A 121,896-nucleotide genomic window follows, 5' to 3' on the forward strand; every position below is an offset into this window, starting at 1 on the left:
TATTACAGCTTTGAATTGGTAAAATACCAACTCAAGCCAACCTTTTTTGTGTATATATATATTCACTGAAAAAACCATAGGTTATAGACCATATATAGTTAGGAATTAGCATTTACAAAACCTTGAAAATTCACTGAAAAAACCATTGGTTATAGACCATATATAGTTAGGGATTAGAATTTACAAAACCTTAATTTACTCGCACAAAACCATTGAAATTCGCATATATAGTTAGTTGCACTAACTATATATCGCGCACCCGCAATCCACTGCTGATGATGTCACATATTACATCATTCATGACATGGTCAGTGACATCACTGATGACATCACTGTTGACATCTCAAATGACATCACTGATGACATCACTGATGGCATCACTGATGACATCACTGATGACATCACTGATGACATCTCAAATGACATCACTGATGACATCTCATTTGACATTACTGATCACATCACTGATTATATCATTCATGTGATAATACGATGAACCTCTTCAGACTCTAATATAACCTTAGATACACTCAGTGTAAACAGACACTCACAGACTGTCACTCATTCATGGAGTTACTCACACACCTAGTCAGTCATGCAAAGAATCAATCACAACTCCATTTCCACAACTATACAGTTATACACACCTTACTTATTCAAACATATACTAACACATATTTACTCTCTTATACAATCACTGATACAAGTTCACAATGATCCATACAGCCACTCACACATTCACTGGCTCTTATGCACAGTTATTTATATATTCAACTCTCACATGTACTGTGTTTTACATATGTACTTACTTTGACATGTAGCACTGAGATATCCATTCACTCACCAATACACTCATGCACACAGTCAACCGCCCATACAGCTGTTTCCACATGCACTTCTGAACCCATACATCTAGTGAATCAACTGCTCACACATCTATGCACAGAGTCACACACCTCCCAGCCACCCACACACATACTCAGTCTCCCATACAAAAACTTGGGCAACCAATCAATAACCCATATAGTTACTCATATAGCTACTGATTAACACATGCAGCAGTTTACAGAACAACAGACATAATAATGCACAAATTAAGACAGTTTAGTCACTAACCCATGCACTCAGTGAGACACATTTAATCACTTACTCATACAGTCAGTCATGCACCTACTAAATCCTTCATCCAGGCACTTATACATCTACTCATTCTTCAATATGTAAGACATATTTTAACTTTACAGAAACATACAGTCACTGGGTGTTGTTTTCAGTGATGTCATCAGTGATGTCACTGACCATGTCATGAATGATGTAATATGTGACATCATCAGCAGTGGATTGCGGGTGCGCGATATATAGTTAGTGCAACTAACTATATATGCGAATTTCAATGGTTTTGTGCAAGTAAATTAAGGTTTTGTAAATGCTAATCCCTAACTATATATGGTCTATAACCAATGGTTTTTTCAGTGAATTTTCAAGGTTTTGTAAATGCTAATTCCTAACTATATATGGTCTATAACCTATGGTTTTTTCAGTGAATTTCAATGGTTTTTTAATAGCAAATATCAAAAGCTGTAAAATGTATTCTTATTCTAATTCAAAAATATATTTAATATTTTTGTAATATTATCTTTATATTTATTTGTTAGCTTAATAAGGTTCCGCGACCCGCTCCGCGAACAGGTAAACGTTCCATTAGCGCAACCACCGCGTTAGAAAACGATATCGTGACGCGTCGCGTAAGCGCGATTTATTGCGTTACCGCGAAATACGTCTTATGACGCGCCGCGTTAGCGCACCCGGAAGCGTTCTGGAACGCAAACCAAGGCGCGAAGCGCAGCTACTCGGAAGCGATCCGGGTCGCGTTACGGGACGCGTAACGTAAGCATAACAGGTCATGTGACTTGAAAATAACACTTTTTATTGGTTGATTTCATTTTTTATTTCTGAATGATGTAAAGCTAGGTCATGTGACCTAAAAATTACACTTTTCATTGGTTTAGAACATTTTTTTTTCCAAATGATGAAAGCCCCCTCCTATTTTTCTCACTCTGACTTTCAACTTTGTGAGAGGAAGAACTATTTTCATTATTGGAAGATGGCTTCAATTGTAGCTGCAGCTGGTGGACCCCCACCACCACCACAACCTCCTAGGAAGGATGGACCACCTCCCCAGTTTATTCCCAACCCTGAAGAAGAGGAGGAAGAAGAAGAACAAGATGTACATCAAATAAAAATTTTCCCTGAAGAGCCCCGGAAATCACACCGCAAGGCCAATTTTATTTGGCAGTTTTTTTCATTTCCTGCAGGCCAAAAAAAGGTGAATGCACGTTATGTTACATGCCTGATATGTAAAGAACCTCTGTCTCGAGGCACGGATAAAAAGTATAGCTTTGGAAACTATACAATGCATCGCCACATGCAAAGGTGGCATCCTATAAATTATAGTATGGCGGAGGTGCGTAACCTAAGTGAAAATCCACCAACTCTTGTGGCCACCACCTCATCCCATGAAAGTCTTTCGGGACCAGAGGCGAGGGAGATGGTCCCCGCTATTCAAACTAATTTTCAACATATCAAGCTGGTGTGCATTTATTGTGGGGGTTTGCTTTGTTACGGCGAAATGAGCTTTCCATTAATGAACAGAGCATTTGAAAATCACAAGTGCTCAAAACGCCCCAGAAAGTGATTTTTTTTTCTTGCTCCTGTTGAGCCGTTTCTAATGCCTGTTTTTCGTTCTTTCCCCTGAAAAAAAAACCCCAAAAAAATATTAAACCGTTCAAAAAATACAAAAAAAGTATAAAATGTGTTCAGAAAAATAATTAAAAAAATAAAAAACAACAAAAATAATAAAAAAAAGTTCTTTTAAGAACTACCTTCCCTTTATGAAAAATTGCTAGAATTCTAGAAGTCAATCATTCTTCTTTCCTTATAGTACGCTCCCCGGACCGCTTTCCGGTGCGCGTACCGGGCGCACCCCACGAAAAAAACGTTTTTTTTTTTCTTTTTTCCCCGCGGGGCCCTTTTAAAGCCTCCACATCAAACATAGGGGGTCAGGGAGGATCTACTATGCCCTCTTATGGTCATTTTCCCCTTCGTTTTGGCCTCCTCTTGTCTCTCGATCCTACCGAGAGACAAGATGGCGGCCGCTCCGGACTGTTTAGAATGTTGACAGACACCAGAGAGCCAATCAGCTTCGCTTCGAAAAAGCTCCGTTACGCGAAAAGTACGCGAACTGGTGCGCTACCCGGGACGCCGTCACAGATATATCTGTTTTTTTAAACGTTAATTTCTCAAAATCCACTGGAGCACATATATTGAGACCCAGCAAAGGCACATCGGGCTAACAGTCCCTACAATTTTGCCAAGTTTCGTGCAAATCCATTCAGCCGTTCGAGCTAAAAGTGAGGCCAAACGCCCTATGGAAAACTCAATGTTAAAAACGCGTTTTGGGACCCCCCTTTTTTCTCGGCCCCCCCTTGACGAAACCCCCCCAAATTTTCAGGGGCTGCTCAGAAACAAAATGTGCCATTTTCCTGAAAATTTCAGCCGATTCCGTCCACAAACGCCAAAGTTAATTGACATAGAATTTTCAAAAGTCCCATAGAGAAAAAATCCTAACTATATATACCTACTGGCGACCGCCAGTAGGTAATATATATATATTAAAAATAGGGTTTCAGTTCCAATTAATCTCTGGCTGAAATCATCCAGGCACTCACGGGCATTATTCCGTAGGCTTCTTTATTTAAGCAATGTCATCAACGTGTTTCGGGAATCAAGCTCCCTTGATCACGATGTCATATATATATATAAACCAACAATCTTCACCACTTCCGAACTCGGCGAAATGAAGACACGGACCCCAGGCTGTCGGCAAGGCAGATTTATTGACCTCTCAACGGGCGACGCGTTTCGAGCAACGAGTGCTCTTGTTCATATATATATATATTACCTACTGGCGGTCGCCAGTAGGTAGTTATTGTTAGGATTGTTTTCTATAGGAAATCCGCAACATTCTATTGGGAATAACTTTGGCGCCGGTTGAGGAATCTGCCTGTAATTTTCCTTAAATTTGCCTCGCTGCGCTCCGCTCCTTCTCTGAAAGTTTGCAGGGGATTCGTCAAGCGGGGGCCGAGATAAAAGGGGGGTCCCAAAACGTGTTTTTCCCATGTTAATTTCCATAGGGCGGTTGGACTCACTTTTAGCCCGAACGCCTGAATGGATTTCCACAAAACCTGGCAAAATTGTAGGGACTGGTAGCCTGATGTGCCTTTGCTATGTCTCAAGATATGTGCTCCAGTGGATTTTGAGTAATTTAGGTTCAAAAAAATATATATATCTGGGCGGAGCCTAACCACACATCTGATCTGATTGGCTGTCAGCACTTCATCCAAGAAGTGTTGGCAGCCATCTTGGGACCAATATACATGATAGCACCTCATTAAAAAGCATTGTAGTTAATAAGGGTTTTTGCAGGACTTTAGTTACATTATAAATCATTTGTTGATGGTACCATACTCATTTTAGGAATTGTGGTGTGTTCTAAGGTGATTTTACCATGTGAAAAAGCCTTCTGCTGTGATATCATGAATCATGTTTGAAAGAAAACTAATATCTTATGATTTTCCCACAGTGATTTGGAAGGGGATCTATAAGCTAAACTGAAAGCATATTTTCTGTAAATTCACATTATCTTTCTGTCATGTGAGAATGAAGTCTGACATTTTCAGTAAAACATGTACATCCAACAAGGACAGAGACTGTCAGTTGATTCCTTTGTGTTCTACTGCAGCCTCCTAGAGTGTTCTAAAGAACAACTAGAGCGCTAACAGTCCTACTTATTACAAAGGTATAGCACACCTGAAGCGATCGTGATGGGAATAAAGTGGTAACTCTTAAAACATTTAATTTAAAAAGGAACAAAATGAGGGGGTATATTATGCCATAGAAAGTATTATTAGTGCTGCAGAAAGAAAAATGAGGGCACATTTTGTGTGACTTCTCAAATCCTCTTCAATTTCATTAAAAAATTCTGACATGCAGTCTCCCAAGATGGCCACCAGAGACAAAAGAGCCCAAATGTAGCCCAAATATCACCCAGATGTAGCCCAAGTATAGCCCAATGACAGAATGTCCCAGAGTGTTCTAAAGAACAACTAGAGCGCTAACAGTCTTACTTATGACAAAAGTATGGCCCACCAGAAGCCATCTTGATTGGAATGAAGTGGTAAGTCTGAAAACATTTAATTTAAAAAGGAACAAAATGAGGGCGTTCATTTTGCCATAGAAAGTATGATTAGTGCTTCAGAAAGAAAAATTAGGGATCATTTTGAGTGACTTCTCAAATCCTCTTCTATTTCATAAAAAAAAATTCTGACATGCAGACTGAAACATGCACTTTGAATACCAGCAGCAGACTTACCTGGTGAGCAGTAGCTTTACTACAGTGATCTAATGAGCAACTAGAGTGCTAACATTCAGAATTAATGGCAAATGTGTGACACATCTGAATGCCTTCTTGATGGAACCAAAGTAAACAAGCATTGAAAATCTAATAGATCTCGCCCTCGTTTAAGTTAAAGCCATTCTCTTTGTAATGAGGTGGCTTTTTAGCTTTGCTTTTATTAGTGTTTTTAAAACTTTCATGTAAATAACATGCATCTGTATGCATATATGTATATGTATGCATGCATTTATATTTGTATTTATATAGATATACAGATTATATATGTTTATATATGTATGTCTATATATATATATACATACACATACATATATATAAATGCATATGCATATATATGCATATATCCAAAACTACTTGCCACAACAATTTGAAGGAGCCCACACAGGAGAAATGTTGCACGAAATTTAATGAAAGCTTGCTGCTGGTAGAGACAGGCAGTACAGCAAAAAGTCTTTAAGAATCCAGCCTGACGCGTTTCATGACATGGTCACTTCTTCAGAGGCTTTGGAAATGCTGGCGTTCACAACCATTTTGCGGGGCACTCATTTATCAGTTCAAATACCTGCACAAGTGGGTGTGGCCGTTCGCACAGCATTCTGGTATTAGTAGTGTCTCCGCTCATGCTCCAGTGAGCTGTTGTGTCGCGCTGCACCAAATAAACAACAATGTTCCCAAGTGGGGGGCTGTGCAAACTTGCTTCAGGCAGCAGACTCGTTCCCGCTTTCATTGGCGCTCCTGTCCCATGAATCGGCAGCGCTGGTATGCGATGCCCTGGGTCTGTGCTCGCAGTGGGACTCCTTACACGACCTTCGGCTGGCCGTTAAACATCCAAAACTACTTGCCACAACAATTTGAAGGAGCCCACACAGGAGAAATGTTGCACGAAATTTAATGAAAGCTTGCTGCTGGTAGAGACAGGCAGTACAGCAAAAAGTCTTTAAGAATCCAGCCTGACGCGTTTCATGACATGGTCACTTCTTCAGAGGCTTTGGAAATGCTGGCGTTCACAACCATTTTGAGGGGCACTCATTTATCAGTTCAAATACCTGCACAAGTGGGTGTGGCCGTTCGCACGGCATTCTGGTATTAGTAGTGTCTCCGCTCATGCTCCAGTGAGCTGTTGTGTCGCGCTGCACCAAATAAACAACAATGTTCCCAAGTGGGGGGCTGTGCAAACTTGCTTCAGGCAGCAGACTCGTTCCCGCTTTCATTGGCGCTCCTGTCCCATGAATCGGCAGCGCTGGTATGCAATGCCCTGGGTCTGTGCTCGCAGTGGGACTCCTTACACGACCTCCGGCTGGCCGTTAAACATCCAAAACTACTTGCCACAACAATTTGAAGGAGCCCACACAGGAGAAATGTTGCACGAAATTTAATGAAAGCTTGCTGCTGGTAGAGACAGGCAGTACAGCAAAAACTCTTTAAGAATCCAGCCTGACGCGTTTCATGACATGGTCACTTCTTCAGAGGCTTTGGAAATGCTGGCGTTCACAACCATTTTGCGGGGCACTCATTTATCAGTTCAAATACCTGCACAAGTGGGTGTGGCCGTTCGCACGGCATTCTGGTATTAGTAGTGTCTCCGCTCATGCTCCAGTGAGCTGTTGTGTCGCGCTGCACCAAATAAACAACAATGTTCCCAAGTGGGGGGCTGTGCAAACTTGCTTCAGGCAGCAGACTCGTTCCCGCTTTCATTGGCGCTCCTGTCCCATGAATCGGCAGCGCTGGTATGCGATGCCCTGGGTCTGTGCTCGCAGTGGGACTCCTTACACGACCTTCGGCTGGCCGTTAAACATCCAAAACTACTTGCCACAACAATTTGAAGGAGCCCACACAGGAGAAATGTTGCACGAAATTTAATGAAAGCTTGCTGCTGGTAGAGACAGGCAGTACAGCAAAAAGTCTTTAAGAATCCAGCCTGACGCGTTTCATGACATGGCCACTTCTTCAGAGGCTTTGGAAATGCTGGCGTGCACAACCATTTTGCGGGGCACTCATTTATCAGTTCAAATACCTGCACAAGTGGGTGTGGCCGTTCGCACGGCATTCTGGTATTAGTAGTGTCTCCGCTCATGCTCCAGTGAGCTGTTGTGTCGCGCTGCACCAAATAAACAACAATGTTCCCAAGTGGGGGGCTGTGCAAACTTGCTTCAGGCAGCAGACTCGTTCCCGCTTTCATTGGCGCTCCTGTCCCATGAATCGGCAGCGCTGGTATGCGATGCCCTGGGTCTGTGCTCGCAGTGGGACTCCTTACACGACCTTCGGCTGGCCGTTAAACATCCCAAACTACTTGCCACAACAATTTGAAGGAGCCCACACAGGGGAAATGTTGCACGAAATTTAATGAAAGCTTGCTGCTGGTAGAGACAGGCAGTACAGCAAAAAGTCTTTAAGAATCCAGCCTGACGCGTTTCATGACATGGTCACTTCTTCAGAGGCTTTGGAAATGCTGGCGTTCACAACCATTTTGCGGGGCACTCATTTATCAGTTCAAATACCTGCACAAGTGGGTGTGGCCGTTCGCACGGCATTCTGGTATTAGTAGTGTCTCCGCTCATGCTCCAGTGAGCTGTTGTGTCGCGCTGCACCAAATAAACAACAATGTTCCCAAGTGGGGGGCTGTGCAAACTTGCTTCAGGCAGCAGACTCGTTCCCGCTTTCATTGGCGCTCCTGTCCCATGAATCGGCAGCGCTGGTATGCGATGCCCTGGGTCTGTGCTCGCAGTGGGACTCCTTACACGACCTTCGGCTGGCCGTTAAACATCCAAAACTACTTGCCACAACAATTTGAAGGAGCCCACACAGGAGAAATGTTGCACGAAATTTAATGAAAGCTTGCTGCTGGTAGAGACAGGCAGTACAGCAAAAAGTCTTTAAGAATCCAGCCTGACGCGTTTCATGACATGGTCACTTCTTCAGAGGCTTTGGAAATGCTGGCGTTCACAACCATTTTGCGGGGCACTCATTTATCAGTTCAAATACCTGCACAAGTGGGTGTGGCCGTTCGCACGGCATTCTGGTATTAGTAGTGTCTCCGCTCATGCTCAAGTGAGCTGTTGTGTCGCGCTGCACCAAATGTTTAACGGCCAGCCGAAGGTCGTGTAAGGAGTCCCACTGCGAGCACAGACCCAGGGCATCGCATACCAGCGCTGCCGATTCATTGGACAGGAGCGCCAATGAAAGCGGGAACGAGTCTGCTGCCTGAAGCAAGTTTGCACAGCCCCCCACTTGGGAACATTGTTGTTTATTTGGTGCAGCGCGACACAACAGCTCACTGGAGCATGAGCGGAGACACTACTAATACCAGAATGCCATGCGAACGGCCACACCCACTTGTGCAGGTATTTGAACTGATAAATGAGTGCCCCGCAAAATGGTTGTGAACGCCAGCATTTCCAAAGCCTCTGAAGAAGTGACCATGTCATGAAACGCGTCAGGCTGGATTCTTAAAGACTTTTTGCTGTACTGCCTGTCTCTACCAGCAGCAAGCTTTCATTAAATTTCGTGCAACATTTCTCCTGTGTGGGCTCCTTCAAATTGTTGTGGCAAGTAGTTTTGGATGTTTAACGGCCAGCCGAAGGTCGTGTAAGGAGTCCCACTGCGAGCACAGACCCAGGGCATCGCATACCAGCGCTGCCGATTCATGGGACAGGAGCGCCAATAAAAGCGGGAACGAGTCTGCTGCCTGAAGCAAGTTTGCACAGCCCCCCACTTGGGAACATTGTTGTTTATTTGGTGCAGCGCGACACAACAGCTCACTGGAGCATGAGCGGAGACACTACTAATACCAGAATGCCGTGCGAACGGCCACACCCACTTGTGCAGGTATTTGAACTGATAAATGAGTGCCCCGCAAAATGGTTGTGAACGCCAGCATTTCCAAAGCCTCTGAAGAAGTGACCATGTCATGAAACGCGTCAGGCTGGATTCTTAAAGACTTTTTGCTGTACTGCCTGTCTCTACCAGCAGCAAGCTTTCATTAAATTTCGTGCAACATTTCTCCTGTGTGGGCTCCTTCAAATTGTTGTGGCAAGTAGTTTTGGATGTTTAACGGCCAGCCGAAGGTCGTGTAAGGAGTCCCACTGCGAGCACAGACCCAGGGCATCGCATACCAGCGCTGCCGATTCATGGGACAGGAGCGCCAATGAAAGCGGGAACGAGTCTGCTGCCTGAAGCAAGTTTGCACAGCCCCCCACTTGGGAACATTGTTGTTTATTTGGTGCAGCGCGACACAACAGCTCACTGGAGCATGTGCGGAGACACTACTAATACCAGAATGCCGTGCGAACGGCCACACCCACTTGTGCAGGTATTTGAACTGATAAATGAGTGCCCCGCAAAATGGTTGTGAACGCCAGCATTTCCAAAGCCTCTGAAGAAGTGACCATGTCATGAAACGCGTCAGGCTGGATTCTTAAAGACTTTTTGCTGTACTGCCTGTCTCTACCAGCAGCAAGCTTTCATTAAATTTCGTGCAACATTTCTCCTGTGTGGGCTCCTTCAAATTGTTGTGGCAAGTAGTTTGGGATGTTTAACGGCCAGCCGAAGGTCGTGTAAGGAGTCCCACTGCGAGCACAGACCCAGGGCATCGCATACCAGCGCTGCCGATTCATGGGACAGGAGCGCCAATGAAAGCGGGAACGAGTCTGCTGCCTGAAGCAAGTTTGCACAGCCCCCCACTTGGGAACATTGTTGTTTATTTGGTGCAGCGCGACACAACAGCTCACTGGAGCATGAGCGGAGACACTACTAATACCAGAATGCCGTGCGAACGGCCACACCCACTTGTGCAGGTATTTGAACTGATAAATGAGTGCCCCGCAAAATGGTTGTGAACGCCAGCATTTCCAAAGCCTCTAAAGAAGTGGCCATGTCATGAAACGCGTCAGGCTGGATTCTTAAAGACTTTTTGCTGTACTGCCTGTCTCTACCAGCAGCAAGCTTTCATTAAATTTCGTGCAACATTTCTCCTGTGTGGGCTCCTTCAAATTGTTGTGCCAAGTAGTTTTGGATGTTTAACGGCCAGCCGAAGGTCGTGTAAGGAGTCCCACTGCGAGCACAGACCCAGGGCATCGCATACCAGCGCTGCCGATTCATGGGACAGGAGCGCCAATGAAAGCGGGAACGAGTCTGCTGCCTGAAGCAAGTTTGCACAGCCCCCCACTTGGGAACATTGTTGTTTATTTGGTGCAGCGCGACACAACAGCTCACTGGAGCATGAGCGGAGACACTACTAATACCAGAATGCCGTGCGAACGGCCACACCCACTTGTGCAGGTATTTGAACTGATAAATGAGTGCCCCGCAAAATGGTTGTGAACGCCAGCATTTCCAAAGCCTCTGAAGAAGTGACCATGTCATGAAACGCGTCAGGCTGGATTCTTAAAGACTTTTTGCTGTACTGCCTGTCTCTACCAGCAGCAAGCTTTCATTAAATTTCGTGCAACATTTCTCCTGTGTGGGCTCCTTCAAATTGTTGTGGCAAGTAGTTTTGGATGTTTAACGGCCAGCCGAAGGTCCTGTAAGGAGTCCCACTGCGAGCACAGACCCAGGGCATCGCATACCAGCGCTGCCGATTCATGGGACAGGAGCGCCAATGAAAGCGGGAACGAGTCTGCTGCCTGAAGCAAGTTTGCACAGCCCCCCACTTGGGAACATTGTTGTTTATTTGGTGCAGCGCGACACAAAAGCTCACTGGAGCATGAGCGGAGACACTACTAATACCAGAATGCCGTGCGAACGGCCACACCCACTTGTGCAGGTATTTGAACTGATAAATGAGTGCCCCGCAAAATGGTTGTGAACGCCAGCATTTCCAAAGCCTCTGAAGAAGTGACCATGTCATGAAACGCGTCAGGCTGGATTCTTAAAGACTTTTTGCTGTACTGCCTGTCTCTACCAGCAGCAAGCTTTCATTAAATTTCGTGCAACACTTCTCCTGTGTGGGCTCCTTCAAATTGTTGTGGCAAGTAGTTTTGGATGTTTAACGGCCAGCCGAAGGTCGTGTAAGGAGTCCCACTGCGAGCACAGACCCAGGGCATCGCATACCAGCGCTGCCGATTCATGGGACAGGAGCGCCAATGAAAGCGGGAACGAGTCTGCTGCCTGAAGCAAGTTTGCACAGCCCCCCACTTGGGAACATTGTTGTTTATTTGGTGCAGCGCGACACAACAGCTCACTTGAGCATGAGCGGAGACACTACTAATACCAGAATGCCGTGCGAACGGCCACACCCACTTGTGCAGGTATTTGAACTGATAAATGAGTGCCCCGCAAAATGGTTGTGAACGCCAGCATTTCCAAAGCCTCTGAAGAAGTGACCATGTCATGAAACGCGTCAGGCTGGATTCTTAAAGACTTTTTGCTGTACTGCCTGTCTCTACCAGCAGCAAGCTTTCATTAAATTTCGTGCAACATTTCTCCTGTGTGGGCTCCTTCAAATTGTTTTGGCAAGTAGTTTTGGATGTTTAACGGCCAGCCGAGGGTCGTGTAAGGAGTCCCACTGCGAGCACACACCCAGGGCATCGCATACCAGCGCTGCCGATTCATGGGACAGGAGCGCCAATGAAAGCGGGAACGAGTCTGCTGCCTGAAGCAAGTTTGCACAGCCCCCCACTTGGGAACATTGTTGTTTATTTGGTGCAGCGCGACACAACAGCTCACTGGAGCATGAGCGGAGACACTACTAATACCAGAATGCCGTGCGAACGGCCACACCCACTTGTGCAGGTATTTGAACTGATAAATGAGTGCCCCGCAAAATGGTTGTGAACGCCAGCATTTCCAAAGCCTCTGAAGAAGTGACCATGTCATGAAACGCGTCAGGCTTGATTCTTAAAGTCTTTTTGCTGTACTGCCTGTCTCTACCAGCAGCAAGATTTCATTAAATTTCGTGCAACATTTCTCCTGTGTGGGCTCCTTCAAATTGTTGTGGCAAGTAGTTTTGGATGTTTAACGGCCAGCCGAAGGTCGTGTAAGGAGTCCCACTGCGGCACAGAGCCAGGGCATCGCATACCAGCGCTGCCGATTCATGGGGCAGGAGCGCCAATGAAAGCGGGAACGAGTCTGCTGCCTGAAGCAAGTTTGCACAGCCCCCCACTTGGGAACATTGTTGTTTATTTGGTGCAGCGCGACACAACAGCTCACTGGAGCATGAGCGGAGACACTACTAATACCAGAATGCCGTGCGAACGGCCACACCCACTTGTGCAGGTATTTGAACTGATAAATGAGTGCCCCGCAAAATGGTTGTGAACGCCAGCATTTCCAAAGCCTCTGAAGAAGTGACCATGTCATGAAACGCGTCAGGCTGGATTCTTAAAGACTTTTTGCTGTACTGACTGTCTCTACCAGCAGCAAGCTTTCATTAAATTTCGTGCAACATTTCTCCTGTGTGGGCTCCTTCAAATTGTTGTGGCAAGTAGTTTTGGATGTTTAACGGCCAGCCGAAGGTCGTGTAAGGAGTCCCACTGCGAGCACAGACCCAGGGCATCGCATACCAGCGCTGCCGATTCATGGGACAGGAGCGCCAATGAAAGCGGGAACGAGTCTGCTGCCTGAAGCAAGTTTGCACAGCCCCCCACTTGGGAACATTGTTGTTTATTTGGTGCAGCGCGACACAACAGCTCACTGGAGCATGAGCGGAGAAACTACTAATACCAGAATGCCGTGCGAACGGCCACACCCACTTGTGCAGGTATTTGAACTGATAAATGAGTGCCCCGCAAAATGGTTGTGAACGCCAGCATTTCCAAAGCCTCTGAAGAAGTGACCATGTCATGAAACGCGTCAGGCTGGATTCTTAAAGACTTTTTGCTGTACTGCCTGTCTCTACCAGCAGCAAGCTTTCATTAAATTTCGTGCAACATTTCTCCTGTGTGGGCTCCTTCAAATTGTTGTGCCAAGTAGTTTTGGATGTTTAACGGCCAGCCGAAGGTCGTGTAAGGAGTCCCACTGCGAGCACAGACCCAGGGCATCGCATACCAGCGCTGCCGATTCATGGGACAGGAGCGCCAATGAAAGCGGGAACGAGTCTGCTGCCTGAAGCAAGTTTGCACAGCCCCCCACTTGGGAACATTGTTGTTTATTTGGTGCAGCGCGACACAACAGCTCACTGGAGCATGAGCGGAGACACTACTAATACCAGAATGCCGTGCGAACGGCCACACCCACTTGTGCAGGTATTTGAACTGATAAATGAGTGCCCCGCAAAGTGGTTGTGAACGCCAGCATTTCCAAAGCCTCTGAAGAAGTGACCATGTCATGAAACGCGTCAGGCTGGATTCTTAAAGACTTTTTGCTGTACTGCCTGTCTCTACCAGCAGCAAGCTTTCATTAAATTTCGTGCAACATTTCTCCTGTGTGGGCTCCTTCAAATTGTTGTGGCAAGTAGTTTTGGATATATGCATATATATGTATATATGTGTGCGTGTAGAGAGAGGTAGAGAGGTAGAGGTGTAGAGGTAGAGAGGTAGAGGTAGAGAGGTAGCGGTAGAGAGGTAGAGACTAGTAGAGAGAGAAGTAGAGAGAGGTAGAGAGGTAGAGAGTAGAGAGTGAGTAATAGAGAGTAGAGAGTGAGTAGTAGAGAGTAGTAGAGAGCAGTAGAGAGAGTAGCAGAGAGTGAGTAGTAGAGAGTAGTAGAGTGAATAGTAGAGTGAGTAGTAGAGAGTAGTAGAGAGTGAGTAGTAGAGAGTAGTAGAGAGTAAGTAGTAGAGTGAGTAGTAGAGAGCAGTAGAGAGTGAGTAGTAGCGAGTAGTAAAGAGTGAGTAGTAGAGAGTAGTAGAGAGTGAGTAGTAGAGAGTAAGTAGTAGAGAGAGAGAATAGTAGAGAGTAGTAGAGAGTGAGTAGTAGAGTGAGTAGTAGAGACTAGTAGAGAGAGAGTAGTATAGAGTGAGTAGTAGAGAGTAGTAGAGAGTGAGTAGTAGAGTGAGTAGTAGAGAGTGAGTATTAGAGAGAGAGTAGTAGAGAGTGAGTAGTGGAGAGTAGTAGAGAGTGAGAAGTAGAGAGTGAGTAGCAGAGAGTAGTAGAGAGTGAGTAGTAAAGAGTGAGTAGAGAGAGAGAGTAGTAGAGAGTGAGTAGTAGAGAGTAGTAGATAGTGAGTAGTAGGGAGTGAGTAGTAGAGAGAGAGTAGTAGAGAGTAGTAGAGTAGTAGAGAATGAGTAGTAGAGAGTGAGTATTTGAGAGTAGTGGAGTAGGAGAGAGTAAGTAGTAGAGAGTAGTAGAGAATATTCCAAAGTTTGGCACAGCACCACTTGCACAATAAGTCCAATCAAATCATATCACTTAGAGTCCTTATTGAAGCGCTGAATCTTGGTGTATATTCAAATGCTTTTATTTTCCTTAAGTTTATGTACCACAGCTAGCCGAAACGTTTCGTTCTGTACAACAGAACTTCTTCAGGGCGTTCTTATTTCCTTCAAGTTATGTCGGTATCCTTTTGTCATATAACTAGATATTTCTTCCAAATGTTAGACGAGACGTAAGTACATTCTTATTCAAAGTGACTAGGTATCAATTTTACCCACACAATTCGGGCAGACTTGAGTAATTTATAGCATCCTCAAAGTCAGTCTTTCAAAAATTCCAAAGTATAGGACATGATAATCAAAATCCAAATGTTTCTCAAGAAAAGTCATTTTCAATCGTTCGGAATATCGGTGTTTGGGCAGATATGACCCAGGGACCCCCAGTATGCAAGGGGAATCAGTCCCCCCTCTGCAAACGCGCCAGTGGCCTGCGTTGCAGAGAGGTGTAAAAAGGGGCATAGCCTCATTACACCTCTGTGCAATGCATCCCCCTGGCGCATACTGGAGGCTCCTGGTGGGCTAGTTGGCCCCCAGGGACCCCAAGTATGCAAGGGGAATTAGTTCCCCCTCTGCAAAGCGCCAGTGGCCTGCGTTGCAGAGAGGTGTAAAAAGGGGCATAGCCTCATTACACCTCTGTGCAATGCATCCCCCTGGCGCATACTGGAGGCTCCTGGTGGGCTAGTTGGCCCCCAGGGACCCCAAGTATGCAAGGGGAATTAGTTCCCCCTCTGCAAAGCGGCAGGGGGCTGCGTTGCAGAGAGGTGTAAAAAGGGGCATAGCCTCATTACACCTCTGCAATGCAGCCCCCTGGCACATACTGGAGGTTCCAGGTGGCCTAGTTGGCCACCAGGGGCCCCCAGTATGCAAGGGGAATTAGTTCCCCCTCTTCAAACATGCACGGGGCTGCGTTGCAGAGAGGTGTAAAAAGGGGCGTGGCTTCATTACACCTCTCTGCAATGCAGTCCCCTGGCGCATACTGGAGATTTCTGGTGGGCTTTCAGGTCTTATATAGTTAGGAATTAGCATTAAAAAAAGCTTTGAAATTCACTGAAAAAAACATAGGTTTCAGGCCTTATATAGTTAGGAACTAGCATTTAAAAAACCTTGCAAATTCACTGAAAAAACCATAGGTTTCAGGCCTTGTATAGTTAGGAATTAGCATTTAAAAAACCTTTGAAATTCACTGAAAAAAACCATAGGTTTCAGGCCTTATATAGTTAGGAATTAGCATTTTAAAAACCTTTAAAATTCACTCAAAAAACTATACGTTTTAGGGGTGTTATAGTTAGCTGGACATTTCACTCATACAAAACCATTGGAATTGCTCCTATATAGTTAGTTTGACTAACTATATTTCGCGCTTATATCATATGCGCTCGGGTGCTTCCGGGTGCGCTTACGCCGTGCGTATCACGCGGACGCGGCTACGCTATATGTCACGATGATGTTTTCGTTCACGGCAATAGCGCAAATGGGACGCTCACCGGTACGCGCACTGGGGCGCACCGCAAGACTGCGCTTTCCGATGCGCACACCGGTACGCGCACCGGGAGCGCTCCACGGCAAAAAAAGAAAAAGAAAATGAAGAATATACATGAAAGAAAATAGTATTACATAAATTATATTATATTTGATAGCAATAGAAATTTGCTATTAAAAAACCTTTGAAATTCACTGAAAAAAACATAGGTTTGAGGCACTATATATAGTTAGGAATTAGCATTTACAAAACTTATGAAATTCACAGAAAAAACCATAGGTTTCACACCAGTTATAGTTAGGAACTAGCATTTAAAAAACCTATTAAATTCACTGAAAAAACCATAGGTTTGACACCAGTTATAGTTAGCTGGAAATTTTACTGACATAAAACCATTGAAATTCCCACGTTATAGTTAGTTGGACTCACTATAACTTGCGCGCCTGCAATGCACTGCTGATGACGTCACATAAGCCTCCTTCTCGGGGTCTTTGATCTATCGCCCACCAGGACCCTGTGCGGGCTTCCTGAGTAACATAGGAGAGGTGCTCAGCCCATTGATACTTAGGTATTCTAATTTCACTCTGATGGGTGACATAAACATCCACCTAGAGTCCACAACCGATACTTCTGCCGCCTCCTATCGGGAAACCATGGAGGTTATGGGCTTGACTATCCAAGACACCCTAGCCACCCATGAGGCAGGGCATACAATAGATTGCATTGCCACTAACCTAGATGCTCTGACAACTAACCCCCTTAGACCCCAAATATGGACTGACCATATGCTGATTCCTTTTACGTTCCCCCTTATGTCCTACCGAGAAAACGATTATAAAAAGGAACACAGCATGGCCACAAGGGATGAATGGAAAACGATACTGTCCCACCCAGAACTTATAACCATAGCCAGGAACTGTAGACCCCAGCTGGTAGTACCTGCAAATCCCATCAGTTTCAGAACATGGATGAATGATCTGAAAGGCACAGTTGGGCAGGAAAAAAACAGAATGAGGCAGGGTAGAAAGAAAACTTCTGCACCCTGGTTCGATCGAGATCTCAAAGACAAACAAGGGGAGCTCAGAAGAGCTGAAAGAAGCTGGCGGAAAAATTACTCTAGCCTAGAACGTAGCAAATACAAAAGGATAAAAAATGCCTATCATGCGCTGATTAAACAAGCAAAAAAAAGGTACTTCTCGTTGGCAATAGAAACAGCAAGCAGCAAACAAAAGGAAATATTCAAAATTGTCAACGGCTTTAACAAACCTAAATGTTTAGCGCAGGATATCCCGCCCTCGCAGGCACTCTGTGACAAGATCGCAGATTTCTTTGAGGGAAAAGTACAGGGGCTGACGAAGGACTTTGATGTTCCTATATTAGAGCTCAGAATAGAGGAGGATATAGTGAGGCAAGGAGCCATGCAGCTGAAAACTTTCCTTCCAGTTAGCCTGGAGGATACCAAAAGAGGAATTCTGGCAACAAAATCCGGATCCCCCTTCGACCCCTGTCCAGTTAGACTCTTACACCTCATTGTGGACATCGCCAACCCAATAATAAATGCCATTGTCAACACCTCACTGTCCACAGCCAAAGTCCCCCCAGAGTGGAAACTGGCAGCGGTGAAACCACTGCAAAAAAAACAACTCCCTGACCCCACCACATTGTCGAATCTACGACCCATCTCACTACTTCCGGCCCTGTGTAAAGTCACAGAGTCAATTGTAAATAAACAACTTACTCGTTTCTTGGAAGATAGTGATGCATGGCACCCCAACCAGGCAGGTTTCAGGGTCCAACATTCCACCGAATCGGCCCTCCTGTTCGCTACAGAAACTATCCGCTCAGCCCTAGACCAAGGTAAGAAGGCCGTCTTGATTTTATTAGACCTATCGGCGGCCTTCGACACGGTCTCACATGCCATCCTATTAGACCGGCTAATAACATCTGGTGTCACAGGGACAGTGCTTGAGTGGATAAGAAACTTTTTAAGTGACAGGAGGCAAGTGGTGACCCTGGGGGAATTCTGCTCCAGTGAAAAAGCGCTGTTGACGGGAGTCCCGCAGGGTTCGAGCCTGAGCCCGACCCTGTTTAATGTTTATACAGCACCTCTGATAAAATTGATTTCGTCATTTGGCATAGACGCTATAGCCTATGCCGATGACACACAACTTATCCTGGTAATGGATAAGGATAACCAAGCCTGGGAGGAAAATCTCAAAGGTTGCCTAACGGCCACCTTTGAATGGATGCGTCTAAACCATTTGAAATGCAACACAGGCAAAACAGAGATCATGCCTATAGGCCCAAATAATGAGTTCATCCCACGATTATGGTGGCCAGAAAAAGCTGAAATACCACCTCATACAACCAACTTGGCCCGTAATCTGGGGGTGCATTTTGACTCTGACCTGTCTTTTAGACAACAAGCAGCCAGAGTGGCAGGCATGTGCTTCGGGGTAATAAAGGGACTGAGAAAGTTCTTTGATCTTCTGCCCCTTGAAGCAAGGAAAACAGTTACGGTTGCACTAGTAACATCACGCATCGATTACTGTAATAGCCTCTACGCTGGTACAAATAAAGCTGTCACACACAAACTTCAGATGGTGCAACATGCAGCTGCGAGGTTGGTTTTAAAGTGGCCAAAAAGATCATCTGCAACCAAAGCCCTTAAGGCATTACATTGGCTGCCTATTACAAAAAGGGTCTTGTTCAAAGTACTCTTAATTACTTTTAGAGCTGTCCACAACTTAGGCCCATCCTACCTGAGGAAAAAATTCAGCAGATACTGCCCAACCAGAGCACTGCGTTCTTCAACGGCCAACCTGCTTACCGTCCCAAGCTTCAGACTTAAAACCCGAGGGGGTAAATCCCTGGCGGTACTGAGAGCAAAAGCATGGAATGCCCTTCCCCCCCAGTTGAGATTACTGGATAAAGAAATAGATTTCCGCAAACACCTAAAAACCTGGATCTTTAATCTACAAGATACGACTGCCAAAAGCCTAGTGTAATTCGGGTCTCAGTCAAGTAAGCATAGGAACTACCTAACATCTGGAGGTCCTTTCTGGGCGCCTAGATGCTCCTTGGAGCGATTGTCGCGCGTTATAAATTGGTATTTACATTACATTACATTACATTACATATTACATCACTCATGACATGGTCAGTGACATCACTCATGACATCACTGATGACACCATCCTTGTGACAGAGTGACAGACCTCCTTTCAGTGTAATGTAACCCTTGAAACACATATTCAAAAATAGAAACTAAAATTTTCAAAAAAATAGAGATACCCATACCAGTTACAACAACCAATTCAGTAATACCACCATCTATCTACACATCCACTCATTCACCAACAGTTCTATATAGTCACTCATACATATATTCACTCATCATATGTAGTGAAACACCTATACATCCTGTTACACACACCGACAGTCATCCAAAAGTTACTCACACACAGAATCACACATGCAAATAAACTATTGAACATCCATTTATTTGCATATACAGCTATACACACACTACCACCTTACCTCTAAGGAAACTTACACATACTTACTCTCTTAAACAATCACTTATAGAAACACATACTTATTTAAACAAGAACTCTTTCAATCTCTCACTCTCACATATACTCACTTATATACATCAATACTCACATATACTAGATTAAAACATATGTAGTTACTGATAAAGACACTAGTGAGACAGTCATTCACTCACTAACACACACATATACACACTCATCCACCCATACAGTCCTGCACATATGCTGTCTTCAAAACACATACAAACAGTGAGTCAGTCATTGATGCATCTATTTGCTAAGTAACACCCCCACTAAACCATACAGACACTCATACTGATACTAAAAAAAAATCTAATAACCCATATACAAATTACCGCCCCATTTCGCTCCTTCCATTCCCGGCCAAAGTAATCGAGAAAGCTGTCAACAACCAGCTCGCCGCCTTCCTCAAAGCCAACAAATCCCTCGACTCCTCACAATCTGGCTTCCGAGCAAAACACAGCACTGAGACCGCCCTCATCGCAGCAACAGACGACATTCGAACTCTACTGGACAATGGAGACACAGTCGCCCTCATCCTCCTCGACCTCTCTGCAGCATTCGACACAGTCTGCCACAGCACCCTTTTACAACGCCTCAGAAACATCGGAATACAAGGAAAAGCACTTGAATGGATCACCTCGTTCCTCACCGGAAGAACCCAGAGAGTCCGCCTCCCACCATTCAAGTCCGAGGCCACTGAAGTCATCTGTGGCGTACCACAAGGATCCTCACTCAGTCCCACCCTCTTCAACGTATACATGAGCCCCCTCGCGGCCATCGCCCGCCAACACAACCTCAACATCATCTCTTACGCAGATGACACTCAACTAATCCTTTCTCTTACCAATGACCCCAGCACCGCCAAGACTAACCTACACGAAGGAATGAAAGAAGTTGCCGAATGGATGAAACACAGCCGTCTGAAACTGAACTCGGATAAAACAGAAGTCCTCATCTTAGGTACAACCCCCTCTGCATGGGACGACTCCTGGTGGCCGGAAGCCCTTGGAAAAGCACCCATCCCGACAGACCACGCACGGAACCTAGGCGTTATCCTGGATTCTTCACTCTCAATGAACAGACAGGTCAGCGCCGTATCCTCATCCTGCTTCAACATTCTTCGCATGCTCAAAAAAACATTTCGCTGGATCCCCACCGAAACCAGAAAAACTGTCACCCATGCTCTGGTCACGAGCCGACTGGACTACGGAAACACCCTCTGCGCAGGTACTACCGCTAAACTCCAGAAGAAACTACAACGAATCCAAAACGCATCAGCCAGGATCATATTAGACATCCCGCGCAACGAACACATCTCTGCTCACCTGAAAGACCTCCACTGGCTACCCGTCAATAAGAGGATCACTTTCCGACTGCTAACCCACGCACACAAATCACTCTACGACATCGGACCAGAATGCCTCAACTCACGACTGTCCTTTTACACCCCCTCCCGCCAACTACGTTCTTCCAACCAGGCCCTCGCCACTGTTCCTCGCATCAACAAGACCACCATGGGAGGCAGATCCTTCTCTCACCTGGCTGCTAAGACATGGAACTCACTCCCCACTTACCTTCGCCTTACCCAGAACCACCTAGCATTCAGAAAGCAACTTAAAACGTGGATATTTGACAAGTAATCCTCCTCCCCTCCCTAAGCGCCTTGAGACCCTCCGGGTATGTAGTGCGCTATATAAATTCTTTGACTTGACTTGACTTGACTCACCAACCCATGCAGCCACTTATACACAAAGTGAAACACTGATACAAACATTTAAATATTTAAACAATACTCGCTAATATATGTATTCACTAAGATACACTTAATAAGCCAGTTAACCAATCATTTTTTTTTTTAAAAACATCCATTAAGACACTTATTTAAACATTTATTCTTCCATCGACCTTTATATATACATATATAAAACATATTTATTTTTCAGAAAGACACACATTCACTGGATGGTGTCATCAGTGATGTCATGAGTGATGTCACTGACCATGTCATGAGTGATGTAATATGTGACGTCATCAGCAGTGCATTGCAGGCGCGCAAGTTATAGTGAGTCCAACTAACTATAACGTGGGAATTTCAATGGTTTTATGTCAGTAAAATTTCCAGCTAACTATAACTGGTGTCAAACCTGTGGTTTTTTCAGTGAATGCTAATTCCTAACTATAACTGGTGTGAAACCTATGGTTTGTTCTGTGAATATATATATATATATATATATATATATATATATATATATATATATATATATATGTATTTCTTTTTTAAAGCCGTCTTGTTCATTAATGATGAGGCAACATGTGCAGATCAATAGAAGCACCAGATGCTGGAGGTGCTCTGTTTACATTTTTTTAAACTTCGAAGCAAATGCTCAGGGCACCTGGAATACACAGAAGAACTATGCGGAGCCTGCATTCATTTTTTTTTTCCCAAGCTCCTCAAAAACTATTGACAGCCGGCAAATATGCATGCTTCATTTAGGCTCCACTCTGACTTTACACACATTGGTAGTTTATAACAAGCATTTGCAATGCAATAGGTCTTGCACTACTGAAAGTTTGAGCTATTGGCGTTGCAAACAATAATGCAACACCAATAGCTCAAACGTTCCGTAATGCGAGACCTGTTGCATTGTAAATGCTTGTTTTATTATGTTCCTTAACAATGGTCTTAATTAACCAGTCTTTTACTAATCTTCGAAAAACAAGCGGTTTTTATTTGTTGCACTATTGTAATGGTTTTAATTGACTATATACAATAAAGATTACTTGCATATGTAACAAGCAGGGCACATGAGAGGGGCATAAGGTGCAGTGAAAAGGGAGAGGAATGTGGATTGGTAGGGATCCTGGGTGAGAGAAAAATCACATTCTTTTGTGACATAACCAACGTTTTTGAAGTCTTTCTAAACAGAGAAGAAGAGAGAGTATGTGTGTGCGCTTTTGCCTGTGTGTGTAAACATTCCTGGTGAAATCCGACTGACACCTCTCCATCCCTGACTCAAAGCACCTGTACCCAACAATTTTTCATAAAATGCATTTATTAGGGGTGTGACACCCTAAACAACGCCCACCTTTCCCCCCAAAGCAACGCCCCTGCTGACTGCACCAGGCAGTTACAAGCCCAGGTAGAAGATGTAACTCATTGCTTTTGATATCAGCCTCAGTCCAACTTTTACTTTACTTTCACTGAATCGAGTCAGAGGTCATCCCATGCCCTATCGCTGGGTCGTAAAATTGTTTGGACTATATTGTTATCTAATGTGTAGCCTTTCGGCATGGAGCATAAGACAACAGTCATACACATACCAATTGTAATGACCATTTTGTGTCAAGGAGGTACACCACTGTCTGTGGAAATACTGAGAACACCAAAGTAAGGTAAATAAAGGCTGTATTTAGAGGTGTGCAGAGAGAGAGAGAGAGTGAGAGAGAGTGAGTGTGTGTGTTTGCAAGAGAGGGTATGGTGAAAGAGTGATGAAAGAAAGTACATGCAGAGAGAGTAAAAAGACATTGGTAAGGGGGAAAGATGTGACATGAGAGATATGACGGTAGTGAATTTCAGACAGATTTTGGGAGAAAAGTGAGAGACTGCAGATGAAAGTGGTGTGAAGGGGAGAACCGGGGTGATTGAGGTACTCTGAATGAAATATAACAGCAGCAGCAATAGGAGGAATACAACGCGACTTGGAAGAGGGGGAACGGTAACGGGTGCGGAATACGGGGACTGAGCTTGAGCTTGAGCTTGAGCTAGAGCGTGAGCAAGTCTAGTGAGGTGGCAGACACCAGTGCTTGCTCGCTCGCTCGCTCCTTCAACCATCCGTTTGCTCACCCCGCCCCTGCGTCGCTGGTGCTGGTAAAGTTTAGCGCAGAGTATTTACAGCCTGAGAACCGGCAGGGAAAGTCCGTCACTCTGCGTGCCTCTTTTCCTGAACTGCGCAAGCCGGATCATCCCTCTTGTCCTTTTCCCTCTGCTAGGGAAATTTCGGAGTTGTTGCCGAAGCGTACTGCACATGAGTAGGAAGGACGACCGGTGGCCAATTACTATCATTGAATAAAGAGAGAACTATGCATTCAGGTAAAGAGAGGGTGACAGGTCCTTCCGCAAGAGGAACAAATAAAATACAAATACCAAAATCGATAAAAAAGGCAAAAGCTAATTCCATAGGATTGAATCAGTCATTAATGTCGCCGATAGCACGGATGTTTGAAAAATCTACGAAAGTCCCAGATAAATTTGATTTTATGAAAGATCAGTCTGGAGCCCTAATTACTATGCAAATAGAATCAGAAAAAATTAAATTACAAACTCCAATTAAACCAATTAGTAATGAGACACAAAGTATACAAATCAGTCAGCAAGAGGAGGAGCTTTATTTGCAAGACAAGATATATCACGTTGTTGACAATGAATTTCAAATTACTGACCATGAAATGCTAAATATAACATTACCTACCAATGTAAGTCAAAAAGATATGGATGTGTCAGGAATATTGCAGGATGAGATATATCAGGGAGAAGCATATCAAAGAAAACTGATCCCAAGGTCCATGTTACCTCTAGAAGTAAACGTAGAAATACGGAAAAGAATACAAACAACTGGTGATATTACAATGCATAGCCAATTAGTCAACCAAAACCATGACTTGAGAATATCTGCTTAAGATAATGAGGATGATCAAGGAGAAAAGCAGGATAAACACAATTTGGAGGTTGCCTCAACAAATAAATTAAATGGGGGAATCAATCCAAAAATAAAAAATGAGGACATGGAGGATATCCAAACCTAGTGATAACTGAAGATCAAAGGGTAGGATCTGTGCAAGACAGTCAAGCGGGAATAACTGAAAACATAAGAATAAAAGTGGACGTAGCATTAAAAAATACCAGAAATAATAGTAAAATACAGCATAACGGACAAGAACAAGATCTCAGCAAACACATGGATATGGATAAGCTCAATAAAATAATTGTATCACTAGAAAACCTGAGTATTCTACTTAAAGGTGCTACTATTAGTGCTCAAGGTCAACTAAAAGAACAAAAGACAAACTACAGATAACCATGATAAGGGGACTATCTGGGATATCTTCTACCAAACCTCATCATTAACGTTGGAAGCACTAACATATCAATCAAATGAAATGGATATATAAATAGATCTACTTAAAATTATGGCAAATGCAGTTGCTGGAATTGATCAATAACGTGCCCAGCTTAATGGTTTGATAATTAGAGCTCAAAGCGAAAGTGCCAAAATAAGCACTGATTGTACTTTTGCACCTATAATAGACAAACTGACCAATGTAAAACACACTGGGAATAAATTGAAGGTAATGGAGGAAGGTATGAATGAGAAGAAACTGAAGACCACGGTAAATGGGTGCATCATAGATCAGGCACCAAAGTATATAAAAAGTGAACTTCCAGATGAGTTAGTGAAGCTAAAGACCGTATCTATATCACTCAAATCTAAAGATAGGGTACAAGAAAAAGAAGATGAAGAAACCGATATCTTCCCGATTATACATAGGCCTCAGGTCTGGGTTTGCAACATACCCCATAGTACAAATTTAAAAATAATCCAACAACAGAATCAACAAATTGGCCAAAATGTAGAAAAGCAAAATAAATTTTCTCCAAATATTGAGGGGAGAAAAATTATAATAGAACAAGCAGAATGGCAAGGGGCGACCAATCGGTCCCCCCGAACGTATGGCAGAGTACCACGATCCCCCCGGGAAGCCATCTTGGGCGGGAGGCGAGTCTCGGCTGGTATGCCCGAAGCGGCGTAGCCGGGGCGCGCCTTTTCCCGCCCTAGAGTGGGTTGGCCTAGACACTGACGCGGCTGGCCACGCCCTTGGGGCAGGCAGGGGCGGGTTTACGCCCGACCTGAAGACGGATAAAAGGAGGAACAAGACCAGAAAGCATCCTCTTGTTCCTGTGCTCTGAAGCTGCACCTCCTCGCTGCACGTGAGCTCGAGACGGAACGAAGAGCCATTTTTGAGCGTTGTAATCTTTCTCGTTTGTTTTACAGATACTCTGTCGGAGAATGCCGAAGAAGGCGGGAAAACGAATGACTACCGAACAGATGCTGCGTGTTCTCATGAAGGAGATGGCCGACCTAAAGAGGCGGATGGATAAAAATGAGGAAGGGGGCCCGAAACGTCCTTTGGAGGGAACGGCCCCGGGAGGAAAAGGCAAGAGGCCCAGGAGAGGAGCAGCTGGGGGAGATACCCCGGGTCCCAGTGTCCCACTCGAAGCACTGACTCCTGTGCCGGAGGAAGGGAATCCGATTCCCGTGGTGGTCACCCCCGTGTCCGGGGAAGATATGCCGCCCGAGCTGGCAGCACAAGTAGCAGCGTGGTTGGGTAAAAGTAGTGAGGGCGCCACGGCTGTCGACGCGCAGGTGTTAATGAAGCAACTGCGGGAAACTCGTGAAGCAGCGAAGGTATCCACGCCGGCTGTGGCCGTAGAGAAGCCACAGGGGACGGTTTTAGTCGCAGAGACGGCGTCCAGTTCAGGCAAGCGGCCATTGCCGGTTGCGAGGGAAGAGTCGGCACCCTCTCAAAGGGAAAGGTTGGGTCAGCATGTTCCTTTAGCTATTAAAGAAAGGATATGGGCAGGGGAATATGTAAACATCTTCTCGTTGCTTACTGATCATTATGAGATGGAGCATGTTAAAGGTCAGAAGGAGCTCATGCATCCGAGTGTTTGGCGCGCAAAGATGGCCGCCTTTAAGGTTAATGAAAACATTGGCAATTGGGGTAAGGCATGGGGAATTTTCACATCGATCTTGGGGGAGCGGAGGCCCGAATTGCTACCCGAATTGCCGAGTTATCAGTCACGGATCATGGGGTACTCGGTATCACACGAGGGTAATCATTGGTTTTGCTATGATAATCTTTTTAGAAAAGCAAAAGAACATGATAAGAACTTAACTTGGGATTGTTATGATTCTGTGTCCTGGTCCAAAATGAAGGAGACTGGTATGTTGAAAGTGCCATTAGTAGGGAGTAATGTGGGCGAATCCTCCCGTCAGTATGCGGGGACGCCTTTTCGATCAGGTATGGGTACCGACAATCACTCGAGGCCTACCGGTAATACAGGTAAAAAGGGGGTTTGTTGGAATTTTAACAGGAGTAAATGTACTAGGCCCCAGGGATCGTGCAAATTTAAACACAAATGTAGTGGGTGTGGGCAATCATCCCATCCTGAGTCCACGTGCAGAGCCAAAACGGGTGATAACGGGGGTAGAGGAGGTGCCAAACAGGTCTAACATAGTCCGAGGGGCGCCTTTACCTACCCCGATTGATACCTTGGCAATGATTCCCTGGCTCAGTGAATACCCGGATCGTGCTTCTGCTGGGGTGTTGCGGAACGGGTTTTCATATGGTTTCCGCATCCCAGTGGGGGACTTTCAGGGTGTGGAAAAATGCAAAAATCAGGTATCGGTCTTGCAGCATACGACCGTGGTACAGGAAAAGATCCGGAAGGAGGTTACTCGAGGTCGAGTCGCCGGTCCGTTTAGTGTACCCCCGGTGGCTAACTTTGTCTGTTCGCCTTTAGGAGTGGTCCCCAAGAAGGACCCGGGTGAGTTTCGGCTGATACATAATTTGTCAGCCCCACGTGGTCTTTCCGTAAACGAAGCGATAGACCCGGAAATATGTTCGGTACGGTACGCATCTTTCGATGAGGCCGTGGCCATTTTGAATCGCCTGGGGCCCGGGGCGCTGATGGCAAAACCTGATATCGAGTCAGCGTTCCGGTTGCTCCCGGTACATCCAGACGATCAGCGTCTACTGGGTTTCACGTTCCAGGGTCAGTATTATATGGATAGATGTATGCCGATGGGATGCTCCATTTCTTGTGCCTATTTCGAGAAATTCAGTAGTTTCCTACAATGGGTCTTCACAAAGAAGACGGGTTTTCAACATGTGATGCATTATCTTGATGATTTTTTGTTCCTGGGGGCAGCCGGGGATCCGGAATGTGGGCAAGCTTTGGCTGTATTTTGTGTTTTAATGAATCACTTTGGCGTGCCATTGGCACCGGGTAAGACGGTGGGTCCTTCGACTTGCCTCGAGTTTCTGGGGATCGAGTTAGACTCCGGAGAAGGTTGTTTCCGTTTACCAAGTGATAAAGTGTTAAAGTTCAGGGCATCCTTGCAAATGTGTTTGAGTGAAGCTAAGGTTAAGCTGCATCAGTTGCAGCAGTTAGTGGGCCAGTTGAATTTTGCCCTGAGAGTTATACCTATGGCCCGCCCCTTTTCCCGTTCGATCGCTCAAGCCATGGTCGGATTGAAGGAGGGCCATCATCGCACGAGGCTCTCGGCCGAGGTACGCCAGGACATGCGCATTTGGTTGGCATTTCTAGCTGATTTCAATGGTCGAGTCGTCTGGAATAAACCAGCCGTGTCCTCTGAGGAGCTGGGGCTGTGGACAGATTCGGCAGGGAGTATAGGTTTTGGTGCCATTTTCGGTGCTCGATGGTCTGCACAAAAATGGCCGGCATGGTGGCATAACAGTGGGCTGACAAGTAACATTGCCTTCCTGGAACTTTTCCCCATTTTCGTGGCCCTGAGAACGTGGCCCGAAGGGTTCAGAGATCACTCTGTGGTATTTTGGTCTGACAATATGACCGTGGTTGAGTGTATCAATAGTCAGGCAGCACGATGCAAATGGGTTTTGAGACTGCTCAAGGAAATCGTATTACTGTGTATGCAACTGAATGTGTTATTCAAAGCAAGACATGTCCCTGGGGTAATGAACCAGGCGGCTGATGCCCTTTCTCGTTTTCGTATGCAGGCCTTCTGGGGTTTTCTGCCCACAGCGGACCCGGAGCCGGCACCCTTTCCCGAAGCTCTTTGGTCTCTCGGTGCCCCGAACTTCGTAACCTCGTGGGAGAGAGTTTAGCACCCAGGACGAGGAAGGCATATGAAGGGGCGTTCCGGTCCTATTTAGCCTTTTTGGGGACTGCTAGAGAGGAGCTTTGGGGCCAGGAGGAAGGGGTTGTGAACTTTCTGATGTCATTACATCTGGCAGGGAAAACGGTGGCCACGGCCCAGAGGCATCGGGCTGCCATTTCCTTTGTTGCTAGGGCTCATGGGATCCAGGACCCGACAGCGTCTTTCGTTGTGCAAAAAGCGCTACGTGGGTGGCAACGCCTTGAGGGTCGCAGAGTGGATGAGAGGCGCCCGATAGGTTTGGATAGGTTGGCCCAGTTATTATCCAGACTCCCTACAACATGTTCGTCTCAGTTTGAGACAGTGTTATTCCGAGCCGCTTTTACGCTGGCATTTCATGGGGCTATGCGGGTGAGCGAATTAGTGGCAAGGAACAAGCAGGATGTGACGGGAGGACTGTGCGCAGAGCACGTTCAGATCAGAGGGGAGACGATGACTGTCTCATTTGTGAGGTCCAAAACCGACCAGAGTGGGATGGGTGAATGCATAATTATACGCAGGATTCCCGGGTCGTCCATGTGCCCAGTGAAGTGTTTAGAGGATTATTTAACACAAAGGGTGGCATCATGGGGGGGACCTTATTGAGACACGTGGACGCCACCCCACTGACAAGGTTTCAGTTTCAGCGGGTGCTTGCGATGTCGATTACAGCTGCGGGCTTGAACCCGGGCGAATTTGGGACCCATTCATTTCGGATAGGGGCTGCTACAGAGGCTACAGCCAGGGGTCTGAATGTGGAACAAGTTAAACGTGTGGGGCGTTGGTCCTCCAATTGTTATAAAAGGTATGTGCGTTTGCACATGTTGTGAAGCTGTAATGATGTACTCACGCTTCCTGTTTTTGTTTGGTTTTCAGTTACGCAAGCCTACGAGGCGGGCGGACTATGCAGTCGACCCAACACCGGGCCAGCGGTCAGACATCACCGGCTGTTAAAAAGGAGGTGTGGGTCGTGGGCCACTCATACGTGAGGCGTGCCGCGGACGTATTCAAGGCAGGTGACATGGTGCACGTGGCTGGGGAATACGGGTACAGTGTGTCCTTCTACGGAAAGGGCGGTCTCTGTATTGACCAGTTTCAATCATTTTTCGAGGGTTTGCTAGGGCGGACGAGGTCACCGCCGTCTGTAGTCATAGTACATCTGGGGGGCAATGATTTGGTCACCACTGGTAGACGACTTCTCCTGGAGGCGATGCTTTCCACTGTAAGTTGGTTAGCAAGGAGAGTTCCAGGGTGCACGATTGCGTGGTCCCATATGATCCCACGAAAAGTGTGGCGGGGGGCTTTTTCGGTTTCTGCTTTAAATCATTCTGTGCGGAAAATTAATAACAAAGTAAGTAGGTTGTTCCGTTCCAATGCACTGCATTCTATCGCGCATGGATGTATTAATGATGACAGTATGTACTTGGGGGATGGTGTTCATTTGTCTCGGATGGGGAATGAGTTACTCATAGGGGACTTCATAGCTTGGCTGAAGACGTTAAACATGACCTTTAGGGAGGAGTTTGGTGGGGGGTCCGGATAGCCGGTCAACTATCCGGACCTGTGGCGGTAAGGTCATGATCGGTGAGCACTAATTGGAAGATCCCTAGGAGTGGGCGTCACCCATTACGGATGGGGGCGCTCGGGGGAGGTGGCCATTGGCCCCTCAACGGGGAGGCGGTCCCTTCTAAGGATGGGTCGCCGAAAGGAAATGGAAGGCGGTCAAGGCCCCTTCATGGATAGGAGGGGTTACAGCCCCCTCCTGGGGAATTTCCCGGGGCCAGTGCGTCTGCGACGGCAGATGTGGTAAGTTGTGTGGGGTTTGGGGGGGGTCTACGCTACCTTCTAGATACCTCACACGAGTCCTCGTACGACCTTTAAGTGGCGTCGAGTTTTATTGGGGCCCCCGTCAAGTCAAGGGAAATTGGTAGATGCACTTGAGGTATGCCTCCGTGCCGCCCCTCTCAAGTGAGGGGGATATGTCTGGGTTAGGGATCTTGACACCGGTTACGACCTTGCCGTTGGCCCTTAAACGTTAGGATGTACAATTTCAAAAGTTAAGTAAATATTTGGTAGGATGTTAGTTCGGCTAGGAGAACCTTTGTACTAGAGGATATGTTAAGGTTAGCCAAACATCGCAATGTGGTAATGAAATTGTACATGATATGAAACTGTTTATTTTATGTTTTAATTTTGTTTCATATTTTAATAAATACGGCCCGGGAGGGTCACTCCCTCCCGTCTCCAAAAACTTCAGAACTGTTTCCGGTTTCCCATCCTTGGGGATTGTGTTGAGAGGGGGTGGCGGGTATCTCAGCCATATGGCAAGGGGCGACCAATCGGTCCCCCCGAACGTATGGCAGAGTACCACGATCCCCACGGGAAGCCATCTTGGGCGGGAGGCGAGTCTCGGCTGGTATGCCCGAAGCGGCGTAGCCGGGGCGCGCCTTTTCCCGCCCTAGAGTGGGTTGGCCTAGACACTGACGCGGCTGGCCACGCCCTTGGGGCAGGCAGGGGCGGGTTTACGCCCGACCTGAAGACGGATAAAAGGAGGAACAAGACCAGAAAGCATCCTCTTGTTCCTGTGCTCTGAAGCTGCACCTCCTCGCTGCACGTGAGCTCGAGACGGAACGAAGAGCCATTTTTGACCCACCCACCAGCCCCTGAAGACAGCGAGTGGTTTTAAATAAAGTTTGATTGATAATTCTGATTTTCGTTTACAAGTTGCGGTATTATCATGAATATTTTGAGTATGCAATAAAGAATGATCGTTTTGTGTTATGTTTTGCAAATAAAGTGATTCTGCTTTAGTGTTCATCAGTAGGCATGCTTTGAATAAAGTTGTTGTTGCTACTGTCTGTTATATTTAGTCTTTAGTTATTTAGTTATCATTGTCGTATTTATTTTGGTCGGGCGGTAAGGTCATGATCGGTGAGCACTAATTGGAAGATCCCTAGGAGTGGGCGTCACCCATTACGGATGGGGGCGCTCGGGGGAGGTGGCCATTCGCCCCTCAACGGGGAGGCGGTCCCTTCTAAGGATGGGTCGCCGAAAGGAAATGGAAGGCGGTCAAGGCCCCTTCATGGATAGGAGGGGTTACAGCCCCCTCCTGGGGAATTTCCCGGGGCCAGTGCGTCTGCGACGGCAGATGTGGTAAGTTGTGTGGGGTTTGGGGGGGGGTCTACGCTACCTTCTAGATACCTCACACGAGTCCTCGTACGACCTTTAAGTGGCGTCGAGTTTTATTGGGGCCCCCGTCAAGTCAAGGGAAATTGGTAGATGCACTTGAGGTATGCCTCCGTGCCGCCCCTCTCAAGTGAGGGGGATATGTCTGGGTTAGGGATCTTGACACCGGTTACGACCTTGCCGTTGGCCCTTAAACGTTAGGATGTACAATTTCAAAAGTTAAGTAAATATTTGGTAGGATGTTAGTTCGGCTAGGAGAACCTTTGTACTAGAGGATATGTTAAGGTTAGCCAAACATCGCAATGTGGTAATGAAATTGTACATGATATGAAACTGTTTATTTTATGTTTTAATTTTGTTTCATATTTTAATAAATACGGCCCGGGAGGGTCACTCCCTCCCGTCTCCAAAAACTTCAGAACTGTTTCCGGTTTCCCATCCTTGGGGATTGTGTTGAGAGGGGGTGGCGGGTATCTCAGCCATAATGACAAGGCGATTACCAAATTGGGACCATCTGGTCATTGAAAGATGCGGTGGGGAGAAACAAGTTACATATAAGGCCATACAAAACTTGGAAAAAGATAGGTATAAAGACCATTCCACTAATAAGAAGGTGCAGTTGATTTTTAAACCAGAATTTGACTTGAGAGGTATTCAAGATACAGTAAATAGAGGAAACATCCTTCGTCTATTTAAATCAATCCCGTCTCTAGCAAAAGTGACGAATAAGGATATTGATTCCATAGGATTCATAACAAATATTGAGGGTACCCAGGCATCAACCTTGATTACTGTAAATTTTGCATTTATAGCAGAACAAGTCATAAGCGAACAGCAAATATTTAAAAGCTGGGGTATAATAATTAGTAAGCCAGTTCCAAAGTTTTATCCAACCCCACTCATTAATGATGAAGGTTTGGCACAGAAGGTAAAGAACAACAAGCAAATTTGTACCGTAATAAAAAATGCCCTTGGTGGATCTGTCCAAAATATGGAGGTAATACTGGCACAAACCAAAGTAGAAAAGTCAGCGGGAATAAATGAAAACTAGATAGCTTCGGCATTAAATGGTAATAAAGACCTAAGAGGGAAGATAGCTATTGTTCCGACAAAGGAGGAAAAAGACTCTGAAAAATGTATGATGTGTTCATGGAACATAAACGGGGTAGGAAGTAAGGTTAATAATGCCCACTTAAATTCTATCTCTAACACATATCAAATTATTCTACTGCAAGAAACACGGGAAATCAATCCAATTATACCACAGGGTTATAAAGGATACTTTGAACCTGCAAACAAAACACATAAATATAGCCGTCCGAGCGGGGGGTTAGCAACATTTATATCCATTGACCTACTAGCTGATCATGAGCAACTGGATACAATTAGTCCTAATATCCTAACAGTTAAGTTGGAATACAAAGCAAATGATCATGATAAACCAAAGACCTTAATTCTGATTAATGTATATATACACCTAACACAAAGTATAAGAGAAAAAAGGTGTGCCACCTTTAATAGTTTTTTTGTTAGAACAAATGTTGGTTGACCCATTAGTAGACTTTATTTTGACCGGGGATTTCAATTTAAACCTATTAGTACCATTTATTAGAGATGATATCACGCAGTCACAAGATCATCAATGGGCTGTCGCTCACCAGGCCTTAGAAATGGAGACAAATCATCCTCGAAGTAAAATTGGAACTCAATTTGTAAAGGACATAGAAGCGATGGGATTACGAATTCTAAATGGGAGATTTATGTCAGATGCACCGCCAGCATTTACTTTCTAGTCCTATATTGCTAAGACAAGGATTGATTATACGATTGCATCACTTAACATTTTTAGCAATATTACCTCATATCCATTGAGGAAGGTTCCAGTCAGTGATCACAGTCAACAGATAATCACTACAAATTCATGAGTAATAAACATCAAACGTACATGTCTATGCATGGTCAAACGGGAACGATCAACTACAGGAAACGTATCTGGACGGTGCATAACAAAGAGGTGATGAATGAATTGGTGCAGAAACTCATTAAAGATTGCTTTAAAGATAAAAGTTTGATTTCACCAATTGAACAATGGGTAAACTTTACTTGTAAACTAGTTAAACCTCAGGTCACTACATCTGTAGTTAAGAAGAACCAAACTAAACAAGGAGAGAAAAGGAAATCATACAGTAATCTTCCCTATACAATTAAAAAAAACTGAAAAGTACTAGTAATAAGATAACAAGACAGAGTATAAATTTCCCACATAACGATGAATTATCAATTAAACTAAAAACCTTAAATCAGAATTTGAGGAAACTGATATGGAATGAAAGAAATCAAGCTAAGCAAGATTTTTGGTCAAAACTGTTTTATGCAAGCAACCAAACAAATTCAAGGGAATTTTGGAAAACAATATATGGCTTAGTGAGACCAAACAAGTTTGTGGTGTCATCGACATTATCGGAACAAGAATGGGTTAGATTTCTTGAAAAACACCTAAATTCTGATCCAAAAGTAAAAATAATAATAAGGGAAGAGACCCAGAGCAGAACAAACATACCAAAGTATGACATTGATGGTCAAATTGATATATCAAAAGCCCAACTAACTAAATTAATTACTAAACAGAGAAATGGGGCACCAGGACATGATGGAATTCCGTTTGCCCTCTACAAAGAAAAAACTGATTTATGGTCAGAATACCTTACGGAACTTTTTGAAGAAATAGTACGGACAGGTATTATACCAGAATCCTGGAGAGGGTTGTTAATATTACCTATTTATAAAAAAAGGAAACCAGGCGGCACACCCTGAAAATTACTGGCTTATAACATTACAAGACACAGATGCTAAGTTGTTTGCAGGGATTTTACTTACCAATCTGACTGAATGGGCAATGGATAAGAAGTTATTACCTCCGAACCAGACTGGGTTTGTTAAGGGACTCGGAACAACAACAAACATATTAGCTTTATCAGTTTTAATTGACAAACCAATTTTAAAGAAACAGCCGCTGTACTTATGCTTTGTAGATTTTAGATCTGCTTTTGATTGTGTCCAAAGATGCCTCCTAAGGAAAAAACTACAGCCAAAAAATATTCAAGAACAATTGCTAAAACGTATTCAACATTTGTACAGTAAAACATGGGTCAGAGTGCGGATGGCCACACACTAACAAAGGAAATATCAACAACAGTAGGTCTCAAGCAAGAATGCGTACTGGCCCCCTTACTTTTTAATTTGTTTCTAGCAGATCTAACGGAGACCTTGGATGAAATAAATGCCCATCCACCTTAACTATCCTGCAAACAAATTTCCAAACAAAAGTGTGACTACAACGCCTAAAAAATCGAATATCCACATACTCAAAAGAAAATGGAATGGTGATAAATGAAACCAAGACTAAAGTTATGGTTATCACCAAAAATGTAAGATTAAAACATAAACCCAAGTGGTTTATGGAGGATATCCAACTAGAACAAGTTGAAAGATACAGGTATTTGGGAGTATTATTCGATGAAAAAGGAAACTTTCGCCCACAAAAGTTGGACATACAAAGGAAGGCAAATGCTCTGACAGCAGCATTCAGATATTGTAGAAATCACTAGGAAATCTTACTTATCGTCTACTTTTAAAGGTTATATCGGCAAAACTCCTCCCCACTCTTACATATGGTAGTGAGGCACTAACCGGGAAAGATACTGTGACAATAAATAATGCAGTCTCAAAAACCTTTAAATCCCTTTTTCATCTAGCAATTAATGCATCATCTTCACAAATAAGGTTGGAGTTTGACCTAAATACCCAGTTGTATACACGAAAGGGACAATTTATCAAAGCATGGAACAGGATAAAGAATGATCATGACAACCAGTTGTCTCAGTTATTATGGCAAGAAATAAATAATAAAAGGAAATCACAAGCCTGGAATTATCTGAAAATGGTTTTGGAAGAATTTGCTGTCATGCCAATCTGGAACAATACAATAAACAAGGAATCATTCAAAAAGGTAATAAACAGAACAACAAATCAACTATTGATGGTACAAGATAAAAATATATTGGCAAAAAGAAAACATGCATGGGCAATAATTAATGGGTTTACAAAAAAGCAGGTTCAAGCCTATTTAGAAATAATATGGACATTAAAAAATAAACACATTTTTATCAAAGCAAGATTTGGTGTACTCCCTGGACTTAGTCATATTCCAGATTGTGTAAAACCGGAGAGGAGAATATTGTCCATTTGTTAATGTATCTGCCCTGAACTTCAAATTGAAAGAAAAATTATACTTAAAACATGCTTTAATGCACGAGGAATAAGGACATGTAGGTAAGCTTTGATAATGTGTCTGCATACAAGTATCAATTTACATTTACATTAATGATATAAGTATGAATTCTGCTTTTGTAAAGTTTCTATTAAGAGTAAAAGTAAAACTGGGAGATTATAATTAAGAAAACTTTTGTACAGTATGAAACTGTTTAACATTTTTGGTATATTTATTGTAACTGGTTTAGAATGTGGTGCTGCATCCTTTTTACTTAGTTTTTAGTGGTTTTATATTACAGTAGATGTTATATGTCAAATTGTAAGATTTTAAGTAATCAAATAATAAAGAATTATTATTATTATTAGGTACTCTGAATGGCTCTACTCTTTCTACAGACCTAGTAATATTCAATTCAGTGTAATATTCTCAGAATTTAAATAGTTTCAATTCCATGTGTTAACTCTATTTATTCATTAGTAAATGATTTAAGGTTAATTTGGTAAGTAGGCCCTTCACTCATCTCCAAGGCTTTTTCGGCCAGTAAGCTCTTTGGTCTACAACATACCTAATAATCAACAAAAGAGAAGCAACTTGGAGCCCAAAAATATATTTTCAGAAAATTCAGAAGAAGAGAAATATACAAAACATCAAAGGACATCTACATTCATTTTTTTATCTTGTACAACATTGTATGAAAGGCCCTATGTATGAGCATATACAATTGAATTAAAACAGAAGAATCATTTGAAATTGAATTATTTTCGTCATTTATGAAAACATATTCGAACTTTGATCTATCATTGGTTCATAAATCCCAAGAAATGCAACACATCCAAGACCTCGTATAATACCTGTGCAACATCCTACTCCTGTGGTGTAATTCCAAGTGTTTCTAGTTGGCACTGAGAGAGCGCAATTTGAATGGAATGTATATCGTAGTCATATTTAGACGCATCTATTATAAACGTAGGAATATTGTGTAACGTGGGAATGAAATGCATATCGTAATGTGAAGTGATGACTATAACGTAAAGTCAACTAAAGTGACGACATGGTATAGGAAATGTATAACTATATTCACTTTAGAATGTATTAGATTTAGAAGGCCGTATACGGAGTGGGCTAATGCAGAAATGCCTACGAACAGTAGAACGTGCAGAGTAGAATTCATGTACGTGTGTAGTTTTAAATGCAGAAACGGCAAGAGAATTGTAACATGGAGGAACGTGCAGAGAGCACACATAACGATGTAATCAATGAGAATATAAAGTTATGTTTCATGTATAGGGTTTATATTCTATGTATGGGATTAAATTTGGTGTGAACTTTATATTCTATGTATTAAGGTTTATACTCTACAAAATTGTATTTTAGCTAAGATGTATTCACACATGAACGAAGTATTTGCTAAAAGCGTTCACATTTAAATGTATGTTAAAGGTTATACTGTGTAGAAGAAGTTGTAGGAATGCTAGAAGAAGTTTAGGTCATTTGTGATTGTAACCTGAATGACCAAGGGTTCGCAGGAGTATAGTCCATGTATGTAATTTAGTGGGCTCACAGGAGTCGTGAATAGTCTTCACATGATGGTGCGAGCCGAAGAGTCTAGCATTTGTTAGATTTAAAGTGACAAATGTCGAACGAAGTTTATTGCCTAAACATGAGAGGAGGCGATTGGAATTTGAGTTTGTTTTGAATGACCATTCACAGGACCTAGAAGGGTCAAAACCACCGTTATAATGTTAAGGTCTTGTTTAAGGTTATTTGACTTTGGATGGAAATGTCAACTAAAAGTCGACAACAAGAAGATGAAGATGACATCTAAGGAGAAGGGTCAACCTAACGGACGACGCAAAGAGATGAAGCAATGGAAAGAGTCAGAAACTGACATCATCGGGGAAAGTCCGAGGTGGGCGTCAAGGGGCGTTCCACCCACACTGTGATTGTGTATTTTAGGGACAGCACCCCGGGGAGAAGATAGGCGAAGAGCTCAGAGAGAGAGAACAGCGAGAGGCAAGTTAGAAGGGTAGATGCCTTGAGCAGATGCGCTGAGAGAGATCAGAGCGCAAGGGAGCAGTAGGCCGAGGACCCTTAGAAGAGCGGATGGGTAGGCAGAGAGGGTACTGCTTCTTAAACTTAAGTTACCTTTAGAGGCTAAGAGAGTTTGAACTTCTTTGAAGTCAAACTGCTGACACCTTTTTAGGGTACCAAGGAACTTGCGAAATAGGGATGTCACCTAGTATAGAGTAGGGACAGATTTAACTTGATTATTTTCTCTTTCGATAGATGACGCAAAGGAACCACTTCACATCGAAGCTTTAAATTGATGATTAAGGAACTGATTTTGTATTTTGTATACTTGAGATTTATCTTGAGAAGATTGTATTCGCATTCAAATCTGACTTTTATATAAAAGCCTTAAAACTTTATCAGTCGTAAGTGGTTCTTCAGAGTGGCGTCATTTAATGGGGTTTAACTAAACCAATGTGGGAGTTGTCTTTTACTCAATGACAGATATTAGCGGTCCAAAATCACGAATGAGATAAATTATTAATTCGATCATAAATTGATACCAAAATCTCATTCCCCGCAGTTGGTAGCAGAGTAATGATGGTTATCTTCTTGAGGAAGACGACCTAGGCCAGGTTTAGTTTACCCCAAGGTCCCTAGTCATCGTCGACCAGAAGAAGAATTGCAGCCGAAGAAGGTGCTGACGGTGCGTCGAGAGAAAAGCAGCAGAATCGGTCGAGAGTGAGTATAAGGGTCATGCGTTGTAAGATTGCGGTGTTTTATGTTGTTCCTGTGTTGTAATGTCAAGCGGAGTTGAATGCCTGTAGTGTGATTGAGGGAAGGTTGTGAGCGCGCGCAACCGGATAAAATCTTAGGTCCAGAGGGCTTAAGTGGTTCAGGTGTATCGAACACCCAGAGTAATTTGTCTACCATTTAATGGGGGTCATGAGGTACCATTGATCGCCCGCAGACCGATGATAGGGGGAGCGTTTGAGTGAGTGTATGAGTAAACGCATGCTGGTCGTACGTTTACTGCGTGTAAGTAACCTATCAGTTGAGGTGAACGTCTGACCGTACGAGGAAAGACGTCTCGCCAGTTGAGGTGACAATTACAGTTAGACTGTGGCCGTACAGTCAGAGAAAAGTGATCGCTTGGACGGAAGTAGTCATTTTTCGGCGTATGGATGAAAACGCATGTGATAACGTGAGATAAGTTGAGAAACGAAGGAAACTGCTGTAGAGAGAACAAGTGACGTCAGCGTAAAGTCGCGCTGAGATTGGTCGGTTAGCACAGAACATCGTTGGGATAGGCTGACTAGCGAGAGTCGCACCGGGATTGGTGGTTGTCATCGGGACGTAAATAGCAGGAGGAGAATTAATAAGAGAAAATCGTAGATTATCAAAAATGAAGTGCTTTAAGGGTTTAAGAAAGATCTTTAGGAAGAATAGAAGAAACTTATATGCTGGAGAAGAAGCTCCACCAGAAGGCACACCAGCTTATCATATGGCAGTAAATGTAGGCTTACACTCGATATTATGGATTTCCGAGTGGAATAGGCTAACAGAAGGAGAAAAGGAATTGACGTTTCCGAGATTCGGAACGTTTAAGCTAGACGTGTTAAACCAATTGAAAGCGGTAATGCTTGCAACAAGACCTCTACCGAGGCCAACACAATTCGAAGCTCTTAGTGCATGGTTTAAAGCAGCACACGCAAAAGGCGTAAAGAGACGTCAGGAAAGAGTGAGACGATCAGTAAAGGCATTACAGGATGCTAAATGGGATGAGGAAGCTAAGAAGTGGGAGAGAGGGAGTCAAGGAAGCAGAAGAGATAAGTGCCCTACCATTAGCGGCAATAGGCAAATGTGCGATGACAGGAGTGCAGGGTGTGGCGAAGTGCCTCGCGTCACTTTCAGTGAGGGAGAACGAAGGACGCAGGAATACCGGAATACTTTCAGGTGCACACACCATGCCCCAGATGAAAATGTGCAACATTGGAATCACGGAAACATGGAGAGTCGCGAAGCGTCTCGACACGCATCCGGTGATAGTGGACGAAGTCACGAGAATATAGGGAGTCGCGAAACGTCTCGCCATACATCCGGTGATCACGAAAGAGATCGCGGGAGCATGGAGAGCCATGAAGGACCTTATCGGTTGTTAAGTGATACTAGACAGCAAGCGGGTTACAATGGTTTAGAACAGCACGGAGGATCTTATCTTGTATCCGGAGAAACCGAACCGAAAAGACAGAATGTAGGGTTGAAGGAAGGAGCATTGTTCCACCACACCCCAAGAGAAGATGGAAAGGCTTGGGATTTAGAGAGGTGGGAACAAAGAGATGGAAGAAAGATTCCTCATAACTCACCTGTGCTCAGGCGTAGGGCGCATAGTGGAGGAGAGAGGGATATAAGAGAACAACCTAGGACTGACGTACTGAGAGCCGAAATAAAAGCAAGACGCATAGATGTAATGAGTTTAAAATCAGACTTAGATGAAATAATTGACGGCACAGTGGCAATCGAGAGGTTAGATCTGTACGCTCCAGATGAGATACTGTTTTTATCCAAGGATGTTACTCGGAAAGCAAGGGCAGCTCACGAAAAGTTATCTGAATTGGCTGATAAGTACATGATAGACATATCACGAACTAAAGCTTTGCAGGCCAATCATAGGCTGAACTGCACGGATCTAGATTTAGATGAGCGCAGAACGATTGGACTAAGAGTACACATAAGGGAATTGGTCGTGTGTATTAGAATTTGGAGAGATCTGGATAGATGGGAGGAAAGATGGTCCAAGAAGGGATCTGTTAGACGGAGTACACTTGTGAAGTCTCAGGATACAGACTTAATGAGAATGGAAGCTTTCCCTTTGCGAGAAATCGCGAACGGAAACTACGTGCATGTACCATGGAGTAGGGGGGATTTAGCGGCATTCACTAATTCCTTCCCGAAACTTAGAGAAAATCCCGTTGAGTGGTACAAGCAGGTAGAGAGATTCGTGAAGATCTCTAAGGTTCTCTGGATCGATTTGAACACATTGTTCGATATCGTAGTACCCGGAGACTTGTGGACGGCATGCAAACTTAGTATTGAATGGCCCACTTGTGAGCCTCAGAGAGATACCCAGACAGGTGGTCCATCAGACAGAGTCATGGAAAAATACGAGAGAGTAATAACATGGCTGAAAGAGAAAGTGCCAGTGCAAGACATAGACTGGGTTAAGATAGATCGAACAACTCAGGAGCCTAAAGAGACAGTTCACGAGTTCTACGAGAGATTATTGAAAGCATTCAAGCAGTATAGCGGGTTAGACGTAATGGATCCTAAAGACATAGGACAGTTTGTGTCAAAGTTTGTTCTCGGACTAAGACCAGACATAAGCCTAATGATTCAACAGCACTTGATCTGTTGGCAGAACAAACCTTTAGATGAGATTCTGAGGTACGCAAGGTACTGTAGCGATGAAATAGACTCGAAGGCGAAGAAGCTCAAGGAAAAGTTAATGTTAGTGCAGATGCAAGCAGCTGGAAAGGGTGGACAGCGACAGCAGGGAACAGGAGCGCAGGCGAAGAAACAAAACAATCAGAGCAGAGAAGAGGAAGAAAGACCGAGACAGAGAATGGATATCGCAACACTGAAAAGGACAACCAGGTGTCATCAGTGTAACGAGGTAGGACATTGGAGACGCGAGTGTCCTTACAATATTGAGACAGGGGAATTAGAACAGGAGGAGGAAGAGGTACCGAATAACGTGGTTAAGGGAGCAACAGTCCCGAAGGGAAAGTTTATCAAAGGGGGGACACAGACTCCTCGAGCCCCGTTTCCTCAACCGCCTCGAATTACGAATGGAGGGAAAACCTATAGACAAATGCCATTGTTCGTAGGAGGAGAAGAATGCTACTACGTTGATCCTCTTACAGGGCAACGAGTGAATAGGGAAGAAGATTGTACTTTAGGAGCAGCCCTGGAAGTAGATCAGAGAGGACCATACGTAGAAGCTGAAGTAGCTGGATGTCCTACGACCTTTTTGGTGGATACGGGAGCCACTAGATCCACGTTGAGATCAGCGGTAGTCCCAGGTCTGCCGATATCGGGAGAAATGATTCAGGTGGTAGGAGTCGCAAACAAGAGGATGACGAATCCTCTGACAGAACCAGTGTCAGTGAAGATAGGGAATTACAGTGACGAACATCAGTTTGTGATCTGTGATTCTAGCCCTGTGTGTTTGCTAGGAAGAGATCTATTGTGTAAACTGAATTGCACAATACATTGCACACCTGAAGGAGTAGAAGTACAGACCAACGATGAAGATGCTGATTTTAAAGTCATGAAGTCGCAGGAATGCGTGGAACTATATCCTACCTTAACAGTGGAGGAGCTTCCACAGGACTTGAGGGAGAAAGTGTCAGCTGAGGTGTGGGATTTTACTGGAGAAGAAATAGGCTTGATCAAAGGAGTAGAACCAGTAAAGATCTTGGTAAGACTCAATGCTGAATATCCAAGAACACCACAATACAAGTTGACACCAGAGACGATTGCAGGAATAAAGCCTGTGATCGAATCCATGATTAAACAAGGAATACTGAAGGAGATCGTGGGTAGTCCATGTAACTCACCGATCATGGGTTTGCAGAAACCTAGTGGAAAATACAGAATAGTGCAGGATCTTCGAAAGATTAATAATATTGTTGTCTCATGTTGTCCAGTGGTACCGAATCCATCAGTGATATTATTTCAGATACCGTTCCAAGCTGAATGGTTTACCGTGATAGATTTGTGCCAGGCTTTCTTTTCGATTCCTTTAGATGAAGAGAGCCAGTATCTTTTCGCTTTTAAGCTGGAAGATCGCGTTTTAACATGGTGTCGTATCCCTCAGGGGTATACAGAAAGCCCATCGATCTTTAACCAGCTTTTAAAGAGAAATCTTGAAAGTCTAGTGCTGCCCAAGAACTCAGTTCTAGTCCAGTACATAGACGACCTCCTAGTTGCATCAGAAACAGAAGAAGCTTGCAGAGTAGACACCATAACCTTGTTAAATCACTTGGCCGAGAACGGGCACAAGGTGTCTCCAAGTAAATTGCAATACTGTCAGACTGAAGTGCAATACTTGGGCCACAGGATCGAAAAGGGAAAACGGAAGGTGTCTCCAGACAGAATAGAGGCGATTATGAAAATGAACGCGCCTACCACACAAAGAGAGGTCAGGATGTTTCTAGGCATGGTCGGTTATTGTCGACAGTGGATAGCCAACTTCTCACTGAAGGCAAAGCCGTTATTACAACTGACGCACAAAGGAGTGAGTGATCCGGTAACATGGGACAAAGACTGTTTGATGGCATTTTTGCAGCTGAGGGAGGACTTATGTCGCGCCCCGGCTTTGGGAATGCCTGATTACACCAAACCATTTTTGCTTTACTGCTGCGAAAGAGAGGGATGCGCTTTAGCGGTTTTAGCTCAGATCCACGGAGATGCGCGTAGGCCAGTGGCGTATTTTTCGGCTACATTAGATCCAGTAGCCGCAGCGTTGCCCGGATGTCTCAAATCCGTTGCTGCAACGGGTGTCAGCATTGAAAGATCTGAAAGCGTAGTGATGGGACATCAGTTAGTGGTGTATGTACCGCATTCTGTGGAATTGTTAATGACCAGGACGAAGACTCAGCATCTGACGAATAGTAGGCTCACACGCTACGAGCAAGTCATACTGGCTGCCGAGAATGTGACCCTGAAAAGATGCTCCGTCTTGAATCCTGCTACTTTGATGCCACTTCCAAATGAAGTGGAAGATGAAAATTGTACAGATCATGACTGCCTCGATGTGACTGAACTATGCACCAAACCGAGACCCGATATCGTAGATGAGCCATTGACTGACCCTGATGAAATTTTCTTTGTTGATGGTTCATGCGTAAGAGACGATATCGGTCAGCTGAGAGCAGCTTATGCAGTTTGCACAATCACCAGAGTTGTAGAAGCCGCTTGCCTGGAAGGAGTACACTCCGCACAGGTAGCTGAAATTGTTGCTTTGACTCGTGCTTGCTTAGCAGGCGACAAACTTCGAGTCACTATATACACCGATAGCCAGTATGGTTTCGGGGTAGTTCACGATTATGGGCAGTTATGGTCTCAAAGAGGTTACATGACCTCCTCGGGTTCTCCTATTAGGAATGGAGAATTCGTGAGACTTCTGTTAGATGCATTGCAAGGTCCGTCAGCCATAGCCGTTGTCAAGTGTGCCGCGCACACTAAAAATGTAGACTTTGTGTCGCAAGGCAACCGCTATGCCGACGAAGTAGCACGTTATTGTGCTGAACAGGGATATTCTCACACTGATGTGAAAGTGGGGGGAATTCAAGAAAGAACTGAATTGACGATGTTATTAGACACTGTAGATACATGGGATGAGTTAAGGAGTGTCCTAGAGAATGCACCAGATGATGAGAAAAAGGGCTGGGAAACAGCGGGTTGTGAGAAAAGCGAGATGAATTTTTGGGTTTCTGCCGATGGGAGAGCAGTTTTACCAAATGAACTTGTTAGTCCAATGGCAAGGAAATTGCATGGATCAGCACACATAGGTAGAGATGCCATGGTGAGAGTATTCAGACAAACGTGGTTCAATCCTAAGTTTAGAGTAGCGGCAGAAGCAGTATGTCAGCGATGTGCGATCTGTCAGCAACTAAACGTGGGAAAGAGAACACCAGTTACTTTGAGTCACATAGGAAGGTCTGGGGGGCCTTTCAATCGAATGCAGCTTGATTTTATAGAAATGCCTCCATGTAACAGACTCAGATACGTTTTAGTGATTGTCTGTATATTTTCTAGATGGGTTGAGGCTTACCCTACACGTAGATGTGATACACTTACAGTAGCAAAGCTGTTGCTTAGAGAGTTGATACCGAGATTTGGGGTGCCATCCTCTTTGGAATCAGACAGAGGAACTCATTTCAATAGCGAAATAGTGAAGATGTTGTGCTCAGCTTTGAATATTGATCAGAAGTTACACTGCAGCTATCGACCAGAAGCTTCAGGGATCGTAGAGCAAATCAACAGTACAATCAAGTCCAGATTGGCTAAAGTTTGTTCATCGACATCCCTGAGTTGGCCAGACGCACTTCCAGCGGTTCTTATGAGCATACGTAGCACACCCGATAGGAAAACAGGTCTCTCTCCACATGAAGTGCTAATGGGGAGAGCTATGAGATTGCCATCGGTTCCGACTGCAGCGCTAGTGAACATCACAGACGACTTGATCTTGGACTACTGCAAGGGACTATCTGATGCCATTAATTCTGTGTCCCTCCAGGTCCAGGCTGCAGAGGTTCCATCAGCACAAGACTTGTGCCATGACCTGAGTCCTGGAGACTGGGTCCTGGTGAAAAAGCATGTCAGGAAGAACTGCTTAGACGTGCGCTGGAGAGGACCGTTTCAAGTCATACTTGTCACAAATACAGCGGTGAAGTGTGGAGGCCTGCCAAACTGGATACATGCTTCACACACTCGAAGAGTGCCAACACCTCAAGAAGAAACAGCTCCTCTCTCGGATGAAAATCCAGCGGAAAGTGGAGAAGCCATAGAGGGGGAAAGACAAGCTGTAGAGGTGATCGAAGAGGCTGAGACTGTGACAGAACAGGTCGACGAAGGTCAGGACACTAGCGAGACCGAAGTCGCCTCAGGAGAAGACAGTAACTGGGAAACTGAATCGGAAACTGAACAAGCTGAGAGTGACCAAGAGACTGGTCCAAGAACAAGGAGCAGAAAGACAAGGAGTGACGAAGCCAGTTGGCTGGAGAGAAAGAAAGGGCCAAGCTCGGAAGAAAAGCAAGAAAGAACTCTTGTCCCGATCGCTGAAGAATCGGATCAGGAGGAAGAAACGACTGACTCAGGAACTGAGAGTCCACGAAGGTCGAGGAGGGTACGTGTGCCCTGCAGAAGGTACGCCACCCCAGAGTGGACTTATCTAGCAGATGTCTTGGGGACAGAAATCTGGGAGAGTGAAGAGCGTGAAAGTAATCGATCTCGATCCATTTGTGGCAGTGGAGATATGGATGTTGACGCCTGGACTCGAGACTGAGGGGTTACTGACTTTCACACTTCCCATACCCCCATACTTGAGTCGGATTAAAGATTTAGTGTTGAACAGATTACAATTTCCAACATTTGGTCATCAGATCTCAGAGGAAGAAGACAAAATCATTCGTTTTGAATTGTTGGAACTAGTTGCAAGAGCTGCAGGTACGAGAATAATTGTTGATACATAGAGACTTTTGTATATAAGCCATAAAGAAGAAGATAACCTAGCGTCGAGTGGAAAGAAGAATAAAATTAGGGATTACATTTAGAGGACGGAGAAGGGTTAGGGTTGTCTGTTGTTAAAAAAAATAAAGAGACATTGTTGCGAAAAAGAGACTTTTGTTGATAAAAGAGCACTTTACAAACTGAAAAGAAAACAAGGCAAGCAAAGGACTGAACTGAAAACCTTTTCGCAAGAGAAAGAGTTGCGCTGTTTTGACAACATGGAGAACGGCAACCCAAACAGAAAAGCTAGATGTATAGTAGGTACACTTATAGCAGTAGTGATATTTCTCATAATTACAGTAGTGACAATATCATACATAGTAGGACATGAAACAGATAAAGAAATAGCAAATGCAAAATTCGTAACGACTTTGAAACCTGCTCTTGGGGGAAAGAAAGAGGAGGGCAATGTCATACGTGAAAAGACGTTACTAGCAGATGAAACTCGTAGATTGCATGTAGACGAGTCACAGGGAAATTTTAGGTCAAATGCATATGCCAAATTATTGTATGAATATATCGATGCCATGGAGGCCAAAGATTGCTACGTTTGTATGCAATTACCGGCTTCTGTAGACGAGGGCATTAGATATCATCATCTCCCATTGACTTATGGGATAACATGTAGTTTACTGCTTAGTATATTTTATGGTAGAGAAGGATTTGAGTACTACTTTTCAAATTATGATTCGGTACTACCTGAAGTTCCGAATTATAAGCAGATGAATAAGTGGGACTATTACAAAAAGGAGGATAGACTAGCAAAGTTCTTCCTTCCTTGGGATACGTTAGATACATCATACGCACGTAGAAATAATCTGACTTGCAAAGTGTCAGAGATTGAGAAAAAGTTTATAGGACAAGTAGATGACCGATACAGAAGGCAAAAGATTCTAAAAATGTCAGGACAGTGGAAAACTGATTGGACCGAAGAAGAGAAGGCACATAAAAAGAAAGGGAGCAATGGTCCAATAGCATTGGATAGAACGCAGAAAGGAAAGTTATGTTTAACTCGAAGCAAGACATATTATGAGAGTGTATTTGTAGGTGAAGTAAATTGCGAACATGCTTTTAGACTAGAGTATTATACGAAAGATTTCATGAAGGAAATGCAAGTGATTCCTAATGTATATTTTGTATGTGGGAGAAATGCCTATGTAAAACTGCCTGACAATTGGTATGGTTCGTGTTACTTGGCAATTGTCTTCCCAAAATATATCATGCAAAGGATTTAGCGGTCATAGAAAGAAAGGCTTCGACAAGAACGAAAAGGGAAGTAGGAGATGCAGAAATAGTAGGAGACGTATTTGGAGCGATGTTTCCTATGTTAGGTTTAATACTTAACGATGTTAAGATCAGGAGACTAGCTACAGTCGTAGATAGATTATCTGCGAGTACTGCAAGGTCATTAATGCTAATAGAAGGTGAGATGCAATCGATCAGAGCAATGGTTCTTCAGAATCGACTTGCTCTTGATGTAATATTAGCAAAAGAAGGCGGAGTTTGTAAATCTTTGAAGGTTCAGGAATGTTGTACTTATATTCCTGATAATTCAAAACCACTAGAAAAGGTCATAAGAAATATTACACAGATTCATCAAGAAATCGAAGATTTGACAAAATTAAATGTTTGGGAAAAAGTAAGTAATGGAGTAGGAAAGGTTGGAAGTTGGTTTGCCAACCTTGGCAAAAGTATTATATGGTATATATTAAAACCTGTATTAATAGTATTAATTTGTATAATCTCATTGTTAGGATTTGTGAAACTATATAAATGGTATAAGACGAACCGGTTACAAAGGTCTATGAGAGAGCAAGAAAGGAGATTAGCTGTTTTACAAGATCAACAGTATAAAAGTTTGAGAGCACTTGAAATGATGAAAAGAGGAAATGAAGTAACTAGTTCGGTTTAAAAGGTGTGATTCAAATTGCTTTTAGTGATGACTCCTAAAAGTCATCAAAGGGGGGAACTGAGAGAGCGCAATTTGAATGGAATGTATATCGTAGTCATATTTAGACGCATCTATTATAAACGTAGGAATATTGTGTAACGTGGGAATGAAATGCATATCGTAATGTGAAGTGATGACTATAACGTAAAGTCAACTAAAGTGACGACATGGTATAGGAAATGTATAACTATATTCACTTTAGAATGTATTAGATTTAGAAGGCCGTATACGGAGTGGGCTAATGCAGAAATGCCTACGAACAGTAGAACGTGCAGAGTAGAATTCATGTACGTGTGTAGTTTTAAATGCAGAAACGGCAAGAGAATTGTAACATGGAGGAACGTGCAGAGAGCACACATAACGATGTAATCAATGAGAATATAAAGTTATGTTTCATGTATAGGGTTTATATTCTATGTATGGGATTAAATTTGGTGTGAACTTTATATTCTATGTATTAAGGTTTATACTCTACAAAATTGTATTTTAGCTAAGATGTATTCACACATGAACGAAGTATTTGCTAAAAGCGTTCACATTTAAATATATGTTAAAGGTTATACTGTGTAGAAGAAGTTGTAGGAATGCTAGAAGAAGTTTAGGTCATTTGTGATTGTAACCTGAATGACCAAGGGTTCGCAGGAGTATAGTCCATGTATGTAATTTAGTGGGCTCACAGGAGTCGTGAATAGTCTTCACATGATGGTGCGAGCCGAAGAGTCTAGCATTTGTTAGATTTAAAGTGACAAATGTCGAACGAAGTTTATTGCCTAAACATGAGAGGAGGCGATTGGAATTTGAGTTTGTTTTGAATGACCATTCACAGGACCTAGAAGGGTCAAAACCACCGTTATAATGTTAAGGTCTTGTTTAAGGTTATTTGACTTTGGATGGAAATGTCAACTAAAAGTCGACAACAAGAAGATGAAGATGACATCTAAGGAGAAGGGTCAACCTAACGGACGACACAAAGAGATGAAGCAATGGGAAGAGTCAGAAACTGACATCATCGGGGAAAGTCCGAGGTGGGCGTCAAGGGGCGTTCCACCCACACTGTGATTGTGTATTTTAGGGACAGCACCCCGGGGAGAAGATAGGCGAAGAGCTCAGAGAGAGAGAACAGCGAGAGGCAAGTTAGAAGGGTAGATGCCTTGAGCAGATGCGCTGAGAGAGATCAGAGCGCAAGGGAGCAGTAGGCCGAGGACCCTTAGAAGAGAGGATGGGTAGGCAGAGAGGGTACTGCTTCTTAAACTTAAGTTACCTTTAGAGGCTAAGAGAGTTTGAACTTCTTTGAAGTCAAACTGCTGACACCTTTTTAGGGTACCAAGGAACTTGCGAAATAGGGATGTCACCTAGTATAGAGTAGGGACAGATTTAACTTGATTATTTTCTCTTTCGATAGATGACGCAAAGGAACCACTTCACATCGAAGCTTTAAATTGATGATTAAGGAACTGATTTTGTATTTTGTATACTTGAGATTTATCTTGAGAAGATTGTATTCGCATTCAAATCTGACTTTTATATAAAAGCCTTAAAACTTTATCAGTCGTAAGTGGTTCTTCAGAGTGGCGTCATTTAATGGGGTTTAACTAAACCAATGTGGGAGTTGTCTTTTACTCAATGACAGATATTAGCGGTCCAAAATCACGAATGAGATAAATTATTAATTCGATCATAAATTGATACCAAAATCTCATTCCCCGCAGCACTAAACCTTAAAAGATCCATTTGATAACCTATCTTGATCCTGTTAAGAGCCTCAATTTCTGTAGTTCAGTCATTAGAATAGGCCTTATTCATTGTTATTCCTCATGGTTTTGATACTGCTAATAAGCAGTGGCAACACAAATCGGTCTGGCTTATTTTAGGTGTATGTTCATTGTTGTGTGACATGTCTGGCTGCAGTAACAGAAAACTGACAGAGAGGCAGTTAAATTCTAGGCCTTTATTTTGGTTAAACTTTAGTTTAATTGCTGTAAAGTATCACTTGAAGAGTCCCACACAGTAGAATGTCACTCATACGCTAACTAAAACCATAGAAATGTCACACGTAAGCAATCTGAAAGCTGGGCAGATTCGTGAGGTGCGCGTTTACCCTTCATGTAACAATCTGACAATCCTATCCCAGGCATGGGAGGACAGAACTTTTATTGACTCCACTGTGTCAATTTCATATAGTGCCTCAAATACACATAGACAACAGCTATTTTATCAGCTTCCTCCACCTAGAAAGGACAAAGAGGCGCAGCAGAGTCTGTATCAAGTACATTGTGGAGTAAAACATAGAAGGGCTCAGAATGCTGCGAGGTAGTGACCTTGGTAGGGGCCACACGTGATTTTCGGTCAGGTACTTGTACCAATCCAAGATGGCCGTCGGAAACGGGAATCTCATATCTCCGGTCACTTGTGGTAGCCATCTTGAGATGGGATGGCCTCATTTCTACAGCATACAAGTCCGCCTCTTTCTCTTTCTGTGAGTCTGCACTGTTGCAGCCCGAGACCACCGAGCTATCACAGCCAGCGGACCAGAAGGAGAACTGTATTGACACTACTTCCGGTCAATGCATTAACACCTACTTCCGGTCAGGGGTCCTCAGCTAGTTCTGAGGTCTTTGAATCCCCGCAGCCTCCATCCTCCTGCAGACTCACTGATGCCAGGGCCCTTCGCTGCATCCCCAGGGTAAGTAAGCAACATCTTTACTGTCCCATTCCTTAAAACTTCTCAGGCGAACAGCACATTAGATCAGAAATAATAATAGCATTCAAAATAAAGGGCCCGTGATAAAGTAGAAAGGAGTGGGACAGAGAAACCAAAGAACATCCAAAAGGACCCCACCCCCCAAGCCTTATTTAAACAAGTATTTGCCAAGCAATAGGTCTCGAGTTTCAGCTATTGGCATTGTAAATGATAATGCATGTTATTTATGTGTTGCAAATGCCAGTGCCTGTGCTATGAAAATAAAATAAAACATTATGAGAAAGTGTGTCCTGCCTGCAACAGCAGATCTATATGCCCGGCATATAGATTCACAGACATCTTCACTAATCAATCTGCATACCAGAGTTGGTACTAACGGCAGGAACGTGGTTATATATTGTTGGGCTGTTGGTCAGCATTTGTTCTCCTTTACTCACCAGGATGCCGTTGCAGAGGTTAGTGTTTACTTTTCTTTCTCTGACTTTAGTTAGAGGATTTGTAAAGTGAACTGTCTGGCAATCACAACACACTTTTAAAAAGCTTGTAAACAACTGTATATACATTTCAAAAGGCATTTCAGTAGTTATGAAAGCACATTTTTTGTAAGCAGGTTTTAGTTATGAAAAACAGGTCGGAGGCTTGGCCTGCAAGAAAGTGTTGCCCACTTGTTTCTAGCAACTTCAAGGGCACCAAGAAATTGACAGCAGTTATTCTCAGAAAGGTGCCAATCCATTGATGACATACGACCTCAGAACGCTCCTTGACTGCGGAGAAACTGTGACCCTGTTCCTCCATGACCTCCCAGTGGCATTCAACACTGTCTCTCAGAACACCGTCATCAACAGACTCTACAACATAGGCATACAGCAAGACGTCCTCAAGTGGATTGCCTCTGTCCTTTCAGGACGATTCCCTGAATAGCCGCTAACCACCGTCAGGCAACACTCGATAGGCAAAGTTGCACCAGAGTCTGCTGAGTCCAGATTGGTCACCAAAGACAGACCTCAGCCTTCACCAAAGTAAACCACTTGCCCCCGGTGTACTGAGATACATGGAGATTGATAGCCCAGCAACATCTGTCCTTTTGACTCAAAGATGACTACGAGGGATACCAACCTCTGTGGCAAATGTCACCCCCATCTTACACTTGGACCAAGGAATCAACTTCAAGGACACCGCAGTCGACTGCACTGCACTCAGAGCATCCTTCAGCAACTGCATCAGGACCACTCCATTGAAGTCTATGGCAGTTTTTATATAAAGTGGGGAACTGGATTTGAGACTGCTTTGGTGACCAGGTACCTGTCCAAAACTCTGTATTGTCCCCGCTGACCTCCTCCTGGAGAATTAGTCGCACAACTTGGGCAGCAGTAGCTGAACATAACTCTTTCAAACTTTTTTAAAGTTTCAAAACTTACCGCTTTCGAATGCTTGTTTGCGCTTTCAACCAGGAAACTGAGATTTACGTTTTTTTTAAAAGAATCTATATCTCTGGAAACCTCTAGTGGATTTTGCTCATTGTGGTGTCTAAAAGTTCATAAAAAGATAATCTATTTATATAAATTGGTGTTGGGTTTCTTTCCTGTTGCAAAGTGGAGAGGTGTTTAAACCAACTACAGGAAGAGGTTCTTGTGGTGCGAGTGTGTTGCAGCAGAGCACAAGTAAATTATTGTACGATTTTTCAAAGTATATACACATTACAAAATTACACTTAACACACATCATTTAAAATCTCACTTAATTCTAATCAATTACCACAAAAATTGTGATCAAAGGATCCATACTGGCGGAAAACTGGACAAGTGCAAAGAATGTGGGAAAAGCTTCACTCAGAGCACCGGCTTGAGCAGACATCAGGTGATCCATACTGGAGAGAAACTCCACCCTTGTACTGAATGTGGGAAACACTTTGGGTTGTCGCACACACTTAAGCAACATCAGAGATGGCATGTAAAACAAACGGCAAGCACCAAAAATAGCCCTTCCAGGTTAGAGATCAGCCCTAAATGAAACATACGCACATCTTCTGTCTCAAGACTACTTATTTGTGGTGTGCCACATATGGGAAAACATATGCCTCTGTGAAACACTCTGCTTGAGAGAGAAACTATGTTACAAAGTGGTAAAGGATTCCTCTATAACATAACACGTGTATTTGTAAAGGGAACGTTCGCCCAGCAGGGCATCTTGGCGCTGAATAACAGATTTTTATTGTTACCCAACTCAATGGAACTCATTTTTATCGACCTCAGAAGGATGAAAGGCTGAGTCGACTCACTGGGATTCGAACCTGAGACCACGTTTTCAAACACAGGCCCCTACAGGCGGATGCATTAGTCCACTAAGCCGCTAGACCTGGCTTCCAGAACACATGTCTGAGGAGGCATCACATGGTCTTCACATGTTTATCCTTAGTGATTCCATAACAGTTGGTATCAAAGCCACCTTGCAATGAAGCAACCCTTTCAATGTGCGAAATGTCATGAATAATGCTACAGAAAAAAAAGGAAAACTATGTTCAAAAACCATCTTTCAGCACAAAGTGAAATACAAGCCATAAAACAATGTGCCATGCTTTAGCTGCATACTTATAAATTGCCAGTAAAACATGAAACCCTGCTTTATATAATGATTAGAGAAAGCAAGGCAATTTAGAGGTAAATGTGTACCTGATGGTCAATATGGTTTACAATTCACTCCATCATTAAAAATGGCAAAAACCGTTTCCAGACTTGCTGTAGACTTCAGTTCAGACCAGTTAGGAAATGTGGAACATGACCGCACAAGATGAGGACGTCTTCAGAAGAACAAACCATTTCATGATGTATTTAGAACAGTACAAGCCAGTTGTGCAGAAATCTTTAGTGTTCTGCAGGGATTCCACTGCTGACCTGGTACCACCTGCCACTGTACCCTCTGTGCAGCCTTTGGAGAGACAACACACACAAGGGAATTTCCAGAGCTCCTGTGGGTGTGTGGGGCGTTGTCACAATGAGTTCCTAAGTGCAGAGGATCATGTACCTCCATGGTACCACAATGTGGCTCCTTGTGGTAGTCAAGACTGAGCACAGTGCAACCAACCTGCAACAGCGGGGGTGGAAATGCAGCACACGCACCCTGGGACCAGCAGTAGGCATGGTGAAGAGGTGCTGGCAGCACCCAAGGTCAGTGAGTCTGAACAGGAGTGTGCCATGTGTGGTAAGGTGTAGAGCCAAAGCCAGCACACCTGGCCCCAGACTCTCGTCTTTCACGGGTCCATGGGAGGCGAATCTTAGAATCGTTGACTATTATGGGGAGGGTTAGGCATTATAGAGTCCACTTGAACACACAGCTTCATGGTACCACAGCACGTCCTACTCTAGGGATGCAATCAATTCAGATATAGCCATGTCTCTCTATAGGTAAATAATCCTCCGTTGCACAGCGGGCCAACATCGAAAGGACTTTGCCACCTTTCTTGGTAGAAGCTAAGATAATGGGACAAGTTCATCATTATGAATGTTAATACTAACATACATAAAACATGTATTTATTCATAATATTTTTATAGAGTATACTCAGCCACAAAGGTATCAGTGCACTTTAATAGTAACATATTACAAGAAACCGGGTCAAAAAGGTGCAACCCCGATTCTGTCATGCTGGTAATTTATCTTTGACACTCATTCCGTAATGTTGGAGATCACACTGCCCTCTTCCCCGCTCTAGGCCCTGCTAGACTCTTGAAAAGCCCTTCCTCAACAAACCAGAAGATTATTACTAGCCAAGTCTAGAGTGGCTATGATTTGGGGCACGGGAGCCCCAACCACTATCAACGACTGGATTGGAGACCTCCTATTCAGAGGCTTACTCCTCAATGCTACCGTGCACCTCAGGCCCCAGAGATATATCGGGCATATTATCAAGAAACGACGGTAGAATTATCGCCGCTTTAGCGGCAGGAAACTGCTGCTAAAGCGGCGATAATGGGCTTGATAATATGCCCTTGTCAATTCCCATAGAAGCCCATGTTCTGGTGTGAACATGGGCTTCCATTGGAATTCTCTACGGCATATTATCAAGCCCATTATTGCCGCTTTAGCAGCAGTTTCATGGCGCTAAAGCGGCGATAATCTTAACTCGGTTCTTGATAGTATGCCACATGGTCTCTTGTACGTACTCACCCCGGAGGATGGAGAGCAGGAAGATTCACTGCTTCGTGAACTGGGTGTGGCTGTATGACTCGGACACGGTTGATCGAATGTTGACTTTTGGCTCAGGTAGTGACTGTTGACCACTCCTAGGTTAAATGTACCAATCCTCAATAGGATCTGCTTACGAACCTGTATGTCAGTTCTTGATGACATGTTGTATTGTTTTAAATGAAAACTCTAAAAGTATTGAATAAAAATAAAAGATGCTAAAGAAGAAGGGAAGAGCTGATGACTACATTAGTCCATGAGGTGCAGTTGGGAGAGGTGCATGTTTAGCTCTTAGCTAAGAGCCAGTGGATCCGTTTGAAGTCTGACGGAGCCAGGGATGGAGTACCATAGTTTTGGAGCTGGGCAGAAGAAGGTCTGTTTTAATGTTTTCACTTTTTTGGATTTAGGAATTTTGAGAATTAGCATCTTGCATTCCTTGCACATATGTGAGTTGTAGCTCTAAAGTGAGTTTCTGAAGGGGGAGGTGTGGCACAGTGGCCAGAGTTGCTGACTCCGAAGCGTGGGGTTCAAGGTTCGATCCCGAGTGCTGAGGGCAGCTCAGCTCAGCACCATGTGACTCTGGGCAATAGCTCACTTAATCTCTCTGACGGCCCCCAGTGCCCTGAAACCTTAAGGGGTGATTACTTTACAAATATAGATTAAAGGGACAGAAATTCCTCCTGGGCTGAAACTTGAGGCCACGGAGTTGCACAATAGAGAAGAGCTTCAGCTTTTGGCAAATTCCCTATTGGAATTGCAACTAATCGTCAAGCGTTGTATCGAGTGCCAAAGGAAAGGCTGCCTATATTTCCAAGCAGGAACATCTATAGGTTGGTGATGTGGCTAAAACGTAAAGTGTAACCATGTTCAATGCGAGTTACATGTCCTAAGAGTGTCCTCTGTAGCACACCGATAGTAAAGGGGCATCTCTCTTCTGTGTGCTGTGCACTTGTGTGTGTCTGTGTAGATCTAAGGCACAGAAATTCTGTTAGAAAAATGGGCAAAGGTAAGACCGAGTAAGAGAAAGATGACATTACCAGGGGCCCCTTGGAAGATGGGGGGCCTAGGCAGTTGTCCACTTTGCCCTTAAAACATCTTAGCTCTCAATGAAAATATAAGAAATGTTACAAATAGGTTCATTTTTTTCCATTGATAACTGCTTAGAGAAAGTAAATTCTTGCTGTTTCCTCACAGATTGTTTAGCATATTTTTGAAAATTTGAACATTTATTAGAAATGAATCCTCAATAAATCCAAGTAGATAAAAACACACTACAAAGTGAGAGAGTGTGTGACCATGAGGTACACGTTACAGGTCTACCTATGTTGCCATTTCCTGATGGGTTGTTGAAGCACTTTTTTGGCAAGTAGCACGCTACTCTGGAACCCATAAAGGACTAGTGGTGAATTATTATAGTGAAATATGAATGTGATTTGAGTGGTGGATATGTTAGTCAGTTATTTGTATTGAGAAGGATAGTGAAGGGATAAAAGAGGGAAAAAGGTTTGCATTTATATGGTGCTTGCTACCTTTGATGAGGTTTTGAAGTGCCTTTTTGGTGAGTAGCACGCTACTCCGGAATTCATTTTAGTTTGCAGAGTCACCTATTAGTCATAATGTTTGAGAACATTTTATGGGACTGGCCTCAACAAGTAAAACATTTTGATGGTGTTATTGTTTTGACTAGGAATTGCACATTTTTTTGGGGGTTCTTTTTTTAAACTTTGATATATATATAGTGATGTTATTTGAGATGTCATGAGTGATGTCATGAGTGATGTCACTGACCATGTCATGAGGGATGTAATATGTGACGTCGTCAGCAGTGCATTGCGGGCGCGCGAGTTATAGTTAGCTGAACTAACTATATCGGGTAATTTCAATGGTTTTGTATGAGTGAAATGTCCAGCTAACTATAACGTGGCTGAAACCTATGTTTTTTTCAGTGAATTTCTAAGGTATTTTAAATGCTAATTCCTAACTATAACGTGGCTGAAACCTATGTTTTTTTCAGTGAATTTCTAAGGTTTTTTAAATGCTAATTCCTAACTATAACGTGGCTGAAACCTATGGTTTTTTCAGTGAATTTCAAAGGTTTTGTAAATGATAATTTTTAGATGTATTAATTGTTATATTTTTTTATACTGATTTACTACATTATTTTAAAGTATTTATTTTTAGATATTTTATTTTTTAAATTACATTACATAGTTTTCATATAAATTGAAAAAAAAGGTTTTTAAAAATATTGAAATTGAAATATTTTATTTTTTATTTTATGTTTTTTTTTAATTTATATATATTTTATATAGCAGGCAATGATATCCTATGGAAGGAAATTCAAGTTACTGGTAAGTATGGTTAAAATTACTTTTCAAGATCAGTACCGGGCTGAAAGATTCATCACTGAGGTCTCTCCTGATAGGTGAATAAATCAGAATTCGTACTTCGGCTGATTTTAGAGGAATTTTTTAAAGTTCTAAAACTCCACAGTTAGAAGAATTTCCAAGTGAAACCAGTCAATGTTAGCCTATGGAAGGAAATTCAAATTACTGTAACTACGGTTAGAATTACTTTTCAGGATCAGTAGTGAGCTGAAAGATGCAGCACTGAGGTCTCTTCTGATAACAGGTGAGTAAATCGGAATTCGTAATTCAGCTGATTTTAGAGGAATATTTGTACGTTTCAAAAATAGACAGAAACTTTTCTGGTGAAAACCACACAATAGAGTCCTATGGAAGGAAATACAAGTTACTGGTAAGCACTCAACTGGCTACCTTATGAAGCCCGTATTCACTTAAAGGTGGCTTGTATTACCCATAAGGCGTTACACCACAACACCCCGCCGTTTCTAGCCCAAAAACGTACCCTATCTGGAGGAAACAGACATTCCATGAGCCCAGATAACCTACTCCTGAAATCCGCAAGGTTCAATAACACAAAAACCTCCAACAGAGCATTTTCTGGTGCGGCGCAAAGAATCTGGAACTCGCTTCTGCGATTTATCAGAAAAATCACCTCATCGTTCCTTTTCAAAAAGGAAGCAAAAGCATTCATGATAAGCGAACTCCTGCCTTAAAATCCGCACAAATACCAAGCCAGCTGCTACATTTATCTTGAAGATAATGACTTTTTAGGTCTGATTTGACTTCCTATCGCAAGCTGTTCCGTTCTCTGCCTGTATCCCCCGAACTTGAATATGTCCTTGTTGTTACTTATTAGCATTGTTTTCTGTCATTGCTGTTGATAACAAATGTACTTTTATTTCCCTGCTCACTTTGTAAAGCGCTCTGTTACCCTACCTTGGGTCTGGTCCGCGCTATAGAAAACTCTAAAAATACATAATAAATAAATAAAATAAATAATGCCCCAGTGTTTGTTGGAAATGGATTTGAGTGCTCTTGATTCAGTGTTGTGAGTCATGATAAGGCGTGTGGTTACATATCTCTTAGTGGCCAGGTCCGCTTGAGTGTCTGTATCAGCAGTGGTATCTGCAGATGTGTTCTTTAATACCAGCTCTCTAGCAAATGAATTAGCTTTGGTGATTGCAGCAGTGATAGTCTTTTCAGTGTATCCCTTGGCTTTGAATCTCATTTGGGACTTCAATTGACATTTGGCTAGGTCAGTGGGATTGCTGCAGATTCTGGGCAAGCGCAGCATTTCTCCGTATGGAATGCTAGCTATAAGATATTGTGGGTGAAAGCTGGTGGCGTGAAGGGTAGAGTTACCTGCAGCGATTTTTCTATGGAGGGTGGACTGTAGTGTGTTTTCTGAAACATAAACATTTACATCTAAAAATTCTAGAGTGTTTGTGCTGATGGAGGCATTGAACTCCAAATTTAATGCATAATCCACTACAAACACAGTTTTTAACTATACTGCTCCAATCTCCCCTATTCCTTAAGCGACTGTTTGGATTTTTGTCTTCACTACATCTCCAGCAAAATCTAGGCCCTTCTTCCGCACCAGCACTAAGCTTATAAGCTTATTAAGCGCCATGAAACCGCGTGGTAAAAGCGCGCTTATAAATGTTTTTAAATTCAAATTCAAATTCTTATAATTCTTGCCTAAATTAGCTGCGCGCCGACTGATACATAGACTTTGGCATTGGCTTCCACATGCTTTTACAAATATGAATGTGTTAAATACATTGTTCCCCTCTTAGTTACGATAGTACACCAGATTCCTCCCACATTTAATTGTGCCATTTGGCACTCATGGTTTCTAGGATGTATTCACACACCCAGGATTCATGAGGGATACTGTCTAATTTTGTTTTCCATCTGACAACATTTGGGAGACTTCAAACCCAATCATTGCATTCATTTATCATATTTTTTTTATCTTTTACCATGCCGCCGACACCGCCAGCACACAAGCTTACCTTCTAATCTGCTGCGATCAACTGATGTTACAGAACATATGGCCATCCACACCTACATATAGAGGGGTAGTCTTTTCTCTATGCCTGCTACCAAAATTGCATGTCTTTGCTGCGCTTTGTCATTATTATTATTATTATTATTATGCAATTTGTATCGCGCAAACTAAACCCGAAGGTGTCAAGGCGCCTATCAAAAAAGATCAAAAGTTTGCAGAGCACCACTACAGGTATGCGCGTACAAAGAGGTGGGTCTTTAAAGCAGATCTAAAAGCTTGGAGAGTGGGGCGGGACCTTACTTCAGGAGGGAGAGCATTCCACCATTTTGGGGCCAGATTGGAAAAGGCCTTACCCCCCCATTTTGTCTTTCGGACACGAGGCACGGAGAGAAGAAGTTTATGTGAGGAACGAAGGTTCCTGCCGGGATTGTAAAGAGACAGGATAGATCCAATGCCAGTCGGGCTGGTTTTAGCTAAGGCTTTATACACCATACACATGGACTTAAAGAGGATACGGTCCACGACGGGAAGCCAGTGGAGCTGCTTCCGGGCATCGGTGGCAGAGGCACGTCGAGGTAAGTCGAGAACAAATCACGCTGCTGCGTTCTGGACCACCTGCAAGCGCTGTAGCTGACTTTTATTCAGTCCAGCATACAGCGCATTGCAATAGTCCAGACGAGAGCCCAGAAGTGCGACGGCCAGTTGCTTTCTTGCCTGAAGGGACAGATAGTGCCTGATTTTCCTTAGTATATGGATGATCCCCCAACAGGTCGATACAGTCCTGTTGACCTGTTGGCACATACTAAGGGTGGGATCGATCATAACCCCCAGATTTTTAGCTGAGGAGGTAGGATCGGGGCAGGCACCCAGTGAGTCCGGCCACCACTCAGCAGACCAGATCTCTTCCTTTCCTCCAAACACCATCACCTCGGTCTTCTCCCCATTCAGTTTCAATGAATTGTGAATCATCCATTGGCCGACTGCCTCCACACTAAGTGCTGACCCTTGAGGGACCCCACATTGCACAGACAGGGATGGAGATAGGAACGGACCCAGCATCACCCTTTGCTCTCTATGATCGAGAAAATAGGAAAGGAGTCCCAGGGCTGCCCCCGGACCCCAATCTCCCTCAGACGAGATGTTAACACCGAGGGGGATAGGGTGTCGAATGCAGCCGTAAGGTCCAAGAGGATCAGGAGGGAGGTCTGTCCCTCATCAACCCGTGTGCGGATGTTATCGAGCACTATGGTGAGGGCAGACTCGGTGCTATGTTCCCTCCTGAATCCATGCTGGGAAAGATCCAAACAGTCCGAGCTCTCCACGAATGCAGCAAGATGTTTATTAAGATGGACTTCTACCATCTTCGCGGGAGCCGGGAGCAGTGAAATGGGGCAAAAGTTTTTTAATACCCCAGGGTCAAGAGAGGGCTTCTTGAGCAGAGGTTTTACCACAGCATTTTTCCACTGCTGGGGAAAAATGCCCTCCTTCATCGCCCTGTTCATGATGTCAACCAAAGGGGGAAGGAGGGATTCTCTGCACTGCTTAAGGATCTTTAACGGACAAACATCTAGCGGAAAGCCAGATTTAGTTTTGTTAAGCAGGATCTCAAGATCCTGACATGAGAGAGGGGGAAAGGATTCCAGACCCACAAGTCGAGATGGTTCTGCACCATTAGGCTGCAAGATAGCGGGCACCGAAGGCACAGCAGTAGAGGATCTTTGAGCCTCCAGGGCAATGTAAATGTCCGCAATTTTGGACTGAAAGAAGGAGGCTATCTTGTTGCAAAGTTCCTGAGAGGCAACCACAGGGTCTGGGGTCTGGAGAGAAGTAAGAGAGTCAACAATCCTGAAGAGCTCTCTAGGAGACGAAAATGAGGATGTGAGGGCCGTAAAATATTCTTGCTTGGTCTTAATCACTTCCAGTTTGTAACTTTTTAGCAAGACCTTATGGGCTTCTCTATCCTTAGGGGCCCAGCTAGAGTGCCATAGGCGTTCCTGTCTCCTTACTTCTTGTCTACGGAGCCTTAGTTGTTCTGAGAACCAGGGAGCTGAAGGTCTTTTCCTGGCTGAATAGCAAGACCAGCTGGAGCCAGTTCATCCAGGGCCTCCGAGATGGTCTTTTCATATTGTAGGACCGCTGAGGAAGCGTCCGTCTCCTGAGTAGTGGACAGGCTAGATATCCACGGATGGAAAGAGTCTTCCCTGATGTTTTTGAGGTTCCTTCATACTTCCATTGTACTCGGGACCCTTCTGATAGAGTCCTGGATCAGATGGGTCATATTAAAAGGAACGGCCAGATGGTCCGACCATGAGAGATGGAAGGGGTTGGTGACTGTCAGCCTCTGATCGTTAGAAAAAATTCCTTCGAGCGTGTGCCCCGCTCGGTGGGTGGGACCATTCACCAATTGGGTGAGTCCACAGGCTGACATAACTTCCAGTAAGGAAATAGTGTCATGGGCCTCCAGCAACTCTAGGTGAAAATTGAAGTCACCTAGAATAGTGAGATTTTGAAGGCCGAAATAGGGTTCCAGGACCTGCAGTAATTTCAGCCCAAAATCTGCTCTAGGGCCGGGGGGGACGGTAGAGCAAAATCCCATTGAACGCGGGATTGGAAGAGTCGGACAGGGAGAAATAAAGTACTTGGAACACATCCTTAGGGTCGTAGAGAGGTATAGTGTGGCAATGAAACCTGTCTTGATACAGGATAGCCAGGCCACCACCAACACGGCCTATTCTGTCCTGTCGTGTTAAGCAGTAGCCCTCAGGGACCGCTTCCACAAGATCAGGGCCTGAAGAGTCTTTTGCCTAGGTTTCGGTGATAAAAACCCAAGAGGGTTTCCTATCTAAAACGAGCTCGTTAAAAACAATATTGTTTTTAATGAGTGAGCGAGCGTTAAGAAGAAAGCAGTTTTCGCTCGACCCATTGAGTCCCGGTGGAGAGCCAAGCTCTGGAGGAGTGGGAGGGGAGGATAGGTTGGGACCCCCCGAGTCATCACTGCATGACAAGATGTTTTACTACATGCTGCAAAAGTGTAACGTTTTTTGCCTTGTCACTATGAACATAGTAAAGTCACTCAAGTCACTATAAATTGAAGGCCTCTCACCTTAGTGCACTATGCGATCAAGACCACAGGCTTGTGGTTGAAATGCGTCATCCAGACAATAACATTTCTCTATTGCATCTTTAACTGGATATATATATATATATATATATATATATATATATATATATATATATATATATATATATATATATATATATATATATATATATATATATATATATATATATATATATATATATATATATATATATTTATATATATTGTGCGCCGCCAAAGACTGGCTTTGGCATGGTCTCCCTGCACTGTTGAAAATGGAGATGCTATGGAGTGAACAGTGAGTGTAAATAGACATTACTTTTTTGGGGACAATGAAGTGATATTGCGGCATCACCCACAGGAAGGCTGAATTATGAACCACATGTCCCAAGATTCACTGTCAGGACCTATCAGAGGTTGTCCACCAGGGGGCTAAAACTTTAATAAATTAAGGACGCGAATGACATTGTGGAGTTCAGATGCCAAAACGTATCCTTTGACAAAGATCGAAGACGACCGAAACGCGTCAAGAAAACTGAGAAAAAAAATAATTTGTATCTACAGTCACTGTTCAGAGTGCGGCTCATTTTCCCTTCGAGGAGGGAGTCTGGATGAGATTTAAACAACGTGGTTCAGCCGTGGAGCAACGTACCGCCAGCGGGAGCGCCGCTACTGCCCGAAAACAAACCCTCTTTGATGAACCTGAAAACGCCAAGGGACAGTTTGTGCGCCGCCGAAGACTGGCTTCAGCATGGTCTCCCTGCAATCTTAAAAATCGAGATGCTATGGAGGGAACAGTGAGTGCAAATAGACTTTACTTTTTTGGGGAAAATGAAGTGAAATTGCGGCATCACCCACCGTAAGGCTGAATTATGAACCACATGTCCCAAGATTCACTGTCAGGACCTATCAGAGGTTGTCCACCAGGGGGCTAAAACTTCAATAAAATAAGGATGCAAATGACATTGTGGAGTTCAGATGCCAAAACGTATCCTTTGACAAAGGTCGAAAACGACCGAAACGCATCAGGAAAACTGAGGAAATAAATAAATTGTATCTACAGTCACTGTTGAGAGTGCAGCTTATTTGTCCTTTGAGGAGGGAGTCTGGATGAGATTTAAACGGCGTGGTTCAGCCGTGGAATAACGCACCGTCAGCTAGAGCGCCACTACTGCCCATAAACGAACCCTCTTTGATAAACGTTAGATGTTCCAGGGATAGGGGGCATGTAACCATAAGGAGTGCCTTTATTAAAGATGTTTTTTATGACCTGATACTGAAGAAATTGTACACTGCAGTTTCCCCATTGTAGATGCCTAGCCTCATAGGATTGCATTGAAATAGTTTATGAATGCATAAATATTGATATGAGCCAAAGAAAAATATCAATCAAGGATTAAGGGGAATGGTATTGATAAAACCAACAATATGCTATTGTTTAATTTATCCTAAAGTTCCTTAAACAAAATTCAGCCTTCCTGAGGTCACATCTGATTGGGGAGAGTTAACAGGATTAGCCAGGCTGCTTTGATGAATTCATAAGTGTCTCACCCTGAAGAGGGGCTATCTGTTAGAATGAGCACTGCTCCACAGGAATGTGAGAGGAGGGGGGAGGGGTCATAAAGTAGCAGCTTCAAAGGGAGGATGGGACAGGCAGAAGAGAACAGATCCATTCACCCCTCTTTCCATGACCCAGCCAGAGGGCAGGCTAAAGGAAGGTATTTTCAGATGCCAGGAGGGGCGGAGTCATGGAAATGAGCCACACTGCATGTTGGTTAAACTAGCTCTTGCTGCTTCGCTGAGATTTAAGCCATGTTGAATTTTGGAGGAATAGTGCTTTCTGGGAGACCATTGCGCCACACTTTGGAGGAAATGGTCATGCTCTAGGGTGTTGCCTGGACCCTCATTGGACAGGAGTGCCCTCCTGCTTGACCCCTGAGAACACTGAACAAGTATCGAGAGGAGCATGGCCTCTCAGATCTGCTGCTTGAAACTGAGGGAAGAAGATGGATTGCCAAGCTGGAAACTTGATTTGCACAATCAGGCCCTGCATTCTAGCTGACCGCGCCTGATGCATTATCTGGAACTACAGCCCTTTGGGTTTACCTTGCTTCAAAAGGATTTAAGAGTGGGCTCCCTGCAAGCGACATGTTAACAGAGCTCACCTGCATCAACTCCACCAAGAGTCCGGAGTCTGGAGTGTATCCATACACTGTGGAAATTATGGTCCCAACCTTTCAAGGACCCACCCTGAATCTGGCCTGCTGGAGGAGGCTGCACGACATCTGGTGAGAAATCCTCCCGAAAGGTTTCTAAGTGTGAAGGTAAAATCGTGACCGGGGCCTCCCGCCTAATGTATCCAACCAGGCCTCCATCGCGGTTGGCCTCAAACTTTGACTTTGTCCCGGTCAGAGGCGACCAAATGTCTAGAAGTGACACTATTGCTTTCTAAGCACTAGAAAGTGTTTAATATTTTAAAATCCATATATCTGGATCCCTACATTGAATGTTTTTTCGTTTTGGTGTCATTTTAGTGATACAAATATTTCCTATTTTTATAAATTGGTGTTGGATTTTTATTGTGTGTTGTGTCTTCATTATTTACTCAATTTGTGGTTTTAAATGCTTTACATACCTGTCTCTGAAGTTAAGCCTGCCTGCTCGCAGCCAAGCTATCAGGGGTTGAACATTGAAATAAATGCTGACTTATTCTGAGCCCTAGACTGTGTTAGTGTCCTCATTACCAGTGGTAGATGCATGTTTACCACTGCTAATATCTCACTTTGCAACTGACACAGACACACACACATACATACACACACACAAGCACCCCCACATACACACACACATACACACACATACACACACGCACACACAAACACCCCCACATACACACACACATGCACACACACACACACACACACACATACACACTCATTCTCTCCCTCTCTTTTTCTCTCTCCTCTCTTTCTCTCTGTCTCACTTTCTCACTCCCCTCCCTCTCACTTTCTCTCTTCTCTCTCTCCCTCCCAAAAATAGAAGACCCCAGTCAGAAGGGCAGGGCCCAATCTTTCAATATACAGTGGTTCTGTTCCATGATCAGCAAAAGAGTCAACACTTTATTTTATGTCTTTATTTCACTTCACATCAGCACATTTGACACTCATTATAATTCACCATCAGATACGTCACTGGCGAGCTAGGAGCCAGGTGACAGGCAGGTTGCAAATACTCGATTCACTGTTGGCGACCAGAGTTGGTGACGAGCTTCTGACTACGTGTGACAACAAAAAGCAATGGAACAAATGTCAGAAGAGAGAGAAGCAGGACGACCAAAAACTGAGACTCATAGAGAAACAAATGCAGCCCTTGAACCATTCTTCACGTGGAACAGATGTACTTCCGGGGTCATGACCTTCTCTGCAGCTGTGGCATGTCAGCTTCTCCTGGGTTAGGCGCTCACTGCAAGTAAATATGGGAAACCACATATAAGGTGTTAATGTGCGAGCAGTCTCTCCCACCGACTGAACAGCAAAACTCACTCAGGTTTTCATGATCCCCAATGAATATGTGCAATATAAATTTACTGTGATGAGTATTTGCATATAATTTTATTGTATAAAATATGAATGGATTGTACTGTTTTTTAATAATCAATAGAGTTGGTCAGCAGCACTTTCAGGTCAAACAACAAAAATACCAAAAAAGGGGAGTGAAGAGGTAATGCTCATAGGAGCAGTGGAGGTGGATGCGCCCTCCTCTAGTCAATGTATAGAAAACATAAGGATCCACCCTCAGATAGATGTTTAGCCGTGTCCTCCCAGACTACGCGTGTTTCCTACAGTGGTGGAAAACACACAGTTTTGTTAAAATACCCCTCACACACCAAAAGGGGTATACAACGGTTACAACGCATTTTTTACAACGCGGTACCGTTACCATGCTACTTTTACCACGCAGGTCGTTACAACGAAATGCGCTGGGGGGCGTTCCAGGATAGTAAATACTTTAATTTACTATCCAACTCCTTTCCCTAGAGTCCACGGGGACTGGAGTTGGAATAGTAAATTAAATAATTTACTATCCAGCGCCCCTCCACGCAAGTCGTTGTAACGACTTGCATGGTAAAAGTAGCGTGGTAACGGTACGCGTTGTAAAAGTACGCGTGGTACCGTCATACTTCCACCAAAAGGGCCCTTGGTGTCATGCTTCATCATAGGGGTCTTCCCGCCCCGCTGCGGGACGGGGTGTGCTATGGCCTATGGCTACGTGGGAGCACTATTTCCAAAAAAACAAGACTATGCGTCGCGTAGGAGTGTAAGTGGAAGACCCCTATGATGAAGCATGACACCAAGTGCCCTTTTGGTGTATGAGGGGTATTTTAACAAAACAGTGTGTTTTCCACCACTGTAGGAAACACGCGTAGTCTGGGAGCACACGGCTAAACATCTATCTGAGGGTGGATCTTTATGTTTTCTACATAAGCACTTTGGGGTCATTCAGGCACCAGCAGTCATGCAGGAAGGCTGCTGTGGCTGCAGAGGTACGGTCTCCACCCTGCCCTGGCAGACAGACCACCCCACCCTAATTAGATGTAACGTTTGCAGCAGAATAATTTTTTGCTTCTCACAAACGAGCCCTCAAAGCAGGGATTCAGTACAAAAAACAGACAAAACCAATGTCCCTGACCTGCCGGGTGTTTCCCCAGCCCCTGGAGACCACGGATGTTTGTCCCTGCCCGGTTTCGCCCACGTCTCCCAGGGCAGACACAGGCGGGGCAGACCTGCTTTGGGTACCCACCCTATATAGGGTGGGTTTAATGATGCATCAAAGGCAGTGGCCTGTACTGCCAGTGGAGGCTGCACCAGCAGCCAATCAGCAGCTGCCCACCTCAAATAAGAGGGGGGACTGAGGGTTTCCCAGAGCAGTACCCCACTAATTTACAACAGGACTCCCCTCGGTCAACAGTGGTCCCCTTTGCCTTCCATATTACAATGGTGGACGAGGAGGCTTTTTTATGAACTGGCACCAGTGCCCGTCTTTACTGGGCATCTACAGGAGACGCGCCAGGCCCTGAAATGCCAATGAGCGTCAGGGCTGCTCTCTGCCAACTGCTAGATGACCCCATTTGTCTTCCACTAAAAGGGAAATCACTGATGTCACTACTACCAGAGTTAGATGGTGGGAGAGGGGGATATGTATTAATATCTACGAGTGTCCTTCGACACACGTCACTACTACCAGAGTTAGATGGTGGGAGAGGAGGATATGTATTAATATGTACGAGTGTCCTACAACACACGTCACTACTACCAGAGTTAGATGGTGGGAGAGGAGGATATGTATTAATATGTACGAGTGTCCTATAACACACGTCACTACTACAAGAGTTAGATGGTGGGAGAGGGGGATATGTATTAAAGTGTACGAGTGTCCTACAACACACGTCACTACTACCAGAGTTAGATGGTGGGAGAGGGGGATATGTATTAATATCTACGAGAGTCCTACAACACACGTCACTACTACCAGAGTTAGATGGTGGGAGAGGAGGATATGTATTAAAGTGTACGAGTGTCCTACAACACACGTCACTACTACCAGAGTTAGATGGTGGGAGAGGAGGATATGTATTAAAGTGTACGAGTGTCCTTCGACGCATGTCACTACTACAAGAGTTAGATGGTGGGAGAGGAGGATATGTATTAAAGTGTACGAGTGTCCTACAACACACGTCACTACTACCAGAGTTAGATGGTGGGAGAGGGGGATATGTATTAATATCTACGAGTGTCCTACAACACACGTCACTACTACCAGAGTTAGATGGTGGGAGAGGAGGATATGTATTAAAGTGTACGAGTGTCCTACAACACACGTCACTACTACCAGAGTTAGATGGTGGGAGAGGGGGATATGTATTAATATGTACGAGTGTCCTTCGACACACGTCACTACTACAAGAGTTAGATGGTGGGAGAGGGGGATATGTATTAATATGTACGAGTGTCCTTCGACGCACGTCACTACTACCAGAGTTAGATGGTGGGAGAGGAGGATATGTATTAATATGTACTAGTGTCCTTCGACACACGTCACTACTACCAGAGTTAGATGGTGGGAGAGGGGGATATGTATTAATATGTACGAGTGTCCTAAAACACACGTCACTACTACCAGAGTTAGATGGTGGGAGAGGGGGATATGTATTAATATGTACGAGTGTCCTACAACACACGTCACTACTACCAGAGTTAGATGGTGGGAGAGGGGGATATGTATTAATATGTACGAGTGTCCTAAAACACACGTCACTACTACCAGAGTTAGATGGTGGGAGAGGAGGATATGTATTAATATGTACAAGTGTCCTTCGACACAGGTCACTACTACCAGAGTTAGATGGTGAGCGAGGAGGATATGTATTAATATGTACTAGTGTCCTTCGACTCACGTCACTACTACCAGAGTTAGATGGTGGGAGAGGGTGATATGCATTAATATGTACGAGTGTCCTTCGACACACGTCACTACTACCAGAGTTAGATGGTGGGAGAGGGGGATATGTATTAATATGTACGAGTGTCCTAAAACACACGTCACTACTACCAGAGTTAGATGGTGGGAGAGGGGGATATGTATTAATATGTACGAGTGTCCTAAAACACACGTCACTACTACCAGAGTTAGATGGTGGGAGAGGGGGATATGTATTAATATGTACAAGTGTCCTACAACACACGTCACTACTACAAGAGTTAGATGGTGGGAGAGGAGGATATGTATTAATATGTACGAGTGTCCTTCGACGCACGTCACTACTACAAGAGTTAGATGGTGGGAGAGGGGGATATGTATTAATATGTACGAGTGTCCTACAACACACGTCACTACTACCAGAGTTAGATGGTGGGAGAGGAGGATATGTATTAATATGTACGAGTGTCCTACAACACACGTCACTACTACCAGAGTTAGATGGTGGGAGAGGGGGATATGTATTAATATGTACGAGTGTCCTACAACACACGTCACTACTACCAGAGTTAGATGGTGGGAGAGGGGGATATGTATTAATATGTACGAGTGTCCTACAACACACGTCACTACTACAAGAGTTAGATGGTGGGAAACAAGGCTATTTATTAACTGGCACTAGAGCCTTTTGTGATGGGCATCCTCGGGAGATGGGAAAGGGTCCATCAGTGGCCGCAGCTGTATCTGGAAGTGTATCTGAATCCCACACCCTGACTTCAGGAGTGAGTGGAAAACTATTTCAGAGCTCTCAGCTATTCAAGAATGCTTTTTTTCTGCTGCCACCACACCGATCTCCATCCCTTACTGAGTTTTACTCATTGGTCAGACCTGTCAATCTTCCACATGTTGACCTTGAACGCTAAATATTTCAGGTCATTTTATACTTGCATTTATAGTTTCTCTGCCTTTGCTCCCCTATTTACTGAGTCTTGCTCTCTGATCTAAGTTGCATAACCTTTCACTTATTGACATCACATGCGACAGCCCAGGCAGGACTTTCACAAAGTAAGGTCCCAGGTGTTGGAATTTTGTTTAGGTATTGGTGAACATGTGAGTGGTCCAGCCTTCCAATGCACTAGGGTCACACCCTTTATAAATCCCTGATTGATTGATTGATTGACCCTCACATCCATTCCATGTCCAGTTGGTGTGAATACCTTCAACTGACCCTTCAGCCAAGATAGGACCCCTGTGGGTAATCGGTGGACAGCAGGGCCAACTTGTGCTCTTTGTACACACTTTAGTCTTCCTAGAGCATTGGGTATCTCTTCTGCGCAGGTTCAGCATCCAGAGGGTACATGCTACCCCCATGCAGAGTAAACTGGAGCGCATGCCATGGTGCCACACTGGCCTTCTGCCACATCTTCTCAGATAAGACCAGACATCTCCCTGCTGTGCCTAGCCTCCGTGATAAAGAGCCAGCAGTCTCTTTACCGCAGATGAACTTACCAAAGGTGTAGGTGGCCTGGAATCCCTTCATGTTCAATGAGCCATCACTGTGGAACTGGAGCAGAAGGGAGCTCCCGGTGGAGGTCACTGGGGGGATTAGCTTGGAACTGCAGTATTTGCCAATAAGCGGGGAAGTTGTCTTGGCACCATCGAAAATAGACAAGGAATCAGCGTCGCACTTAGGATTAGGTTCAAGGGCAATAGATGTGAACGTCAATGAAACCTGCAGGGTGTAAATAAGAAGTATGTGTTAGTTCTTAAAAAGTACCTCTTATCATGCTAGCAGGAGGCAGTGTGCCATAAGGATGAAAATTACGTGACAGTCGTTTCTTACTACCTCTAACACACCAGTAGGGGACAGTGTGACATATGAAAGGAGAAGTATGCACAAGCCTTATTTAACATCACTGTCCTGCCAGCAGGAGGCAGTGGGCCAGATGTATCAAGCGTTTTCCAGTTCGCAAACGCGCTGATTCACAGAATTGGCTTGTTTGCGAATGGGAAAAAGCCTTTTGGGATGTATCATCTCAAAAGGCAATTGCAAAATGGGGATTCACAATTGTGCACACATGCATAGTTCAGGGGTGCATCAGGGTTTCCTTTTGGCCCCCTTGCACCCTTGAAATCGCATAAACAATTTGCGAGCACCTATTGGGTACTCGCGCATTGCTCATGCAATTCCCATTCATTCCTAAGGGCCTAGGCCCATAGAAGTGAATGGGAAGCCATTCCTTATTTGCGACTTGCAATTTGCGAGTTACAAATAAGGAATGTGTAGGAATCACAAAAGATTTGCTGAAACCTACACACATTGCATTTTGCGAGTCTATAATAGAAAATCGGTAGAATTCGCTATTATAGAATTGCCAAATCCAATTTTGATACATCTGGGGCAGTATGACATAAAGAATGAGAACCTTACACACCATTATTATTGTCCTGCTAGCACAAGACAATCTGATGTAAGGAGCAATAAGTATGCACTGGCCCTTATTTGCCATCACTGTCCTGCCAGTAGGGGGCAGTGTGACATAAGGAAGCAGTAGTGTGTTTTAGCCCTTCTTTACCATCACTATTCTGCCAGCAGGGGGCAGTGTGACATAAGGAAACAGATGTATAAATTAGCCCTTATTTTCCATCACTGTCCTGTCAGCAGGAGGCACTTGAGCTTTTCTATATACAGTTCAGTGCCTAGACACCTTCATCACACAGAAGCGGCTTCGATCATCTGAGTGGAATCGCAGATTAGGTCAATTGTTAGGTGCCGTCAGCATGGCGCTTGTGAAATTTATTGCTGTTAATATATCTTTTTTTAACACAAATGTTATTGAATTTTTGTTATACAATAAGAATACAGCACATTAGCCCACCTAATACATTAAGATATTTAGATGGTAATATACATACAGGGATCAATCAGTCTGTACTAGAAGCAATCAACATGTCATGAAATATGCTATATATAAAAAACCCTCAACCTCCAATAGATATATGCCGGTACGTGGCCAGACTGCCTCGTTCAGGGCCGTCTAAAGGAGGGAAGAGATGAACATGGAAGTGAGGTTGGGGCACGAGTTCCATACCTCTAATATGGACCAGTTTCAGAATTAGAAATCAATGGCTGTGGTGCCACCCACACAGAGGAGTCCCCCAGTTTGGTAACCAGAGTCACAGCGTGCGCCCCCACTCTCCAGGGCTCCAAAGACTGCGCCTGGGACCCTTCCATTAGTCTGTCCCATTGAATGGTATAGGTTTTTCCTGTTGGCCCCTATATTCTTCCCTCCTCAGAGCCTCACTTTCTGCCAAGTCCCATTGCAAGACTTCCTCTTGCCAGGTAACTACCCTAGGAGCCTGTGGGGACTTCCAGCATTTCGTAAGCAGTCTATTGACCAGGAGCAGAGAGAGGCCCGTAAAGCGCTGGGCCACTTTAGAGCTTTTGGGCCGTGGAAATAACCCCAATACTGATGTAGGCCAATAAGGTCTGTTAGTGCAGCTGAAATCCCGCCCCAGTAACCAATCAGGGAAGGGCAAGTCCAAAGCATATGTATTAGATCAGCGTCCGGGGCGCGACAGCGTGGGCACGCCAAGGGGCGGTAGGGAACATTTTGTGGATTTTGTGTGGGGTTGAATATGATAGCCACTATAGTTGTCCAGCTATGCAACAGTCTTTGAAGTCTGGAGCCCCCATGCTGCCCACATGAGGTATGCAAAAACAACAGTTGATGGACAGAATGCAGAGCAATGTCATACATTCACCCGAGTACAGAGATCTGGGCCTAAATCCATCGGTTTTTTGCTCACCGTGCCATTCCAGTTTGAACCCAGTCATATGCAAATCACTCTTGACCATGTGCCCCCTGGGAACAGTCCAGCCCGAACTGCCAAGCCAGGTCCTCCCTGGACTGGAAAAAAGCATCCTAGGACTGGTTTCGGGCTTTCAGCCCTCATCAGCCAGGATAGCTTGATTCCGGCTGCATGGAGAGTACAGGACTCACGTCTGAGCATACCCATCCCACTCGGGGTGACAAATGCAAAAACAACAGTTGATGGACAGAATGCAGAACAATATCACACATTGCAAAATGGGGAATCGCAATTGACCCCAGTACAGAGATCTGGGCCTAAATCCATCGTTTTTTTGCTCACCATGCCATGAACCTAGCCATATGCAAATCAGTCTTGACCTTGTGCCCCATGGGAACAGTCCAGCCCGAACTGCCATGCCAGGTCCTCCATGAGTTAGGCATCTACAGTTTATGTAGATTGATTCTGCGGGGCCCCCTCCCACCTTTAAGATCAATCAGTATGGTGTTCAACAGTTTAAACACCCATGCCGTTATTATGATTGGTGAATTCACAAAGTGGTACAGCAAGTGTGGCAACATCACCATTTTCGCCAGGGACAGATGGCCCGCTATCGACTGGGGTAAGTTATTTATTTTATTATTTATTTAAAGATTTGTAAAGCGCCTGGTGACCCGGAGTCGTCCCCGCGCTGTGAGAGCTTGAAGTTGGCCAAGAGGGGAGAAAAAACGTATTTAGAGAAAAGCAGAGTTTTGAGCTGCTTGCAAAAACGCAAGTAGCAGGGTTTCCAACCGCACACTGCGGGGGAGCGAATTCCAGCGTATAGCTGCCTTTACGGAGAAGCGACGGCCTCCAGTACGTACCCTGTAATGTAATCCAGTAATGTGACCCAAAACGACACTTGAGATCTCAGTGTGTTAATCTTATGTATGAGGTTGCACTCCAATAGATAATGGCCCGATTCAAAAAGGTAAACGGAGACAAAAGTCTAACTTTACGACTTTTGATATTCACAAATGGCATTTACGAGTAATAAAGTTAGACTTTTGTCTCAGTTTAACTTAGGTTTTGGTCTTAAGTCTAACTGAGACCAAAACTTAAGTCAAACTGAGACAAAAGTACTACTTGTAAATGCCCTTTGTGAATACCAAAAGTCGCAAAGCTAGACTTTTGTCTCAGTTTACTTTTGGGAATCGGGCCCCTTGTGTTTTGCGGTATATCTGAATCCCCAGTTAGCGAAAGGTGCTTTGTGCTGTTTGCAGTTGTGTGTCACCAAATCTAAATGTGGTCTCTGTATAGGTATTAGCAAGATTTATCTGCATTAATATGCGACCCTGAAAAGTGGCCAAACAAGGACAGCAATTGGGCTATCTCTAAATTGCCCACTCAGATGTGTTTGAAATATAGAAGCATGTAATCAACATATAGAGATACGGAATACACCACTCGATCGAAAGGGACCCCACTGTGGTCCGCCACCTGCAGGATTCGCTATGAGATTGGCTTGACCGCCAATATGAAGCAGAGAAGGGACTTATGGGAACCCTGTTGAGCGCGGCTAGACACTTGGTAGGGATCGGAGACATAGGGACCAGTTCTGGCTCTGGCCGTAGGTGATGAATATAGTAGTTTCACCCACCGGATATAAGCAGGGGTATCCCATAGCGAATCAAAGCAGCAAGCATGGGAGTCGCGGACTAGGGTATCAAAATCTTGTTGGTTATCAAAGGAAAGGCAGCCGGCATATGGGTGGACTCAGGCTACATCCATTATTCCAAACAGGACCCTTATGTTCAAGGAGATGTTGCATCCGGGAAATCAACCACATTGATCCATGTGGATCATGTGCACGAGTAAGGGGAGCAGTAGGCGGGCCAGAGTTTTACTCAGAATTTTATATTCTGTATTCAGTACCAATGCCGGGTTCAACAGGGATGTTCCGATAGCTTTGCTATTGGGGGAGGGGAGCATGTACTATACATCTAGTGATGTATAATATAATTTCTCCAGCTTTGGCACCAATTTTGGAGCATAGGTGGAATAGAATTCCACCGGAATTCCATCAGATGCGTGTGTTTATTGGGGACAAATCTGATGGTGCCACGAATCTCACTCGCCAGGATGGAAGCAGCAAGTTCTTCACTTTCCATTGTGGGCACCCTAGGCAGAGCTGCTTGGTGTTGACACTCAGATAGTTCTACAGGGTCAGGAGGCTGCAGAGCCATTTATAAAGGGGTGCACTTGTCTAGGAATGCTGTTGATCCCCAGTTGTGTCACCACTGGTCCCTGCGTGAGTGCCTAGATGGATGAGATAGGCTTAGGAGATGGTCCGCACAAATTAACGGAGCCAGGAGCGTGCCCGCCCTGTCGGCTTCTGTGTGTTCTCTGAGTGTTGGCTCTCTGGCCAATCTAGGCACCATGCACTACTACCTTAAATGCTTCACATTCCACCAACGGCGAGGAAGCCGTGCCAGAGAAATATGTAGTATGCCTAAGTGTCTCTAAATCAGACATCTTCTAAGAGACGTGGCTGCAGGCACCAGCTTGGTCTGGGAGCAGGAACCCGTCTCCATGACACCAAATATTGTTATATTTTACTATTAAACAGGCAGTACAAGTGTGGTTATCTTCCAGGTAACAGTGGCATGTTTTTAATGGTGCAGCAGGTGTAGTGGCACCAGAGCCAAAAGCTCTTGGGACCCCACTAAACACAGAATATTGCTAAATTTAACTACTAAACAGGCAGTCACAAGTGCAGTAATCTAGCAGGCACCAGGGTCATGATTACAATGGTGTAGCAGGTGCACTGACAACAGGGCCAAAAGCTCTAGGCAGACCACCAGACACCTAAGATTGCTATATTTTACTATTATAGAGGCAGTCAAAGTGCAGTTACCTTTCAGGCAATACAGTTATGACTGAAATGGTGCAGCAGGTGCAGTGGCACCACAGCAAAAAGCTGTCTTACCTCCTCTAAACACCAAATATTGCTATATTTAACTACTAAACAGGCAGTCACAAATGCAGTTATCTTTCAGGCACTAGGATCATAATTTCAATGGTGCAGCAGGTGCAGTGGCACTGGGCCCAAAAGTTGTGGATCTTTTTTTCTAACATTAAGGCTGCACAGCGTTAACTGTTTACCAATACTTTTCTTCCCCAGGCTGCATGCATTTAAAGCTTGCTTGTTTAACTCTGCTTTAGTGTGTGTAGCTTTTATCACATTTCACATTCCTTATGGTATTATTCTCCTAATACAAATTGCATTTTATTCTGTGTCATGTGTTTGTTGCTAACAACATTGTTTTCTTCTCTGTGTCATGTGTTTGTTGTTGGCGCATTATGTAGTGTAAACTTGAACGAACTGATTGCAGTGCTTTATACGAGCATGCTCCCTGGTGCTCTGAAGGGATGTTTTAACCTCCTATATCCGTTTGGACAGTTTCTGAGTAACATTACAGCGCCAGACAACTCTAGGATTGTATACATGCTCATGTGCCTGTTCTAAAACTATTCATTGAGTTTTTTGATTGCACCCTATTCCTTTGACTTGCCAGGAAAGGAGTCTGTATAGTTCCAGTAGCAGTAACTTTAAAAATTCCAGCTGCTGGGCATTGCTGGAATCTTTTAAATATAAAAAACATATTATTTTCCCCTGGTGTAAGTTCTCTTTTTTACCACTAAGCATTTAATTTAGTAAGCAGGTAGGTGGTAAGACTTTCTTTTTTTGGGACTGGCCTTTACTGTGCAGATTGTATCGTTCTAGCACAAAACATGCTATATTGTTTGCTGCATTTTCCTTGCCCCATGTGAATAAACAACGTGGTCATTGAGAGATACTCTAATAGTGAGAAGTTTGCAGTTAGTCTTTCCATGGATGTAAAATGCATTCATATTTATTTGCATACTTTTAAAGCGTGGTATTTTAGCTCAATAATTGCTAAAAATAGTTCGCTGAAGTCATTTAAACAGGCTCCTGTATTTTCATTGTTACATAATCTAAAGAACACCAACTGTACATTCTTAAAACAGGCAAAGTGCATTATCTAGTTATCATGATTTTAATGGTTTAGCAAGTGCAGTGGCACCGGGACGTCTTACTTTCAGTGTGTTTCTTTCACTTATATTGCACAAATGGTCAAATGCTCATTTGAAAAATGTAAAGTTAATTTTCATTTGTTTATGTTACCAATGGGCAATAACCAAACAACACCTTTTAATCGAGTTTTCATAATCTTGTTTTCTGGTTTTGCAAAAACCGTGCTTACGATTTACTTGTATGTTTTTTCATCCCACCCTTTACGTATTCTCCACATAGCTGCAACATTTTCAAGTCTACTTGTCTGGTGCATTTTTTTTATGTTTGTCCATTTACCTAATCTCCTTTATAATACCAGTAGTAAAAGCACAATATATTTCCTTTTTGAACATAAACAAGTCATAACTCTTTAACAGACTTTCTGTAACTTATATTGTGCAACGGCTCATCAAACTACAACTTAGAAGAAAAAAAGTGTATTATTAATCACATAGGCAAAACCTAATGCATTCACTAATGCTTGTTTAAAGCTGTTCTGGAAAGTCATGATGTCACACTGCCCTCTCTGGCGGAAATTCTAAAAGGTTCCTCATGATTCCATGGTCTACCAGGCTTGTGTTCTTTTTTCTCAGTACTAGAATGACATTGGGTAGCTCTTGCACTTACCTTGGATCCAGCTGGAGCCGTGATGTAGAAGCCGCAGTCCATGTTGGAATCGTAATTGTTGGGGAAGTTAGGGGATGAGATGGTGCCGTCAGAGCTGGTGAATGTGCCGCCACATTTTACTGTCAAACAGAAGAAAGAATCATCTTAGTACTCTGTGCATAGAGTACCGGTGATGAGTGTACAAAGTCCACATGCACAAAACACATCTCAGCCCTTCCACAACTGTGTGCCACACCAGAACCAGGAGTAGGGTCCTGCCGGATGCCCCCGGCACGCTGTTTGTGCCTCAGCTCACACTTTCGAGCAGCTGTGCGCTGTATAAATTAAATATAACATAACATAACTTACCATGTCCCCAAAAATAGTGGTACATGGCAAGAAACTGAGGACATGACATGAGGTTCCAGTCAGAAAGTACACATTTACTGTCAGGATGGTAAATAATAGAGCCCATGTCCCTGCCAATAGAGGACCCCCACTTTCAGAGATTCTTGTCAGGACTCTCCCATGTCACTAATCATATGTGTTCCCATATATTTTGTGCACACTGTGATCTTTGACAACCCCCGATCATCGGTGGCCAAGACAGAAACAAAACACTGCTAATCTATTTACCATCTCCAGCTCCTTTCCCCAGACTCAAGGTATTTTGTCAGTGTACTGGGCTCACGACATCTTGTAGTTCATTGTGAGACCTCTATTGACTCTGAGAAACAAGCACTTCCTGCAGTGAGCCTTACGCCAACACACCCAGATATCCTGGGAGCACAGCTCACTGGGTCCCAACACGAGGTCTTGGCGAGCTGTAGAAGGCCTTTGCTTCCTTCCTCCCCTGTCTGTCAGTGGGCTGGCACCAAGGGCTACAGCATTACTGTAGAAGGCCCTTGCTTCCTCCCTCCCTCCCCTGTCTGAGAGTCGCCTGACACCAAGGACCGTACCACTGCTGTAGGAGGCCTTGAACCCACTGGCGGTGATGGAACCATCTGTCACAAACTCCAGCAGCATCTTATTTCCAGAAGACATGAATGGCTGGAGCAGCCCGGTCCCACACGCTTTGCTGAGTAAAACTGGGGCTGCCTTACTGTTGCCATCGTAAATTGTGAGGTAGTCGGAGTCGCAGTTTGAGGAGGATTGGAGATCGAAGGCATCAAACTGCAGAAGAATCTGAGAAGAAAGAGCAGTAAATCAGACATACGACCTCCTGGGTGTCTAGAACTTTATATCCACTATTTGTTTAAAAAGGACAGATTTTCAGCTTTTGAAAGTTATCCGCAGACTAGACTCAGTCGGTGATTTTGCATTGACTTGTACTGTTTCCAGCCTCCTTCGCCACCATCCCTAAACTTCATATGTGTGATCAAAGAGACATGACACCCTTATGCTGTCCCTGCAGCTCCTGTCTTCTCTCATGGTGCCTCTACTTGGAAGCAACCCTGTTCTGAAGCTTTGGTACCTCTTGTGAAGAAGTTACACACTGGGGTCTTGTTGCCTCTGCTAAGCGGGGGCTGTCAGTCAAGTTAAAGGAGTAACCGAGAGAGCTAAGCTGGGGTAAGCTTCAAGGCACATGGTACAGTTGACTCCTCATTGGCCTGATAAGGATGGTCCTGCACCTCTCTGGGGCACTGCCTCTGGGTTACCAATAACCTGTGTCCTACCTTTGAGTGTGAGTGATGCCCACCAGCAGACCATATATTCTCAAGATAAATGTGATATTAAGTAGCGAAAGTCTATACGTACCTATGCATATTGACCTAAACCATACTTTGTTAGCTGATATTCTGGCTAAGATGTTTTTGTAGCACTGTATTCAAAACTCAATATTCTTGTACCATACACACCTATCGCTGTGTACCCCGGTATTCTGTCCTGCTACCCTGTCAATTAATGGGTTAATCCTTGTGTGCCCATATCCATTGGGGTACTCCACTGGCATTCCCTCTCACCGTTGCTTATTGCCCCCATGGGGCATTTCTGTGAAGTCCAATTTGAAGATGGTTAAAGTCTGACTTATTTGCCCCTTGTAGACCCACTCTCTAAGCTTTATTCCATCTAGTCTTTGGTGTCAGCCCTACTGTAGATTTCAATAATATCTTCTGATTGGTTCTCCGAAGCTCTGCAGCTATGGTGCTGACGTCATTGGAGAGAACATTCCAAGGACAGATCCTTCTCCTCCTCTCTGATGGACCACTCTAACCAGAGTGACCTATCTCAGCAGCTACCTCGGCCGCCAATCAGGCAGCTCCTAACCCAGCGCGCTACTCTAAGTCCCACCCCTAGGCGGCTCAGGACTCTGGCAGGAGGAAAGCGCGACTAGCCCCATCAGCTTGTCTGTGAAGGACATACCTTATCGGAAGGCACTCGGATCAGGTAGACACAGTCGACGTTGTTTGGGTACGAGGAAGGGTTATTGGAAGACGCCAGGGTGCCGGTCGGGTTAGATAAAAGGGTGCTGCAAACACCTGAAACCAAATATGAAAAGGAACATTCTTTGAATATTAATGTCTTTAAACAGCACAATGACCCTGACAGGTTGAGTTTCCACCCTCCAACGGCTCCTACTGAGAATGTCTCAGTTAGATTCACTAATATTTAAGCTGGCATCTTTATATCTCCTCCAGGAGGACGCCCCTTGACCTAAACAATGATCTGTGTGGCTGGTGCAGGTCTTAGCAATGATATGGAAGCACAGACAAGAATACAAGTAGGTACCAAGAACTGCACTGGGCACACTGACCGGCAACACAAATTGCCCTGGTTCAGATAAAATGCCAGTAAAGGTGGGATGGATTTTTTGGAAGACAAATAAAAATGAAACTCTGCAAAAGCAAATTATTTTGGACCACGAACAGAATCTTTGTCACTCCACTTTCTCTTTACTGGTCTAAAGTGACTTCAGTGTTCAGGTCAAAGAAACATACATGGTGTCTAGCTAGCTACAAGGCCACATAACTCCTAATGCGAAGAGGACATGGAAATCAACAGCAGGGATATTTTCAAAGCTGGGAACCCAAAGGTCAAGCTCCATAAAGGTAACAAACAGGGTCTTAGCAGAACTCTAACATTCAACCCATCTGAAACTCCAATATAAGAGGAATATGTTTCCATAAAGTAGTAGATTGTGCTTGGAACTCATCAGGTGATGAACACTGGGGTCCAGTCAGAGGATGAACTATGGAAATCTACCAAGAATGGGATCCCACCAGCGGATAAATGCAAGGATCCCATCCGTGAATGGATACTGGGGAGACATATTTACAACAATATGTTGGAGAGCGGAACTGCGCTATCTTTGGCAGCACGGCGCTCTGACATTTCCAAAATGCAGGAATGCACTGTATTTACACCAATACGACGCTTCCCTGTGTTTTCCCCTGTGCTGGCGCTAAAATTAGCTGCCTAGCGCCAACACAGGCACCTTTGCACCATAGTGCAAAGGTGCCTGTGTTGCAGGGAATGATTGTTTATGTCTAGGAAGGAGTCCCTTCCTGCACATAAACAATCCTTAATGGTGATTTGTTACTTCTATGCGTGCTGCTGAATGCAGTGTACAAGAAGTAGCAAATCGTCATTATTCAATGATTGTTTATGTCCAGGAAGGTGTCTCTTCCTCCATATAAGTAATCATTAAGGGCATTTTGCTCTTTCTATGTGTGCTGCAGAATGCAAAAACATGGAGAAATAAAAGCATTTCTCCTCGTTTCTCCATTGTGCGCCTGCTGTTGCATGGCGTTAGTTTTGGCGCTGCCTCAGATTTACACCTCCTTGTGAATCTGGGCAGCATCAAAAAGCAGTGGGAGTTGTGGTGGAACGCTGACAGCAACACCCATAGCACGCTCCTTTCACACTACATGATGCGTGTGAGGGCGGCTTTTTTACAAGGCGGGGCTAAGCCACAAAAAGGGGCTTACGACACTTTGAAAATATGGAGAAGGGCATATCGCCACCAGAACGTCGCTAAGAGCGGCGATCAGGTGATGTTATCCCCATGTAAATATGCCCCTGGGATCGCTGCATGATACGAATCTCAAGCTCTCATGGAAGGAAGAATGTTGATAATCCAACAAGGGGGTGAATGCAAGGAATCAATCAGTAGATGGATGCTCGGGTCCTATCAAAGGCCAGTGATGGTGTCTCATCGGTGGATGTAGCCAGTATGCGATGAGTACATGAAAGCTGGGATTCCATTTTGTGTCAGTCAAACTAAGGCATACGTAATGAGATCCTGCTATCTTATCAAGAGATCAGAAAGGATCCGTCAGTAGAACCAAAGCGGATATTGTAGCCAGAAATAAATAGTGGGATCCTATTTACATATGAAGGCTGGGATCCAATTAGTAGCAAATTCCAGGATCCACTGGATTTATACCAGGAGATGAATTTTGGGATCTCATAAGGGAACACATGTTGGGATGCCATCATGAACTGAATACTGACAGCGCACTAGGATAAATGCTGGGATTCAATAAGAGGATAACTGTTGGGATCCAATCAGGGGATACATGCTGAAATCCAATCAGGTTATAAATGATGGAATCCAGTCAGGATAAATGCAGGCATCCACTTAGGGGATACATGTTGGGATCAAGTCAGGGGATAAATACTGGAATCCAATTAGGGTAAAAATGCTGGCATCCAATCAGGGGATAAATTCTGGGATCCAGTCAGAAGATAAATACTGGGATCCAATCAGGGGATAAATGCTGAAATTCAGTCAGGATAAATGCTAGAATACAGTTATAGGATGAATGTTGGGATCTAATCAGAGGATACATTCTGGTATCGAATGAGGGGATAAATGCTGGAATATAAAACAGGTTTAAATGTTGGATTCCAATCAGCGGATAAATGCTGGAATCCAGTTATGGGATAAATGTTGGAATCTAATCAGGGGATACATTCTGGTATCGAATGAGTGGATAAAGCCTGGAATATAAGACGGGGATAAATACTGGAATCAAATCAAGGGATACATGCTGGAACCCAATCAGCGGCTAAATGTTGGAATCCAATCAGGAGATAAATGCTATAATCCAGTAATGGGATAAATGCTGGGATCTAATCAGGTGTTACATTCTAGTATCGAATGAGGGGATAAATGCTGGAATATAAGACTGGGATCAATATCCTGGCTGAAGACGGCTGATAGCCAGAAACCGGTCATAGGATGCTTGATTCCGGTCCAGGGATGGCTTGGTGAGCAACATAACGATGGATTAAACCCAGATCTGTGACTGGGGGTGAATGTTTTGCCACTGTGCAACATTCCGTCCATCATCTTGTGTGTTTTGAAAAATGTTGGAATCCAATCAGCGGATAAATGCTGCAATCCAGTTATGGGATAAATGTTTGCATCTAATCAGGGGATACATTCTGGTATTGAATGAGGGGATAAATGCTGGAATCCATTCAGGGGATGCATGCAAGAACTCACTGAGGCAATGCAATTCGGGATTCCAGAGGCAATAATTGCCAGCCAATAAGTTATAAATGCTGGGATCCTATTAGGAGACAAACACTGGCATCCCATCAGGAGATAAATGCTGGCATCATGGTATATGATGAATGCTGGGAACCACTCTGGGAAAAGATGCTGGGGTCCTACTGGGGACAAGTGCTGAGATCCTATCAGAGGATAAATGCTGAAATAGCATCAGGATGAGACAAAAGCTGGAATTCAGCCAAGGGATAAATACTGGGATCTCATCAGGAGAAAAATGCTGAGATTTCATCCTAACAGCAGGAAGATCAAAGAGGGACTCTCTGTAGCAGGTTTTAGTTCTCAGCAGGGCAATAGGACAGTTCTAGATGCTTTCCGTAGCTGATGATGGTGAAACATTTTTAGCTTGGCTGATATTGTTAGATCTATTTGCATGACTAGTGGGGAATAGTGGCTATTGGGTTGGATCCAGCTCTGAAATGGTTCCGATAATTTTCTTAGAGGACAGACACAAAATGTCAGACTAGAGTTCTTCAAGTTATCAGAGGGGAAGGTTGAATGTGGAGTACCCCAGGGTTCACCCTTTCTCCCTCTCTCTTGTTTTTCAAGCTGCTATTTCCTACCATTAGCTCCAGAGACCTCAAATAATGCTTATTTGCTGATGACATACAGATCTACCTGCACGTGTTGGTCCCATAGGACATGGGGATGAATAAAAGTGGGCTCGAGTTAAACAGAGCAAATCTGAGATGCTCTGCATAGGCTCAAGACACAGACTTCTGAATAACCTCGCTTAGCCCCCGGAGTTATTTGAAACCCCATCCACCTTGACTAAGAAACTAGAAAGGTGAGGGTGATCTGGGATACCGAATTGAACTTTGACGCTCACATCAGCTATGTAGAGCGTTCAAGTTTATTCAGCATAAGACAACTGAAACAGACATTGCCCTACATCCAAAACAAATATCACAAAATCCTAACGGGTTCACTGACTGATTCAAACCCAGATTATGCCAATTCCTTTCTGAGTTGACTTCCAAAAATAAAACTGCTGAGATGCAACATGTACAAGACATGGCGGCACAGCGTGTTTTAAAACTATGGATTTATCATCGTATATCAGCAGACTCGATTTCAGTGGTACCCATCCAAGAGCCCTATCAAAACGTAATTATCGTATCAACATGCTAGACTTCAGTGGTACCCATCCAAAACCCCTATCCAAAGGTCATTATCATATCAAGAGGCTAGACGTCAGTGGTACCCATCCAAAAGCCCTATCAAAATGTCATTATCATATCAAGAGGCTAGACGTCAGTGGTACCCATCCAAAAGCCCTATCAAAACGTCATTATCATATCAACAGGCTAGACGTCAGTGGTACCCATCCAATAGCCCTATCAAAATGTCATTATCATATCAACAGGCTAGACGTCAGTGGTACCCATCCAAAAGCCCTATCCTAAGGTCATTATCTTCAACAAAGCATTTGTTGTCTCAAGTGCATCAAGGGAACAGCATCAGCCTGTTTGTGGGAGAAAATTATTAGACATGTTCCCTCGTGTAACCCAGGGTCCTGTGGCTTATCTCTTCTAAATGCTGGAAGTACTAACATTCAGGGAAAGGGAAACTGCAGATTCCCCACTATTTGGGCCAAAGATTTTGAATGTACTGCCTGCACCTGGATATTAAGAATAGAAATACTCCGCTTACCTTTAGGAAAGCCTTACAGCATTCCACTTTGGTTTTTTTTGCAGCACTTACATGTCTGGTATTTTATATTCGTTAGTTAGGGACACTGGTGCCTAAAAACAATAATTAAGTTCAGAGGGGGTGCTCTACAAATAAACTAGAAAAATACAATTGTCCCATGATGGAGAAATTGGTGGAAGTTGAGCTGGAATCATTACAAAAGATAGTATTACTGCCTACGAGGAAAAGATGCTGGGACTGCTATCACATTTCAGTATCTATCTGCAGGCATGCCCTCCTTACCACACTGGTACAGGGCGTTGATTTTGGAAACATCCAGGTTGCTAAGCCCATATCTCTGTCCGATGACTGTGTTAGGATTTGGCTTGGGGACGATGGTCGGCTGTCCAGCTCTGGTAGTGAAAGCATACCTGGGGAAAGGAAGACCTCACAGGTAAATCCCACCGTTTATGCACCAATATAACACATTATTAACCCATAGAACCCTACAGCGAGTCCAGGTGAGTCGACAGCGGGAACAGGTGAGGGTGAAATATTCGGTGTTTACTTAATTCGATTCATATCTTAACTCAATCCCAATGTTGTTCTACAACTATCCCCCTGCAGATCCTGCCCAGCTCAGTCTAAATGTCTCAGTTCTCCTTTTCATGAACCTCAAATCCATGTAGGCAACACACGCTCCCCTTACTGCCCTCACTCGCACTCAGCATCTCAGATCCCAAAAAGCACTGATTTGAAAAATATCTCCATTTTAGCCTCATGGCATTTCCTCTTGTGACAGAGGGTGGCTTTAGTACTGAGGTACCAATCCTCATGCGATTCAGCAGCAATGGATCTTCCACTCTAAACCGAGTTGTTCACCAATTCAGACAACGTTCACCTGCCCATCCTCACATGTGGACAGTCAACTCTATGGGAACAAGTTCAGTAACACAGCCATGACTCAACTTCACTTTCTTACCTTCATCATCTATGGCAGTTCCACACTGTGGTGCCTATATACACCCACCCAGGCATCATTCCGTACCCGCTTTCCATACAAAGCATCAATCCTAACCAATCATGTTCACCGACACAGCCATCATTCCGTACCCTGCTTCACATACAGAGCATCGATCCTAACTAATCATGTTCACCGACACAGCCATCAGTCCGTACCACGCTTCACATATAGAGCGTTGATCCTAACCAATCATGTTCACCGACACAGCCATCATTCCGTACCCGCTTCACATACAGAGCATTGATCCTAACCAATCATGTTCACCGACACAGCCATCATTCCGTATCCGCTTTACATACAGAGCATCGATCCTAACCAATGATGTACACCAACCGAGCCATCTTTCTGTTACTTCTCTTCCCTCTAACAGTCACAGTCACCCCTCTAGCCCTTCCTCGGATATATAGGTTCCAGATGGCACCATGCTCTGCTCTCTGTCCTCCCGACCCCCAATCAAATGTGAAATAAACACCACCCTCTACTTCCCATTTCCAACAATCTCAGCTGTAATTAAAAAGATCACATCAAAATGTGATCAGAATCACTGGGTGTGATTTAGGGTTTGATGGAAGGAGGATTATGGGGGGTGGCAGAGGACATTACCAATCTCATCCCGGCGGTACACCATGGCCAAATTTAGACATGACCTCAGCCCAGCAGTCATCGCTCCATAATTAAAGGAACTATCATTACTGCTGTTCCTTTCAGTTACTAAAGGTTTTCACCCAGGTTGTGAAAGTTATTATTTTCACCCTGTCGATCAATGTTGGTTTTTTCCATATGATGATGGACAGGATGAAAAACAAATATTACACTGTCCACCCTAAATAGGGCAGGCATTGTAATGCCATTCCTCAGATGGCTGCTACTCCATTGGGCTGTCAGAGGAAGTATTTCATCAACAGAGCCAATAGGAGGTCTGTCGACAGAATACCCATCTTTAAATGAAGCGGGTGGTCCTAGGGTTTGGTGGAGAGGGTAATCAGTCATGTTTGCAAAGGAGTACCCTGTCTGCCAAAATCTAAATCAGTCACTGTCTAGATATAAACGCCTTTCATCAGAGTTGTAAATTGAAAATCTCTTCTTAGCTGCTCATCGGAGACTTACATCCCATAGTGCATCACGGAGGCGTAGTCGTACTCCAGGCCAAGGTTGTTGGTGTTCTCTCTGTTAAAGTTGCCGATGCTGTCTGTTGAGAGGAGCAGACGGTACAGATGAGTTAGTGAGGACTGAGCCTGGTATGGCACATTCCAATAAAGAGTAGGTCCCCGCTCACCAGGGGGCAGTGCCCCCATGTGTCATTGCAGGGGTTAGGAGTAGTCTAATGGCAAAGCTGTTGAATTTGGAACATGGGGGAGAGGGGTCAAATCTGGTCCCTGGCATAAGATCGAAAAGCATGCGATTTGAGGTTAATCACTTAATAGCTTCAGCATGTGATAAGAAGTTGTATAATTCTAAATTTAAATCCTATTTATTGAAGCGCACAGCTTGCTCCCAAGCGAGAATCACACTAAATAAAGACCAGCGCCTACATACATCCGGGAGGGACGCACTGGAGTTTCAGCCAGGTTTAGAGATAACTCACTGTTGTCCTTTTGAAGGGAAAATCATTATGTTTTTTCCTTATGAAAACCTTTTTGCCTCATAACGTGATCCATCTCCAGGGTGCACCCTTCACCTTAGATTGTATTGTACTGTATTGTAGTTGCATATATCTAGCGCTTACTATCCTTGACAAGGCACTGGAGCACACTGCTCCAGGCACCCACGGTTTAGTGGTTAATCCAGTGGTTGTTGGTTATTGGGATACATCTTGTGCTCTCAAGAAAACCATTCCATGCATTTACTCCAGTTTCTTTGAGGAAGAGTAAATTATTTGGGGTTTGTCGTGATCATTTGGGAAGTGGATCGAGTATGCGAGTTCATGGAGATGATTTGTGGGATTAGTGCATGAGAGAGATTAGGAATTATTAGTTTGCAGGTATGACTTTCAAAGCAGAGGTGATTTTGTTGAAAATTTGGTAGAAAATGAGGACATTCACAGAAATGCAATAGTAAAGATTAAGGCAAACATGCTTGTGACGTAAAGTAGGCTGTGCTCAAAGAGAAGAGACATGCAGAATATGAAAAATAAGGAGATAGTCAGTCCAATGAAAGGGAGAGGGGAGTTTTTCATGCAGTTTTGGGAATACAGAGGAGGCTTTTTGAGAAGCCATGCAATCGAAGAATGAAAAAACTGTAGAAAGAAACACCATTATTTGTATGTGAGATAGTGGAGTAAGAAAGAGTGGTGCTCAAGGCGCTGTACATTCCAACGAGCCCTGGGCCCAGTTAACAACGCATGCTTTGTGTCGGGTTTATGTTACTTTTCTAATTCAAACCCAAATTAAAGTGTTCAGGTGGAATTTACAATCCAACGCTAATCGCGATATGAGTTGAATTGTAACCCAAAGTAACAAAAAGTTATGCTTTGCGCTGCCTGGCATTATTTTGCGTCAAGGGGGTGTTCTATGGCTGGTGCACAGGTGTTACTATGCTATCACCCATGGGTTTTGACATAAATCCATATCTACAAAACATGGTAAACAGTGATTTGGGCTAAAATGCTCTGCCTCCTCAATGCAAGTGTACCGGGATGAAATATTTTCATTTCTCCTTGTTTTTCCCCCTTTGCGTGTTGCTGCATGGTTCAGCACACCTACAACGTGGGAAAAGTCTTGAGGCATAGTTTTTGTATTGAAAGGGACCCTTTTCTGCACAAAGACTGTGCTTCAGACATCGCATACATTCTAGCACTATGGCGCAAGGGTCCCTGTGTTGGTGCATGTCTGCCTAAAGTCTTCCACCAGCGCTGGGAGCCAGCAGAGTAGCGCCACATCATAGTATTTCATTCACACAATGCACGCAGCAACTCAAGTTGAACACTTCTGTGTAAATCTGGACCCTGTGTCTCCGAAGCGGGCACTGCAGGCAGCAATCACTGATCCTCATTATCGATTTCAGGAAAATGCATTTTACACACGGGTCCTAATTGGTCCTATGCCAGGCATTTTTATGTGGGCAAAGAATAAACAGATTAAAATGAAGCATTGCTCCTGTTAATGCCCTCAGCAGTGGTGACGTTTGTGAAAAGGACACCAGACTGTGACAGTAACAAATATTGATCACCGTAACCAGGGGTCAGATTGGTTGAATAGGTGTGTTGGCGGGTATCTGTGATCAAACCTAAGCTGAACCAATCAGGTGTTCAAATCAGTGCCAAGGTGTGCCCAGTAGCAATCTGAGTTGTACTCAGTTTTCCCTCTGAGTGGTAAGTGGAGCCCGGGGGTGACACTGACCGGGCGAGATGTTCTCCGTCATGATGGTCACGTAGTTGTCGCGGTCGCTGCGGTTCTGCTCGTGGTAGAAGCCCAGGGAATGGGTCAGCTCATGCTGGATGGTTCCTTTCGACAGACATCCCCCGGGAAGAGATACCTCCTGAGTGCCTCCTGTCTTCCCGATGTATGACCAGCACCTACGGGAGAAGATGGACCAGGGAGACCCATAGATTACTGCAATGGCAAATTTAGAGAAAGAATATTACAATTTTACTACATACGAGGGATCTGCCTGTGTGTCTCCTCTTTGACTGTAGCTATCTGCAAGGGATGAGGGGTTCTAGGAAAAGACAATGTGCAGTCTAGGTTGTGCTGAAAGATCTTGCATCCAAAGGAAAGCTGTGCCATCCTGCACCAGTCTGATTCATTTCTGATCCACCCTGTAATATTTTCTCCCAGTAGACTCCACATCAGTCTGCGCTGTAGCCCCTTGGGATCGGTCTTCCACCTCAATCTCAAAACCTTTCTGTTTGATTACCTCTCTTATGGTGTAATCTTACAGTTCTCCCATCACTTTCATGAGCTCTCCGCTAGCGCCTTGGACACTTCTCTGGAGGTAGCTGTGGGCTCTATAAATGTCATGAATTGAATTCAATTTGTGACTATTGTCTGCCTGGGGGGACAGACCTACCAGCTGCCCATGGGTAATTCGGCTCATTCCCCCATAACTGGGATCCATATTCCAACGTCAGTGTTCTGGTTGCGTGTGGCATGATGCATGTGTGTTGCGCAGCTGTGAAAGCATATAAATTGAGAGTGGTGTCCTAAAATCATGAGTCCCTTCTGGATGTGTTTATATTTTGTGTACTTGTTTCCGCCTCTGCAATCTTTGCATTTAGACTTTGTGGATCTATGGGTGGGACTAGAATATAAAGCACATCTCTTTTTTGCTAGGCCCAACATTTTTGTCCAGCAAAAGGCTCTGAGACCCCCAAATGCCTTGTGTTGTGATAGGCAGCGAATAGAGAGAATTGGCCAGTCAAACATCAGATATTTCAAAGTCAGGCTGGTGCACTGTAGCACTTTGTATGGCACGTTTGCTCCTCTGAACAGGAGGATTATAAACACCACCCTATTGAAAGCGTGAAGCCATAACAGAGAACAGCATCATATCTGCCGATGGAAAGTCTATCACTGAGAGTGCACTGCCCATGGAAAGTCTTTCACTGAGAGTGCCCACTGCCCATGGAAAGTCTTTCACTGAGAGTCCACTGCCCATGGAAAGTCTTTCACTGAGAGTGCCCACTGCCCATGGAAAGTCTTTCACTGAGAGTCCACTGCCCATGGAAAGTCTTTCACTGAGAGTCCACTGCCCATGGAAAGCCTTTCACTGAGAGTCCATTGCCCATGGACAGTCTATCACGGAGAGTCTTCTGCCCATGGAAAGTCTATCATTGAGAGTCCATTGCCCATGGAAAGTCTATCACGGAGAGTCCACTGCCCATGGAAAGTCTATCCTTGGGAGTCCATTGCCCATGGAAAGTCTTTAACTGAGAGTCCTCTGCCCATGGAAAGTCTTTCACTGAGAGTCCACTGCCCATGGAAAGTCTATCACTGAGAGTCCACTGCCCATGGAAAGTCTTTCACTGAGAGTGCCCACTGCCCATGGAAAGTCTTTCACTGAGAGTCGACTGCCCATGGAAAGTCTATCATTGAGAGTCCATTGCCCATGGAAAGTCTATCATTGAGAGTCCACTGCCCATGGAAAGTCTTTCACTGAGAGTGCCCACTGCCCATGGAAAGTCTTTCACTGAGAGTCCACTGCCCATGGAAAGTCTATCACTGAGAGTCCACTGCCCATGGAAAGTCTTTCACTGAGAGTGCCCACTGCCCATGGAAAGTCTATCACTGAGAGTCCACTGCCCATGGAAAGTCTTTCACTGAGAGTCCTCTGCCGATGGAAAGTCTATCATTGAGAGTCCATTGCCCATGGAAAGTCTATCATTGAGAGTCCACTGCCCATGGAAAGTCTTTCACTGAGAGTCCACTGCCCATGGGAAGCCTTTCACTGAGAGTCCACTGCCCATGGAAAGTCTTTCACGGAGAGTCCATTGTCCACGGAAAGCCTTTCACTGAGAGTCCACTGCCCATGGAAAGCCTTTCACTGAGAGTCCACTGCCCATGGAAAGTCTTTCACTGAGTGCCCACTGCCCATGGAAAGCCTTTCACCGAGTGCCCACTGCCCATGGAAAGTCTTTCACTGAGAGTCCACTGCCCATGGAAAGCGTTTCACTGAGAGTCCACTGCCCATGGAAAGCCTTTCACTGAGAGTGCCCTGCCCATGGAAAGTCTTTCTTTTTTTTAAATTAAATTTATACTTTATTACACCCTCAATTCACATACACAGCCGACATCGCCTACAACCCGGAGGCCGGCGGCATCAAAAAATCACCCTCCAATCCCTGGGTAAAGGTAAGTTACACAGCCGTAAAGACCAACAGCCCGAGGGCCTGGCGGCGAAACTGCAGGTGTGGAATAAGTGTGCAGAGGCATTAGATCATAGTAGCAACCATTGAGTGATCACAACATATAAGAAGAATGCACACCCCGCAGCGCCATCAATATCCGTCCCAGGTGCAGCATGGCGTGCCAGACTGGAAGGATCGAAGTAGCCACCCGGGGAGAACTGCGTATAAACCCAGAGTCGGAGTCATCACCAAAGGGGACCCAGGGAAAGGTGAATAAAGGGGGGTGAGACCCCCCAGACAATAACAAACCCACCCACCCCGAAAGAAGAACAAGCCAGACTACTTGAACCCGTGTCCACCACCCACCTCCCACTCTGCACCACAACCAAGGACCCCTCAGCCAGGCTAAGGGAGATAAACAAATGCCCGCTAGGGCGGGATAACGCTCAGGGAAGGGGACAGCGGTTGCCACAAGCTAGGACAGCCGTCACAAGCAACCCCCAACACAAAACAACTCAAAGATCAGGCACGTTTCTCCACACTGTCACAACGCTAAGGCCTTCAACTGACACACTCCCCATCCACAGCTGACGCAGCCCCCTCCTCCTGTAGCACATCCAGCTCCACACTCTCTGGATCCGACTCACCATCCTCTTTCGCACTTTGAAACGCCCTAAACAACCCCCAAAAGTTTTTGGGTCGACTCTTCGGAGGTAGGAGTTCACTATACACCTCCGATTGCGTGCAACAGTAAAGCAAGTCTGTCTCCCAACGTTTTTTAGTGGGAACTGGCCCCCGCATCCAGCACAGTGCTATCAGCCGCTTTGCCGTCAGTAATGCCATGTCCGCAAGCCGCCGCATAGCCACAGGAAGAGGTTTTGAAAAACCGAGTAAGGCGAGCGCCGGGTTAGGCAAGATCACCTCTCCAAGGATAGCGCTAAGGTCCGCAAAGACCTCTACCCAGTACTTATGTATGGCTGGACAAGTCCAGGCCATGTGGAGAAAGTCTGCCGTGTGAAAGTGGCAGCGCTCACACTCCGCTGAGTCCCTAAGGCCATACCTATGCAACCTCTCAGGCGTGTAGTAGACACGCTGTAGGAATTTAAAATGCACCAGGCGGTGCCTACCGTTGAGCGAGATTTTCCTAGTATTAGTCGCACAATAACGCCACATGTCGTCTGAGATGGGAGACTGGAGGTCAGCCTGCCAGGCCAATCGGGCCTTGGAGGGGGGATATTGCCGTTGTCTATTACCCAACGACTTAAGAGCTGTGATCAGTTTGCGAGATAAAGGGGTCTTGATTACATAGGTGAGTTCCGGCACTTCCCGTGGTTCAGCTAGGTCCGGGCCTAAAACGGCGAGGGCCGCTCTACGAACCCTGTGATATTGAAAACTATGAAGTAGCGTTGCCCCGGGATAGGATTGAAGGACCTGCTGCAGCGTTTTCAGGGTGCCCTTTGAGAAGAGATCTCCCATGGTAACAATGCCTAGGTCACGTAGCGCCTTCAGGACGCCCTTCTCAGTCAGTGGAGCCAGCCAGGCTGCCCATTCTACACGGAGCAGAGGTGAATACAGCAGCGTGCACTCGCGGGAGCCAATCAGTGCATGCCAAGCATGATTCGTGGCAGCTATAGAGTCCAGATTGCCGACCCTTCTATCAGGTGGATAACAGACTGTTGTCGGAAGCGGGACGGGGTCTGCAAAGAGTCGCTCCAGTTTCACATGAGGGATACCTGGATCCCCATGAATCCACGTATGTAGATGTGCACCCTGAGCAATCCTATAGTATCGCTCCAGGTCTGGAGCCCCAAGGCCTCCCTGTTCATACGGAAGGGTGAGCGTTTGCCACTGCACCCGCGGCTGTTTGCCCCCCCACGCCAGGCGGACAAGTGTCTGGGTAAGTTGCCGGAAAAAGGCTTTGGAAAGGACTACTGGCATATTCACAAATAGGAAAAGGAACCTGGGGAGCACCACCATCTTCATGAGTGCAATCCTGCCCATGAGTGAAAGCGGGAGCCTGGACCACACTTCGACATCATCCACCAGTTTGGAGTAGGCGACTCCATAATTCTCGCGTATCAGGACCTCCGGGTCCGTATGAATGCGTATCCCCAAGTAGCGGATAGAGTCCGTGGTCCATTGCAAGGGGTACTCCGAGTCGAAAGGGAGCGTCACCGGCGTCAGGGGCAACGCTACTGACTTGTTCCAGTTGACGCGGAGGCCCGAAAGAGCCCCGAACCTTACCACTTCCCGCAGCACCGCAGAGAGGTTAGTCTCCGGGTCCCGGACATATAGCAGAGTGTCATCCGCATATGTTGAGATACCGATCTGGTAAGTCGGAAAGTTTATCCCTTCAAACCGATGATACTCTCGTATGGTGCAGGCGAGGGGTTCCGCTACCATGGCATACAGCAACGGAGAGAGGGCGCAACCCTGACGCGTGCCCCTCCCAATCTCGATGGGAGCAGTGACCAGGTTACCTATCTTTAGCCTCGCAGTAGGTTTGTAGTATAGGGCTCCCAACATTTGTAGAAACGGCTCACCTAGGCCGAACTTACGAAGGACCCTCAGCATGAACGACCACTCAACAGAATCAAAGGCCTTCTCCATGTCCAAGAAGATGGCCACAGCTTTGTTTTCGTGTTTGACATGCTGGATCGTGCCCAGGACCGTGCGGATGTTATAAGTGAGATTGCGTGAGGGAACAAACCCAGCCTGCTCCGGGGCAACTAGGTCCGGGACCAGCAACGCCAATCGAGTCGCAAGCACCTTAGCATACAGTTTCGCGTCCACATTTATCAGCGATAGCGGTCGGTAGGAGCCACACTGATTAAGGGGTTTGCCGGGTTTCGGTATGGTAATAAGCAACGCCTCTCTCATGGATTTCGACATGCTGCCCTGTTGGCAAACGTCATCGAACAAGAGCATCAAGTACGGGACAAGTTGGTCCTGAAAGGCCTTGTAGAAGGACACCGTGAGACCATCCACTCCAGGGGCGCTACCAGATTTCATGCCCTCCAGCGCTTCCGTTATCTCCTCTTTCTGAATGGGTGCCATAAGAAACTCCTTCTGCCAGTCGGCCAGGAAGGGCATTTGGATGTAGCTTAAATAGTCGTCGATTTCGTCCTCGAGGTGTGCATCCCTCGAGGAGTAGAGGGCAGTGTAGTAGGCATGGAATTCAGCCAAGATATCCTGCTCCTGCGTAACCACCGCCCCAGCAGCTGTCACCAACTCCTCGATAACCAATGGGGGCCTACTGTTGCGCATAAGTTTAGCTAGGAGTGCACCAGGCCGCTCCCGTTCCCCATACACACGCGCCGTCGCGTATTTGCCCATATGTTTAATTTCCCTGTCCGCTTCCTCCTGAAATTCATCTAGCAATGACTTAAGCGTGACCGTATCAGCTGCGTCCCCCGAGTCCACCGCCCGACTATCCAGGTCAGCGAGCTGTGTTTCGAGCAATTGCAGGCGTCGCCTGATAGCTTTGAGCACCCCAGAATGCTTCGCCATAGTCATCCCTCTGATGTAAACCTTAAATGCATCCCAGAGAACTTGAACGCTATCCACTGAGCCCACATTGGTCGCGAAATAGGCCTCTATGTCTCCGCCGAGTTCCCCTCTGAAAACCTCATCTAAGAGGGAATACGGGGGGAACCTCCACGTGAATGGGGGAATCCTCCTGGGAGGAGCCACCAGCAATAAGAGCAAGGGCGAGTGATCAGACAGCGTGCGCGGGAGAACCGTGCAACCCTTAACCATATCTAGCAAAGAGCGGGAAACGAACCAATAATCTATGCGTGTATGAGTGTTGTGATAGGCCGAGTAGTGAGTGAACCCACCTTGCCCCGAGTGTCTGTGTCGCCACACATCAAGCAAATCAAGTTTCACACATTCCGACAAAAGGAGGGACGCGGAGGCTGCAGGGGACCTGGGGGGGCCCGCAGATCTGTCAAGGTCCGGGTTCAGCACCAAGTTAAAATCCCCCCCCCCACAGCATTCTAGAGCCCACAAACTGCCTGCAGCTGTCAGTAAGCGAAGAATAGAACTCCTGGGAATCGTAGTTGGGGCCATACACATTCACCAGCAAGAGATCATGATCCTTTCCAACACAACGTGCAACCACATACCTCCCCTCCGGGTCTACCGCCACCCGGGTCAGCGGCAATCGGGATTTGGGATTAGCCCAGATGAGCACCCCCCTAGCATGCGTTGTGAACCCTGCAGCGACACAAGCGGGGCCAAGGCCCCTCATCTGCAACATTGGGCTGGAAAGCGGCAGATGTGTTTCATGCAGTAAAGCAAGGTCAATGTGATGGCGTTGTAAATATGCTAAGACCTTCCTGAGTGTGCGGAAATCGTTAAGCCCCCTCACGTTCCAGGTCAGCAATCGCAGAGAGCCCAGGGAGCTCTCCGTACTCAGTGATTCAGCGGTCGACATGGCAGATTAGAAAGTAAAATGTCGCAGAGCAGATAGTGTGGCAGACACAGTGCAGTAGTCGGCAAAAACAAACCCCCCACCCGGCAAACCCTGAACCCCAAACAGCATGGCAGCAACAGTACAAGAACACAGCCAACAATCACCCACCCACAGCCGACCAACCCCAACCCGGTCAGACAGAGCATAGCACTACCCACCCTGAACCCACCCGAAACACCCCACTACAAACCCAAGACCCCCCTAGAGGGTAAGAAAGCCGAAAGCGCAGGGGCAGAAGTTCTGGCTAGACTACAATACTCTCTAACAAGGGCCAGATACAGTCGTTGCTCCCAGCCCCACCCCCATTGCGTTCGGCACCCCACCTAAGCCCCAGCAGCAGAACAAGCAGAGTGGTGAATAATCAGTCCCAACGTTCCACCAGGAGCACCCCCCGATAACAGAAGAAAAGCAACAAAAGTTCGAGCCCCATTCCGTGGCACCACCACGAGCCAGGCAATTTAAGGGTCACAAACTGGAATGCAATACATACAGTCGCAGTGAAGTAGCCAAGCCAAGCTACACGGCAAGGGACAGCTCAGCCCTGACCCTCCAAAGATACAGTTTCCTCATCCTCCGTACGCTGATCCCTCGGGCTGTTGCGCTGTTCTTTGGCCCATTCCTTAAGCGATTTTTTCAGGTCAGCCGGGTCGGTGAAAAAATGCGAATGACCTTGTTTATTGATCCGGAGTCTCGCCGGGTATAGCATGGCATAGTCGAGCCCCATGTCTCGCATCTGTTTCTTGTAGGGGGCGAATCGCTTCCGCTCCTCTTGCACCCGAGCTGTGAAGTCAGGATAGAGGGAAATGTTCATTCCTTCAAACTGCAGTTCCCCCTTTTCCCTCGCCAGACGGAGGGCCAGGTCGCGGTCCCTGTAGTTCAAAAGTTTTGCAATGATTGGTCTTGGGGGGAGGCCAGGCTGCGGTTTGGGACCAAGAGTGCGATGGGCCCTCTCAACAATAAACATGGGGGAGAAGACGTCCTCCCCCAGGAGCTTGTGAAGCAACTTCTCGACGAACAGTTCCATCTTTCCGGTGTTGGTGGATTCCGCAACCCCCGTGATGCGGACGTTGGAGCGCCGTGAACGCGCCTCCAGATCCTCCGTTTTGTCCTGTATGACCTGAAGGAGGCGGCCGAATTGCTTACGGTCCTTATCCCACTCCGTTTGGGCCTCCTCCGCCTCAGTCAGCCTGCGCTCCGCCATGTCCAAACGTTCCGCATGTTTGTCCACCCTCTCGGACATCCGGTCCATACGGAATGATAAGGCGTCGATTTTCGAGCCGATCGCTGACATACTTTCCTGCAGGCCTTTCTCCATGGCGCCGAGCATTTCGCGAATGTCCGCACAGAGCGAGCCCTCCGCCGCCTGCGATGATGTTTCCGGAGGAGCACCCTCCGCGCCCCTTGGCCTCCGTTGCTCGAACGTGAGCTTCGGATGATTTCTGTCGCCCTTCCCCATGGCAGAGTTCACAGTATATGGGCTAAGCAAGGAGCAAGAGGCGGCTCGATGTAGGGGGAGTGCCGGGGGAGCGAACTCCGCGAAGCAGTCCGGTGCGCAGCAAAGAATGGAGATCAAAGATGGCGGCCGCGGGCCGCGTGGCACAGACTAGTCCAGGGGGAGAAACCCAAACTCCAGACTCACGCCACGGTGCAGGTCGCACCGCTGGGTGTCGAGAAGCGCCAGTACACACCAAAGCACACGTCCCAATACCAGTGTCTTTCCAGTCCTCAGGCCGATCAGAGTAGCGGCGGAGCCCGCCAGCCGGCAGCCGTAGGGCGCAACTTCCCGCGGTCCGGTCCGTAGGCCACTCCAGGGAGCCCCAGGCCTCCGCCAAGTAGTCGCAGCAAACACACACGAGGCAGAAGGGCAACAGTGAGCAAGCACTGGTGAGGACCAGTCCAGATTCAGCACAGGGTAGAAAGCAGTCCAGCAGATCGGGGCCACACAGCAACTTCACGCCGCACGTAGTGTTACGTAGGGCGGGTAGCTCCCAAGGATAGTCCGCGGATTGCGGCCTGGTCCGCCACTCCAAACTCCGCCGGTCCGTTGATCGATGCCACCACCGATTTCGATCAGGAAAGGTGCCCCCAGCAGCTCTAGGGGTCGTAGAAGCAAAATCCGCCCTCGCTGAGGACAGTGAGGCGCCAAAAAGGATCAATTTGACAAATATTAAAGGGGCTCAGGCGAGGAGCTCAGCTCTCACACTTCTTGCATGGACGCCAGCAAGCTCCGCCCCCCGCCCATGGAAAGTCTTTCACTGAGAGTCCACTGCCCATGTAAAGTCTTTCACTGAGAGTCCACTGCCCATGGAAAGCCTTTCACTGAGAGTCCACTGCCCATGGAAAGCCTTTCACTGAGAGTGCCCTGCCCATGGAAAGTCTTTCACTGCGAGTCCACTGCCCATGGAAAGCCTTTCATTGAGTGCCCACTGCCCATGGAAAGTCTTTCACTGAGAGTCCACTGCCCATGGAAAGCCTTTCACTGAGAGTCCACTGCCCATGGAAAGCCTTTCACTGAGAGTCCACTGCCCATGGAAAGCCTTTCACTGAGAGTGCCCTGCCCATGGAAAGTCTTTCACTGAGAGTCCACTGCCCATGGAAAGCCTTTCATTGAGTGCCCACTGCCCATGGAAAGTCTTTCACTTAGAGTCTTTCGCCCATGGAAAGTCTTTCACTGAGAGTGCCCTGCTCATGGAAAGTCTTTCACTGAGAGTCCTCTCCCCATGGAAAGTCTTTCACTGAGAGTCTTCTGCCCATGGAAAGCCTTTCACTGAGAGTCTTTCGCCCATGGAAAGTCTTTCACTGAGAGTGCCCTGCTCATGGCAAGTCTTTCACTGAGAGTCCTCTGCCCATGGAAAGTATTTCACTGAGAGTCCTCTGCCCATGGAAAGCCTTTGACTGAGAGTCCTCTGCCCATGGAAAGTCTTTCACTGAGAGTCCTCTGCCCATGGAAAGTCTTTCACTGAGAGTCCACTGCCCATGGAAAGTCTTTCACTGAGAGTTCCCACTGCCCATGGAAAGTCTTTCACTGAGAGTCCGCTGCCCATGGAAAGTCTTTCACTGAGAGTCCACTGCCTATGGAAAGTCTTTCACTGAGAGTGCCCTGCTCATGGGAAGCCTATCACTGAGAGTGCCCTGCTCATGGAAAGCCTTTCACTGAGAGTCCACTGCCCATGGAAAGTCTTTCACTGAGAGTGCCCTGCTCATTGAAAGCCTTTCACTTAGAGTCTTCTGCCCATATAAAGCCTTTCATTGAGTGCCCACTGCCCATGGAAAGGCTTTCACTGAGAGTCTTCTGCCCATGGAAAGTCTTTCACTGAGAGTCTTCTGCCCATGGAAAGTCTTTCACTGAGAGTCCTGTGCCCATGGAAAGCCTTTCACTGAGTGCCAACTGTCCATGGAAAGTCTTTCACTGAGAGTCCACTGCCCATGAAAAGTCTTTCACTTAAATTTTACTGCCAACAGAGGGGCGTCTCCCACTGATAGTTTCCAGCCCTTGAGGGTCATATCTCAGTAGAGGATCCATCACTAACACTCTACGGACCATGGGCAGTCCTTTGATGAGCGCTCACACCCCATGGAGGACCATCTCTCACTTCGAACCCACACCCATGTACGGTCTATCATTGGAAATCCACCTCGCATGAGGGGTCTTTCACAGTGAGTTCCCAACCCAAAGAGGGTCATCATGGACAGTCCTGGACCCATGGAGGGCCTCACACGTAGAGAACACAACCCCTGGGGTACCTCAGTGAGAGCCCACAGAACATGGATGGACATTCCCTGAGGCAACAAAAACCATGGAGAGTCTCTAGGTGGTAGTCAACAGTTTAGTGATGCTCACTAATTTAGGGCTTGCAGCCAACTTTAGGTCATTGCTCATTTAGGGTTATTTACCACGTTATCAAGTTGTTTTTTATATTGACCTAAAAAGATAAAGAGTCTAGACATATTATTCTAAACTAAACATCTACGGTCAGTCCTTGGTGTGTCCTGTGCTCTTACCCATCCACAGGCAGTGTCTGGAGGTAATGAATCTATCCAACGGATCTGTATCTGGTGTGATGCTGAATGTAGGATCTGTCCTTAGGGTGTCCTGTGTTCTTATCCATCCTCATTGCAAAAAACACAGTTGATGGACAGAATGCAGAACAATGTCTTACATTCACCCCAGTACAAAGATCTGGGCCTAAATCCATCGTTTTTTTGCACTCCACACCACCCTAGGTCAGACACTGGCTATATGCAAATCAGCCTTGACCCTGTGCCTCATGGGAACAGTCCAGCCCGAACTACCAAGCCATGTCTTTCCTAGACCGGAATCAAGCATCCAAAGACCGGTTTCTGGCTATCAGCCTTCTTCAGCCTGGATAGCTTGACTCCAGTGATGTGGAGAGCCTGGGACTCACGTCTGAGCATACCCAGCCCACTCGGGGTGAAAATTGCAAAAAACACAGTTGATGGGGCGTGGCTAAGATGGCGGCTTAACAAGACGTGTTCTCCGGAGGCTCCCCTTCCCCGAATTGAGTCTTAAAGCGGACCGTTTCCTCTCCTGGCAGCGGGGCCGGCCCCGGCAAGAGCAGGAGACTCCCCTGCAGTGGTCGGAGTTCCGGTGGCCCTTGGGGACGGAGCGGTGACCGACAAGGCGGAGAAGCCAGAGAAGATCGGCGGAGAGGCGGCAGGTGGTGATCCCCGGCCCTGGTGAGCGAAGCAAGCGCGTCCTCCGCCTCCAACTACTGGCCGGTGGGGCTGCTCCGAGACCCTCCCTGGTTGGAGTGGGGATTCAGAAGAGACGTTCGCAGGGGCGTGACGGCGGACCTCGGTGGACGGCCTGGGAGGAGCGGCACTCACGAGGCCGGATCTGGATGATACTCAAGGCCTGAGAGCGGCGTCGCGGGGCGTTGGTCGGACCCCCCCAAGGAGGAGGCATAGCCACGGGCGAATGTGAGGACTTTCGCGCTGGGGAGTAAATTAGGAGGGGAACTGAGATGGTGCACAACAAGACCAGGCTCCCTGGCTGAAACCGCCACGAGGCGCTGAGATCCGTTGTGGCCCGGGCCCGGACCCGAGAGGACCTCGATCCCCCCATCCCGGCTCTCCCACCGCACCTCGACAGGATCCCAGTTGAGAGGACAGCAGGCAGCCTTGCCACGAGGAGAGAGGATGTCCTCTTCCAATCGCAAAGGCAACCACATCATGACTGAACTGCTGGGCAAAGGCCCCTCAAAGGCCGACAAAAGCCCTGACAAGCCGGCTCAGGCTCCCCCACCTAAAGGGAAGGATCTCGGCGAGGGGGAGGCCCCTGCGACCAAAGCCTTCATGGAGACTCTCGTCGCCTCTCTCAAAGAGGACTTCAACTCCCTCCGACAAGAAATGGCGGGGGAATTTAAGGAGCTGCGCCGGGACGTCGATGACTTGAGGGAAAGAGTGGCCGCCATTGAACTCGCGGGACAGGCAAGGAGCGAGGAAGTGGAATTTCTGAGGCAAGAAATTATCAGACTTAACGACCAACAGACTGATCTCCAATCGCACACGGAGGATCTGGAAAACCGCTCAAGGCGCAATAATATCCGGGTCCGTAATGTGCCGCCCAAAGCAGAGGGGGATGACATGACAGGATACTTGCAGACTCTGTTCCGATCGGTGCTGGACGAGAGCGAGGACTTCGAAATTCGCATCGATAGAGCACACTGGGTGGGCCCGGCCCACCGTGCTCAGGGTCCCCCACCGGACATTTTGGCCTTCCTGCCAGACTACCCCCTCAAGGAGCGGATTCTGAAAGCAGCGCAGCCCAAACAACCTCTTTGCTTCCAAGGTCATGAGGTGGAACTTTTTCAGGATCTTTCGGCAATCACCCTGCAAAAGTGGAGATCGTTCAAAATGGCCACCGCCTCCCTCCGCAAAGAAGGGGTACCATACTCATGGAGGCACCCCTTTAGACTGATCTTTAAATGGAACGGGGTGCTCCATCAGCTGCGCTCCTTGAGGGACACGTGTAGCCTACTGAGGTTATCGCCGGAGGAGGGCCAGCCCGACGAGGAGGAGGGTGGACATTCATCTGGGGCTCCGTCCGGTTCTCCCCGGACACGCGGCTACGGTTGGCAAACGGTAAGAAGAGGACGTCCCTCCAGGAAAAACCTCAAGCTGAACCTGGAAACGATGGAGCAAGAGAAAGCAGCGGCAATCCAAGAAGTCTCCAGGGACACTGGTGCCAGTTCATGAGAATGTGATGATGCGGTCCTGATTTGCTAAGTATGGCAGCTCTATTGGGGTCGGGGCGGGGGGCCTCGAGCCGCCATTACCACACAACCCACTCTTGTTATGACGTACTGCAGGCCCGTACAGACTTTGGTTGGGCCTGGGACAATGTACTATACTTGTTGTTCTTTGTTCAGCTTTACAAACTTTTTGTTTTGGGGGGATTTTCAGGGGGGGAGGGGAAGGGTGGAGTGGAAGCGGCACTGGATTTCGTTATAGACCTTCTGGGGGACATGATGTGGATTGATTTTGCGCGGCACCGGAGGGGGGGAGGGGGTCCCGGGAAGAGGGTGAGAGGCCTTACTGCTCCTGCTGAAAATCCGAGAGGGCAACCACGAGGGAGGATGGGAAGGTATGGCCTGCTACAGGGGGGAACGGGACTGGGTGAGGCTTTCAATGCAGTAACTCCAGGGTCTGCCCTAATATGCCGCTTACTGTAGGGACTTGGAACGTCAAGGGGCTTAACTCCCCGCAGAAACGCCAGAAGATCTGGAAGTACATATTAGATCGCCAATTAGATGTAGTGGCTCTCCAGGAGACTCACTTGTTAAAAAAGGAGGATCATCATCTTAAGCATAAAAGATATCCTCTTAATTATAAGGCCTCGGCCTCCACTAAACAGAAAGGTGTGGCTCTCCTCTTCAGTACGGGAGCACAATTCCAGCCCTTGGCCACTCAGGGTGACAAAGATGGGAGGGGGCTAATGGTCAAGGGCCGCTTGAAGGGTACACTTTGCACGTTTGTTACACTCTACGCCTCTAATACGGGGCAAAAGCACTTTTTACAATTACCTTTGGGGAAGGTGGTCGATTTTACAGAGGGACCCTTATTTCTTATGGGGGATTTCAATCTAGTATGGCAACCGGACCTTGACAGCACACACGCACGCCGCTCTGACACGGGTTCCTTCCCAGAGGTCCTGCAGACACAAATTGGGGACATGGGCCTACTAGACACCTGGCGTACCTTATACCCACTCGCACGAGACTACTCCTTCTTCTCACACATGCACCAAACGTACTCTCGACTGGATTAAATTTTTATGAGTCAGTCCCTGCGGGGTAACCTTCAGGATGCCAAGATACTTCCTATCTCAATTTCTGACCACGGTATGTACACTGTGTGCCTTTCCTGGCTAGGTAACGCCCCCAGAATAGCCCGTTGGTACTTCCCGGAGGTCCTGACGAGGGACAAGGATTCCATGACACAGCTGAGGGAGACTATAGCTGAATTTTTTACCCTTACCACTCCGGAGGCGACCTCTGAGTACAATACGTGGGACGCCTTTAAGGCGGTGATGCGCATTAAATGCATCTCGCTTAACTCGGCGCCGAAAATAAACGCCGGGCGAAAGAAAGGGAGGGCTTAGAGGAGGAACTGGAGAAGGCTAAGCAGGCTCACAAACTCAAACCCACGCACCCTCACAGTACTCAAGGGTAAGTTACGCGCCATATACAACAACAGGGCAGAATTCACCCTCCTTAAACTACGCAATCTATCTTACACCCAGGGCAACAAGATAGGGAAACACCTTGCTAGACAGCTGAAGGACAAGAGGGAAAGGGAATACATAGGGGGACTTCAAGATGGGGGAGGGAACATACTACATAGAGATAAGGACAAGGCGGGACTTTTTGAGTCCTTCTACGGCTCGCTGTACTCAGCTGACACCCCCAACACGACTCACCAGCAGGCCTTTCTCAAGGATCTTCCTGTCCCGCAAGTCTCCCCAGAATGGAATGAGACCCTTACAGCGCCTATTACCCTAGAGGAAGTGCAAACAGCTATCAAAGCACTGAAACCCTATAAGGCACCCGGTACGGACGGGTATACAGCCGTATTTTACAAGACCTTCATGGGGGACATTGGTCGACACCTAGTCCGACTTTTCAATCAGATGGCCCTGGAAGGCGACACCCCTGCCTCCATGGTGGAGGCGGTAATCGCTGTAATCCCTAAGCTTGGAAAGGATGTCACTTGCTGCTCTTCCTACCGCCCCATTGCCCTTCTGAACATCGACGCAAAACTGTACTCCTCTATTCTGGCCAGGCAGTTGACGGACCTTATGCCACTCATCATCCATCCCGACCAGTCGGGCTTTATAAAAGGGCGCCAAACACATGACAACACCCGCCGTATCGTCCATTTTATCGAAAAAGCCAACAAATTTAAAATTCCTGCTGTGTTAATCGGTCTAGATGCCGAAAAAGCATTTGACCGAGTCGATTGGCAATTCTTATGGGCCACCCTAGCACGATTTGGCTTATCCTCCGCATTCATAAAGATGCTCCAGGCCAATTACAGACGTCCCACTTCCAAAGTCTCTGTCAACGGAGTGCAATCCGCCTCCTTCGGCCATACCAGGGGAACCAGACAGGGTTGCCCCCTGTCCCCCATGTTATTCGCCCTTAGCATAGAACCCTTAGCTATAGCAGTAAGGGATCACCCGGGAATAGAGGGTCTCCCCTTCACGAGGGAATCCCATAAAATTTCTCTCTTCGCGGATGACATCCTCCTCTCCCTGTCAAACCCGAGTAGTTCACTCCCACACTTGCAGGAGGTTCTCAGTTCCATAGAGTTGGCAGCAGGCTTTAAAGTTAATCTGAGTAAATCCCATATACTCAACTTAACCCTCTCCCATGCGGAGTCCCTGCTTCTCCGCTCTTTAACACCGTTGGCATGGGCGCCCTCCTCCATACAATATCTAGGGGTGCAACTCACGCCCACACTGGAGAAATTGTATTCAGCCAACTTTCCCCCTATCCTAGCCCGTATCCAAGCGGAACTGACAAGATGGGAGCCGCTCTTCCTCTCCTGGCTGGGACGTGTGCACGCTATAAAAATGACACTCCTCCCCAAATTACTATACCTATTTCAGGCTCTCCCCATAGAATTAGAGGAGGACTTCTTTAAGCGCATTAAAACAATGATCCTGCGCTTCATTTGGCAGGGAGGACAAGCCCGTCTCGCCTTTTCCATACTTCGGCGGCCGCAAAGGGGGGGGAGGAGGAGGGTTTCCCTGAACTTAAACTATATTATAAAGCAGCCCAACTGCGCATCTTGGTTGAATGGACGCAGATGGAGTCGGAGAAGCATTGGCTCCACATGGACCGCAGTGTAGCAGGCAGGACGATATGGGACTTGATCTGGCGCGCGAAGAAAGATAGACCCCCAAACGCATACCTCAGCACCCCGACACACACCACCCTCAAGGTATGAGACACTGTAGCTACAAGGGAGGGTTGGACAACTTTCCCCTCGCCACTGACACCCCTTCATTTCTCCTCACACTTCCCCCCTGCACTGATGGAGGGACCGTTTGACGCCTGGAGGGAGGGAGGTTGCCTTGCACTGACACACTTGTTCCACAACTATGACCCACTTACCTTTGAGAACTGCACAAGAGAATATGAGGTGGGGGGCCGTGAAAGGTATCACCATGCACAACTGTTACATTGGGCCCTAGACCCCCGTTTCAGGGAGGGAGCTACTAGACCTCTCACGAAACTTGAACTACTCCTACTTAAAACTAAATATATGAAAGGGGCGATTTCGGCACTATACAAGCTTCTGCTGTCCACGGAAACTAACCCTCGCCTGAGATACCAGGCCTGGTGGGAGGGGATGGCCCAGCGCGATATCTCGGGGGGCGACTGGAGCCATCTATGGTCAGATATCCTTAAGTTCAACCAATCCACAGCACTCAGGGAAGCCCACCTGAAAGTAATGATGGACTGGTATTTATATCCGTCCAAACTAGCTAAAATCTTTCCCGGCACATCGGATCGCTGCTGGAGGGGATGTGGCCTTTTGGGGGATTTCCAACACATCTGGTGGGACTGCCCCTCCATTCGACCGTTCTGGGAGGAGATCCTGGCACAGATAAACTCCATCCTGGGATACCCCGTTCTGACCTCTATGACCAAAGGTCTACTGGGAATTAGGGACCCTACACTTGAACATCAAACCAAGGATCATGTGGCTGTGTATGGGGGCGGCTAAACTGGCTGTAGCGGCGGCGTGGAAGAGGAAAGAGGCACCTTCGATGTCCCTATGGCACTCCCGCCTGTGGCAGTTACATAGCTTAGAACGTATGTCCGATATAGCCCGTGAAGATTTCAAGAACTTTGAATTCCGTTGGGGGCTTTGGTCTCCTTTCTGTCGCAGGGTCTACCATCGGCAGTATTGCCTTCCACGATCAGGGCCCTTCACCTATTTCAAATCTAAGACCCGCTCCACAAATGGAACACACCTTAGTGCCGCTCCACAACCACTGGGGAAGGGAGGGGGCTGGGGGGGTTTAGGGGGGTTCTTTGGGGGGCCTTGGGGGGAGGGGGACAGGTTGGGGTTTTTTCATCTTTGTTTGGCACCTTTTTCTTCTTTTTCTTGACTCGATGTGCACTACCCACTGATGATCTTCTTCGAGTTCCTTGGGGGTCTTGGCGGGCCAGTGGTGCAAACTGGCTTTTTGGCAGTCACAGGGGCATTGAAGGAAGAGGGAACGTGGGGACAACCAGAGACTTGATAGCATTCTTCCTGATGGTCCCCTATAGGTGCAGTGTCAACCGCTCCCCAGTTGCCCCACAACCAATACCTACTCGAGTGTTAAGGCTTGGAAATGGGTCCATGGTAGCAAAGGGGCGCTCAGATTTATTGTATGCCAGTGATGTAACTGTTGTACTTTGCACTTTGGAGAACCCCTGCGAGGGCATTTGGGTGGATTGGGCCCTGAGTCATGTTTTGAAAACCACAATAAAAACAACTTTTAGGCCCAGATCTTTGTACTGGGGTGAATGTAAGACATTGTTCTGCATTCTGTCCATCAACTGTGTTTTTTGCAATTTTCACCCTGACTTGGCTGGGTATGCTCAGACGTGAGTCCCAGGCTCTCCACATCACTGGAGTCAAGCTATCCAGGCTGAAGAAGGCTGATAGCCAGAAACCCGTCCTTGGATGCTTGATTCTGGTCTAAGAAAGACATGGCTTGGTAGTTCGGGCTGGACTGTTCCCATGAGGCACAGGGTCAAGGCTGATTTGCATATAGCCATTGTCTGACCTCGGGTGGTGTGGAGTGCAAAAAAACGATGGATTTAGGCCCAGATCATTGTTCTGGGGTGAATGTAAGACATTGTTCTGCATTCTGTCCATCAACTGTGTTTTTTGCTTATCCATCCTCAGGCAGGGTCTGTAGGTAATGAGTCTATCCCACGGATCTATATCTGGTGTGATGCTGATTGTAGTATCTGTCCTTAGGGAGTCCTGTGCTCTTATCCATCCTCAGGCAGGGTCTGGAGGTAATGAGTCTATCTGATGGAGCCCTCTCTGGTGTGATGCTGAATGTAGTATCTGTCCTTAGGGAGTCCTGTGCTCTTATCCATACTCGGGCAGGGTCTGGAGGTAATGAGTCTATCTGATGGAGCCCTATCGTCTGGTGTGACGCTGAATGTAGGGTCAGTCCTTGGGTGTCCTGTGCTCTCACCCATCGTCAGGCAGGGTCTGGAGGTAATGAGTCTATCTGATGGAGCCCTATCGTCTGGTGTGACGCTGAATGTAGGGTCAGTCCTTGGGTGTCCTGTGCTCTCACCCATCGTCAGGCAGGGTCTGGAGGTAATGAGTCTATCTGATGGAGCCCTATCTGGTGTGACGCTGAATGTAGGGTCAGACCTTAGGGTGTCCTGTGCTCTCACCCATCGTCAGGCAGGGTCTGGAGGTAATGAGTCTATCTGATGGAGCCCTCTCTGGTGTGATGCTGAATGTAGGGTCAGTCCTTGGGTGTCTTGTGCTCTTACCCATCATCAGGCAGGGTCTGGAGGTAATGAGTCTATCTGATGGAGCCCTATCTGGTGTGATGCTGAATGTAGGGTCAGTCCTTAGGGTGTCCTGTGCTCTTACTCATCGTCAGGAAGGGTCTGGAGGTAATGAGTCTATCTGATGGAGCCCTCTCTGGTGTGATGGTGAATGTAGGGTCAGTCCTTAGGGTGTCCTGTGCTCTTATCCATACTCGGGCAGGGTCTGGAGGTAATGAGTCCATCTGATGGAGCCCTATCTGGTGTGATGGCGAGCGTAGGGTCAGTCCTTAGGGTGTCCTGTGCTCTTACCCAGTATCAGGAACGATCTGCAGGTAATCTGGTTCTGCTGTGTGGGCCACAAAGCGGATGCAGGTCACTGTTGCAAACTCACTCATTGCATCTGTAATGGCAGCCACATTTTCAGCACCTGAGGGACAGCAGAGGAAAGGAGAGGATGACATAAGAGGAAGCAGCCTCGAAAGGTTTCATTTCAATTCAAGGCTGGGCCTTGGCATAAAAGTGAACTCACTGTAAGTGGGGCTGAGGGTGTAGGGCACAGGGACAGTCCCATCGCTGGATTTAGGCCAGAATCAGCTGTTGTCTGGACATTGGAGGGCACTGCGGCCTGGGCGGATGGCAATGTCCCCCTCGTGGATCAGCTGTGAGCTGCCTACAACAGTAAAACACAGAGAGAGAAGTCAGGGTCTGTCATGAATAGGAAAGAACAAGAGCACACGGAAGAGAAGGAAGCTGATTGTAAACCTAAAGGGCAATCTCAAGAAAGAAAATGCAAGAACCAATCGTGGCGGAGGTAGAGGCGGCCATTTTGGGTCAAAAACCAAAACCGTAGCCTAAGCACCTAGGGCCGGATTCACAGGACTAACTTGAGACAAAATCCTAAACTTACTACCATTTTGGTATTCACAGAAGGCACTTACTCATTTTGGTATTCACAGAGGCACTTACTCATTTTGGTATTCACAGAAGGCACTTACTCATTTTGGTATTCACAGAAGGCACTTACTCATCAATGAGTAAGTGCCTTCTGTGAATACCAAAATGAGTAAAGGGTAGTAAGTTTAGGATTTTGTCTTCAGTTAGTTCTGTGAATCAGGCCCCTACTTAGGAAAACGAATTACCCTAAGGACTAAAAAGACCTCAGCACACAGCCATGCACAGTGAGTGATTGCAGCTGTTAATATTTACTGGGAATGGTTTCCTGCCTCTTCCATTCCTATAGTGTGTCATCTTGTCATTGCAGGAGTGATTTATGGCACCACTTAAAGCATTTTACTGACTTGCCATAATATCATTGAGAATATTAAGACAGAAAAATCAGATTAACAGCTGAGATGGGTAACTGCCTTCTAAGCGCTTTATGTCTTCTGTCAGCAAACACCAGCTGTGATGTCACACATGTTGTCAAGGGCAGCCCTTTCACCCTGTCCCCACCATGTAATTCTTCGTCCACACATTTGTATTATGTCTTTACACCTAAATGAGGCCTCAGGGTCATGTATGATAAAGTCTAGCGCCCAGAAACCCGAGCTTTACTCTTACCTTGGTTCTCATTGGTGATGATCTCAAAGATGTCTGGTATCAGGGCCTCCTCTGCATGCTGGGTGTCTGAAAGAAAAGGCACATTCCCAGCTTCACATCAGCTGCTCGCGCACAGGAATAGATGGATTCATAAAGCAATTACAGAAGGTGAAACATTTACTGGGTCCAAATGTGCATCAGTGTCAATGCACAAACTGTCTATTTCTGCCAACTCGCAAAAGTGTTCATGCCCAGAGTGGGTGGAGGTTTGAGAAATGCTACGACTCCAGCTCTCTCCACGCACTCAACCCTGGATGCAACAACTGCCAGCTCTAGATGCTGAGCAGGTCCCAAGGCCCGTTCTCCTGCCAACACTGCTGCAAACCTTCATCTACCTTCATCCACCTGATGCAGACAGCTGCCGCAAACCCACCGGACATAAATGTCCACATACCCCTGAGCTGCATCCTACACAGGCATGCTCCCTGCAAAGACATGCAGTAGATGTTTAGGACCTCCTCAACACCCTCTCGCCCGACATTGCCTTCCTCACAGAGACCTGGACTGACGCCAGCTCTGCTCCTGACATCGCAACTGCCATCCCAGACAGGTACAAGATCCTGTGGAAAGACCACTCCAACTTCCCTGGAGGAGGCCTCGCCATTGTTCAAAAAAGCTCCCTCCGATTGACAACCTCCATCTTGAACGACGCTTCGCCCCCCATGGAACACATCCATTTCCAGATCCAGCCCAACCCCAGAATGACTCTCCACGGGACACTCGCCTACAGACCACCCGGACCCGCTCCCTGTTCACCAACACCATCACAGACTACATTGTGTTCCACTCACTTGCCTCCACAGACTAGGTACTGCTCTGAGACCTGAATTTCCACCTAGACAACCCCAGCGACTCCAATTCCACCACCCTCCTAGGGAACCGTGCCAACATTGGACTGAAGCAACTCATCTCTTCCCCCACCCACACGGTGGGACACATCCATGACCCCATATTAGACAGGAGAAACAACATTCCCTTCAGTCACACCACAGCACCTCTCTAGATAGACCACCACTGTGTCCACTTCTCCTTCTCAAAACCCACCGCACACAAGCCTATGCCATACCTCTCAGGCAGAATCTGGAGCAAGATCACCAAAGAGCACCTCACCTCCGCCCTCAACTGCACTCCTCCCCCTACCACTGCAGACGTCAACACTGCAGCAAACGACCTCCACCAATGGATCGCTGACTGCGCCAACATGCTCGCCTCCCTCCAGAACTCCGACAGAGGACTCAACACGAAAGCCACCACGTTCACCACGGACCTCTGAGAATCCAAGCGCTCATGCTGATGACTGGAGAAAGCATGAAGAAACAGCAAAACCCCAGAAGCATGCACTGCCTACAGGGAAATCACCACGGCACACCACCAGCTCAACCGATCTTCGAAGACTTAATTTAGGACAGAATCCTCTCCAAATCCCACAACTCCAACTAACTGTTCACCATCATACCAGAATTCACCAGACTCCCCAGCGAAACCACCGATGTCCCTCCCCCAGGACCTCTTCAACAAACTCAGCTCTTTCTTCCACCACAAGGACGCTTTAATACAACTTCAACAACTAAGACCAAGTCACCGACCCATGACCATCCACCAGCTATGCCACCCAGCAGACCCTCCTCACCTGGACCCCTGTCATCACTGAAGACACCGCAAAGACTATGAAGAGCATCCACTCCGAAGCACTCACTGAACCCTACCCTGACAATCAACTGCACCCTCGAAACAGTCATGTTCCTGGATGCCTGGAAAAGTGCCAAAGTCTAAACCCTCTTTAAGAAGCTCTCCGCAGACCCGACGGACCTCAAGAACTACAGGCCCATCTCTCTCCTCCTCTTAGCCGCCAAAGTCATCGAGAAAATCATCAACACCCAGCAAATAACATCCTTGACTCATCCCAATCTAGATTCAGCAGCAACCACAACACCGAGACTGCTCTCCTAGCCGCCACTGACGACTTCCGCACCCTCCTTGGTCAAGGCCACTCTGCAGCCCTCCTTCCACTAGACTTCTCAGCAGCCTTCAACACTATCTTCCACCTCATACTAGTCACCCGACTCCATGACGTTGGCATACAGGGAACTGCCTTAGACTGGTTTGCTCTTTCCTCTCTGGCAGAACCCAAACAATAAGACTCCCGCCCTTCCTCTCCAAACCCACAAAGATCAGATGTGGAGTACCCCAAGGATCCTCCATCCGCCCCATGCTCTTCAACATCTACATGGCCCCCCTTGCAAGCATCATCCGAAAACACAGACTCAGCATAGTATCCTACACCGACATTACGCAGCTCATCCTCTCCCTCACAAAGGAACCCAGCATCACCAGGCACAGTTTCCGTGAAGGACTGAAGGACGTTGCATCCTGGACGAGCAGCAGCTGCCTGAAGCTCAACTTGGAGAAAACAGAAGTTCTTATCCTCGGATCCACAACCCAGTATGGGACGACATCTGGTGGCTCCCTTCCCTCAGAAACCCCCCACTCCCTCTGATAACGCCCGCAACCTCTGCATCATACTCAACTCCTCATCCACCATGAACCAACAGATCAACGCTGTGTCCTCCACATTCTTCAACACCCTCTACATACTTTACAAGACCTTCAAATGGACCCCCCCCCACTCCAGGAAGACCATCACCCACTCTCTCTTTACCAGCAGGCTGGACTGTGGAAACGCCTTGTACGCCGGAATCAACAAATCACTCCTTTGCAAACTCCAGACCGTCCAGAAGGCCGCAGCCAGACTCGCCCGCAGCATTTCACAACACTACCACATCACCCAGCAGATTTTCGACCTCCACTGGCTCCCCGTCGAAATGAGAGTTACCTTCAAGCTGCTCACACACGCCTACAAAGCCCTCCACAACACTGGACCCCAAAACCTCCACAGAAGAATCTCCTTCCACTTCCCCAAGAGAAACCTCCGGTCCAACAACCTAGCCCTTGCCAACATCCACCGCATCCAGAGAGCTAGAACGGGGGAAGATCCTTCTCCTACATCACAGCCAAGACCTGGGACGAACTCCCCCTCAGCATCAGACGGAGCCCTACACTGCAAGCCTTCAGAAAAGACCTCAAGACATGTCTCTTCAGATGACCTCAGAGCTGTCCGAATCCCCCTACCCCCAGCGCCTTGAGACCTTCACGGGTGAGTAGTGTGCTCTATAAATCCCTGATTGATTGATTGACATTCTAAATCCTTTCCCAAACACCGGTTCCAAATACACAATGGAGCTGTCCAATCAATAAAGCGCTCCATTTCTGTCTAACGCTAATGGTACTTAGGGGTTTGCTTCTCTGTGGACGTTTTTCTCATTCTCATGTCCGGTCTTGGCAACTTTATTTGTGCATGTAGTCAGCGGTGTGACTGCACCTCCTTTCATCCTCACACCTTGTGACTCATAGCAGCACTATGTTCATGCACAAGGCGCACAGGCACATTTTGCTCATCGTTCAGGGCCGCAAATCTTACTCTCTATCCCTTTGCAAACACACAAAATCCGATTTAAAGGGATTAAGTAGATAGTACTCGATGCAGCCACCACCCCCGCCCAGAGTACAGAGCTTCGTTACATACAGGCGCTATGCTCAAGTTCAAAGGTATCACGACTAAAAATGTACTTACGATTTTTCTCCAGTTCATAGAAAATCTGCAAAAGAGAAAAGTGAAATTTTAATCACTCAGTGTAAGTATAAGGATATTAGAACTTTAGGAAACTCAAAGCCATGTTTTAAAAGATGACATAAGATGTACTTTGGGCTATATGTCAAAATATGGAAAGGACAAACCTCGACCTGCAATGGTATGGGCTGCAGGGCATCACCGGGTACAGTATCATCAAGGTAAGAGTATATTGGGGAGCGGGGATTTACTGTTCCCATGCCTCCTTGTTGACTCTTCTTGTCGATACTGGGCAGCTGATATCTTGCGGTCAATATTGTTGCGGATCGATATTGAAGCATCCATATGGTGGTTAAACACTGTGGCTCCGGGCATGGCTTGGCCCCTTGTTTCAGGCACTCAGGGTTGCACAGATGTCAAGGGTGAAGTCTGTGGCTCATCTTCCTATTTGGATGCTGACTTAACTGCTGGAGGAACGTTTCGGTAAAAAATGTCACAAGAACAAATGGCCTTCAGCAGCACAGATGGCTCCGAGGATGTACAGAGTTCTCGTACAATGTAACAGAAGAGTCTGTGGAGTTGTCCTTTAGGTATCTCAAGTAGGACCATCTGATGGCCGCACTAATCCGGATTTGGGTGCAAACTTCTCTTTGCGCCCAAATTGGAATTCAAATGTGCGTGCTAATTCCATACTCGCAGGTTTTTGGCAAGCAAGATTTCTTCCTGGTAAAAAGTGTCAGAAATGGAGCAGGCACACTCCACAAAATCCATGTTTGAGTTTCCAAAAATATTTACATATTCTAGCACGTGCGATTTAGGCTCCACCCTGCATTCTGAGACCCCAAATCCAGAAAACCGAGCACTTTGTGCAATGGTCCAGGGTGGACGGCGTCCAACTATTATTATTATTTTTGTTGTTGTATTTATTTATAAAGTTTCATATAGCGCTAGCTAGACCCGGGGGTATCAGAGCGCTTTACATACATAAAGGAAAAGAAGAAGTTGCATTACATCGTAGGACATGAGGAATCATAGAATATATCCACAGGGTTAACGCTGTCCACCGTGCCAAGAGGTTGGGCCCCACTGAATAATGTGCTGAACTCGTCCCGGTGTCATTTTTAAACGCCAGGACACATTCAGCAGCGCCTGCACATTGCCTGCTTCCCATAAGCAACAACGTGCAGGCAGGGGCGGGGCGTTCTCATTTCAGACTCCAGCTGGGCCCAGGGTCCTCTGGACTCCTTTTGTTCAGTCTCCTGGCTGGGAGCAGTCAGGAGCCTCACACCTAGAATTAGAGGCCTAACAAAGGCTCACACCTAGAAGCAGAGGCCTAACAAAGGCTCACACCTAGAAGCAGAGGCCTAACAAAGGCTCACACCTAGAAGCAGAGGCCTAACAAAGGCTCACACCTAGAAGCAGAGGCCTAACAAAGGCTCACACCTAGAAGCAGAGGCCTAACAAAGGCTCACACCTAGAAGCAGAGGCCTAACAAAGGCTCACACCTAGAAGCAGAGGCATAACAAAGGCTCACACCTAGAAGCAGAGGCCTAACAAAGGCTCACACCTTGTAAGCACGTCCCACACACCTAAGGGAGGCAGATTTTCACTTTGTTCAGGCTCGGTTTTCGAGATATGCGTGCACTGTCATAATGTCAGATGTGTTGGTCTTTCCCTGTATTTACACAAAATAAATAGCATTTATATATCGCTTACTACCCCTGAGGAGGCGTTGAAATAATTTAAGTGCCACTAAGTTTTTCTTGTATAGTGCTACTCATCCCAATGCAGGGTGTCGAAGCGCTGTTCATCACACATAAATATACATATACAATAAATCATCTGCATTTGTAAATCATTGTACAGAGTGTGTTACATAAAACAGTGGGTAAAAGACACATATCATCTTCCATAGCTCACTGTGCTATATTAAAAGCTTTACAATGCAACTGCAAGTAACATAAGGATCTCCGGCTTCAAAGCAGTAACCCACTTATCTATCTATCTACATAAAATAAAATCTGTCATTTGCATGTTACATGATGTGCTTTGCGCTAACCCTCTATGCTACTTTGAGTCAAAACTGAGGCTAAACATAACACAGATTTTTCCAGCAAGTGCATTAACCTCCAGAGTTATCTTACAATTATTATTCAATCAGATTCACTGGGAACACACATATCCTTGCAACAGGTGCATTAAATCCATAAGATATTTTAAAACACAGTCTTTGCAACCAATTAACCACGTTTCCTGTCAGTTTTCTTCTTGTTGCCAATTTCTTTGTGGCCGAGTTTAAATGAAGCTAAATGTATAAGTTGAGTCCAGTGCTTGATTTGTAAAAGAATAAGGGCCAGATGTAGGTAGGCCAATAACGGTCAGTAACGGCCGAAATTACCGAATTTCGGCCGTTACCGACCGGTATTGGGCATTTGAAATGTAGTGGCCAAATTTAAGGATTCAGTAATTTACTGAATCGGTAATTTAAGGAATCAGTAAATTACTGAATCCTTAAAATACCGATTTGGTAAATTACCGAATCCTTAATGTAGGGAGCACTCAAGTGAGTGCATTTCTGAGTTAAGGATTCGGTATTTACCACCAACTAAAAGTTGGTGGTAAATATCGAAAACCTTTGAAAAAGCAAATTAGTGCTTTTCCAAAAGTGCCATGTGGCATGTATGTGTGCCACATGTGCACCTATGCACTACTCAGGGGTGCAACTGGGTGTCAATGTCACACCCTGCCACCCTTGTAAGTCTTCCCCCTATTATCGATTCGGTATTTACCAAATCGGTAATTCTCATTCATTCCTTTGGGCCTCCAGGCTGCACACAGCAGTATATACCATCATTAAAGGGGTCTCACCTGTGCCTGCACACAGCTCTATATACCATCGTTAAAGGGGTCTCACGTGTGCCTGCACACAGCTCTATATACCATTGTTAAAGGGGGTCTCACCTGTGCCTGCACTCAGCTCTATATACCATCGTTAAAGGGGGTCTCACCTGTGCCTGTACACAGCTCTATATACCATCGTTAAAGGGGTCTCACCTGTGCCTGCTCTCAGCTCTATATACCATCGTTAAAGGGGTCTCACCTGTGTCTGCACTCAGCGCTATAAACCATTGTTAAAGGGGTCTCACTTGTGCCTGCACTCAGCTCTATATACCATTGTTAAAGGGGTCTCACCTGTGCCTGCACTCAGCTCTATATACCATCGTTAAAGGGGGTCTCACCTGTGCCTGCACACAGCTCTACATACCATCGTTAAAGGGGGTCTCACCTGTGCCTGCACTCAGCTCTATATCCCATCGTTATAGGGGGTCTCACCTGTGCCTGCACTCAGCTCTATATACCATCGTTAAAGGGGGTGTCACCTGTGTCTGCACACAGTTCTATATACCATTGTTAAAGGGGGTCTCATCTGTGCCTGCACTCAGCTCTATATCCCATCGTTAAAGGGGGTCTCACCTGTGCCTGCACTCAGCTCTATATCCCATCGTTAAAGGGGTCTCACCTGTACAGGTAAGCTCCAGCAGGTGCCCACCAGGCACACTGCCACCAGGGTCCATGCTTTGCTGTCCATTCTCTGGTTCTGGAACAGAGCTCAGGTCACCTCTAGACAATGTTTCTTCCTTCAGAGAGATGCTTCGTTGACCTTAGACCCAGTCCTTTATATACCTTGAAGAGGCTGAGCATCCTCCAATCAGCTCTCGGCCCCAAGGATGACGTCTCTTTCTGCACAGATCACAAGGTGTGTCTGTCCTGGAGAGACTGCCCTGGGATCGTCTCTGAGGTGCCAGAGCTAAGATAATAATAAGCAGCTTTTAAGTGTGGTAAATTGGGTTTGTGGCAGTCCCTGCACTGTGATATATTCGTGTTGTCTGTATCCTTTCTGTCAGAGGGTGAAGTTGGGATTGGACACAGGCGCACCTTCAGGGTTTGGCTCCTCAAACAACAGCAAAAGTCCTCGAGGCACCGAAAGACCCGGAGTGGAGAAGATCACAGGAGACACAAAGAGTGCATCTGATGCGCTGGGCTTGGGTCTGGAGAGCAGATTTAATGTTTCAAGCAAAGTTAGTTAACTTCGTGGATGAATCAGAGTTAAACAGCTGTAGATGGAAGGCAGGGCCGAGGATGAAAGGAAGAGTGTAAGAATAAAAGGAAGAGGAGTAGGATGAAAGGCAGAGGAGCAGGATGAAAGGCAGAGTAGTAGGAAGAAAGGCAGAGGAGTAGGATGAAAGGAAGAGTGTGACGATGAAAGGAAGGATGGGAGGATGAAAGGATGAGTATAGGAACGAAAGGCAGAGGAGTAGGATGAAAGGCAGAGGAGTAGGATGAAAGGCAGAGGAGTAGGATGAAAGGCAGAGTTGTAGGAAGAAAGGAAATGTGAGAAGATGAAAGGAAGGGTGGAAGGATGAAAGAATGAGTATAAGAAAGAAAGGAAGAGGAGTAGGATGAAAGGCAGAGTAGGAGAAAAGGCAGAGTTGGACTATGAAAGGCATGGTGGGCGGATAAAAGCAAGGGTGGGAGAATAAAAGGAGAGGTGGAAGAATGAAAGGCTTGGTGGGAGGATGAAAGGAAGGGTTAGGAGGATGAAAGAAAGGGTGGAAGAATGAAACGGATGGCGGTGGAGGAAAGGTAGGGTGGGAGGATGAAAGGAAGGGTGGAATAATTAACTGCGTGGTGGGAGGATGAAAGGCAGAGTGGGAGGATGAAAGCAAAAGTGTAAGAATGAAAGGCAGAGTAGTAGGAAGAAAGGAAGAGTGGGGCACTGATAGGAAGGGTGGGAGGATGAAAGGATGAGCATAAGAACGAAAGACAGAGGAGTAGGATGAAAGGTCAGAGGAGCAGGATGAAAGGCAGAGTAGTAGGCAGAAAGTAAACGTGGGGCGATGAAAGGAAGGTTGGAAGGATCAAAGGATGGGTATAAAAACGAAAGACACAGGAGCAGGATGCAAGGCAGAGTAGGAAGAAAGGCAGAATGGGACTTTAAAAGGCATTGTGGGCGGATGTGGGCGGATGAAAGCAAGGGTGGGAGTATAAAAGGAAGGGTGGAAGAATGAAAGGCATGGTAGTAAAATGATGGAAGGAAGGGTGGAAGGATGAAAGGATGATATAAGAACGAAAGGCAGGGGAGTAGGATGCAAGGAAGAGGAGTAGGAAGAAAGGCAGAGGAGTAGGAAGAAAGGAGAAGTGGGACGATGAAAGGAAGGGTGGAAGGATGAAAGGATGAGTATAAAAACGAAAGGCAGAGGAGTAGGATGAAAGGCAGAGTAGGAAGAAAAGCAGAGTGGGTCTATGAAAGGTATGGTGGGAGGATGAAAGGAAGGGTGGGAGCATGAAAGAAGGGTGGAAGCATGAAATCGATATGGTGGATGAAAGTAAGGGAGGGAGGATGAAAGGAAGGGTGGGAGCATGAAAGACAGGATTGGAGGATGAACACATGTGTGGATGAAAAGCGTGGTGGAGGCTGGACGAAAGGAAGGGTGGGTGAGGAAAAGGATTGTGGAAGGCCACTTGCATTAAAGAAAGGTGCAAGGCCAGGGTGGGTGGAATGAAGGGTAAACGAGTCAAATGATGGATGGAAGGATGGTACCAGGGACATTCAACCTTACGCCCTCATGACGGGATATGGTGCCCGTTTCTGAATTACATCCCCCACTCTCAGCTCAACATCTCCATAGTTGAGAAATTCAGGCACACTACAAGAGCCCGCCCACTGCCTGCCAGCTTTTCACCAATAAGCTCCGATTTTTAACCTCCAATCGTTTTTTTTTTTCATGGAGCCTGGTGTCTTTCGTGTTTTTAGGGGTGGGTGTAATTCTCTAGAGCCAAATTCCTCATAATTACTGCAAAATGATTCGTAATTATGCGTAAGTACATGGCAAGCGTAATTCAGCATATAGCGCTATTTTCTTAGTGCAAAAAGCTCTTTTATGTCCAAAATGGCCTGAGGATGCACTTTGCGCAGATAGCCCTAAGCGCTCCAGGACATGAACAGCTGTAGCCGCAGCTGCGCGCTCTGAGGGCATATTTATGAGAGGCTTGCGCTGCCGGAGCAACCCTCTCAGCCGTATCTACGAGGCCACCAAAAGCCACTTTGAGAGCTTTGCATGGCCGCATAGACATGGAGTGAGACAAATGAGCACAAGTCGCTGCGGTGCCTTACTCTGCGCCTGGGACGCGTTCCATGGGCGTTGCAGTGGGTTTTCCCATGCGACACCCTTGGGTTTTGACGCTGCTTCAGATTTACTTGATCGCGTAAACCTGGGGCCTGGCTAAAGCCGTACGCCTCCCCAGAGCAGGTGTAATGAGGAGAAATATCATTTCTCTCCTCGTTTTCCTCTTCTTCCGTGTGCGCTGCCTTCTGCAGCGCGCATGGAAAGAGGAAAACGCCTCTCAAGATTCTGTTTGTGCAGGAAGGTGCCAAAACAATCCTGCATGCAACGCAGACACCTTTGCACCATGGCGCAATGTCCCTGCGTTGGCGCTACGCAGCGAATTGTGCACCAGCGCAGGAGAAAGCAGAAGAATGCACAGTATTTCATCAATACGGTGCATTCCGGCCCTTACACATTAGGGTAGGGCAGCGCAGCAGGAAGGCTTACGGCACTGCCCTACACCAATTCCCCCTAAAAGCGGCCATGAGTGTGTTCTTCCTGTGCTCCTGCGGTAGGACTTGTCCCAAATTACCCTTAATTACTCAAGCTGGAGTAATCGCATAAATGCAGTAACTTCGCATTGCAGGAGTAATGGTTAATTACTGAAATTACTCTGGTGCAGTTAAAATTTTGCCCAGGCTTAGATATTTTCTTAGTGTATGATGTATTTTGCCTTTTTCATGGATAATGGCAGCTTCAGTTTTCATGGTGTACTTTGATTTCTTCCATAGTGCATGATGTCTTCTGTTTTCTTCTCTAGTGCATGGTGTGCTTTGTTTTCTCTCATAGTGTAGGATGTCTCTTGTTTTCTTTCATAGTTCATGCTGTTCTTTGTTTTCTCCCATAGTGTGTGATGTCTCTTGTTTTCTTTCATAGTCCATGCTGTTCTTTCTTTTCTCCCATAGTGTATGCTGTCTCCTGTTTTCTTCTCTAGTGCATGCTGTTCTTTGTTTTCTCCCATGGTGGATGCTGTCTTCTGTTTTCTTCTCTAGTCCATGCTGTTCTTTGTTTCCTCCCATGGTGGATGGTGTCTTCTGTTTTCTTCTCTAGTGCATGGTGTACTTTGTTTTCTCTCATAGTGTAGGATGTCTCTTGTTTTCTTTCATAGTCCATGCTGTTCTTTGTTTTCTCCCATGGTGGATGGTGTCTTCTGTTTTCTTCTCTAGTGCATGGTGTACTTTGTTTTCTCTCATAGTGTAGGATGTCTCTTGTTTTCTTTCATAGTCCATGCTGTTCTTTCTTTTCTCCCATAGTGTATGAAGTCTTCTGTTTTCTTCTCTAGTGCATGGTGGAGAAGTGTGGCTCAATGATTAGAGCGGCAGACCCTGATGCAAACGTCTAGCCCGGGACCAGGGTTCAATTCCCGGGTTCAATTCCCCGCCTCGGCGCGTCTTGGGCTCAAATTCCACGGACCTGATAATTCTCGCCTCGGTGCCTATTCCAATCATGGAGTCCCACTCTGCAACTCTGGGAAATAGCTTGCTTCATCTCCACAACGGCCCCCACAACGCTAAGGATGCCTGGCCTCCACCTTGGGGGTGCCCAGGAGGGGACACCTCACAGGGAAAGCCAGGATGGGTTCCACAGCGGTATTCGTACAAGCGCCTTGAGATTCTTGCGGGTGAGTAGTGCGCTATACAAGTATCAATTTACATTTACATGGTGTACTTTGTTTTCTCCCATAGTGTATGATGTCTTCTGTTTTATTTCATAGTCCATGCTGTTCTTTGTTTTCTCCCATAGTGAATGCTGTCTTCTCTTTTCTTTCCTAGTGTATGCTGTGCTTTGTTTTATTCCATAGTGTATGATGTCTTCTGTTATCTTTCGTAGTTTATGCTGTGCTTTGTTTTATTCCATAGTGTATGATGTGTTCTGTTTTCTGTCGTAGTGCATGATGTGTTTGTTTTCACCCATAGTGTTTGATGTCTTCTGTTTTCTTTTGTAGTGTATACTGTGCTTTGTTTTATTCCATAGTGTATGATGTCTTCCGTTACAGTCGTAGTGCATGGTGTGTTTGTTTTCACCCATAGCGTTTGAAGTCTTCTGTTTTCGTTCCTAGTGCATGGTGTGCTTTGTTTTCACCCATAGTGTTTGATGTCTTCTGTTTTCATTCCTAGTGCATTGTGTGCTTTGTTTTCTCCCATACTGTATGATGTCTTATGTGTTCTATCGCAGAGT

The 121,896-nt window shown here is 45.8% G+C and overlaps 1 pseudogene; it reads right to left on the reverse strand.

Moving 5' to 3' along the window:
• Nucleotides 1-53,606: 53,606 nt before the first annotated feature.
• On the reverse strand, nucleotides 53,607-117,140 carry LOC147725054 (embryonic protein UVS.2-like; annotated as a pseudogene).
• Nucleotides 117,141-121,896: the final 4,756 nt, after the last annotated feature.

The sequence above is a fragment of the Lissotriton vulgaris genome, chromosome 4_1 (assembly GCF_964263255.1).
Source record: "Lissotriton vulgaris chromosome 4_1, aLisVul1.2, whole genome shotgun sequence".
Taxonomy (NCBI): domain Eukaryota; kingdom Metazoa; phylum Chordata; class Amphibia; order Caudata; family Salamandridae; genus Lissotriton; species Lissotriton vulgaris.